This window comes from Urocitellus parryii, chromosome 1 (genome assembly GCF_045843805.1).
Source record: "Urocitellus parryii isolate mUroPar1 chromosome 1, mUroPar1.hap1, whole genome shotgun sequence".
Classification (NCBI taxonomy): domain Eukaryota; kingdom Metazoa; phylum Chordata; class Mammalia; order Rodentia; family Sciuridae; genus Urocitellus; species Urocitellus parryii.
In genome coordinates this window covers 218,151,984-218,273,879 of record NC_135531.1, presented here as the reverse complement: position 1 = coordinate 218,273,879, position 121,896 = coordinate 218,151,984, and the positions used below count along the sequence as shown (strand labels likewise).

Sequence of the window (121,896 nt, the reverse complement as noted above, 5' to 3'; positions counted from 1 at the left end):
AACTTGTGATGGGGAGGGAACAAACTCTGGCCATTGATTAACTGCTGTTACAATACTCAAAACCTATCATTCTTAGACGAAATGGCCAAACAAGACTTTAGGTTAAAAGCAAGATAATGATAATGAATAAAGTTGGTTGCTTTCTCTGTTTCTTTAGTTCAGATTATCTGCAAATACACACTTCATTTTGATTGTGCTGGAAGAACCTCAATATATCTGAAGGGTTTTACATAAACTCATTTAAAATCCATACATAAAATCCACACTACAATTCAGAGAATTGTATATGAGGAAGGGTTCTGCCTGACACACATCACCAATAAGTGTTAGCTATCACCATGATAAAGTATTCATTTGATCCTTCAGCAGAGTCACCACTTGGTCTTGTTGGCCTTTCCATAAAGCATCCCAGAGAACACAACCTCCATGGACCTAGGTACCTCCTGCCTTTTTGTAGGCCTTAATTTTGATATTAGGAAAATGAAGACCTTGGATTCTTTAAATTATTTGACTGGAAGGTTTTGTCTTCATGAAGTACCATAGGTTTCCTCCATGAAGTTCAGGCTCATTGAGTGTCACCAGTGGTTGGGTTGGTGCCATGGACAGGGAGCATGCATCAGGCTAGGGAAAGGGGCTCTGGCTTCTTCAGGAGACAGTGTTTACTTTTCTCTGGGCAGAGTTTGTGGAAGTTAAGAAAACCTGGTGAAACAGATGCCAGGGACAGATGTTACCTAATTTGGTCAAAGAACAAAGTATGTAAAACATTTGGAAATCCTCAAGAGTGCATGGGGATGGGGACACCTGCATGAAGGGCTCTGCATCTCACAGGGTGAGCACAATGTATTCACTATTTCAATCAGTTTGGGTTTTGGCGAAGCAAGTTTCTGGATTGGAATCTTGACTGCACCACTTATTAGGTACTCCCAGGACATGATATGCTTGCACAAGGTGTTTGAACCTCATATTGCTTATGTGTAAAATGAGGTAAACATCTACGTAATGAACAATAAATGTCCTGGGATGGAATAGGACAAGGCAGAATGAGTTTCATTAAATAAAAGCTGCTATCATTAAAAGAAAATTAAAGCCAGGCACAGTGACTTTGAATCGAAAGTTCCAGGCCAGCCTCAACACTTAGTGAGATCCTCAGCAACTTAGCCAACCCTGTCCCAAAATAAAATAAATACACAAAGAAATAAAAAGGACTGAGGATGTAGCTCTGTGGTAAAGCCCCCTTCCCCGCCGTTTGATTCTTAGTTCCCCAAAATAAAAATGAATAAATAAAAAGAAAATTAATAATGTCATTCCAGACATATTTACTCCTGCTTTGCTGAGAATTCTCAAACCTCAGTAGTTTCTTTTAATGATAGCACCCTTGATCCCTCACTGCCCCTCCCCACCCTGCCCCCACCCTGGGCGGTGAGGTGCTGGAAAGAAACGGTAGAGAACTGGGCAAACCAGGTCCATGCCCCCTCCTGGCATGGTGGGGCCTGTCATGGCGGCCCATCACCTAAGCTGAGCAAAAAGAATGGAAGGGTCGAAGGGTCAGCGCAGCCCAGATCTCTGCCCCGCCGGCGGTCGCCAGGTCTAGTTTAGTGCCAGCAACAGCTCAGCTCTGTCCAGGTCTCCCAGCGGCGCTGGGCCCACTCTGACCCCGGGCTCAGCCTTAGCTCAGGCGCCCACCTGGGGAGGCGGCGGTCAGGGCCTCGGGACTAGTAGCCAAGGCCCCGTAGCCGGCTGGGAGCGCCACCGAGCGCACCCGGCCAAGCTCCGGGCGATCCCGACACTCGCGTGCCCTCCCCGCCCCCTCCGCGCCTTGCTTCTCCTCGCTTCGCTCCGCCGCCCGCGGCCCCCACCCACCGGCCGCTCCTCCCCTCTCCCCACCCTCCTCCTCCGCCCCCTCCCCTCCCCCGCCGCCTCGCACACAGCTCGGCCGAGCGTCTCAACCTCTGGGGCCGCGAGCGCAGGCGGCGAGGCCACCGCACCTGCAGAACTCTCGAGCTGCGGAGCCGGCACCTCGCCTCTCACCGCCCGATCCCCTTTCCCCACTCGCTGGGTTGCCCATGACGCCCACGACTCCCTGTTGGCGACAATGACCACTTCCCTGCAAGATGGGCAGAACGCCGCGGGCAGGGCGGCTGCCCGGGACTCGCCGCTGGCCGCCCAGGTGTGTGGCGCTACCCAGGGGAAGGGCGACGCCCACGACCTGGCGCCAGCCCCCTGGCTCCACGCGCGAGCGCTCCTGCCCCCTCCGGACGCGACCCGCGGTTGTGTTGTGGACAGGTAGGCAGCCCTCCGAGGGCGCGGGGGAGTGTCCTGGGTTGGCAGCCGGCAAGGGGGTGAAGAGGCGGTTCTAGGGGTGAGCCATGTGCCCAGAGCTGGGCCAAGTTTGTGAAAGTCTCTGAAGACAATTCCCTTTGAGCTTGCTTCTACCGGATCAGCAGGACATTGCGATCTTGCAGCGCCTTATTATAAATAGCATCACCGTTTCATTGAGAGCTCTCCGTGTTTCTCGCCTCTGTCCATTGGTGTGAACTAGGAGGCCAAACTCCAGAATGTCCACCCTCTGCTGCTGCTTAGTGACCCAACATTGTCTTCAAAATATACAGTCCTTTTAATTTTATATATTTTTAAAAATCAAAGCATTAATGAGTTCACCTCCCACATAGAATCTTACAGCGACCCATGAGAGGCATAGCATGGATTAACATTTGAGCAGTCTTTACTGTTCAGCAGGAAAGAATAGAGGCTTTAAAAGGTTTCTCAATCTCCATTGCATCCAGCACAAAGTGCCTTTAGAGTTTGCACATACTTTTGGAAGGAAAAAAAAAAAGACTACAACGGCATGAAAATCTATGAATCTTTATTTTCATACATTTAAATGGTACTTTTTTCCCCCTTCAGGTTTTCAAAGTGCTCAGACTTCAGTGAAGTTAAAATTACTCTCCAATGGACTTGTTATACTAACAAGTTCTATTAACTTATCCCTTTAAAAGCACTGCCTTTCTGTTTAGTATCTATAAGCATTTGAAAAATCAACAGACTGTGTGTGGGCAACATTGTGAATGAAATTTTGAAGAGACATGAACTGCAGCTATAATTAATAAATCATAACTTCCAAAAGTGACTGGTAAAATATCAAAGAGATGAATTCACTAAATGTATTTTATATGCGTTGTCAATTTTATGTATGCTTAACAATGTCTAACTCCTTATGATAATTTTGCACTAATATTTATATAGTTCATAATGTTGCTTCAGGAAGATTATTAAAGTGCAGGAAATGGAGTTTCCATGTCTTGTGATTTTTTTAAAGGCAAAAAAAAGTAGGACTATTGTAGATTTATTTGTATCAATTAACACTTTATTTTGATATCCAGAAAATATGTCACAGACCTTCCCATTACACTTGATATATTATTAGCATTGTCATAGAGTGGTACATGTTGGCCTTAACAACACTTTTTAATCCTGACAGCAATTATATTTTACATTCTGCTTTATGTAAATTACATCCTATGTTCTCTCGGTGTAGGAGAAAAAAGAAAGATCTTGATGTTCTGGAAATGCCATCTATTCCAAACCCTTTTCCTGAGCTGTGCTGTTCTCCATTTACATCTGTGTTGTCATCAGGCCTGTTATCCAAAGCGAATTCAAGGAAAAAACAGGTATGCATTTCTAAATTATCAAATTCAAGTATTTTAGGAGTTCTGAATCAATACAGTTTTAAGATTTTCAGTATTATACAATATTAAAGAATTAGTGTGGCCTAAGCTAAATAACTCTATTGACTGACATAGTCCTTTGGGCTTGCTTTCCTCTTAGGGCCTTAGTTTTCTCAGCTGTATAATGGGAGTGTTAAAAGGTTCCTTCACAGAGTGTTGAGATAGGTTAAAAGAGATAATATATATGAAGTGCAGTGTCTAAAAGCTGATTTCATTCACTGGAAATGAAGGAGAGTTACGAGTGATAATAGATCATTGATTTTAAGTCAGGAATTGGAAGGGGGTGGGAAACTATAGTGAAAAGGGGATTGGCTGATCTCTTATAATGCTTTCTTTCATCTTCATTTTAAACCCCCACCTTGACAACCTTATTATTTACTAAAGGAAAGTGATGTAATGAATCTGGCAAAAGGTAATTTGAATTTAGGATTCAGTGTGTCCTCTTTCTTTCAGTGAATTCCAGAGTTTGAAGGCTCTGGCTGCAGAGTGCATATGACTTGTAAGTGATGATTAGAAGATAGAATCTATTTTTATGATTTTCTTTCTTTTCAAATTTCTCATGAGACAGACTCATGCAAATTAGATAATAATGACCAAGCAACAAGAGATGTTAATCATGATTATATATTTTGAGAGAAAAAAAAATCAGTGCCTTTGTAATAATTCATCTCTTGTCAAATACTGCCTCCAAGTTTTGAACCAGCAAAACAAAGAGGATGTACCCTGAGTGTGGATAGTCACGACTAGAGGGGGATTTAGGGAACAGTGTTTTTGTAGGTCAGGTTTACCAAAGTGGAAAATGAGAAAAAGATGCTATGCTGTTGTTTACTCCAGTAGGTTTCTTCTGTCCTGTTGGAGAAAGATCGCTGCATGTGCACGTACGAGCACAGGGTCCTGGCTTGACTTCTAGTGACTGATCCTAGAAGGGTATTCCACCTTACAGGATCCCTTCTTGCCAGTCTCTCCCTAGGCTCAAAGGCTGGGTTTCTGTGAAGAGTGTTCCCAGGTTGCAGAAAAGAAAGGTTCCTTTTCTTTCTTTGATATTTCCTTTTGCCCCCACCTAGACTTTGCATTTAGAACTTGTCCCTTTTGTTTTTATTCTTTTGTACATGCTCAGTTCTTTGGAATGAGGGAGGTTTTGAGAACACATGAGTCTATCAGTAATTTCCCAAGCTCAGTATTGTTGTGACACACATATCTTTTTTACAAGATGGTGTTCCTGGTCCAGTTATCTCTAGCTTTTAGTTGGGATGATGTAAGGGATTGTATGTAATTGTATTATTCTATCAAATATCACTTATGATGGAAATCATTTAGGAGAAGATGACTTTTCTTTATATTGTTTTTGATTTTTTTAACCATCCCAGTCATTTTAAAAATTCTTTTCTCCTAATAGGGAAAGTGGAGGATTGTTACTTGCTATTTACAAATAAGTGACCAGAAAGTGTAAGAGAACCCAGACTAGAAATATTAAATTTAATTTCGTCTTTCAAAACCAAAGTCAAAAAATCATTTTACAGAACAGACTGACTTTTTTTTCTTCATTAAAAAAAAAACAATATGACTATAAGTGGTAAAGTACATTGAAGCTACAAATAGGATATGCTTTATCTCTTTTTGCAAATAAAATGCCCCAAGGAATACAATATTGTAGACTTTCAGTATTATTATTTTAAAATGAGAGCTAGAATGACAGAATCTATATTCTTTATTCTTTCTCCCTCTTTTTATAGTGCTGGTCACATATAATCCTCAACCTATATCTTTATGTTTACCAATAATGCAGATTTAGAGTGTACCTTCCTTTATATACATGCATGAGAAAAGTTATTTTTAAACTCTATTTTTTTTTCTAATTTCTGATTGAAATTTGCTAGGAAATCATCCTTTAGTAATGAACTCTAAACACCTATTACTTGAAGAAAAGTAAGGAGTAAGAGATCTTTAGCCCTCTTGTCTCAAGCTTTTCAGTCCCTGGGTCATTTTAATGCTCGGACACAGTTTGTGCAGTAAGTTTAGTTAATTACTTTCTGGGACTATATAGTATAACTGATTCAGAATAAAGTCTCTGAACATGTGAAAGATTAAGCTTTGTGAAACAGGGTATTCTGGAATATTTGAGTTGGGAGGGAGTTTCAAGCTCATTTAGCCTAATGCTCTTCTTTTACAGATGTGTAAATTGAGTCTAAGAAGTGCTAGGTACCTAATAGTGGCATAATTTCAACCTGAAATCTGCATTTCTTGAGGATTTTACTGAAATATTTTAAGAGAACAAAATTTGGGCCATAAGAGTTTTATAAGCAATAAACATACATCAGCATTATTAGCTACAACTCTACTTATAATACAAGAATACGAGGAATAACACATGCTATTTGTTAATATTTGTCTAAGGACCTGGAATTTCTCTATCCCCCCCCCCACTTCTTGAAATGCAACTATCTCTTTGTGTTTTTTTTTCTTTAGCTTTCCCATCCCTAAGATTGATGTGAAAAATCTATCAAGTTCTTGAACATATCAAGAAATACTTATGAGTGTCATTAATAACTGGCTTTTATGTATAGTTTATGATCCACTGGATATTATATTTTGAGAACAGTAGGAAGTGCCACCTACCTTTTAAGATTGAAAAATGAACATGCAAAACTGGAATTGGTTTGCCCATCCTTCTGCAGTTGAAATGAGGGAGATCAAAAAGAGTATCATGTCTCTGTGTGCTCTGCTTCTCACACACTATTTCTGGACTACTTTGTAGTAAGTTAAGACTTTTTTGTATATTCTGGAAAAATAATGTCTTCCAAATAATTAAGGAATTAGTTTTCCATGTGCTCTGACTTTAATTTATTTCCTTTTGTCTGTCAGGGACTTTCAAAAGATAAATGAATCTCTGTCCCCAATTTAAAAGGCCTGTTATGTCATTTCTTTGTGATGTCAGTAATTATTCTGGTTTGTCTGTGCTGAGCCTGTATGTGTGCTCTAAAAGGAATCTTGGGTGACTGCTACATTAATTGAGTTTTCATATACTCCTTTTTTTCTAATATGCACAGAAATAGAAACAAAATCTGCCACATTCTCAGTTTTGCAGACTCAGCGATTATCAAGATTTTGCACCATTTATTTTATATATTCCTTTTGTAAGTTTTCATTGTCTTTGTTGAAATGTTTTAGAGGAAATCATGGATATCTTGTCATTGGAACTCTACCTAGTTTTATAAGCATCTTTGAAAAAAATGAATTAAAAAAAATAAGACCCAAATGCCATTATTCCCTAACAAAAATAACAACAATGCCGTGGTACCATCTAAAACCATCCATAATCAAATTTTCTCAGTTGGAATGGCACATGAAATCCTCAAATTATAAACTGGCTATGTTTCAAAAGTCTGCAAATTAGTTCTTTGGGAGTTTAAATTCATTTTCAGATGGAAACAACAACATAAATTGTATTTTGGCCCTCCAAGCTGTTTTACAAAATCCCATTTAATGTGAAATGAAACACAAATATATATGCAGAGAGAATAACAAAAACAATACTTGTTCTTAATAGGGTTTCAAACAAATCTATCTTTCTAAGAGCAATTTGCTACTTTTGAATACAGATGTTTGGTGAATATAATTATTTTGTTGAAGTTATAAGTGTACATATCTTTGTAGTAATGTTAAAGTAGGCTTTACAGCAATGCTTCTCAAAGTGGGGTTACTAAACCATGATCTTTGTTTTCAGAATACTTGAATCTCTTGCAGAACTCACTGAGTAGTAATGTCCTGGGAAAGGACAGAAGGTTTTGTCTTATGTTTTTCTTTTTGACATATGTACAGAATCAATTAGTGCTGCTCTTAATCTCTACCACTTTTAGACTCTGACCTTTCAAAACTGTGGACAAATCTATTTAGATGAGAAAAACTGGGAATATTGCAAATGGACTTTTGTAGCTATTCTAGCCATGTATTGATTGATTGGAGGAAACAGAGCCTTAAATGAACTAGCCTGAGAGGTTATATTTTAGTACCTAAAGGTCAATAGTTCAATGGTCTCATAAGAGATTAGAACTGAGAATTAGAAAGTCAGCAATCATGAAAACCACTTTCTCTGTTCTCTTTTATTCTCCAACAGGCATACCTCGTAGTCTTTGCTTCTTGCAGATCCGTTTCTGATATTTCTATGTAGTTTTGCTTGCCAGTGGACACCCCTAAGTTGTAACATTAGTGGATCAGTACTTCATTACTGACTGGAGTCTGTATCTGGAGAGAGTTATTAGCTCAGTGTGTCCCACTCTTACCAGTTGTGGCCAAGGGGACAGCAGGGATGTGGACCAGTGCTTGCTCAGCAAGGGTGTGGGAGGTTCCATGAGGAGGTATAGGTTCAGTAGGCATGGTATTTGGAGGCAGGGAAGAGACAGTGGACAGCTAGTGTCCTGGGAGAAAAAAATCTCAAACAAAAATAAGAGGGCACACAAACTAATTCTTTTCATACATGTGTGATATAGGATGACACATGAATTTGTCTGTCTGACTTAGCCCATCAGTTTCATGGTATCCAGTTTATTTGCCTCAATTTATTTAATATATGACACATATTTACTAGACAATGTTTTTAGTTGATGTCACTCTTCAAGGATGTCCTGAATGTACATCTTAGTGAGGTCCCTTAGCCATTGATGACAGAAGGTACCCACTCAGTATCCTCTCAACCTCTTGCTAGTTGTCTTCATTTGTAGTAGAAGACAGCTGCCTCTTCCTATTTCAAAACTTAAATCCTCTAGCAGAGCTTCCATTTTTCAAGCTTTTACTTTTGATTCTCAGGGTACATTTGCAGTCCAACCTTTATCTTCAATATGGGCTTATTTTTTCACTTTTTGAAAACCTAGTTTCTGCTTTGTTTTTCCCTGGGGACATATATAATGTTCTATCAAGAAGGGGAAAATGGAGTCATCCATGGATTAATAATATAAATGTGAATCAATTAATATAAAAAAGATTTCTGCAATCTTACGGATATTACTTTAGAAAATGTCTGCTCATATGGAAGAGTAATATGTTCTATTGTGTAAGTATACATTTACATGTGTTAGCAGGATTACATGTATAAGTGGGACTGGGAATTGTCTCTTCAGCATTTTTGATGAAGTGTAGCTCCAGGGAGACCCTAGGAAGGGCCACAAGGAGAGAGGGAAGTATCCAGAGTTAATTTAGTAGAGAAACAAATGAACTGATATAGGAAGGGAATCCTTGTCCTTTCTTTTGGCCAAAACATTTAATATTTTTCAAAGCTGGAGAGAAAATAAACACATATAGGAGTTTTAATTTCTTAATGAGTTTATAAATGCTTTTGTTTCAAAATATCATTAATAATTTTGTGGTTTATTCACACATATAGATGTAATGCTATATGTTCTGGTTGGGTTGACAGGTCACTCTCAAGGTTTTAAAACCCTTAATAGCTCCAAAGAATATTACACTTATAAAACATCCTATGTACCACTTTTAATATTGTATCTGGAAAGAGGTGAGTCATTATGATGTGATTGAAAGATAGTGATCTGGGAGTCAGTCAGCACTGTTTTACGACTGCTAGGTGATGTGATAATAGACCATTGCCCACACTTTCTGGGTCCTAAAGCTGTATAATTTTATTCTATTCCCAGAGCAAGTGATTTGGATGGCTCTTGAAGCACTAATGACTCATGTGCTGTTAGATACAGGAGTTGTGGAAGGTTTCTTTGGTCTCACTGGTAGAATCTCCCTCTCAGTCTCCATGCACATCTTCCCATATGGTCACCACACCTCTTTTGATAAAGAGCACATTTGGAGTGCCTTTGGAGAAGGAGCACCAAGGCTACCTTCATGGAAATGATGGGAACAGGAGGGTTTGGATAAATTAAATATTGTGCATCAGAGTCAAGGTTTATATATTAAAAAGTGAATCAGGAAGTGTCTCACATCTAAGAGGGACCAGGTTGAGGTGTGAAGATGAAGTACAGAACCAAGTATTTAAACTTAGAAATAAGAATATGAGATTAGATGTGAGCATTTGAACTGGGGTTGTGGCTCAGTGGTAAAGTGCTTGCCTGGCAAGCATGAGGGCCTGTGTTCAAATCCTCAAGCACCAAAAAAAAAAAAAAAAAAAAAAAAAAAAAGATGTGAGCATTTGAGGCTGGTGGAGGTCCAATTGCATTTGGCTCTACTTGGCTAAAGTGTGTAGAATGAGTACATCCTCAGTCCTTCTCTGAATTCCTCTTGCCAAAAACCAAAGAGGAATACTTTGTGGTCTTCTTATTTACTGTTACATCTTTCCACAAAGCCAACTTGGATCTATATATTTTTCATCTCTGCTGCTTCAATCCTAATTTAAGCTACTGCCTTTCTCCTTGCAGGAGCCATATCTGGAAGCCATACATGGCTTTGCTTCTACATTAGCCTGTCTTGGTCCATTCTCCATACAGTTGTTACAGGGAATTTTTAGAAATGTAGATCATGTCATGTCACTCCCCTGTAGAAAAGTTTTGATAACTTACATTAAGTCTCTGTTTCTAACTTTGGCTTATAGGACTCTAGATGGTTTGATCCCTGTCTACTTTATAAACCTCCTGTGCATTTTACCCTCTGTTTATCATACTGAAGTTTCATCCTGTCTGTTGTGAACTTGAAATAAGCTCCCCCCCCCCCCCCCATATCAGATCTTTGGCTTGACTGTTTTCTGGGCCTGGAAACTCTTCCTGGCTCTTTACATAGTTGACTCCTCCTTATTCTTTAGGTGTTAGCATAAGAACATCTGAGCAAGGTACACTTTTTTGACCAGACTTTCCGAAGTAGCCTGCTTTTTTATTTTTATTTTTTTAAACCCTATTACATTTCTCAGTTTATTTCCTTTGCTGTTTTTACCATAATCTGACTTGCCTTACTTATCCATTTGGTCTAATTATGTATTGCTTTCCATAATCTGAATTGTTTTCTTTCTTTATCTGTTTGTTCTAATTATATATTGTTTTCCCTTCCAAATGGTTCATTGATTTAGGTTCTTATGTTCAAAGAATGATTGAGTGTATGGATTATTGAAAATAAGTACATAATTAAAACGAATTTTATCAAATTGTAACATATTTTTTCTAATCATGATAAATTATCTTCCTGGTCTTCATTAAATTAAAAATATTTATAATTCTATTAAAACATTCCATTTACAAAAGTAAAATTGTAGGTGAGAATCATGGACTAATTGGATTTTAGCAATCTATATTTTTTGCTTTAATTTTGCACATAGGAATTTTTAATCAAGTGTAATGAAACTAATAGAGACATTTCTGACTTTATACAGTATTTTTCTTTAGTGCAATTGTAACTGAAGTGTGCATTTGGCTCTACTTGGCTAAAGTGTGTATAATGAGTACACACTTTTCAGCTTTCTGTATATTTATAAAATCTGTACAGAAAATCTTGAATGGAAGTATCAGATGGGTTTGAGTCTCTCAGACCAATGTAAATGTTAGCAAGTTTTAATTATTCAGTATTCATTTCACTGATGAAATATTTAGGTGAGTGGTCATTATATGGAAATGGAGAGACATATACCTATTAATATATGCCAACACTCCCAAAGGGGTACACAAACTCATAGATTTAAGAAAACCAGTTTCCAGATCTTCATCTTCTATATGTACTTTTCCTTGAAATGTGTCTTCAAGAGAACCCATTTGTGTTCACATTCACATGATTTTTCCTGATACCTTGGGGCATGTCACCTTCTAGTGCATCACACTCAGGGAAAGTTCCTTTAATGATTAATTAAAGCATCATGAATCAGAAGGGATTCCTATCTTTTAATGCCTCAAACCTGGGTTTTTTGTTTTGTTTTGTTTTTTTTTTTTTTTTTTTTTTTTTTTTTTTTGGTACCTGGGATTGAACTCAGGGGCATTCAACTACTGAGCCACATCCCCAGCCCTATTTTGTAGTTTATTTAGAAACAGGGTCTCACTATATGCACAACCTCCAGTAGTGCAAGAAAAATTTATATGTATATTTAGAGACAGAGCTCATTACCTCATCATTGCTGAGGCTGGCTTTGAACTCTTCAATTTTCTATTTTTGACTTGAGTTTTTCCAGGTCCAGGCTGTTGTCAGAGAAGATATAACACACAAGGAAGAGTTTCCTAAGAACAAAGTAAAAACTGCATCAGTGAGAAACTTTGACTCCTGAAAATGGCTTTTTGTCATGTATTTCAAAATATTTTCTGCTATTCTTAATAAGTATTTAGTTGGGTGTGGTGGTGTACACCTGTAATCCCAGCTACTGGGAAGACTGAGGCAGGAGGGTCAGAAGTTTGAGACCTGCTGAGGTTATTTAGTGAGACACTATCTTAAAATTAAATGGAAAAAAATTTAAATGGGATGGGGATGTAGCTCAGTGGTAGAACACTTGCTTGGCATGTGCCGGGCCCTAGTTTCAATCTCCAGTAGTACAAGAAAAAATTATATATAGATGAATTTATAGACTAATATATAGATAGGGTGGATCAGTAGCTTAAAGAAAATGTGCTTACAAACACCGATATGATATAGATTAGCACATCAGATAAGGTTCCCAGGGAAGCTGACTTAAAACATAAGTTTGCATAGGAAGTTTCCTGGGGAGAGCTCTTGGAAGCAACAACTTCAAGAATGGACACAAGAAGTCAGTCTGCACTGCAGCTGTAGCAAAAGCCCCAACCCATCCCAGGAACTCTGGGTCTTGGATAGCCCTGCAGAATTGTTCAGAATTAGGGTACGGAGACTGGACTGCCTAGGAAATGCCTGACCTTAGACGTGGTAGCTCTCTTTAGCAGAGTGCAGTGGCAAGCAGGGAGGTCTTAGTTACAATTTCTTTCTTCTAGTCAGTTTTGCGTCTTTGTGAACAGAAGACCTGATAGGAGCAATTAGAGGAAGAAAAGTTAATTTTGGCTCACAGATTCAAAGGTCTCAGTCCATAGCTGACTTCATAGGTGTAGGCTCAATGTGAATCAGATATCATGGCAGAAGAACATGGCAAAGGAAAGCAGCTCAGGACATGGTAACCTGGAGGCAGAGAGTTCTGCTTACTGGGGACAAAACATATACTCGAAAGACACAACCCTAGTGAGTTACTTCTTCCAGGTGCTACTGCCTTTCTACAGTTACCTCCTCATTAGTCATATCAACAGATTAATGTACTTACTAGGTTAAGGCTCCCACACCCAAACATTTCCCTTCTGAAAATGCTTGCATTGTCTCACACATGAGCTTGTGGGGGGACACTTCTATCTAAACCATAACAGTTATCCTAGCTAATACTCTTAATAGCTGGGACTACCAACAATTTCAGGTTATTAAGTAAAACTCAGTGATAAAACTCATACATGATTTCTTTCAGTTTTTTAGTGCTAATTCAGTATTGTGGTAAATTTGTTTTAGCAAATCATGTTATGAACTATTCATTTCCATTCCAGTTAGTTCTCATCATAATCCATAATATAGTATTTTAATATTTTCTACGTCTTAAAAAATTATATGCTAAAGACTGGACTGAATTTGTTTTTATTAAAAATATAAGAAATTTTTATCATCATCAGTACTTTATTTAATGGAGCTATTTCTAGTTCCATACTTGGTTTTTATTTAATTAGGTCTAAAGCTGAAACTCAGACATATAAATGTACATTCATACAATTACCAAAGGAATTCTATGTACTTTTTAGCACTTCATCTCCTTAGAACGCTTGGTTCTGTATTATTTTAAATTTTGACTGCAATCAGCTATTTCTCTTATAAAATATAACCCATGATTTATTTTTTCAATGATTTATAGTAATTTTTCTCTTGGAAGGATATTGATATCTCTATTTAATTGAAAATTAAAGTTAAATTTTACCTGATAGAATGTGTGTCTGATTTGGCTGATTGATATGTTAAGACTAACTTTAATTATGTGGTTGACATTTTTATTAAACTGAATATGCTAAATCTGAAATCATAAACTTTTGATGAAAATTCATTTCAAAGCTAAGACAAAAGCCACTTTTGAAAAAAAGTTGCAAAAGCCTTAGAGTATGTTGGTTTGTTCAAGGTATGATAAAATTAACACATTTTGTCCAGATATTCCTAAGAGTATTAGTTTAAACAAAGTGCATTTAAGTGAAAGAGTTCTAAATCATTAATGGTAAAGCTTTGCTAATAAAATTGAGAAAATGAATGAATCTGACTGGGTAGCAAACCTTTCTTGAGTTATGTGTTTTCAATTTATTGTTTTCAGATGTATTATAGGAGGCCCTAAGTGATTCACCAGATGACAATTAAAGATGATTTTAGCTCAGATGAAATTCAAAGATTAACATTATCTTTCATCACCTCTGTACTCCCTCTCTCCTTTACTGTTAGCTTTTTATTACAGTAACAAAATATCTGGGATAACCAATGTAAAAGAGGAACGGTTTATTATGGCTCACAGATTTGAAGGTTTCAGCTTATGATTAGTTGACCCCATGATTTTTGAATGTGTGGCAAGGCAGCCGATTGTTCTGAGGAGCTCTCATGGAGCAAAACTACAACCTTATGGTGACTGGGAAGTAATTAAGAGAGAGAGGGAGGAAAGGGCTGGAGTTGCAATCTCCCCTTCAAGGACATGACTCCAGTGGTCTAATTTCCTCCCACTAGGCTGCATCTCTCAAACGTTCCACCACCTCCTAATAGCACATGGACTTCGGACCAAACTTTTAATACATATGAAGGACATGAGAAACCCAAACAATAGCATTTATGCAGCCTAATTTTCTTAGTACTTATTGTCATCTGACATATCACATGTTAATACATATATATGTTTACTCTTAGCCTTTTCCCCGTGGAACATAAGCTCTGCAAAGATAGGAACTTTGCTTTATCAAGTTTTATTTATTCAGTCTCCATCAGGCAAACAATACATGTTACTTAACAGGCACTTGGTAAAGTTTTGCTGAATGAATGGATAAGTGTTTGGGGAAGGAGCAGAAAAATGATTGTTAAATGAGAGAATATTTGGGAATATACTGATAATTTAATATAAATGATATTGAATTTGTAAAGAAACTTAGAAACGTGAAATTTAGTTTATTTTCTGGGAGGGGTCTGATATTGTTAGATGGTACCGAGATCCTTGTCAGGATAAACGTTTGAGTTTTGTTTTACCATTATAAGCACATTCTAAATTTGGATTATGCTTGCTCAGAATAAGTTCTGTTCTTTGTCTCTTTGTCCTCCTTGTAAGTATTTTCAGTCTACTAGCACATGTATGCCAGTTAAAAAGCAAGGATACTTTATGGGGCTGAGTCCAGGAAAGTTTTTCAATCAATTCACATTCACAGTGGAAGATTGCTTTCATTCTTGGGAAGGGTGACATATGCGTGTGAAGCACAGTATTCAGATGAAAGGGCTACTTTGGTATTATTTAATTGTGTATTGGCAAGACTCTGGCCAGTATCTGGTTTCTTTTTAGAGCCATTTTGCATTATATTACAGTACTCTGACCATGCTGTGCCAAGGAAATTAAGATCAGCTGGAACACTCTGTAGGTCATTGGCTTGGAATCTTAGGGCACTGGGAACTTGATGTTTTGTTTTAATGACCTCATTTAGGCTGAACCTGCCTTTGTCCCCAAAGCATAAGGGTCCCTTTACAAACCATGCCTGCACCTTGGGAAAGATATGGGAGGGGTTCAGAGAAAAATGACTAAATATTTGAAGGTTTTTGGTCAACCTCCATGTATAACATACTTAATAAATAATGATTCTTTAGTTGAGAAAGATGAAGAGGAAGCATAAAGTCTCTCAACACTGATTTACCCACCAAAGTCCATGATATTGGAGTATAATTTGAAGGTTGAGGATAGTTTTAAGAATAGTAAAGGGAAGAATGTTTACTGTTCATGTAGAGTTGATGAGTCTTGTACTTTGTCAGGTGCTTTTCAAAGAGATTTCCAGGGGATTTCCCTCTTGTGAAATGAAAAACCTCCTCCATATTTCTCATAATGGGAATATATGACGAGTGCATACATGTGGCTCATGTGGGGACTGTGGGAGGGTCATGGAGGAGTTGAAGTTGTTTGGTAAACACCTTTTGGAACAAAAGTTTTAATTGAAAATGAGAGGAAACATTTTTACATGAAGATAAACATTCCTGTAGTTGAATAGAATCACAGTTTACATGATTTTTTAAGAACAAATTAAATATCTTTGCATTATTGTATACCCTGAGATGGGAAGGGCTGTGCAATTACTTTAGTACGTTTTTAAGGGTACATTGTAATCATACATTATAGTGTCATTCGTTGTGATTTATTTGTATGTGCACATAACATAATTAGGTCAACTTCATTGTCCAGGACCTCTCCTTTCCCTCCACTTCTCTCTTTTTCTGATTCCTGTCCTCTATTGGTTTTTCTGCTGTTTTCATGAGATCCCTTCCCTCTGTTTTTTTGTTTTTTGTTTTTTTTTTCTATAGCTTCCACATATGAGAGAAAACATATGATCCTTGACTTTCTGAGTCTGGCTTATTCCTCTTAACATGATTTAACATGATGTGCAATGGTGCCCCCACTCCCCTCACCTCCCCAATCCCCGCTGCCCATTTTGGGTAGTTCTGGTGAAAACATTTGAGAAGCAATAGTGTAGTTTTCGGTTCTGTGAGAAGTGAGTCTTTGTAACCCTCTAGAGAGGTTTTTGTTTTGTTTTTTTAAAATCATCTCTCCTTTCTTCTCTAGCCAAAGTTCTTTTTTTTCAAGAGAGTCTCCGATTTTACTGGTACCTGCATCTGTATTGAGGCCTTTGGGTTTTTAAGCATTTGAATAGTGTTTTCTATTCAACTTTTCTGCATCTTGGCAGGAAATTGGTGTCACCAGAGTCTCTGAGGACCACCTTACTCCTGAAGATCTATTTCTCAGTTCTTATTTCAATGTCTCAGGAGTTTGGAACATTTTTGACTGTTCTTTCCATCCTGAAACACTTTGCTGACCTCTCCCTCTTGCAGATTTCTGCTGTAGGATTTTAGTACTGGTGTCCTTAAGAGCTTTGTCTTAAAACTTATTTTCATTTTATTGCCTGGGTGAACTCATCTACTTCCATGGCCTCAATCGTGGTATTATAAATCTAGACTAGAATTTTATCCTGGGCTGCCTGCTGGATTCCTTCACTTATAAAGCCCATGTGCATCTCAACCCAGCATATTCCAAACAAATCGAATACTTTTCCTCTTAAACTTGCTCTTTACCCTCTGTTTCCATTCATTGGGAATGGAATGCTCTCTCCCCACATTAGAAAATCAGAAACTTTAACTCACCTTCAGCATCTTTCATTCTTGTCTCTCCTTATCCAATTGGTTATCAAGTCCTTTTTTTTTAAAAGAGAGAGAGAGAGAGAGAGAGAGAGAGAGAGAGAGAGAGAGAGAGAAATTTTTTAATATTTATTTTTTAGTTTTCGGCGGACACAACATCTTTTTATGTGGTGCTGAGGATTGAACCCGGGCCGCACGCGTGCCAGGTGAGCACGCTACCGCTTGAGCCACATCCCCAGCCCTTATCAAGTCCTTTTGAAAAGACAGTTCTGAGATTTATCCACCTTACATGACCTGTGTGGCATTGTAGTAGTTCAGGCCATATCATCTCTTTTATGACCACTTTGAGATTCTCCTCCTTGGTTACTCTAATTTTTTTTGTATGTTCTTCTATTCCTAGGAATATTATGTTTTGACTTTTTTTAATTAAGGAGGCAAAATTCATAAAACATAAAACTAATCTCTAAAAATATTCTTAAGCTTTTAACCATGTTTATAGTGTATCTAGTATATTCATTCATATTATCATGCCAACATTGTGTTTGTCTAGTTTCAAAACATTTATATACCCTAACAGCATCACTGTTTCCATTAAACAGTCACTTCCCATATTCCCCTCCATGTCCCTATAGCCACCAGTCTACATTTTGTCTCTATGGATTTACCAATTCTAGACGTTTCATAAAAGTAGATTCATATGATATATAACCTATAAACTTTTGTCTGGTTTCTTTAACTTGTACTGTTTTTGAAGTTTATCATTTTGTAGTGTGTAAGGTGCATTTTTCCCATGAAACAATTCCCAGCATGTAGAGATATAACTTTTTTTTTTTTTTTAGAAATAAGATGTTGTTCATATAGTATGTGGTTGCTCTCTCTTTGTGCCTTTGTTCCCAATTCTATTTTGTTTCTCCTTTCTTTCTTCTCTACGGGAACTGATGTTCTGAGGTTGATGAGTATCCTTTACTTCTGCATTTTTATACCTTTACAAAAACATAGAGCACTGTAACATTTTAATCATGTATTCAAAATATTTTGCTCTGCAACTTACTGTTTTCAGTTGACATTTTTGATTAATCCATATTAATGAATGTAGATCCAACTTTAATTGCATTTAATTGTACATAGTTATCATAACTTATTGTTTCTCCATCATAATAACTTAGCTTGTGTGTATATTCTTGTCCTTTGTGCAAGGTGTCCCTACAGTATGTGTATAGGAGGGAATTGCTCAGCTGTTGAGCAGATGCCTGTTCAGTTTTACTAGATATTGTGGCTTATTTTCCAAAGTGGTTGCACACACCAGCACTATTGCCTCTGTGTTTTCAGAATTTTTAGTTTTTCCCAATGTTTAACAAAATTTAGTTGCTGTGCTAATTTGTATCACCTTGACTTTTTGTAAGGTTGAACATCTTTTCATTTACTTCTGGCTATTTTCCCCTCTTGTTTGTGAATTATCTGTATTTTTCTACTGTGTCATTTGTCTTTTTTTTTAATGATCAGTGAGAGTCCTTTCTGTGGTATAGATACTAGTCTTTGGCAACTATAAATGTTGCAATTCTGTTTTCTCACTAATTGTGATTTGCCTTAACTTTGTTTACAGGGTCTCTTAGGATACAGAACACTTTTATTTTAGTTTAGTTAATTCTACTTTTGTGCGTCTTATTTATTTAAGAAATTCTTTTCCTCTGTCTTGTGAATGTATTCTCATCTAGTCATTTTAACATTTTCCTTCTTGCTTTGGTCTTTAATGCTGCATGATATGTTTTTATATATATCATAGGAATCTAGGTTTTTTCCAAATGAATATACACTCATACACATACCGTTTATTAAACTAATCATCTATTCTTTTGCCAAAGCTTTTAAAAACTTTCTTTAAACTGAGTGTTGAGGCACATGCTTGTAGTCTCAGCTACTTGGGAAACTAAGGCAGGAGGATGACTTAAGCTCATGAGTTCAAGAACAGGGAGAAAGGATGGTGGTGGAAGAAAGCAGCTCGGAGTTGGCACCAGGAAGCAGAGAGAGAGAGAGAGAGAGAGAGAGAGAGAGAGAGAGAGAGAGAGAGAGAGAGAGACTGACTGTTCTCCTTACCACAGACAAAATAAACCCCAAGGACATTCCCCCTTCAACGTACCTCCTCTGGCCACACTCTACCTGCCCACAGTTATCACCCAGTTACTCCCTATCAGGGGATTAATGCTTTGCCTAGGTTAGGACTCTCATAACCCAATCATCTCACTAAACTTTCTTGCATTTTGTCTCACACATGAGCTTTTGGGGGACACTTCTTATCTCAACCATTACATGGGTAGTATTGCAGAATTCTAGAGGTATGCTTCGCTGAGACATCCCTCTTACTTGGTGTAACCAATGTATATACCTGATGGAGAAGAATGAATTTTATATTTATTCACACATTCCTTTAATCAATATTAGCCTGGCCTTGACTAGTGTCTATATAATATTTAAACTTATAATTATACAAAATTTGGATTTAAAATGCAAATGCTTTTGATTTCTTTGAACAAATTAATGTATACTCTGTGGGAGGCAGTCTGAGTAGTTTAAAACAGTGCAACATCTTTTCTCTCACACTGGTTAATGAGGAACATATATCATGCTTTTATATTAGTAGTGACACAGTTTTTAATGTACTTTCAAATATGTTGTCATTTTTATTCTTTTAACATATGGGCATAGTCAGAAGAATACTTAGCTTTTTCCCAATTTAGTAGATAGAAAAAAAAAATTGGATCCAAGATCATGGGCTAAATCATATAGATAATGCTTAACAGAGCCAGGACTTGACCCCAGATTTTCAGATTTCAATGACAGTTCTCACTTGACATGAAATTGATAGTTAGAATTCTACTTGAAAATAAAATTATATTAAAAAATTTACTTCTTTTTTTTAACATTGCAAATATTTAAATAGTGACAAAAAGAGACATCCTTTAAACCACACATCAAACCCAACCTTAATATATTCTGATTTCCTTTTACCTCCAGGGTATTTTTTCCTATGGTATTGTTATACTGACTTAAAGAAACATGAAAAAAATAATTATTGTTTTAAGAAATGTCAGAAATTTGTATTATTATTATTATTTTTAATTTGTAGAGTTTTGAATGATTTTTAAAATTACCAGGGAATTTGGATTATTCTAAGATCAGGATATAGTCTAACTAAAAGGGCTTAGCTGTACTCTGGGGTGTTTAATTAATTTTTATTGACATATTCTTGTCTGGGATTTAAATGAGATTTAAGTCAGTAAAATTCCTGCCTAGTGATCTAGAGAACACTTCAACACAGTGAATGAAGTGAAGAGAAAAAATGTATTTTCTTAACCCTTTTCTCGATTTGGACAGAGCCCATGTCATCTACAGAAACAGTAAGGATTTGGGAGTGGATTTGTCTTGCAAGTTAGATACTTATCATTAGAATAAATGATGGTCTATAAATATGAGTACAGAGAATATTGTTTTTTAAAGCATGGAATCAAAAAATGATTCAAATAATTAGATAAAAGTCCATTTTAAAAGCAAAATTTGACCATTGTTATCAATATGATCATTGTTCTTAGAAAAGTTATCTTACATCTTATACTTCAGGGCGGTGATTCTCTAGCCTCAGTAGGCATGTCACAGTGAGTTTTTATATAAGTAAAGATTCCTGGGTTTATCCCTGAAGCATTTGTTTGTTTATTTGTTTTTTACTGCCTTTTTTTGTTTCTGTGCTGGAAATTGAACCAAGGGGGCCTCATGTATGCTCCTGCTCTAACACTGGGCTATCTCCCCAGCCCTGAGAATCTATTTCTTTATGCTGAGGTATTAGAAATTTTAACTAGCACCTGCTGGGAGATTCTTATAACTCTAATGCAGTTTAACTCAAGGCGACTTTTGAAGAAATCCTGAAATAATAGGATTGAATCAGGGTTTTGACCCACGACATATCTCCTTCAGAGAAAAGACTGGAAATCTGTCACCCTTATAGGAGCAGAATTTACTCATACATGCGCGTACTATATATATTTGTGGTTCTATAACATTTTTCTAAAGGATAGCACATGTCTAAATCTGTTTGCTTATCTAAAAGCCAAGTGGGTTTTGCTTGAATTTTAAATTGTTTGCATTTAAAATCAAAGCGTACTTATTGTTTAATAAAGAAATTCCTTGGCACTGTGAATTGTCCTTGCTTTAAGACTGTTGAAGTGGTTGTGAAGTATCTCACATAGGGGGCGCTGTTTAAATATATTTTTTGTCTTGAGTAGTTCCAAAATCATACAGCAGAGGGGGCATATTTTAAATGACACCAGGAAACTGTGACCTGATTGTTTTAGCACGAATTATTCCAGATCACACTGTTAATTTATTTCATTTATATTACTAGAGAAGTATTCTTTGAAATTAATGATATATTGGAGAAAGTACTGCAAAGTTCTCCTAAGGATATTATTTGAAGATAAATGTTTTAAACATGTATTTAATTATGATTTCTTTTCTCATTTGAATCTAAATTAGATTCATGTTCTAGATGATGAACAGTGGCTCCAACTAGCATGTCTTCTATGTTAGGGTTTCTAAGAACTAAGAATTAGGATTCTGATATGCTAATGGGCTAGTTGATTATGAAACTAGAATTGATGAGTTATTTCCTACAGCATATTTGTTGAATAAAATTTTATAGTATTTTGCCTAAAAATTGAATGTATATATACAGACATGTATATAAAATGCAAACAATATTATATCATTTTTCCTCATTTCTTCCAGATTTAGTGCATATATAAACATTTTGTTTATGATTTAATGTTCTTTTTATGTAGCATCTTTCCAAAGGAAATGGCTCATTTATCATTCTTTTTGTTAAACTGTGAACTTTTTTGTTGAAGTTAGTGACTGTTCCTTCTTATTCTTTTTATCTCTTTACTGTCTACTATGAAACACTGGACAAGTAATGAGTATCACTGTTTGTGTCAATCCCTAGATGCAGTCTAGGATTAAACATGGCTGGGAATTCTTTGCTGCACTCCCATTGAGACATAGAATGTTTGTTTCCTCTGAAATCTTGGAGGGCTCTGATTATTTGACCAATATACTTCATTGGAAATGACAGTGTGACAGTTTCTGGTCCAAGACTTTGAAAAACTGGCAGCTTCCATTTCCTGCTTTTTGGTAATGTAATATATATATATATATATATATATATATATATATATATATATATATATTTTGGAAACCTGAGCTGCCTTATTTGAGCTATGTCTAGCTATATTGGGAACCTCCATTCTTGATAAGTCATGTAGGTTTTCTGATTGATAACCTCAGCTGAGTCCAGTTTTGCAGGCAAAGACCTGCCAAGATGTTAGACATGAATGAAGCAGTTAGGGATGCTACAGACCAGCCTATTCTCCTACTGGATGCCTTGTGACACTTCATTGATACCATACAGAGCAGAAAAATGGCCCAGATAAGCCCCTCCCTATTTCACAAAATCATGAGATATAATCAAAAGGTTGTTGTTTTAAGGCACTGTGTTTTAGGACACTTTATTATGTATTAATAAGAGGATCATAACACAGACTCAATTCTTGAGTGTAAAGTAGATGATTGCAACTGAAAATAATCTTAGAAAACAATTTAACTCCCCTCTTTTGCAGGGAAAAACTATATTCCAGAGAAATGAAGTGACATGTTTAAGGTCATCTAAACAGTCACAATCTCCACTCTTTCTCCTTTTCTGTTCATTCTTCTCCTCCTGTCTTTTACTCTTGCCCTCTTTCTATCCTCTACCTTCTCTTCTCTTCCATTTCTCCCTTCCTGTCTTTCTTCTTCTTTCTCTCTCACCCTCTCTTCTCTTTACCCATCGTCTTATTTCTCTTAAAATTAACATAGTTTCTTTCATGCCTTGGGGAATTATTAACTGGTATAAAGTTCTCAGTTTGTTTTTAGATTTAGGGAAGGTGGGTGGCATTGCTCCGTATCTTACTGCTTATATAAGTTTAAAACAAAGTATTTCTACTAGATTGCAAATTTTTGAAAGGTGGGACTGTGTTTAGTTTTTATTTATCATCCCTAATGCTTAACCCTATTTCTTGTGTAAATGAAAAAAAGATTAAACTCTCAGCTGGGACCTTTCTTGTGAGTATGTCTGTGCTGTGAGAGGGTGAAATGCACTGCCCACTTGAGCATCCCGTGAATGCCTGCATGCTGCTGTTTCTAGCCTGCGTGTTGTAAGTTTTGAACTTTGCCTTTGGTTTTCTCTTTCACTTTCACTGCTGTTCTGGTGGTGCTGCTGGATGTTTTGTTAGGAGACCATCAGTGGAGCTGAAATGCTTCCATTTCTTAGATGCAATAGATGTAGGTCTATAGGTTATTTCAAGAATTAAGGAGTAGACTTAGGAATCTTTCTTTTCAGTTGTTTTTTTGGGTGACAAATGAACCATAGTTATTTACTCGAGCAGAATAATTTGCATTGTGACATTCCAACTTTCACCAGATAAGACAAAGCTTGTGCTGAAAAAGTTCAAGGTAATTTTTGAATTTTTGTTTCTTTGAGTCTGATTTGCAGTGTAAAAATAAGATGCCAAGAAGTTCCAAGTCAAAGAACAAATTATTCCACAGCACATTATCTTTGTGCATTTCAGCTTTTTTTTTTCCTCTCTAGCCATTCTAAACTATTCGCTATTTTTGTCTTCTTAGACCAAATATACTTTGGATATATTTTTCAAGTCATCAAGAAGGAAAACATAGCTCTGTGAGAATCCTAGATAGTAATTTTAGGAGGAATTTAGAATAATATTTAAGGAAACTTTTTGTTAAAGATTTTGGTTCTTAATTCCCCCCTTTTAAGAAAACTGACATTTTAATATCTTGAAGAGTATTAATTACTTTCTTCTTATTTTAGGGTTCAGGATCACTTAGATTTCACTGGAACAAACTTTTTAGGAAGTTAGTGTTTAAAATGATCTGAAGACTTTTCACTTTACTAAAATTTGACTTATTCCTATTACATATTTGATAAAAAAGAAAATTTTGCTATGTGATTTTTAACTGTTTTATCCCTTAGGTTTGAAAATAACTAATTTGTAGTTGTGCTAATGTGGAACACCTATGTGTACTCTAAGTTGGAAGTCCATATTTATGTACCAATATCAAATGCAGTCTTTATGTTTTCATTGAGAATGTTTCTGTTAGACTTGTGATCATATTTCTGCACCATTGCAGTAGGCTCTAGGTGTCATCAACTGGTCTCCCAGAGAGAGAACCTTTCTCTTTTTTTCTAAGTCATAGCTGGAGTACTTAGTACTTGGTACTTTTTTCAAAAACCCAAATCCTAACGTGGCATTCCTTCATGTTCATTCTGAGTCGCTCCTTCCTGCCTGTTGAGAGGCACCTGAGCTCGAGCTTGCTTACAGCTTCCTCTGATTTGACTCCTGACTCTCTTCCCTTCCTCTGATTTGACTCCTGACTCTCTCCCCTTCGCCTGCTGTCTCACTGCACATCTTTCTTTCCCTTTCAGACAGAGTTTGTCATCCCAGAGTGAACTGTCACCTTTCCCAAAGAGCATGTCCCAATCTCCTTAAGGAGAATAGATCACGTGCTCCTTGCACTCCGCTATATCCATTGCATTTGTTTTCACGGTGTCCATAAGGTCTGTGCCCTCAGGCTTCTTTCTACTCTTTTAAGCCACTGGGTCATCAGACTGCTAAGAATAAGGGTGACATCTCACTCATCCTTGGCACAGAGCCCAGGGTATGCTAGGATTTTAATATGTTTATTGAATGAATGAATGAGTAGGTTTTCCAAACTAAAAATTCTTCATGTCCCTTTGGCTACATAAACATTGATTTATTGCAAAATCCTTTGCATGCTCTCAAGTTATTTGGTCATCTGGGCTTGTTCTATTGTTTCATTGATTTATCTAACACATGCCTTGTTTCTTCCATGTATAGATACTGAGCTGGGCTCTGGTGAATGAAACAGACAAGAACTGATTAATGGGTCTGATATTATTTTCTGACATTTAAGGAGTAAAATTATTTTTATGAAGATCTCTTAAGTGAGGGCTGGAAGAAACTAATTTTAATATTTAATGTGAAGTCTGACCTCGAAGAACAGTAGAACTCCACTCTTCTTTCTTCTCTATATGCTGTTTTTCCTTTATAAATTGGCTTTTGTTTCAAAAGTTTAAAGGAGAACATCCTGTGGGTAAGTTAAAATGTGTAGAAAATATTTATTCTAAAGAATATAGGCTTATGGTTGCTTATAAAAAAAATTTAAAAATAAATTGATTGCTTCTTCCTGATCTTCATTATGGCTACTTCAAGAAACATCTTGGAGATTGTCAAATTATGGATGAGTCCAGAGATTTCTTATTATTATCTAATAAGCATTATTTAAAAGTCCTTGAGTAAATAATTACAAGTCCTATACTTAACATGAAAATATACAGAGGAAAGCACACATCCTGGAGGAACCTTAGACAGTTAGCTGTCCATATGGCTCTGACACTCATTAGCTGGTTAGTTATCAAGAAAGTCAGTGGACACTTCACATGTTTCTTCATTGCAAAATATACATGATTCCCACTTCCCTCATGTGGTATCCTGAAGATTAAATGTAACAGTGGACACGTGGATGCATGAAATTTGTGATTACACAGTCCAGACTTAAAATGAAGTCATTTGTCTTCCAGATAGAATTATTGCCAGAAAATAATTCTATCAGTTCAGATAGTACAGATGACTTACTCTTTTTTTTCCTTTTAAGAGTGCTTTGATCAATATACATTTGCTGTGTTGTGTGTCAGCATAAGTTAGAAACTTTTTATTAGACTGTAAACACAAGATATTTTAGGTATTATCTAATGACTTCCTATTACTGTAACTGAAAAGTTCTTTTGACAGCCTATTCCCCTACTGACAGCAAGTCACATCACAATATTTTGTAATTCCATTAATACGACTATGCAAATATCATTCACCGCTACATAATATATTATGATTATATTTCCTTTATTCTGAAACCTGTTTTTCCTGAGGTTAATAATTGCCCTGTTTTATTTGCTGCATTTTCTTCCATTCTTTGATCAAATCTTTATACCCCTCCCAAGAAACTGGCTGAACATTCTTAATATAGCTTTCCAGGTGGCAGCTGTGCGGGGAGTCTGTGGGTGCCTCTCCTCTCCTGGCATTGCTCTTGAAATTGTCTGGAGGGGTCTCTCTTCAGGACTGCCACCATGCTGTTCTTACCTTGGAATTGTTTGCTTTTTTCTGGGAATTCTTTTTTGCCTCTCAGTGTATTGAATACCCTGCTCCCTGGGTGTTATGCTTTCTTTCTCTTTTGAGGTGTACCTTGCTAGGGAATCATGAGTAATGTTTTTGAGTCTTTACCAGCCTGAAAATGCCTTGATATAAAGCTAACAGTTCAGTAGTAGTCTTGCTAAATATAGTTTTAGTCATTTTCACTCTTTTGAAGGCATTTCTTTATTGTTATTTATTTCCATACAGTTGTTTTTAAGGAGTTCCCTTTTTGAGATCTATTTTTGTTTTTTTGTTTTCTCTCTGAAAGTTTCTAGGGTCATCTCTTTATCACTGATGTTCTGGAGTTTCATTTGTCTTGGGTGGAACTTGAAAAAATTCATTTTGCAGGGCACTGTGTAAACCCTTTAATCTGGAGACTAATCCTGATTTTTCTTTTTCTTATATTATTTCTGTGGTATGTTCCTACTTTCAATTTTTTCTTCTCTAATTTGAAATCGTATGAATCAGATGTTGGGCTTCTTGAATTAATCTAACTTTTTAAAAATAATTTATTCGCTTTCAACTTTTTTTGTCTTTTTCTTCTACTTTCTGGATAATATCCTTAATTTATGTTTGCATTTTGAAGTAACATTTTTGTTTCAGTAATTATATCTTTAAAAGTTAAGGAAAATACTTTTTTCATACTTTCTTATTTCTAAATGTTACATTTTATTTTTATAATATTTTGATGTTGTCCCTGCCAACTCTTTCAGGAGATTATTTATGGTTTTTTGAAGTTATCTTTTTTCCCATTCATTGTGTCTTTTTTTTTTTCTGTTGATTTGCTGTGCTCCCTTACTTCTCTGATAGAGATTCTCATCAGATATGTTGACTTTTGGCTACAGATTCATATTTTAAAATGAGTTCATGAAATAGTGACTGAAAGCTCTGTTTGTTGGCTAGTAACTTTCATGGTAGAGCAGTATAAAACAAACTTCCAACATGACTATATCCCTAATGCTTTTCTCTGAGCTGTTTAGTTCTTCCATACATAGATCCACTGATCCTTTGTTTGGGAGTGTACTCCTAGGAACTGGAGTGTGGGAGCTAGTTGAAGACAGAGTGCATGGAGGGTGGATTTCTTGTAATTTGGGATACAGATTTCACCCCCAGCCTTTCCCGAACCCTTTTCAGCTATACTTTTCTTACAATTCTCTCTCTCTCTCCATTGGGTGGTGGTAGAGATGGTGGCCTAACTCTGTAAGATGTGACAGGGACATGGGAGTATGAAGACCCAATTAGACAGATTCTCAGGCTCACACCTTGCCTGCTTTATAATTCAACTTTTTGAAAGTTTCAGTCGAATGGTGAATTGCTTCTCTTGCTTTTGTTCTCAGTCTTGACCTCTTCCATTTCCCTAAGAATTTACCATTGTTCCCGGTAAAATTTCACATATTAAAGATCATGGTTACATTAGCTTACTGGTCTCTTTGTAGATGGAATTAGTGTCTTGTTTTTTGTTCTTGTTTTAGGTGACTTTGAAAAGAGGAAGAGAAATGGCATTGTTCTGCTATTTTGAAAATTTAAGTCCAGTGGAAACAGATGTATTTGTTTATTTTGCCATTAATAAGAAATTTCCTTGTTTAAAAATATCCAAATGCTGGCATTGTACAGAAAATTTTAACAGTTTTATTTATAATTATTATAAAGTTGAAATGGTGAAACTTGTTTGCTAAAAACATTTTGACTTGCATTTTACTTCTTTATATTCCCATATTTATATTAAAAATTTATACACAAATCAAAATGGAAAAATAGCTAATACTTGATTTCTTTTCATTATTTTTCCACTCACAGTCATATACCTAGGTACCTTTTGACGCCATGGGGGGAAAACTATCTTAACATTCAAAACCATCAATAACAAAAAGAAGAGAAAATAATTTTTTTTTGAGAATGAAATGTTTACCATCATAGTGGATTCTTAAGCAAGTTCTCCACATATGCAGTGTGCTAGTTGGATGTCTTTTGACATAATTGTCACACATTTGGTATGGATAACACACAGGTTAGTGTCTTCAAAAAGGTCAACCATGTCATTGGCAAATAGGAACAGTTTGTGCTCTACTTTTCCTGTTTGTATCCCTTAAATTTCTTTCTTTTGCCTAATTGCTCTCACTAGAGTTTCAAGGGCTGTGTTAAATAGAAGTGGTAAAAGAAGGCATCTGTGTCTGCTTCCAGTTTTTAGAGGGAATGCTTTCAGGTTTTCTCTATTCAGAATGATATTGGTCTTGGGTTTAACATATATAGCTTTTAAAATGTTGAGGTATGTTTCTACTATCCATAGTTTTTCTAGTGTTATGAATGAGTATGGATGCTATATTTTATCAAATGATTTTTCTGCAAAATCTCTACCAGAAAACTTCTAGAACTCATAAATGTACTCAGCAAAATAAGAATATAAAATTAACATCCATAAGTCAATTGCATTTCTATTCACCAATGATGAATCAGCTGAAAGAGAAATTAGGAAAACAATCCCATTCATTCACAATAGCCTAAAAAAGAAAACAAAAATAAAAAACAATAAAGAAAGAAGGAAACCTGGGAATCAATCTAAGAGGTGAAAGACCTCTACAAGAAAACTACAAAATACTAAAGAAAGAAATTGAAGCAGACCTTAGAAGATAGAAAGATGTCCCATGTCTGTGGAAAAGCAGAATTAATATTGTCAAAATGACCATACTACCAAAAGCACTGTATAGATTTAATGCAATTCTTGTTAAAATTCCAATGACATTCTTCATAGAAATAGAAAAGGCAAACATGAAATTCATCTGGAAAAATAAGAGGCCCAGAATAGCCAAAGCAATCCTTAGTGAGAAAAGTGAAGCAGGAAGCATCACAATACCAAACCTTAAATTATACTACAGAACTATAGTAACAAAAATGGCATGATATTGGCACAAAACCAGACATGAAGCCCAATGGAACAGACAAGAAGACACAGAGGAAATCCACATAAATACAGTTATTTCATAAGAAGCAAAGGCACCATAAACATACATAGGAGAAAAGATAGCCTATTTAACAAATGGTGCTGGGAAAACTGGAAATCCATATGTAGCAGAATGAAAGTTAACTTCTTTCTCTCACCTGCACAAAACTCAACTCAAAGGGGATTAAGGACTTAGGCATTATACCAGAGACTCTGTGCCTACTTAAAAAAAAAAAAAAAAAACCAAACAAACAAAAAAAAAAACAAGGCCCAACTCTTCAACATATCAGCTTAGGAACTGTCCTCAACAAAGGGCAAGAAGTAAAATCAAGAATCCATAAATGGGATGCTATCAAACTAAAAAGCAAAGGAAACAATCAAGAGCCAGAAGAGAAAGCCTACAGAATGGGAGAATATCTTTGGAATCAACATCTCAGATAGAGCATTAATCTCCCAAATATATAACAATCTCAAAAAACTTAACAAAAAATCCAAACAACCTAGTCAGTAAATGGGCAAAGGAACTGAACAGACACTTCACAGAAGAAGAAATATGAATGGTCAACAAATATATGAAAAAATGTTCAATATCTCTAACAATTAGAGAAATGCAAATTAAAACTACACTGAGATTTCATCTCACTCCAGTCAGAATGGCAATTATCAAGAATACAAGCAACAGTAAATGTTGGTGAGGATGTTGGGGAAAAAGGTACACTCATACACTGCTGGAGGCACTGCAAATTGGTGCAACCACTGTGGAAAGCAGTATGAAGATTCCTCAGAATACTTGAAATGGAACCAACATTTGACCCAACTCAATTTATATCCAAAGGTCTTAAAATCAGCATACTACAGTGACACAGCCACATCAATGTTTATAGCAGCTCAACTCAGAATAGCTAAGCTATGGAACTAATAATGTAAGTGCTCTTCAACAGATGAATGGATAAGGAAAATGTGGTATATATACACAGTGAAATTTTACTCAGCTGTAAAAAAGAGTGACTTTATAACATTTTCTGGTAAATGGATGCAACTGGAGGGAGACTCTCAGGCTGAGTGAAATAAGCTACTCCCAAAAAACTAGAGGTCTAAAGTTTGTTCTGATATGTGGATGCTAACACACATCAGGGGTAGGAGGGCAAGAATAGATGTTCATTGGATTAAACGAAGAGGAATTAAAGGAAGGGAGGAGCGATAGAAAAGACAAGACAGTGGATTGAATCTAACATAACTTTCCTATTTATGTGTATGAATGCACCAAAGTGAATCTCCACATCATGTACAGCCACAAGACTGGGATCCTACTCAGAATAAGATATACTCTATGTTTGTATAAATATGTCAAAATAGACTTTACTGTTATGTATAACTAAAAAGAACAAATCAAAAAATAAAGTTTCATTTTCCCTCCACCAAAAATAAATAAAGGCCAACCAGAAAAGCCTCAGTTGCTGCCTGTGAAGCACCAACAGCTGAGCTCTGGAAGCACAGATCTGTTCTGAAGTCTTGAGCAGTTTCGCATCAGACGTTGGAAGGGGAGTTTGTGAATCACAAATTCAGTGGATTTCTGGTAACATCTGATTTCACCAAATGCTAATACTAGGCCTGTAATAATGAGCTTTCTTTACCCCTCCAGTAGAGGGCGCTCCTTGAAAGAAGCTTTTGTAGCCAGTTGTTTCCTAGGTGCTTTGCTCCATTGGATTTGCCAGCATTCTGCTTTTTAGGAGCCATGATAGGAAGACCTCCTTAATTACTCCAGTCTCCTCCTGCACAGGGGCTAGTGGCAGTGCTGGCATTGGAGAGTGACTATAAGCAGTGTCTGTGAACACTTATTTTAGTTTTAAATTTACTTTTTTAATAGGTAAAAAAATAAAGTTTGTAGAATCAAAAACATAAAAATTACTCTTTGAAAGGCTTCACTCTCATTCTTATGCATCTTCCCATGATACCTCCCTCGGTCTATGTAGGGACTCACTAATGACCTTTTATTCATCCCCATGTATTACATAAATATGAATAGCTATAAGCATATATCTCTTTGTCTCTTAACAATTTCTCAATATCCTTATATAATAGCACTTTAAAAAATACAGTAATCCTCCCTTACCTGAGGTTTTGCTTTCTGTAGTTTCAGTTCCTTGAGTCAGTTTTGACCTAAAATATTAAATAAAAATTCCAGAAATAGACAGTTCATTAGTTTTAAAGTGCATACTGTGCTAAGCGGCATGATGAAAATCTCACTTTCTAGCTTGGGATGAGAATCATCCCTTTGACCAGTGTATCCACACTGTATATATTCCCTGCCCCATTAGCCATTTAACAACCTTTCAATTATCATGTTGACTGTCTAGGTAACAATTCAAGTAACCTTTATGCAGTAGCCTAATTCAACCTAGCAGTGCCTATGTCATGCACTTTATCTCATCACACAGGTTATATCAATTCTTATCACTGCAAGAAAAAGAAAACTACAGCACAATAAAACATTTGCTTGAGATACCATATTTATGTAGCTTTTATTGTAGTGTGTTATTACTGTTCTGTTTTATTATTAGTTATTGTTAATTTCTTACTCATCCCATTTATAAATTAAACTTTATCATATATTTACATGTGTAGAAAAAATAGGATATATAGAGTTCAGTACTACACGCAGTTACAGGCATACACTGGGAGTTTGATAAAGGGGGACTACTGTATAAATTAAAATTATTTGCATTAATTATAATTAGGATTTTTTTGCACTTGCAATCACATATTTATTAAACACAAGGCTTATCATGGGGGAATTAAAAAGATGGAGGAATAAAAGATCAAAGAGGTAAGGATATGGAGACATAGTAGAGATGCAGAGAGGGAAGCATAGCAACTCTGAAAAGAAAGAAACACTGAGGTAGATACTTACATCAGTGTTCATAAATTAAGGACTATTTCCGTATGTGGAAAAAATTGTCTATATAGCACCATGTTCTTCTATATTCAAAGCATATACAAAGTGAACAAAGAGAGCTGGTCTTTGTTCCCTGTTACTCTGGGAGTCTCAGCAGACACTTCTCAAATGGCCCAGAGACTACCTATAGTCTATTGATCTCAGTGAGACCTTTGGGACCCAATCCTGTACAAGCCGCCTCTGAGCTGAAGGCCCTATCTCCTGGGCATCACAGACTGAGTTGCCAGTCATATCTGGTATCAGCCAGTACTCATATTGTGTTCACGTAGCCTCTGTCCATGTGGTTTTCATTCATGTGCATAGCAGCCAGCTCACAATATGAAAAACTAAAAGAGGAATTGGACCATGACTCAGTGACAGTATATAAATGGGTGCGCATGCCCTCTCTCTCTCTCTCTCTCTCTCTCTCTCTCTCTCTCTCTCTCTCTCCTTTCTTACTGTTGTCTGAGAATTGCAAAATAACAGGACAATGATGTTAGTTGCTGTTGGACCTGAGTAGAATAGCCTTTTTCCTTGACCTTTTTTTATTCATTAATTATTTTATTTATTTATTTTTGGATATGGGAGGTCTCATCCTATTGCCCAGACTAGACTTGCACTTGTAGTCCTTAAGCCTCAGTCTCTCAAATAGCTGGGCACATGCCACCACTCCTGGCTGATCACTTTTATTCAAGATTATAAGGAACACTAAGGAACCTTAAGACTGAGCCTCAGAATGAGGTGTGATTAGTTAGGGGAATGTGAGGGCAATGGTGATTTTTCTTTTTTGGTTTTGAAGCTTTTAAAGACTTCTGTCACTGAGTGAGTAATTTCAGTGCAATGTTTCAGTCAAAATCCCTTACTGAACAGGCTGGGATGGAAGGTATCTTGATGATAAGATGACAATGGAAATAAATGCTATGTCATCTTTCCATGTGCTCTTTTCTCCATCCCTACTCTTACAAAGACTTTACATTCTACATAGAAGTTTGTGTGGGCTAAGCATTTTTAACTGCCAATTTATCTGTTTAGCTTCTGGGTTTGGGAAAAACTCTTAGGTAAATACACAGACAGAAATTTCTGTGCATTATTATCTCCAACAAGCTTAATATTAGAACTGAAAGCAGTTTCTTAAGGCTGATAGAAATTCATCAGATTGAATAATTTTGCTGTATTATAAACAACATAATTGATAATGGATTACAGCCAAATATTGGCATATTATATACACATGTGATTTAACTGTTTTCAAAATTAAGCAAGTCCTGCTTTGCAAATATGAGTTAGAATATTGGGACCAGTGCAGTTGTATGTGCAGACCACTTTGAATCAAAATAATGGAGTTGATATTTTCTGCTTATTCAATGAAGAACATGATTGAGTCTTGTTTGTGAAACTTTAAAAAATGTAAAATCACTTTTTTACAAAGCACTATTGAATTAGTTTCCGCCATAGGTAAGTGGAAATAATTCTGTAGAGGACACAGGTTTTGTGTTGTAGGATTCATTTGGTGTCAAGGCACTTGCTATGTGCTGTATATAGAGCATAATTGAATGTCAGTTTGTGCTAGTTTAAAATCTAAATAATGATTTTTATCTCCAAACTGTTGGGTTTTCTTTGTCTGAGTGAGGCTTAAGGTCATCTTATTAATTTACTTGTTTCATATCAGTATTGATAGATCCAAATAAACATGGTCTCATTCAAGGTAGTCACTAGGAAATGATTCTAATGATTATGTTACTACTCAGAGTTTTGGAATAACTATTTTTGTTTTTAGAGATTAATAATAATACTTAAAGCATTCCCATTGGTGACTGATCTTAATTCCTTGAGATTTTCTGCTTTTGAGAGAAAGTGAAAAACTGTTTAAAGCCAATTCTAGGGAATAAGCAGTTGACTGGGGAATATATGACAAAGATAATGAGACCTGAGTTTCTTGAATGACCTGTATACCTTGGTTTTCTCAAGTAAGAGTATAAAAATTGCTTGTGTGGGGGCAATATTATGGGCTTAATATTTGGTGCCTCCTAAATTCATGTTGAAATTCTATGTCCCAATGTGGTGGTATCAGGAGATGAAGCCTTTGGGAAGTAATGAGGTCATAAGCAAGGAACCCTCACGACTGATTTGTGCCCTCATAAAAGGGACTCAGAGAGCTAGTTAGCAAGCTTTCTGCCTCCTGAGGACACAGTGATTAGCTGTGTGGAAGCCATATTAGGCCCCTGTCAGAACCTGACCATGCTGTCCTCCTGAGTTTGGTCTCTCAGTCTACAGAACTATGAGAAATGACTTTTCATTGTTTCTAACTACCCAGCCTGTAGGTAATAGCAGTCCAAACTGATTAGGACAGGAACATTTGTAGAATAATGATTTAAGATGTCTAAAACTTTTTCTGTAGAACCACATGGATAGTATTTTTCCAAAGCATAAAGTATTATAGTTGTGATTTGAACTAAATACATCCTAGTAAAATGGTTTCCTATAAGCAAAAATATAATAACTAAAAATGTTTATAAATAGCAGTTGATTACTAATCTTATATTTTAACATTTATAAAATGTAGATGTACACATTGACCACAGGAGACTTCCATATACTGTGGTGTATACATTCAACATACAAAAACTATAATTCTATCTCATCAAATTTGACTTGCAACTAATATGCCAGATTTATAGTAACAACTACTACTGTAAATGAATGTTATCCAAAAGAAATTTCTGGAATGGTTTTTCTGAATTAGGAATTCTAATAAAGTTTTCTTGGAAGTTTAACCAGAAGCCTTCTTTTCTTAAAATAACCTTCCATGCAGCCAGCTGAGCAATCAAAATTTATTGCTTTGATTTTTAGAACCATTTAACTAAAAATAGCTTGCAGTTTCTCCCCACTTATGCCAGAAGGTAATGGTCTTCCCTTTGTTAATAAACTATCAAATGGATAAAGATGCCTGAAAATTTTTAAAAATATAGGTTTATTTTAAACAACTTGGAATGAAGCGGCACATGATGAAATCTACCCAAATAACTTCTGTGACAGTCACTTCTGAAGGATTTCACGCATCTGCTGCCCTCATATGTTCTAGTATATTTGTTAAATCACTATCATTATCACATAGTCACACCTCATCAATAGTTGAACTTGAGGTCAAAAAATACATAATCTCCCACAACTACAGTTAAGAATACTTTTTCTCTCCACCTACATACAACTCCATAATGATGTCCACATTTGCGTTTTCAAAGTTTCTGCTGTGACCACTGGCAGAAACAGCAGAGCAGACCAGATGGTCTGTTGATTTGAGTACAGAAATTCTTTGGCCCTTGTTTAATTCAGTAGTTCTAGTCAATCTGCTCAGGAGAGTCTAATGAGAGAACATAAGGATGCTGCTGTTAAGATGAGGTACATTGGCAACATTTATGCATTTCTTGTCCACCCTTGGCTGGGCATTGCTGTTAGTTTTCTTTTCTTTATGAAACCGTTAAATGAACCACTGAAGTAATCAGGTATTTTTCCATGTGGCATAATGTTTTAAAGAGGTGGCTACAGGTTTAAATCCTGTTACCTATAAAGAGTTTAACAAAAGTAGGAACACAGATTTACCTGTTAACAACAGATCAGAGGTTGACTTTCCCATTTGGCTTAAGTATTTTGATGATCATCATGGTTTTGATGTGGAAGGACAGGAATGAGTGGGTTGGAAGGCCTAAAGGAGTGCAGGGATTCTCTTCCGAATTGGAGTTTTACTTCAGAAGTTGCCATTACAAACACCACCTTTGGAAAGGTCCTTCTGTGCTCCACTAGTATGTGGACTGCAGGGGCTCCTCCTATCCCCCATGTAATATTTTTACTTCTGTAAGAGAAGTTGTATACCTAGGCAATTTTTCTTTCCCATTGGTCCCTATATCTAGATGAACATTGCTTAGGAAGGTCATCTTAAATGTCAGTTTCTAATTGGTAAGGTTAATAGACTCTGGGGAAAATAAAAATGAGTGAAGACCTTTGTCTTGAACTTCTTATTGGATTTAAACTAATTGATTAACTGAACCCCTCCTTCCCTCTTTTCCTTTATTGGCAATAATGTTGTTAGTCTTTGGTATGAGATTTGACAGATATAAGCAATATAACATTATGTCAATATCTATATTAAAGATAATTCCCTTTATTAAAGACAATTACTATAGAGACACTGCAGTTAAATATGTTTGGGGAATGCAGCTTTCCAATCAAGGGATTTTAAAAAATGTATATTAGCTCAAGGACACCTCTCTTATGCAGAGAAACTGTCTTGGACAGAGTAATCTACCCGAGATAGTGAATGCCTGGCACAGGATCTGAAGTAGGGTGTTCATTAATGATTGGGTCTTTTTTTTTCCCCCAAAGAATGTCACTTGCCCTTCACTTTTGTTTAATTATTTGGCTTGACATAGAATTCTAGGCTCAAAATAATTTTACTCATAGAACTTTGAAGATATGAGTTTATTGTCATCCAGTGTCCAGTTTTGCAGGCTAAAAGTTTGTAATCTTATTCCTGTTTGTTTTGTTTATTAGTTTTTAATATTCTCTTTGGAAGATCTGCAGTTTTTCTCTTGTTGGTATTATGGTAGTTTATTACAATATGTTAAAAATTGTCTTATAAAAACTATTCCTGCTTTGTACTTGGTAGGCTCATTTAATCTCAAACCTACATTATTTTTTATTCAGCTAAGAGAACATTATGTGTTTCATTATTTTCTCTCTTCTGTTTTCCCCTTCTGGGTTCAAATTTTGCCAAGCATTATGTCAGCCTTGTGGTTTTAAGCAAGTTAACCTCTAACATCTTTGATCATCAATTGCATTATTATAAAGTGGAAATTATAACCCCAGGGAGGCCAGTACCCAATATGGTAATTATTTTCTCTCCTTCAGAAGTCTTGCTTCTGTAAGCTTATCATTTTGATCAAAGCACTTGAATCTAAATATAGACTTCTGGCTCTTAAAGTGATGGCTAGGCTGTTTTTAGCATGAAGGTTATTGAACAAGACTCTGGTCTTCCCCAAGGTAGCACTGGCTCATTTTTGAAAGCTTCTTTGGATATTGTAGCCTGTGTGTTAAATGTCAAATACAGAGGTCAGCATCTAGAAATGGGTCAAACAAAGTATACATGGAAATGGAGGTAGAATATTACACAAAAGAGTGACTCTTAGAGTTTGCTTTAAGGTAGAGTCTATCAAAGAAAACAGTGGCATCTATAAGATTTCTATGTGGCTTCATCTGATGAATGGCTTCCAAGTTAATCGTTCCAGAAAAGATTCTGGTCAGGTCACACTGCTTTTAAAAATCTTAAGTGGCTCTCCATTGGTTACAAGGTTAATATCAGATTTCTCAGCTCACTTGTCAAGTTGTTCAAAAGATTAGCTCCAATTAAACTTTCCTACTTTGTATCCCCTTCTCTACATACTCCTTCAGTCTAATCCAAATATATTGTTCTATTTCTCAGATCTATCTTACACTGTTGCTTTAGATTGGAATTTTCCCCACATCCCATTTCTAACAGTAAAATTCTTCTAATTCTTCTAAAATTCTTCTAAAATTATGCTTGATCTTCTCTTACATATTAGAAGGCCCAACATTCTTCTAAGGCCCATCTCCATGGCCTCTTCTTTTACAAAGCCTTTGCCAATCTCTGTCACTCCATATTCTACTTCTCTTTATGCCCCAAAGTACATGATTTGTGCATTTCTTATAGTAACTAACCTAACCCATTTAAGTGACATTAGGCAGGACTGGTGTCACACTCCTCTGTGATCTCCAAGACCCAGTAGTACCTCTTGTGTAAGCTGTACTCAGTGAATGTGGTTGAATGAATGAAGAACAGGACACATTGCAGCCATTTTTTAATGAAGCTGACTGGTAATCAAATTTACTTTGTTGACCCTTGACTTTAAAGATTTTTTTTTATTATCTATATGGTCATTTCTTGATATTTCTTGTTTTCAGCTTTGATGGGGTATAATTAACAAAAATTGTGTACACTGAAGATGTACAACATGATGTTTTTGTAAGTATTTATTGTGACATATTTGTTAGAACATCATGTCACATAGTTATTATTTTTGTGTATGATAGGAACCCATAAAACCTCCTCTCAGCAGATTTTAAGTATTGATTTTTATGAATAGCTATGAGGGCTTGCTAATGATATAGGATTACTGCCAGATTTGGGGGAAATATTTGCTCAGCTTTCAGTCCTTTTCCTCTCAAGCATTTATATGAAAAGAAAAAAGACAATCAACTGTAATGCTGCCTGTGACTGAAAATATTGTGCATTTTAATGAAATTTCTTATACCATCAAACTTGTTATTCCTTTGGAAATAATTTGAAAATAAACTGACATCACTCAGAATCAGTGGTAATAAATCTGAGGGTCAAGATCTGTTTCACAGTGTGTTATCTATTCTACTTCTTTTCCACTGATGAAATGGAAGATATTGAAAGATCCAATACCTAAGTTGCAGAATTCCTGGTTAGGAAATGTGTAGCTTTTATAAAGGCACTGGAAGTTTATTGATAGGTATGAAGAAGACTAGGGCAAGACATTGCATGGAGGTTCATTATGTGTAAGAGAAGAGCCATCATAATTTTTTGTCTTCAGTCAGCAGGATGACATTGATTTGTAGCCAGTCAACATATTCCTTTTTATTTTTGCGATGATGATGACATTTAAGAGAGTGGTACTTAAGCCCTCCATCTGAAAAGAAGTTTTAAATTGTAGGGACTTGATGCCAGTCAGCTGTCTGTTAAATATACAAATATGTTCCTTTTTTTTTTTTTTTTTAGGAAATGAATGTCTTTTCAAGTTTAGATTAATTATTTTTCCCTTTGTAAATGGAAAAAAATTCTTAAAGATCATTTCATATAAAAACCTCATTTTGAGTATATAGGACCTGGGATCAAACTGAATCTTCCCAAGTTAATGCTAACAATAGTAACAACAACAATAATATGATACTAGCAGTTGGTTTAAAAAGAAAAAAAAAGGTGTTTTAGTTGAAGGGAAATTTTAGTGTTTTCTGTTTTATGCTTTGTTTTTAAATTGGGAAGCTTGCATATGTTTAAATGCCAGTGCAAGGAATCTTATTGAGAAAAGGTTAAATATCCAGTAGAGAGAAGACCTCCTAAAGTGAAGTTTCCAAGAAGCTGGGAAAGAAAAGGGGATGTATTGGTTTCTATTGCTGCTGTAACAAATTACAGTAAATTTAGTGGCTTACAACAACACATTTTTCTTTAATCATACAGTTTTGAAGGCCAGAAATGGATGTTTGTAATTACATTGAGCCTGCTTGAAAAATTTTGGATAATCTTCCCTTATCAAAATTCTTAACTTAATTATACCTGCAGAGATCCCAGGGAAGATAACATATTCACAGCTTCCAGGGCAAAGACAAAGGATGGGGGTGTTAGTCAGCCTGATACAAGGACCAAACACTAGTGTTTAACACCCCCCCCCCCCCCCCCGCTATTTTTGCTGTGACAAAAAGACCTGACAAGATCAGCTTAGAGGAGGAAAAGTTTATTTTGGCTTTAGGTTTCAGGGGTTTAGTCCATGGTGATCCAACTTCACTACTCTGGGTCCAAGGTGAGGCAGATCATCATGGCAGGAGGGCATGGTATAGGAAAGCAGCTCAAAATATGGCAACCAGAAAGCAGAGAAAGCTTTACTCACCAGGCAGAGGCACACCTCCATTGACCTACTTCCTCCAGCCACGCCCTGCCTGTAGGCAGTTACCACACAGTAATCCATTCAAATGATTAATCCAACAAGTGGATTAATTTGGTGATCATATTACAGCTCTCATATTCTAATCATTTCTCCTCAGAACATTCCTCCATCATCTCACACATCCAAATCCTAACAGTCCTAGAGGGAAGAAGGGAATTCTTTCCAATTTAACTGGTAAGAAGGAAGGTGGAAGACACACAAAATAGGATGGCAGTATGTCTGGTAGTGCAAACAAAATGTTTTTCCTATTTCCTCTTTATAAAATAGAGTTTGCTTCAGTTTCTTGAAGAATTAGGCACAGCTAGGGGATTCACAGGAGAAAAAGCACACCTTCATCTAGCCAATGGAAGAGCTGCCATGGGACAAGAATCCAGTGGTTGCAGGGTTCAAAGATACTCAACACAAGGCCATACTTAACCTTTCTGTTACTGGAAGTTTTCAAGGCATGTCAAATGACCACTTGACAGAGTTTACAAAGTACACAGTTTAGAAAGTAACTAGGTACACAGTTACATGAGAGGACCTTATAAACAATTCTCATATTTGTTGATTACATAAATGCTGCTTTCCTACATAAAAATATTTTTTTAAAAAAAATGAGTACTAGGGGCTGGGGATGTGGCTCAAGCGGTAGCGCGTTCGCCTAGCATGCGTGCGGCCCGGGTTTGATCCTCAGCAGCACCACATACCAACAAAGATGTTGTGTCCGCCAAGAACTAAGAAAAAAAAAAATAAATAAATGTTAAAATTCTCTCTCCCTCTCTCTCTCTGTCCCCCTCTCTCTCTCACTCTCTCTTAAAAAAAAATGAGTACTATAGAACATATTAAATGCCAATACCGTAGGTAATTGTTCAGGAGCAAAGAGTACAGTGAGAATTCCTAAGAGGTCATTGTGGATCATTTAGCAGAATGAGATCATGGAACTCTGCTTTTTTTTTTTTTTTTTTTTTTTTTTAAGTATTCACCATTTAACTTGAGTGACCTTAAGACTTTTTAAAGTTTAGTTTTACCATGAATAATAAATGACATAAAAATGAAAATAGATACATTAAAATTAGCCACATCATAATCATATCTTTTTTCAATCTCATTTTTCCCCCTAGGGATCAAGATTGTTAAAAATTTGGTATGGATTCTACTGGCCCTTTTTCTATGGGCTTATCTATACTTTTGTGTATATGTAAAAATATACAGTGTTTTGTTTGATTTTACACAAATGATGTAATACTTAATAACTATTCAAAAAAATTTTATGTAATAATACATTTGGCACTCTTTTTTGTTAATTTATCCTTAGTTCTCTCAATTGTCACCTAATATCTCATAGTTGGAATGCTTACATTTTATTGACATGTGCCCATTTTAATATATTAGTTGTTGCTAATTTTTTTCTTGTAAGCAATGATATGGTGAACATTATTTATTCCAGATACCTTTCTAAATATGATCATTGGTGAGTCAAGAAGAAAATTAGAAAAGGAGTGAGAATATGAAAGGGCAGGGTCTCTCAAGATACACATAGTTGCTGCTAAATTTCCTTCCGTAATGTCTGTTATATCCTTTTTATCAGTTTTGAAGAACTCCATTGTCACTTGGCACTTGGACCAGCATTTAACATTATCATCATTTAACTTTTGTCCCAACTAGTAAAGATGCGGAATAATTAACATGCTTTTCTCTTGTTACTAGTGAGGTTATCTTTTCAAGAGAATGTGTTCAGTGGTATATTGTGTGTGTGTGTGTGTGTGTGTGTGTGTGTGTGAGAGAGAGAGAGAGAGAGAGAGAGAGAGAGAGAGAGAGAGAGACAGAGAGATTGATTGATTTGTTTATTGTCCATTCATTTTCCTTTTAGGTTAATTATTTTCTGCACATTTTTAAGAATGCTTGGATTTTCTGACTATTCTTTCTTTTCTCAATCTGCTTTGCATTTGAATTTTATGTTTGGGTTTTTAATGTTATATGCATTTAAATATTTATAAGTTAAGTTTTTGATTTTTAAAATACATTTTAGATCTTAGGTAAAGTGTGTAAGAATTTTTCCACTACAAAATTATCAAAGAATGTTTAATTATATCTTCTTACATGTTTATAAATTAATTTTTAGAAATTTCATTATAATTTTCAAATATTGGAGGCTATTTTTAGTGTATAGTGATAGGTGAAAAGTCTGCAGATTTAGCTTACTCAAATGGCTACAGTAAGACTTTTTGTAATGCTTTATCCTTTTTCCATTAATTTTCAGTACCAACTGTTGAGGTTTGTATGTACACACACACACACACACACACACACACACACACACACATACTTCCCTTTACAACCATCACATAGCCAAGTCTGTCAGAAACTTTATTTTATTTTTAAAAATATAAAAATATTTTTATTGATTGATTTTACAGACAGATTAAGTTGTATTTATCATGTGTAGGACAGTGTTTTAAAGTATATATACAAGATGTAATGACAAAATATAGCTAATTGACACATGTATTCTTTCATGTAACAATCATTTTGTACTTAGAATATGTTAGAACACTTTAAATCCATTCTATTAGCATTTGTCAAGAATACAATATACTAATTACTCTCACCATGTTGTAAGTAGAACTCTGACCTTTTATACCTATGAAATTACAATTTTTTTTGTCTTGGACCAGCGTTACACCTGCTCCCCAACCAGCACAGCCCTAGATCATTTTACTCTGTTCATCTGGAAGTTCACTTTTTTTAGATTCTTCATGTGAGTAAGATGTAGCAGTCAATGATTCATTGTGTGTGCCTTACAGAACTTAATGTAAACTCCTGCATGTTCATCCATGTTGGTTTAAAAGACAAGCTTTTCTATTTTCTTTAAATCAACAAGAATTCATTTGGAGAGGATGTGAGGTGAAGCAGAAGAGTGTGTATTCATTTCATGATTACATAAATGGGTACATTTTCATTAAACACAGAGAAAAGGCATATGCGAAAACAAGCCTTTCTGGGTCACATTCTTTACTTTCTAAAGTTGGATTTTTTTTAAGAATTTTTTTTAGAGTTATAGATTAACACAGTACCTTCATTCCATTTATTTATTTATTTATCTGCATGGTGCTGAGGATCAAACCCAGTGCCTCATACATACTAGGTGAGTGCTCTACCACTGAGCTACAACCCCAGCCCCTGGATCTTAATGTACTAATTGCTGATTGCTTTTTTTTTTTTTTTTTTTTGGTGCATATTGATTGTACACAACAGATGGTTTCACTCTGGCATATTATACTTGAATACATCATAATTTGATCAGTTTCACTCCCCATTACCACCCTTTTCTTTCTCTACCCTGGTCCTCTTCCCCTTCCCTAATGATCTTACTTCTACATTCATTCTGTCCTTCTCACCACCCCCACAGCTACCACATATAAACAGAATACTTGTCTTTCTGAGTCTGGCTTATTTAACTTAATGTGATTATCTATGGTTCCATCCATTTTCCTGCAAATTACATAATTTTGTTTTTCTTCATGACTGAATATTGCTCCTTGTGCAAATATAGTACATTTTCTTTATTCATCTGTGACAACTAGGATGATTACATAACTTGGATATTGTGAATTGTGCCATGTTGTACATGGATATGCTAGTATCTTTATAGTATGCTAACTTTAATTCTTGCCGCTAAAATACTGACAAGTGATTTAGCAGGATCATATAGTAGTTTAATTTTTAGTTTTTTTAGGAACCTCTGTACTCATTTCCATAGTGACTGTACTAATATATATCCCCAGCAAAAGTGTGTAAGAGTTTCTTTTACCCTGCATCCTTTCCAGCAGTAATTCTTTGTTTTCTTGATGATTGCCATCCTGACTGGGATGAAATGGAAATTCAATGTAGTTTTGATTTGCATTTCCCTAATGATTAAAGATTATGAATACTTTTTCATATAATTGATGGACATTTGTACTTTTTATTTTTTTAAAATGGTTGTATTAGTGCATTATAGTTATACATGATATTGGGGTTCATTTTGACATATTATACATGTATGTATTATTTGCTCCATTTCAAGTTCCTAGTAATTCTCTTTCCTTCCTCCTCCCCCTGTTTTTCCTCCTCTACTCTGTTGGAATATTTATTGATTTTTAAAAATAGGTACATTATTGATATTCGACTTAATAAAGGTGAAATTCACTGTGGTATATTCATATATGTACATGACATGATTTGTTCAGTTTCATTCTGCAGTTCCTTCTTTTTCCTGTTCCTCCCCTCCCCCACTTAAAGCAATTAGTTGAATGACTACAGAGCCTGTATACTAAGCACATCTGGTAAGGAAATGCTTTTCTTATTGACATTGCTAATCTAACTTTCTTGGTGATAATTTGACATTTTCTTTGCTTTGAAACAATTTGGTATTGAAATTATCCGTTTCTTAAGGCTATGTGAAATTTCTTTGTAAATTAAACTGTTTGGACTGTGTCACTTTTGAGGAAGGTATCTCTTTGACAATTTTCTCTGTATTTCTTCTATGGTAATTGGTGTCTTTGAATTTTCTGCTTTCTGGAGTGGATGTGTATAAATTATATTGTCATGGAGATATCCATTTCATCAGGTTTTATTTGCATAAAGTTGGGGGTAGTAGTTTCTTATGATTCTTTTAGCATCTTTTTTCTGGTTATTTTTTGTTTTGCATATTGGCATTTTCTCCCTTTTTAGGCCTCATATTTGTTGCAGTATTTTCCTGTTTTATTCTTTTACCCAAAAAAGAAATCTGAGAGTTACTTATTAGTTTTATTATTTTTCTTTTTTTCCCCTAAGTCTTAATTTCCGTTTCTACCCACATCAATATTTTTTGTTTTCTTCAAGTTTAATTTAGAGAAATTCTCTTAATTTTGGATGTTAATGGATTTATTTTCCTTGTTGTTTAATAGGTATGTGTTTAAGGTTGTGAATTGTAGTCTTAGAACCTTTTTAGCCATATAAAATATGATACATAGTGTTTGCATTATACTTATTATTGTATAGATATTTTAGAATTTCTGTTTTCCTGACAGTTATTTGGGTCTTAAAATTTTCAGATGCTAGGAGCTTCTTAACTACAGATTTTCTTAGTGACTTTTCTTTAATTGCGTTGTGTTTAGAAACTGTAGTAGCCTATAATCCTTTCACTACTAGAATTTACTGGGATTTTATCTTTCACTTCAAATGAGACCACATTTTTTTCCCTTCCTTAAGGCCGATTTCTTAAAGAGAAGGTTTATTTTATGATTTTACCTTACAGTTAAATATATATCCATTAAATATATTTTATTATGTCAACCTACTTATGTTTTTAGTATTTTTTAATCTACTTTTTTAAATCCCTTTGTGATTCATGCTTTGAGAGGGTTGGATAATAATCTATGAATAACGTATTACCATTTGAAACTCTTTATACCTGCTATAGAGTTTGCGTTACAAATGTGTATCATATAATACCTAGATATTCATATCATTATTTGATATGAATATCTGATATGATATGAATATGAGTGAATCACACTCAGCATTGTAGTGTTTTCTTCTTTGCTTGTTTGGTTCTTTTTATCCCACGTTCAATATTGCCTGATGTAGGATCTGCCAGCCTCCCTCATTTCCTCCCTTCCTCTTTTCTTTCTTTCTTTTTTCCCTTCTTTCTTCTTCTCTTCTTTATCTCATGTCTTTCTTTGTCTATCCTTCTGTTCTCAAGATTCAACAGTCAGGTGATTGTAGAATGGAGTGGAATCTGCCTGTGATGCAACTGAAAGCGTGTTTCCTTTCAGTGGGTGAGTCTGATTCTAACAGTCTGAACAACATAAATTTGGTGTTAGCACTTTATTTTATATCACGTTCTCCAATTTATAGATTTTTTTCAACAACATTTTACAAGGTGTTCTGCTTTCTTAGTTCTGTGTTTGCTTTCTTTTTATTAGAATAGTCTTTGTTTCCATTTTAAACGTAGTAATTGTTGTAAGTGTAACTGTAGAAAAATATTTAAGCTCCTATTGCTTTAAAGATCATGCAGTTTTCCTCACTGATGATCCATAATAAAACTAATATTTTTCTCTTCATTTATCCTTTTCTGCCAGCTGACTTTACCATTATAAGACAAATAATTTAAAATTCTTTTGTGATTTATCAGATTTAAATATCTTTGGTCTTAGTTACTAAGGGAGTCAGATTAATGCTATATATACTACAGACCATGTTCTTGCTTCTTTAGCTTTCCTATTTTTTTTAGTAAATTTTATCATTTCCATATTGTTATGGCTTAAATTACCTACATTTTAAAATAGCAACATAATTACACACTTGATTGGAATTTAGTTCCATAAGTAGTTTCAGTGTTTATGCCAGTCTTTCCACTCTTTGCTAGTATTTATTCCAGCCATTTCTTGGATGACTATAGTTTATCTTTTAGTAAATTTCTCAAGAAGACACCATGAGAACAAGATTTTAATTGTTCATATATTTTTGAACATTGTCTGTTGCCTTTACAATTAGTGAGTTTGGTTGGGTTTAAAAATCTCATCTATATTTTCTTCTTCCACAATTTCATGAACATTCCTCCATTCAGAAGAATAACTAGAAGGCAGTGGTGTCCACTGAATCCTGTTTTTGAATGTTGCTTTAGACAAATGCAAAAGAGACTGATTTCTGTTCTGCCCTATAAGTTACTAGAACTTTTTTGCCTTGCTGTTCAAAGAGTTCTAGTAACTTTAATAGGACAGGTCCTACTCTTGACAGTTTATCTGGGGAACTGTGTGACCTTTCAGTTGGTCTTTTATTGCAAAAGTTTTCTTTTGTTTTATCCTATATATATATATTTTTTTTCTCCCAATGTTTTGTTTTTCTTTTGTGACTCCAGAGATGTGCACTTAGATCCTCTTTACTTGGTTTTAGATTTCTCAGTTTATGTCTAGAGGTTCTTAAATTTGAAACAGTTTTTCTTTTTGCTTCAGTTTCTTATTTCTTGCATCTATGCACCTCAGTTGGGATTTCTCTGTAGAATCCGGTGTATAGTGAATAATCTTTTGTGACTCTGCTTGCTGATGTTTTATTTTGTCTTTTGTCTTCTATTTTAGCCATGTGGAACTCCTATTTGAGCCTTTTGCATTATCTTTCTAGGACGTCCCGGGTTCCCTTGGCCTCTACATTCATATTATTGTCTTCCTATAAGGCACCCTATGATTTTTAGAGTGAGGTTTAAGGGGACAGGAGAGGGCTGGGGTCTTCCTGTCTTGACCTCTCTGCCCGCCTTCTCTCCTGCAGGTCTCTCTCACATCCTGCCTCTCATACAGGTTCTCTGGACCTGTCCTAGCCATCATGTCTCACATGTACAGCTTCTGGCTGATATTCACATATTTTTAAGCAATCTAATCCCAATAACTTTCTAGTTTCTAGAAGTTCTTTTAATTAATGGTCTAAACTCAGAGTATCTTTTTTATCCCAGCCCCCAAGGTCTTCTCTTTTAACAACAAAATTATTTCTTTTCCTCTTCCTCTTCCTTCCTTTTTTCTTCATGGTATTTTAAGTTTTGGGGGAGAACATGAGGAAAGACAGGCACTTTCTTTGCTTGTTCTTTTGATCTAATCTTTCTGAAATTTCTGATAACTTTTCTAAAGAATAGCCTTAAAATAAAGAAATTTTGAAGACTGAGTAGGCAAAATGTTTATATTTTTCTATCTTCTCTGTTTATTATTTGTATTTTTTTTTTGGAATCTCATACTATTCAGAAAACAAACTAATGACTTTTATACAAAAGTATATATTTGACCGCTTGATCCTGCTGCTTCCTCCTGCCTGACATTTCTGAAAGTTTGCCTTCCTGATCTGGTAATTTCTGTTTCTCGGACCCTTCTATGTGTTGCTAACCATTCTTGTTTCTAATCAGCATTCTAGAAAAATCATGAATATCTTCTGCACTGAAATAAAATTCATCCCTATTCAAGTATCTCTGCCCTCCAGGGTGAGGTCAAGATCTTCAGCATGAGAGAGAGTGACCCTGCACATCTTACCCTTTCCTCCATGTTTTCCCAGGTTCCTCTTTGTACATAGGTTTGCTTGTTTTCTTTGTTTCTAACCTGGAATCACTTTCAGTGCTGAATCCTTTGTCCATTTGGGACACTTGTCTGGTATCTCATGATAAAGTAAAGTTCTTTCCTTTTTAGGGTTCTAGCACTTTATTTATGGTCAGTTATAGAACTTAACACATTGTCATAATTATTTTTTAAGTATCCACCTGCCCTCTTTGTCTAGGCAGTATCTATCTTGCCTATTAGTTCCTTGAAAGGCAGGGGAACAACTTCCAGTATGGATCTGGTAGGCACATTTTAAAACACTTGAATGAACTGTAGGTTGGTGATATGTATCATTCCTGTGACTTAAATGTTATTCAGTAATTTCTCTGGAAGAAGAAATTTTCACTGTAAATTGTTTAAATGGTTGAGACATTCTAGACATTCCTGATCAAAGAGATACCATTAGGGGTGAAGGGGAGAATGGACTATCAATGGATGAGATAAAGCTCGTCAAGTACATGCCACATCCTTAGGGAAATAAAGTGTCTTAGTAGAGTGATAAGAGCTGATAGAACTAGGGATTCTGAGTTTATGTTTAATGATTTAGGCTATATGTTAATTGCCACCACAATCTATTTTAAGGCTTTCTCTGAAATTAGTGTTCTCAGGATAGTACTTGATTTAGCGTTCATTCTAGTGACCACTCAATGTACTATGTCAGGTAGCAAAAGAATATTCATTGTTCCTGGAAAGAAGACCATATGCTTTTGTTCAGAATAAATCATAAAAATAACAATTGTTAAGATGAGAAAGGAGACTTTTACACTGTGTAACTGGAGTGACTAGTTTCTTTCCACATTGATTGTACATGAGTATAATGCCTACTGTGTACAGAGGGCCCTCTGGTAGGTGTTCTGGGAGAGGCAAAGGAAACAAGACCCTGGGTTCCACCATGAAGGATTATGTTCTTCTAGGGCAAAAAAACAAGGGACTAAGAAGAGATTTATAAGTTATCAAAGCACAATGAATGAGTAAGTACAAGTCAAAACATGAGAAACAGAAAAGTTTAAGTCTGCAAAAGAGTACAAAAAAGTACAAAACAACGAATGATATAATTTAGATGGAAGACTGACTCTTGATGGCGTGAATTTTGATCTGGGTTTTGGAAGGAGAGGATGAATCTGATAGCTGCCTCAAATGGGTAATATAATAACACACTGCACAGGGATAGAAGAAAAGACAGAGAAAGTTGTGTTTTGTGTAAAGCAGAAGATTGGTCAGCTAAAAAAGTATCTATCTGTAAGACTTGGTAATCAAAAAAGCATTCTTTTGCCTTATATATATTTTTTTAATATAAAGCCACTAAATAGACCGTTTAATGGTTAGAGAAGTTAGACATACCACATTCAAAAGTTCAAATATGATGTATGATAATGAGTAAAACAATAACAGAAATAACCAGAGATGGTTTGAATATGTTACATGATACCTACTCTGCAGGCTTATTAAAATACTATAAAATAGCATATATGTAGCACCTAGCTCTTTGTGTTTAGAGGACCTGAGTTTGTTGTCTTTCCTTCCCTCTAGATACCTTTTAGTTCTCAGATTGCAATGGAAAGGAGAGACTCTTGAATGATGCATGAAAAATGAAACTGTCAAAAGAGGTGTGACTTGAGCCATGGAAGATTTGTGGGGGTTAGTGAAGTAATGGACATCATTACAAACAGATGGGATATAGGTGTGTTTGGAGGAACTTTAGTTCACTTTTGTTGAACTCAAGTGGATGAAGAGGCTTGAAAGATGGGCTTGGAACCAGAGATTGGCTGGCGGAATGTTCCTTTTCTGCTGAGATCCCTCCTGGAACCCTATTTTGGCTAGTCATTTACCTGTCACTGTGTGTCAGATCCTGTGGTAAATAGGAGTTAGAAGCTGAGTAACTTTGAATCTCTCATAGCAAATAGCAGAGTGCTTAATACAAAATAAGGCCCTCAATATATATTTGTTTATCACGTTCATGGAACAAATGCATAGGGCTGGATGAATATGGCCTTTCATGCCAGAGTTGTTTCTAAGTATGTGGACAATATGAGACTGAATATTGTGGAGGGGTAGATTGGAGTGTTTGGAGAGATGGGACTGTGATCCTGGCTTATTGGCTTATGGACTTCATGGATGTAGGCAACTTCTTTTGCAGTACATGCTGGGCTCTGACACCATTTCTTATCTGTCTGTTCTTTTGGTCTTAGTTTCATTATTTATTAAATAAATTGCCAGTGTCTTCCTCATAGCTGTGAGGGTAAAATGGAAAACAGCTCAGCACCTGGCACATCTTAGATACTCACATATATGTTAGTAATAATCACAATAATGGCAATTTTGTTTTTATTGATTAAAATATTGATATCCATTTGAGTGACAAAATGTATTCTCAGTCTACCCAAATATTGAGCAAAACTCAAAATAATGTATAGTGCTAGTATACAATACTTTGTAATTGACTCAGTTGTAGGAAAAAAACCCTCTTATTATGTCAAAATTTCATTTTTGGAGACAAAAGATCTATCTAAAAGACTCTTAATCTAACTCTGTACTAAGAGTTCAAGCATTTTTTTTCAGTACCTGCTTAGTCTATTATACTAACTTGATTTCCTTGCTCTTCATAGCAATTCTGAAAGTGTTGACCATAGTTTTTTATCCTAATTTTGGAGCTGAGGAAATTAAGGCTCAGGTGACAAGGCTAGTTTGTGACAAAGTTATTTATAATTAATAAATGCTAAAAAGGATAGGCTGAGGTTTAATTTTGAATTAGTGTCAAAAATAACTTGGAAGCAAGATAAAGAACAATCAGTCAGTATGAACACCTGAAAAGGATTACTGAAAAATGAGACTGCACCCGTTTTAACCCTGCTGCCATCCCCTTAGTCTTGCAGTGTGCACAAGCACAAATGTATGTGTCAATTTCATCTTTCAAAGAGTCGCCTTTTTGGTAACATAGTGTTATAAAATACCAAATGTTGTTCTTCAGGGTTTTCACCGAAAATTTAGAAACAGCAGTTTTCAGTTGCTGCAAAGAGAGGACCTCTCACTCTTCAGAATTTAGTTGTCTGTCAGATGTTTTTAAAGCCCTTAGAGAGCAGGTATATTGCACTGTAATGAAATGGGACCTGTGTGCTGTCTTGACATGAAGGATTCATTTTAGCATTTAGCAGGTCCTAAAGTATGGCATAAAACAGCATTTTTAACTTCTCAATCATCCAGACTTCAAACCTTGGAGTCAGCTTCAAGACCTTCACTCTGTATGCACATCAAGTTCTGCACATTCTTTCTCCCTAACCTATTTTTCAAAGAACATGTCATTTCTGTCTTGAAGACTGCCTGGATCTACCCTAATGTGTAGTTGTGTCTTCCTTGTGCACCTCTGGTGGTTGGCATTTGATTACTATCAATCTCAACCTGCAAGAGTGTGAATTTTTAATCTAAAAGTAATATTTCACCATGAAAAAACAGCCGTATCTCACTCAACAGTATGTTCTTACTATCTAACATAGTGTGGCATGGAGTGGGTTCATTGCTTGATGATTTAGAGAAATAAATGACTTTGATTATGGTGGAACCCAAATAAGATGTTTGAGACCAGAGAAACTTTTTGTAATATTCAGTCCTAAATTAAGAAATAAAAGAGAAAAAATCAAACATTATAATAAATATTCTGTTAATTATTATGTAATTACTGTGGGCTTCATTATTATTGGCTGACAGATTAATCTTTTACTTCCCAAGTGGTGATCTTCATCCTTGTATGAGTGGACTTTTATTTATTTTTTTATTTCTTGGGTAATTTTCCTTAAAAGGCCATGATAACCCTAATGGAATAAGGATTATATTAATATCCCCCAAAGAGACTTTATATGACTATTCATATTAACTGTACCCCACAGAACCACCATGCTGAGGAATAAACTGAAATGCTAAGTAGGGTACCAGGAGTTGTCCTCTCTTTCCTCTAAGAAATGTGAGCTCACTGTGCATATAAAACACACTGAAGCATAAAGCAGTAAAGTGAACCCTGCCTAGTGCAGTCTGGGTAATGAAATGGAAAGTTTGTGTCTGGGTTGCCCACAATCTTCCTTTTTCCCTTGTTACTACAACAATCACGCTATTCTCTAGAACTTGCAGGGAGTGCCTGTCCTGCTGAAGCCTGGGGCCCTTCATGGGGTCAGGCTTGAGAAGCACTGAGTAGGTTCAGTAAAGCTTGTCAAGGTGTCTGTCCAGAAGGAATGTTACAATAGTAAAAGATCAGCTTAATATTAACATGGCAATATTTTATTTAGACTTTATTGAAATTTTTCTTGTATTGATCAATATTTTTATTGTGAACTTCCTTTAACCCCCATACTAGGATAAAAATTTTAGTGTAAGAAGAAAAAAAATGGTTATTAAAGGTTTAAGATACCATTGAACAGTGGCTTTTTATTTTTTTTGATCACTGGCTATTTTTAAGTGCTTTTAATGGAATGAAACATGTTAAATTACACAGATGTGTGCGTTTTAAAAACACATACTTAAGATTTATTGTACTTTAATGATCCATTTAAATAAAATTATCAAATTAATAACTTTATTATTTAGTTTGTTACGATAATATTGAATTGATAATGTTTAATAGGTGTGACCTCTGGGATGCCATAATGTAAAAGTTTTAGCTACCCAAGACATGACATGTATCAATATATATTACAATTTTTCTATTATAACATCTAAATTAACACTTTGTACCAGTTCTAACTTCAGGATTATTTATTGTGCCTCATGTAATATGTTCCAGTTGATCCATTCATTAATTTTGTGAATAGCATAACTAAATTTATCTCATTTACATATTTATACACTTTAAAGAGACCAATGTAAACAATTTCTTATCTGCCATATGTTGAAATGCTTTAGTGAAAACATAACTGCCTAGTCAACAAAGATGGCATTGAATTGCACTGTTTTGGAAAAAAACGTTAAGTGAACTAGATGCCTGTTAATCTGGTTCTTTAAATATCATAAACAAAAGTATCAGAATGTGTTTCCAAGGACAAAGGCAGAGTTTTCCTGGCTTTGATTGGTTGCTGCCCTGCCCTGTCCCGCAGTCATCCTTAATTGGCTTTGGGTAGATTGGAATCACATAAGCAGGGTGACATTTATTACTTCCCTGGTTGTTTCTTTGCACTGAGCCTTGAGATTCTCAAGGATTAACCGTTAAAGATTTCTTTCATTTTGTCCATGATCTGTGAGAGGGGTTTGTTCTGGGAAGAGCAGGCATGAGTTTGAGTGCAAGAAGAGTCACTCTGCCTGCAATAACGCCAATTGTTCTGCAGAAAAGGGTACGTGACTTCTTCTCACTTTTTTTCTTTAAATTTTCCTGCTGTTTTTTTTTTTTTTCCTCTGTTACTGTGTGTTTATTAATATGTCAGACACTTAGGTATCCTTAAGACAGACTGTGATTCATTGGGGGTACTGGCATTTAAAGAACATACAATTGGAATTGAACTGGGCAAAAAAATGCTGTGACAAAGCATCGCTATTGTAAAAATACCTCTATATGAAAGCATAGGTCTCAATTTAAGGTCATTGTAACTTAGAGACTGTACTGAAGCTATTCTTTTCTCTGTCTTCTACTGTAACTTCAGGCCTTTTAATCTTTAATAGGAAATCTGCTGCTAACTATTATTTCTTATATTTGTTCACTAAGGAACAGTTTCTTTGTCACAGTATAATCCATAATGCATCCATCTTCATTGTTTAATGGATTATATACTTGTTTTCCTGTTTAAACATGTGGTACCAGTTTATTATCAAGTTTCTACCCATTTCTATTGAGTTTCTTTATGTTTGCTTAAGAAAAACTTTCCATTAAATTCGTTAATTATTAATGCAGTTGATTCCATCTATGAAAATATTTATTAGTTTTTGTAAAGATCACTGTCATGTATTACTTGCAGTATTACATTTTATAAGGCGAAATACGCACGGCGTAATGTAGCCACATTAAACTGCTCTTGTAAATACACCAAGCAAAATGGATTGCACTAAACTCTGGAAGAATTAAATCTGCTGCATTGAAAGAGAAAGCACTAGAAAGGGAAAGCACATTTTAGGCAATATGCTTTCTGAATGGTTTTGGTGACACTAGAAACTGTTATGTTTATTTCTGTACTTGACTTTCACCAGTTAACTGTTAACTATTAAGAGCATTCCATTAAGTCAAAGGTCATGTTTTAATTTATTTTGAGACACGAAGCGATCAAACATTTAGGTGCTTTGTTTTTCAAGTGTCTCTTTTTTATTGCTTTTAATTTTTAGGGTTTCAGTTTATTTTCTTATCAGTTGACTATTTACTTCCTAGGGATGTTTGACTTCACGTTGAAATAGCTATCTGGTAATTTTTCCAACATGTGTTCTCTGTCTTTCTTGATGTCTTTCTCTCATATTAAGTAAATTTAGTTGAAAATATTTTGCTTTGAGGTTGACTGGTTATGTTGAATTGGATTTAGCTGTGCATTAGTAATGACAATATAGGCCATCTGCCTGAGAATGTAAAAAGGTATGTTAGCATATATCAGATGTGTGTTTTTATGTCTGAGTTTTTTTTTAATCCAGTTTTGAAATTTAGATTAAGCAAGAAAGTGCTATCGTGTGGCTTGTTTTTGATGATATGTTGGTATGAGGGAAAGCATACCCTGTGAACTTGCTATTTACTAGCTGCGTGACCTTGGGCAAATCACTTAAACTCTGGGAGTCTTCACATTCTTACTTGTGCGAAAATCACTGAGGAGTTTTAGTAAAGGATCTTTTCTTTTTCAGTGATATTTGTGTCTATAATTCTATGAATCGGGTAATAATACATTTTGTATTTTCATGGTCATAGTCAATATTTAAATAATTTCTTGTGTGGGTTTTTTTTAATGCCATCATTTGGGGGGACTTTGAGCAATTAGTCTAGGAGAAATTGTTATGAGTAAACATTGGTTGAAAAAGAGCTTCTGGTCTTTTGTAAAGAGAAAAATGAGATTACTTTGGAAAGTTGTGATTATCATTGATGTTAGATCTGAGCTGTCAATGGACACATCATTATGATTTCTCTTTGTTTTCTTAATAATAAATTTCTTGTCAGGTTTCCATTAGAATAATTACATAAGTCAAAACTCCCTAGGCCCAACTCCAATTTGTTTCTCTTTGGTGAGTATACCATGAACCATTTATATAATTTAATGCATCTTTATTTGCTTAAAGTGCTTAGGCTGCTTCTTTCTCTTGACATTTTAACCCTCAAATGATCCATCTGACTATTCTTTTTTTTTCCCTGAATATCTTTATATCTTTTATTTTAGGAATTGTATATTTTTTCTGACTAAAACGCTGGTCCACAATGACTACAATTATTGTTTCTTTCATGATATGAAATTATTTCACAATTATAATTAACTTGTCATTTTCTGTATGTATGATTTAAAATGATCTCACAAATAAATGCAAGCATTCCTCAGAGTATTTGGGTGGCTATGTATTGTCTTCTGTGCTTTTCTCACAGATTTGGCAAAAAGATCGCTCATCCTGAATGAGTGGCTCTTGCAAGGTAATTTTCCAATCACAATCCTAATCATTTGAAAGGCCAAAAATATTTTTGAAAGTGCTCAAAAGCATTTGGGAGCAATTTTCTTATCAGCCCTTGTGTCTGATCAAAATGGCCATAAGATTCTCTTGGGAGTAGTGGGGAAGGTGAATTTTAAACATGGTACTTAACATGGTATGATTCTTCTTTGTGGCAGAGCAAGTTTGATCTTTAAGGAATAGAGTATTTTGGAAGACTCTGTCAAGTAAATTGGAAATGATTTTTTTACTTCATCCAATTCTGTTAGGATCTGATTTGTTGGATTCTAGTGAATGAAGAAGGTTTCATTATATCCCAGACCAAAACACTCTGAATGAATATTTTAATCCATAGCATTTTTCTGAGATGACTGCTAGGTTCTAGCTTTTTCTTTCTTCTTCTTCTTTTTTTTTTTTTTAATAGGAAGACTAAGTCTCTTGGGTGTTGAGTGACTTATGCAAGGTCACCAAGAAGGCCAATGACAAAGCTAGAAATAGAATCTGGGTCTTGTGACTTCCAATGTGTTTCTCTTAGATACATGTTACCTCCTGAAATTAATATGTTAATGAAATTGCCTTATAGGGTGTATAATTACCAACTTCAAGTCTGGAATTAGCTTAGGCAAATCCTTTCATCTTCCTCTGCACCTCCACCAACTCCCATATGTTCCAGAAAACATTTTATGTAGAAAGCTATTGTGTGCAAGTGTGTGTGTGTGTGTGTGTGTGTGTGTGTGTGTGTGTATGTGTGTTTGAGAGAAAAAGAGGGGTAGAGGAGCAAAATAGATCAGGAGAGACAATTTGTACCTGGAACTCCAGATTGGCAAATATCATCAAGAAAACATTTTAAGATCCTGAACTGTAAAGCTTAAATTAAACACATTATTACATTTATATTGTTTTGTAGAACAAAGGCCAGATGTCCATGTCTTGATTCCATGGATAGACATGTTCCATGCCTCTATTAGATTAGCATTATTTTGAACATTATTTGCAAGCATATTTGCATTCTTTATCCAAATTACATTTACACAAGATTGTCATAAGCACATAGAAATCTTCAGAAATCTAAGAGAAAAAAAGCCACATTTTTTATAATATATATTTTCTTAATATTTAAGTCCTTTTGAAAATCATATAGTATAATGCAGTGTCATTTATAAGATCTAATTCCCCATTCATAAAAGGATGATAGTTTAGAACTATCTTCTTCAAATGATCAGAGTCAATGCTATAATTTTCCAAAAATCATTTTGAAGAGGAAAGAATACAGATCATCGTGTCACTGTTTATCCCAGAAACTTTAAGTAGGAACAAAATCTGTGCAAATCCGCTTAGTGCATACTCTGGGAGCCTGGATGCCCCTCACGCTGCCCAGCTTTATGGGTTGCTTCCACTTCACCCAGTTTTCCACCTTGCATTTCAAGACACTTAGCATTTGTGTCTCTACTTCTACTCCCAGGGCTGTGCTCTGTGACTTACAACTACTCCAGGCTCCTGTTTGCTTTTCCTAATGCTGCTATTGAACTGCTATTATCTATGTCCCATCTCAGGCTCTCTCATCCTAAAGCTTTCTAAGACTCTTTTCATATTTGTCTTCCCAGTGTTTTAATTCAGAGTCAATGGACACGTCATTTGTCAATTTAGCAACTACCTCCCTGGGACACCAATTGTTAATATTACCTTTTATAATATTTGAATCGTATTTGCTGTCTCTGAGGTATATTTTATGTTTCTTGGCTGTTCACATTTGGCTTTTAGTCTTCCTGTATCTTGTTTAATTTTGTATTCCTTGCAATATTTTTGTTTTTCAAAACTTTTTTTTTAACAGTTAAATTTTGCTATTTTTATGGGAGCAGAGCTCTAAATAAAGTACTCTGTCAATTATAGGCAGAATTTAATTTCATTTAACCAGAAGAGTGAAAGGACAGTAGATTAAACAAGGAAGAGATTTATTTTTCTTTCACTTTATAAGAAGGATCAGGCCAAAGCTGATGTAGCACTTTTACAGTGTCCTTAGGCAACCAGGTTCCTCTTTGCTTTTATTGTTTCTTTCCTAGTCTGGGTCCTTTTACCTTTTATATATATAGAGAGATGCATATCTCCAGCCACCCTGTGCACAGTCTTTGCACAGACAGTGGGAAGGAACAAGGGGAGGCTGGCTAGTTTTATTCCATGTAAGTGATTCTCTGGAATAACCAGGAGCTTCTACTTACAGGTGGGATTGTGTCATCCAGGGAACTCTGACATGAAGGGAAGTTAGGAAATGCAGGTCTGAGTCCAGCAGATAGCTCTCTTCCGAAGAATCAAGATTTAATAGGATGGAAAAGGAAAGGGAGGCTGTTGTGGGCAACTAGCCATCTCTACTACAAGTGCCTTGGAAGTCTTGCTTCATTGATGTTAACATTATGATCCCAATATAGGATATGATTATGCTTTTGAACAAATGCACTCCATGACTTGTATGGGAACACTGGTGTGGTCAGGGGGAAAAGCAGATTTCCTGGGAGGAAGAGGTAATGGTAGTTCACTGGTTGAGTTTAGATGGTGTGCTTGCCTGGTAGATGGTGGTGAAAGGTAGTGAGTATCATTACTGCTGAGGAGGCACTAGAAGGTTAGCTTTTTGACAGTGGGGGCTGTATCACCTTTGATCATCACCAGACCCAAGTATCTAGCACTGAGAAGGAACAGAATTGGTATTTACTGGTTCATCATCCCTAATCGGAAAATCCCAAATCCAAATGCTCCAAAATTTGAAATGATTTGAGACACTGTGATACTGCAAGTGGAAAATTCCATTCCTGACTTTGTGTGATGGGTCATAGTCAAAACACAAGTGCATTAAAAATATTATAGAAAATCACCTTCAGACTATGTGGGCATGTGTGTGTGTGTGAATCACAAATGAATTTTGTGTTTAGACATGGGTCCCCTCCCCAAGATATTTCCTCATGTAAATACAGATACTCCAAAATAAAAAGAAATCCTAATTCTGAAACATTTCTGTACCTCAGATTTTGGATAAGGCATACTCAACTGGTTATAACCATTAGTTGAATAAAAACAGTTTCAGTAAAAATAAGTTTGGGCTTTTGTGATACTGACCTGCTGTTGGCATGTTCTTCTCGACATCTGTTTCCATGTTGCTTTTCCTTCATTTTTTCCCTGAATTTCATCCCTGAGATAAAAAGCCTCCCACTCTGGACTTTCCATCACCTTTATCCAGCTCTAGCTTGCTGCTGTGGGCAATTTGGTCCATTCACTGTGCTCCACACAGACCAATAAAAGTAACAACAGCTGCAGTCTGTTCAGGACTGATTGTACATTCTCTTTCATCCTCATAAGCACCATACAAGGTTCGTGGCCAAACCCGTTTTGGATGAGGAAAATTGGCTTGGAGAAGTTGAATGTCTTCCCTGAGCTCCCCTTAATAAGTGGCAGAGGCAGGACTGGGATCCAGGCCTCTGGCTCACCAGCACAGGAGGCACCTCTCAGAGGAGACACATATGCCCCCATTCCACAGCGTGCCTTTGATGCCTCTTCTTCTACCTGTGCCCTACTCATGGGGCACGCCTCACCTCTCCTGCAGTCTGCCTTTTCCTCTCCTATTTACTTTTCCTTACTGTGCCCTCAATCTTGCCTCAAAGACATCATGACTGAACGGACATATCAGTGTCTTAGAACAAAATGTGTCTCTAAGTGGTCTCTTGGAACTTATTCCTAACTGCCTTATTGTTTTCCAGAGTTTATCATGGTAATCCCTAACACTGGATGCTATCAGTTTGCCAGTGTTTTCCCCACTTTGCCCTATGAGGAATCTAAGACTCATAGCTGATAATAAACCTGTGGTCTAGAATCTGATCACAGAGTGGACTCCAGAGGCTCCCAGCCACTGTGGGCACCTGGACTGGACTCCATGAAAATAGGCACTGGGTCTCATATTATTTTGTAAACTATAATGCCCATGCTTGGCAGCCAAGGCAGATTAAAAATAGCTGGGCTGATGAACTGTCTCAGACTGTTGCTTGGGGCAGTCTGTGGGGCTGGCTGTCCTGGCCATGTCCCAGTACCCTAAGCCAAATCTTAAAAATAAGAATCTCTTTTTGGCAGAAGAAAGAAGCAAGAGTTTTGGTAATTTCAGAAACTAAACTCCCTGAAAGGATAAAGATTTCTGCCCCTGTACAGTAGTAAAAATGCTTACTCTTAACACAGTTCCAAAAGAGAATTAAAAAATTGTTTTGGCAAAAACTGCATTGTCAGAAAGTGATTATCACCTCCTCATTATTCATACGTGATATAGCCTCCTGCATATTTGCTCATACACATTCAAGTGTATTTGAGAAAATATTAGGACTATTATTTTGTATTTTCTAAAATAAAATCAGTTTATGTAGTTCTTTCATGATTTGAAGAAAAAGTTAGACATGACCACTCTAAATTCCAGGAGAACCTCAAGTTTGAGTCCTGGTAATGATTCCTGGTAAGGCCACACAAGCACAAATCACACGAACAGACATTAATGTGTGTGTATCTATAAACATAAACAACATTAATATGTGTGTATGTTACATATATCAAAATACATGGAAATCATTTATCTTAAAAAGCCAACTAGTTAAGAATTTAAAAAAATATATTTCAACTTTGTTATAAACTTGTAATTATATCAAACAGGAATTCCATAGCCTTAACAATTTTATGTTTAAAAATTTCAAAACAAGGTATGTTCATTCTTTATTTGCACCAACTGAGAATAAAATCTCCCTCTGCTGGTTGTTTCAGTATTTGCAATTTTTCTGGCAAGATGGTGAAAAAAAGTGAAAAAGAAAAGAAAAACAGCTTTTATTTTTAAACATTCCTAAAACTAAGTACTTAGGGACATATATGTATATTTAAATTCTAGTGCTTAGTTATCTAATACTTTTACCCAAGATGCTGTGTAGAAGCAGCAGCTTAAAGCAGTATAAAAATTGCTGAGCTGGGCTGGGGATATAGCTCAGTTGGTAGAGTGCTTGCCTCACATGCACAAGGCCCAGGGTTTGATCCTAAAGCCAGGTTCCGTGGCTGGCCTTGTAGGGGCTAGGCTAGCTGGAGGTTCCTGGACAAAGTGGACCCTCTCCAGCCTCAGCTTCTTTATATTATATAATGAGAGGATTTCAGTATATGTTCTACAAGAAGCTTTCTAACCCTTAAGGTTTTATGATTCTGAAAGTATTGAAACCCTTTCTTTTATAGGACTATATACATGTTTTTCAGTGATACAAAATAAATATTTAGAAAAAAATAAGATTAAAATGACAAAATGGGTATACTAGTGCTATCACAACGTGGTGGTGTTGCATACTATAATAAAATTTAGAAAGTAATACCCTCAAGTGTTCCAAACAGACTGAACTTAGCATGTTTGATTGATCGGATACCTTAAATTACAAAAACATCATTATTTTACAGTCTTCTGATTAAAGTATAACACACAGTTGATAGTGTGTTATATCCAAATTTCAGAGAGGTTAAATGTGAAAAAAATATGTTTTTAAAAAATCAATGAAAAAAAGATAGTTTCTGAAAGTGCTACCATTGATGCCAGACTGCTCAATAATTGCAATAGTCTGATGTGTCTTGAACGATTTTAAATAGTACTTTTCTCTCTTTATGTTTTCCTCTTCTCTGGTCTAAACACTTTTCCCTCCACCCCCCCAACTTGTTCTTCTTTCTCACTGTGTGAACCTGTTTTTAACTTTTTCCCTTAGACATATCTTATGGTTATTCTGGGCATAAACTATTGCTTAAAAGCTGAAATGAGATACTGTAATAACATTGCATCAAATATAAGCATGACCAGTGGTTTTCTGTTTTAAATATGAATAAGCATTAGCACTTGTGAGGTTTTTTTTTTTTTTTTTTGGTTTTTGGGGTTTTTTGATTTGTGATTTATTTCAAAGATGAATTAGTCAGTATTGGCCTCTCAGCAGGAATTGCCTAAGTTGTAAAAACACTGACAGTTCAGAGAACACTCGTTGATGAAGTCACTGGGAACATTAGTGCGAAATTTGTGATTTGACACCTTCTTTATTTCTCTATTATCCATATTGAATTTATATCCTTAAAAATAATATATGTGTGGGTTAGAACAGGATGATTTTTAACTTAGCTTTTAATATTTGCTTTTTTAATAATGAAATTGGATCACTATCTTTTGCCTTTAAAAATACTTTTAGTTGTAGATGGATACAATACCTTTATTTGATTTATTTATTCTTTATGTGGTACTGAGGATGGAACCCAGCACCTCACATTTGTTAGGCAAGTGCTCTACACTAAGCTACAGCCTAGGCTCCCCCACCCACTTTTTTGGGTGGTTATTGTTGCATAACAGAGCAAACTGAAAGGGCTTCCAGTTACTCTGTAAAATTGAACCCCCATTTGAGTTAGGGTTTCTCTATCCCTTGTAGGAGACAACCTTGAGGGAGGAGCCCTCAGCAGGGATCTGGCCTGAGATAAGGAGATCAGAAAAGGTAGACCAGGAAGAAGAAGCTGAGTGGCATGGCGGGGCTTTAAGGAACTATTCTGAGCCTCTCCTTGCTTGAAGGCTGTTTTTCTTCTCTTGGTTGGATGCCTAGATATGTCATGATTCTGCAGTGTCACTGACCCAAGCTGTCAGGTGTGGCAATACTAATCCCTTTGCTTGCCAAGTTTAGGGGATTTCCAGTAGTGAAGCTGCGCTGGATTCTTCAGCCTGATGGCTGGATGGGAAACTTAGAGTACACCATAAAACTCCGTCATTGCATTTGGAATTCATATCCAGAACTCTTAGACACTCTCCTTGGATCCCCAGTAATATGGGCTTCTAGTTCTGAATCAGTTCATCTCTTTATTGAGGCATGCCTTTTATTTTTCCTATTGAAACGTAGTAACATGCAAATAAATACGAGGCCAGTGTTTTTACCGAGGTGCTGTGAGAATTATCCATCTGGTGACTTTAATAACAGATTCAGGGAAAAGCAGAATGAGCTCCAGTTATTGGGAGCTAGATGGACCTGCTTAACTAAACCCTGAGCTGCTTGCCTCTGCTTTCAGTTGTGAGGAGAGAAGGAAGCAGTTCAATCTGGTTAACCCACTGTAGTGTAGACTTTCTATTGCTTGTAGCTGAGCCCTTTCCTAAATGATTAAGTCAACATAAGGTTGTTTATCCTTATTCTCTTTACACTTTGTAATCATATTCATGTAAAACTGTTATTTTAAAACTTAATTCTCCATTGCCAACTGTTTTTAAAATGTACCCTGTAGTTTGCTGGTCTTAAAATGATCCCTTTCTGTGGCGGCCCCTTCACCAGTTTGTGCTGATGGAAGCCAGTGTGCCCAGCCCTGGGTGAAGGCCCTTTCCATGGGGCTGCTGGCCCTGTGCCTCACCTCCTTACCTGTTCTTGGTAACACAAACCTTCCCCTGTCTGCAAGGTAGGCTGTTAACTCTTCTTGTCAAAATTGGTTTTCCTTCTTCCTTGATATTTTTGCTCATGATATTTGTCACCCTCAGATGTTTTCCTACCTTCTTCTCTAATTATCACAGGATCCAAGTCTTAAAAGGGGACATAAGTCACCTAATTCAGCTTTATTCACAAATTTTATGAACATGCCTTTGTTTTCTTGTTGGTCAACATGTATCTTTTCTTCCCTAACAGTTTCCAAATTTCTTGAGGTTTCAAAGCTGCTATTTTAGGAACGTTAGTATTGTCTCACCCAGGGTTATACATGATGATTTCATTCCACACTGGAGCAATATTTTGATTTCCAGTGTGTGTTCCATGTTGTGCTAACCGCTGGGGATATCATAGGAAGCAACATTACCAGAGCCCTGGTGTATTGCAGCAGTCTGAAGAGCAAGGGTTATGGATGGTGATTACATAGTTGTACATGTGTGGACATGGAGGGGCCTAGATCCACTCTTGGAGGGTCATTAAAAGCTCTCCCACAGATACAATGGTTTGTTTGAGATCTCAGGGAGGAGAATAAATAGAAGGCAAGGACACAGTGTTTTAGGCAGAAGTAGTTGCATGCTAAAGGGCCCTATGTTGGAAAGGAGCATAGGTCTTTCAGGAAACAGAAAAAAAAAAAGTGTGGTTGGAGTGAGAGAATAAGGAAGAGATTGTAGGGAATAAAGTTGAAGGGTAGGTTAAGGCTATGGACCTGCTGTGTCAATCAATTCCTATAATCATGATACTGGTCACAGTATTTATTTTGAATCAGCTACTTACACAGGTATTGTTAATGCTCATGTAAAATATGTTGCTGAATATCTTCCTTGAAAGGGAGAATTTAAGACTTTTATTGCTACCTGATTTCTCTAAACTATGTACTATTTTGCTCTTAGTAAATATTTGACAGCTTGAAAAATAATACAGAATGGCAATAAGAAAGCAACAGCTTTTCTTGAGCTATTAGGGTCTTTTGGAACAGTCTTTGTTTCTAAAATATAACATTTAAAAAACACTCTTAGAGATTTGGAATAAGTAATAATGAATATGTTACTTCCCATTCCCTTCTAGGGAACACACTGAATTGCTTAATTCAAAATATCTAAGAATGTCTCCTCTTATCTTACAACACTGCATTCCTTATTTAGAAAAATATAAAAACCCAGGGCTACTCTGACCTCGTTATAAAAATATTGCACATGCTTTAGGTACATTGCCTATCTATTAAAAACAATAACAAAACAATCTTAAAACATTAGAATCCTACTTTAGTTGGATGATAAACTTTTAAAGAATAATAGAAATAAGCTGCGCTTTGGACCCTTGTGCATGGAAAGTTTCTTTGGGACTTGTTTTTTATTTTAAAATTCCTATTACTTATTTGTTAATAGTACATATCATTAATAGATATAAGAAATAATTAACAAAATTATGTTTTTGCATAACAATATATACTTTTCAATATGATACCATCATATTTAATTGGTTTAAATTTTTTAAAACTAAATATTAATTAGTTATATTAAGTTAACTTAAAATTAAATTTTAATTTTCCTAAAATGGAAACTTTGATACAGAAGATAACCAGTGCTAATTATGACCCAAATATCTTTTTTCTTCACTTTGCTCTTTTTTTCTTTTCCTTCATTTCATCATATGGATTCTTGCTCATTTTTTTTTCATGATTACTCTGTGCCTGTTTATTTATTTTTTCTTTCTTTCCTGCTGAACAACAATGGGTCCCTCTTCTCTGTACTATCCTCTGAAGAAACAAGGATAAGTGGGGCAAACCTATGGAGTATTAATTACTTTCCAGTCCTGGCAGGTCTGAAGCCCCCTTGCTGCTCTGTGGAGCTGTTGAATGACCAGCTGAGAACTCTGAGTTCACTGCAAATATTCCAGAATGGACCCAGATTGACAGGAGCTGCCTATCCCATTTCATCGCATTCCTTGGGGTCATCAGGGAGGAGAAGAAAGGCTGATTGCTTAGTCTTTAATCAGCTTTTCCTTACAGCTTTTCAAACAATTTGTTCTTGGAGTCAAAATTTCAGAAGATTGTTACCGAGAGATACTGAGAATGCTCTGGGAACACGTCTATGCTTATTGAATTGACTTTCAATCTCTCTATCTTTTGCTTATTTTTAAATATTTTTTTAAAGAAATGGCCTATGGCTTACACTGTAAATGTTTTATCTTTTTAACCTAGAGACTTTAGGGACTTCAAACTTTTCCCTGAACATTATATTTTTTTTGTTTTCTCACTGTATAGTAATATTGTTGTCTTCTACTTTAAAAATAGGTTCATTTTTGATTCTTTTCCTCCACTTACTTTTTATGGAGGGCAGTCCAGTGGAGGAGTTGGTATGTAAAGTGCATAAAGACACCTCGATAGGACATGTGCCCAAACACAGGTGGGCTTCACCCACATTCCAGCACATCCCTTCAAGGGTTCCTGTGGCTATTGAATTTTCACTGCTACCTGCCACATGCTCCTAGAGCAAGATTTTTTTTTTAATATTTATTTTTAAGTTTTAGGTGGACAAAATATTTTTATTTTACATTTATGTGGTGCTGAGGATCGAACCCAGTGCCTCATGCATGCATGCTAGGTGAGCACTCTACCAGTGAACCACAACTCCAGCCCCTAGAGCAAGTTTTGAAGTTGTAAACTACTCTGCAGGTCAAGATTGTCATGATTGCCAGCAAAACAGTGGCACCGAAGAGTTCCCAACTTAGGTGGTGTGTACACCCCTGGCTTCCTTGGGAGCCCTGTCTACATGCTGGTGGGATGTAATAAACAGATGTTATCTGAGCTGTACTTCCCTTATTAGTCACTCTTCTCCATCGATGAAACAAGGTTCATTCTAGTTATTTTGGGCCCGGGAAAATTTTCTTCCTGTTGGCATGCAATTTCAAACAATCTTATAAAGTGTTATGAGTAATACTCTTATACTTTTTATTTTTTTCCCCATTTTATAAAGCAAACTGGAATTTTGGACCACTGAACTGGAAATATATAATATCCCTTTATTAAATAGCATGATTATATAAACTTAAAATCTTTTTCTCTGTCAGTATGTGGAGGAAACAGTATACTGATATTTCGTTCTAAGGATTCTTAAGAAAAGGTCTTTGGTTTTTACAGAATCATGAAAGTTAGCATTAATACATATTAGTCAGAGAGCGTTTCTGATGAGTTGACTTTTTTCCTGAAACAGGAAGACTGAGCATACTTTCTGCAATAGGAACACTCAACTCGAGACATAAGGCTTAGATTGATATTTCCTTTTTAACATATTTAAGGGAGAAATGGATATAAATAAAACAGTTTTTAACAGTGGTATTCCACTGGTAGTGAAAAAAGTCTTCATAATGAGATCCACTGAATGAATCTCAGAGATGACAGGATTTATTCCTGTGCAATATTAACCTAGGTATAATTACACCATTCATAGACAAATGTGTATTTTGGATAAATATCAGCATTAAATAGGATTTTTAAAAATAAGGGTTTGAAATGGAGTTCAAACAAAAGTCTTTAAGTTTTTCTCTCAGTAGATTTTATTTATTTTAGAAATGAATATGTGTGCTTATGCCAGAAGTTTAAGTTGGCCTACATCCTCTAAATTTGTGTCTTTCAATTCTCAGCAATTTATTTATTTTTTCACATTTGCAGTAACATAGTCTGAACAAAACAATGGCATTTCCCAATTGGTTAGTTAAATTTCTCACTTTCCCCAATTTTACCTCCTGCTCTGTTCTTACCCTCTTTTCTATTCTGGCTGAGGCTTCAGAATGCCCTAGTTTTACATGTTCTTAGCCTCTCTAAAGTAGAAGACAGAGCATGTAAAATAAGAGGCATGCTTCTGTGATCACAGGTGATGAGCTTTTCCTGCAAGAAAATACATGGGAATAGTGAGGAGGTGAAGGGAACCTTTGCAGTAGCCACTGGTCATTCTCTCCATTCCTGGCCTGGTATGTGCAGCAAGGAGCTGCAGCAGTGACTTACCATTGCTCCACCTGAAGGAGCAGTCCAGAGTGGCAGCCTGTTGTCCTCTTGGAAGTGGGCAATTTTACATTGCTTTTGCCAGAAGCACCCACCATGCTTGGTCCAGTCAGTTTGACTACAACAGCGTGAATGTATAGTGGGAGCATCCTTTAGAATGCCACCAGTTTTCTAGCACAGATGTAATATTTGCAAACATAGTCTACCCAGGTGCAAAATTGGCCATGCTGAGACTACAGAAAGATCCCGGCATCTTAGTGACCTGCATGTGTTAGGTAAAAAGCTAAATGCATATTCGGAGACAATCATGACTGGCTTCAAAAACATATTTTCATGATCTTGTTCATATGACTTTATAGCCATCTCAAAGATTAAAACCCAGATTTGCAACCTGGAGTCAATTCTTACCTAAAATTTTTTTATGATGAAAAATTGCCTGTCTGTTCCTACTGAACAGAAGTTTAATTTTCTAAGCATAGAAATTTCAAGTAAAAATCACATACTTCATGACAGAAAATATTTCTAAGGTAAATGTTATAAATAGGTTTTGAGTACTTGTTATGGGCAAAATGCTGACAGGTTTGCAGTGAGTCCAAAGTTCACTCACTCTGAAGACTTTTATTAGGCCAGCATTGCCCAGGCTAGTTCCCCATGATACAGTCATACATGGTGAATAAATGGAGATTTTTCCTTAAAGGAGCTTGTTAGCGTGGCTGAGGAGAAAGACATGCAGACAGATAATTACAAAACAAAATCACATGAAAGGGCATATTACAAAGCCTTGGGTAGTTAGGGTAGACTTTCTGGAGACAGTTCTATTGGAACTGTGGTCAAATTTATGTAGGAATTGGCCAAAGGAAACATGTTATTGGTGATGGGAGCATTGAAATATATTCCGGGTGGAGGATATCACATGTGCAATCAAGAAAGAATGAGTTGCAAGTGTTTATCACAGAGTGACCTATTCCATAAGACACTAATCCCATAGAGGAGGGCTCCACCCTCATGACCTCATCACTCCCAAAGGTCCCATCTGCAAACACTTTCTCTTTGGGATTAGAGTTTCAACATAAGAATTTGGGGTGAAACAAGCATTTAAGTTTTTGCAGTATGGTTTATATACCAAGAATGACTAACAGTCACAGCTTTGGACTACTATTTTCCCAGGTTTAAGCCCAGTAGAAAAGAGGGTCCCTTCTATGGTTATGGAACAGCAATTTGCATTGGCTCTGGCTCTGAGTAGGTCATTTGCCTCTGTTAAATAATAACTGCTGTCAGGGGCATCTGGATACTGAATGGTCAAACTAGGAAATACCTTCCACCTTGGAGCAGAGGTTGGACTGGAGGCAGTTATGCACTTATAAATTGGCTTTAAAGATTAGAAAGAAAAAAAAAGGCTTTTTAAAAGCCTTAGTGTTTGTGGCATTTATTAGTTTCTTTAGTATAAATACTTCCATCGTGGCTAATTTGAAGATGCCTGACTTGCATGATTCCTGAATGTTTAACAGTCAGCTCCAGCATACCATCTCTGGGCTGAAGGAAGAGCTGCCAGAATCACAAGGACTGCAGGTGAGGGAGGGCATGGTACTTTAAAAGGAAATCAAAATGGTACCATAAAGAGAAGTGGTGCCAGGTACCCAAAGCCAACAAGTAAGTTTGTACTATTCCATTGTAGAATTTGTACATATTCTTATGTAGTTTCTTTGGATAACAGTTTTAAGGACCATATAATATTCCATTCTGTGAAAGTTTACCTTTCTTTTACTGTTGAATGTTTAAATTGGTAGAATTCTAAATAAAACTTCATTGGACATGTCAATGCCCAAAGCCATTTTGTACACTTAGCGCAGGTTTGTTGAGATAGTTTGCTTATGTGCAATTACTGTGTTCAAGGAATGGACCTTTTAATGCTTTTAATATATATTCTCTCATAGATGTACAAAATAGTTTTACCACTTTATATCACTCCCATCATTGTAGGAAAGTAATTATTTCATTATATTGTCATTAAGTATAATTAAAAATAATTTATAGGAAAAAATTGAATATCATTTTGTTTAGCATTTGTTCAAATTTCTAAAAATGCAGACATTTCAATGTTCTTACAATAGACATTCTTCTTATATTGAATTTTCCTCTCATTTCCCAGTTGTGTGTTTATATGTATCTTACCATACTATTGTCATAGGAATTTATCTTCTTTTACTTAATTAACACATAGAATAGTTAATATTGGAAATTCTAGTCCAGAGTACAGCTTGATAAATGTTGATGGGGTATTTTATATAAAACTCTGATTCTGTATAATTGAGGGTAACACTGGCTGATCTAGTAGATAAATCCTAATATACAGTGAGTCAGCACAATAGAAATTTATCTCTTGCTCATGTTAGTGTTTCATAATGACTTTTCCCAGTTAAACATCTTCCTCAAAGTCATTTAAGGACAAAACCTCATTCTCTCCCATGATTTTCCTTTTCTCTTGGGCTCTCCACACAGCTGTTTCCATTCAGTGGTGGAGGGGTGAAAGGGAATAGGGATGAAATTTGGGAGAATTTTATGGCATCCTGGAAGTGCAGCAGTCCTTATGCACACATTCCATTGACTCAAACTCAATCCCCTGGCAACATTAATTGCAAGGAAGTAAAGAAAAAGGATGTGGTGAGCATCTATCCAGTATTTGCCCAAACTTTTATATCTGTAATGGAAAAATGTTTTCAAACAGTCTGATTTTGTTCCATACTACATAAGTGTACCTGGGAATAAATCACTATCATTACTGGGATTGTGTATAAGATTTAAATATGGAATGGGAAACTTAGAAGTATTGATAAGAGATATATAGATTTTTAAATAGAGCAAAGTGGTGGGGAAAATTTTTTGAATAATCATTGAATGGCTTTTAGTTTAGACAATGCAAAAAAAGTGGAGTTTGTTGGACAAAGTGACCTTGACAAATAACTTTTGATTAGGTAGCATTCAGTGTATAAGAAAATTAGTATAATCAGCTCAACTAGTAAACTGGCTTATTATAATGTTATTTTAATTAAATATTTTAGTGAAAAAACTGTTTATGGATTGGGGAAAATCTTTGCAAATCACATATATGATGAAGGTTAGTATATAAAAGAACAATCCTTACAACCTGATAGCAGAAAAACAATGGGCAAAGGTCCTGAATATACATTTTCCCAAAGGAAACAGAAAAATGTCCAACAAGTATATGGAAAGGTGCAGATTATCACTAACCATCAGGGAATGCAGACCCACTATGAAATATCACCAAAAAGCCCTTAGGATGGCTGTTCTGAAGATAAGGGAAGTATTGGTGAGGATATAAAGAAAGGGAAATGCTTATACTGTTGGTAGGAATTTAGATCAGTTCAGGCATTTTGGAAAATGGTTTGGAAGTTTCTAGAGAAATTAAATACAGGATGACCATATGACCCAGATATCCCTCTTCTGGGTACACCCAAAGGAAATAAAATCACTACCTCTTGAAGACATTTGCACTGCCACATTTATTGCAATGTTATCAATAATAATAGCCAAGATATGGAAACAATCTAAATGTTCCATCAAAGGATGAATAGATTTAAAAATAACTGTGGATGTATGTATATACTCAGTTGTATATGCACATAAAAATACAAAATGGAATATTTATTAAGCTTTAAAAAGGGAAATCCTGTCATTCATTACAACATGTCTGAACCTGGTGGAAATTATGCTAAGTGAAATAGCCGGACATAGAAAGAAAAATATTGCATGATTTCAGTTGTACATGGTATCTTCTTTTATTAAGAAATCAAAATACAGAAACAGGGACAGAGTGAGGAGAAGGGGAATGGGAGACATAGATCAAAGATACAAACTAACAGATATATAGGACAGACATTTCCAAAGATCTAATGTATATCACGAGGACTAAGTTTGTCATTGTATTTGGAATTTTTACCAGATGAGTAGATTTAAATTGTTCTTGCCATACACAAGAAATGGGTAACCATGTGAGAGGATGGATATGTTAATTCACGTCACTATAATAAGTATTTAATTAGCTTTATTTATCTTAAAACATCATGTTGTATACCTTTAACGTATGCAGTAAAATTTATTTTAAAAAATCAAACAAGAATTCTCATTTTTCCATGTGTACAGGTTGCAGGATCACATTGGTTATATGGCCACGCCCATTTGAATCAAATGTATGATATGTCAAGATCATTGTAATTGTCATGGGCAACTAATAAAAAAAAATCAAACAAGAATATTTTAGCTCTCTTTTTTTCTCCTTACACAGGTGATTAAAGTGTACAGTGAAGATGAAACCAGCAGGGCTTTAGAGGTACCCAGTGACATAACTGCCCGAGATGTTTGCCAGCTGTTGATCCTGAAGAATCATTACATCGATGACCACAGTTGGACCCTTTTTGAACACCTGCCTCATATAGGTCTAGGTAAGTTTACAGAATCATAATCTTGCATCATTTTTTGTGCCCTGTAGGTCATAGGGCAAAAATTTTCTTCAGATATATAAAAGTAAACAAAAGGGAATATGATCAGATCTTTTCTTTACTTTTTATTTTTCATTGTTGGTGATTGGTCATGAAAGTATCACCAAATGGAAACAAGAATAGAAATATTATAAATTTAGCTTTGTTTCTTGTTTAAATAATGATATACCAGAATTTTAGAACTAAACCATAGAGTTTAAATCTTCTTCTTCTTCTCCTTCTCCTTCTCCTCCTCCTCCTCCTCCTCCTCCTCCTCCTCCTCCTTCTCCTCCTTCTCCTCCTCCCCCTCCTCCCCCTCCTCCCCCTCCTCCTCCCTCTCCTCCCCCTCCTCCTCCCCCTCCCCCTCCTCCTCTCCCCTCCTCCCCCTCCCCCTCCTCCTCCCCCCTCCTCCCCCTCCTCCTTCTTCTTCTTCCTTGCACTATGTTGCCCAGGCTGATCTTGATCTCCTGAGCTCAAGGGATTCTCCTACCTCAATTTCAAGAGTATGGATGGTACAGACGGCTATGCTCAGCTCTGAGTTCAAATTGAAGGAAAGATAAATTTCATAATGATCTTTGGAAACACAATGAAACTTTTTTTTTTTTGAGAAGTTGACAAAACAGAATGTTATTTGGACTATTTTTATGTTGATGGCTGTATGGGCAATTATAAGTATCCATAGTGGTTATCTCCCCCAGCCCTATCATCCCTCCTTTCTTGTTTGTTTTACTCTTTTTGTGGTGCTGGGGATCAAACCCAGGGCCTTGCATGCTGTCTACCAATGAGCGATACCCTCAGTTCCCAATGGTCATTCTCTCAAGAGTACTGGGGATTGAACTCAGGTGCACTTAACCACATACCCCAGTCCTATTTTGTATTTTATTTAGAGACAACATCTCAATGAGTCACTTAGTGCCTTGCTTTTGATGAGGCTGACTTTGAACTCACGATCCTCCTCCCTCAGCCTCCCCAGCCAGTTGGATTTTAGGCGTGTGCCACCGTGCCCAGCTTGTCATTCTCTTAATAGTGATGTGCACCATAGATTTTACTTGAAAATTATAAAGAACTCCTTTACATTTTGAGGATATAAAGATTAACCTTTTCAATTTTTAAAAAAAAATTATTTGTTCTTTTAAATTGTATATGACAGTAGAGTATTTTGTCCTATTTATACAAACATGGAGTATGTCTTATTCTGCTTCAGATGCTAGTCTTGTGGATGTACACATTGTTGAGTTTCACTGTGTTCTATTCATATATGTACATAGGAAAGATGCGTCAGATTTAAACCACTTGTCTTTCCTATTCCTATCCTCTCTCCCTTTCCTTCATTCCCCTTTGTCTAATCCACTGAACTTCTGTTTTTTAATTGGAAATGAGGTTTTGTATTATGGACCATGGTGATTTTTTAAAGCTTCTTTTAATAAGTTATAAAGAATTCATTACTAAAGGGAGACAGGGTTTGACAATAGTTTTTTTAATAGATATTGATTTTAAAAAACATGTTTATAGATAAGTAGATAAGAACGGAAGGAGTTTGTTATGACAATACTATTCAACTCTTTGAACTCTGTATTAGTTTCCTGTGGTTGCTATAACAAATTATCATAAACTTTGTTGCTTAAAATAACAGAAAATTTTCTTTTACACCACTAGAGAAATCAGTAACAGTGGGTTGAAATCAAGGTGTCAGCAGGCATGTACTTCTGGGGAAGAGTATATTCTTTGCCTCTTGCAGATTCTGGAGGCTGTAAGCATTCCTTGGCTCATGGCTGCCTTACACTAATCTCTGTCTGCGTGCCTTCTCCTCTTCTGTCTGCACCAAATATAATCCCTCTTTCTTATAAGGACCCTCCTAGATAGTCCAGGAAAATCTCATTTTGAAGATCCTTAATTTGATCACATCTGCAGTCTTTTTTTTTTTCTTTTTCATAGAAGGTGACATTCACAGGAATTCAGATGGAGTTATTTTGGGGGGCTATTATTCATCCTATTGCAAATTCCTTCTCATTATACATTAAAAACTTTAGTAATAAGTCATCAAAATCATTTTAAATAACTTATCATTGACAGCTCAATTACTTCCTTCAATTTGTTTGAAGAATTGTGAAAGAATTTTATAACTAGTCATTAGAGTCATTCACTTTCTCATCTGACTGCCAGTATACAAAATTGTCCCTTTGTTTGATAGGTTCCAGGGTTTACACCCCAGAGAAGTGTTTCCAAAGTAAGGTTCTAGTCAGATGAGAGATTTGCCATTCTCTGATGAAACAGAATTTTAAAAAATGATATTGGCAGAAGTGTGTTCTTAGGAGGATTCATATTGAAGAGACCCTTGTGAAGTGGATGTACCTCACGCTGCCTGCATTCCCTGAACCCTTAAAAAGTGTTGGTAGACTTCGGGTTTGATGACGGCTGTCCTGGGACATGTCAGAAATCTGAGGAGAGGACAGAGTGAAACCTGTGGAAAAGAAGCTAAAATAGTTCCACAGTCTCCATGGGGATTTGGAACCTGAGCACCTCTGCAGTTGACAGCTGATGAGTTGCAGCAGTGCCAGCTGATCGTGACAGCTGAGTGAGGATGGTTACATACCTGCCAGAGAGCCTGCGTTCTGAAGCAGTCTAGTCTGCAGTGGCCAGCTTGGCTCCCTGTCTCCTAGGACAGAGAAAGCTCACTGTGTATTTTCCTCATTGTCCTTTCTGACTAATTTAACTTCTCTTTGTGATAATCAATCTCACAAACTATGATGCTCTCAAAAGATATCTGCCATATCCCAAATTATTTAATTTACTTATACTGACAAGAATACAGCTTTTATTTAGCATCAAATATAGCCATAGTATCTCATCCTCTTTTCTTTGGAGGGGAACTTTACAATTATTCTTTTGGTTATAATCACTACAATTTATCCCTAGCAAATAGCTTTGAAGTTCAGTAACATAGATCTGCTCTGCAAATCGAGTAGCAGTTTTCACTGAGAACACTGAAAATTATTTATACTAAAGAATGAAATGTACAAGTCTTTTATTGGAAAAGTTTAAAATGGAACATTGCAAAATTAATTTGAGCTACATACTAAATTTAAACATATAACAATATCAGTGTATTTTTACATTACTATGTTTTCTAGAAGTTGCTGAAATAAAATCAAATATTTGAGCATAGTATCTCCTGGTGTCATCAACAATGCTTTAGACCAAACAATGAGAAGGAATTTTAGTTTTGACATTTTCTTTTTTTTGCATTCATATTATATATTTAAGCAAAACAGTTGCAAACATAAATTCTACCCAAATGCTAACATGTATGATATTACACAGCCTCCAGTTCTTTGTCTAACAGTGTATTAGGAAAATAACCGTTATGGAGTTGCTGTGGTTTCCTGAACACCAAATATAAACAAATATGTCTTTGAAATGTTTTTGTTGTTGTTATTGTTTGTGCTTTTGACAAACCTATAAATACTCCTGCAATATATTTAATCAAGTAATGGAATTAAGAAACTTTTTTTGCATTTGCATATTAAAATGAATAAAAAGAAGTAGAATGAGGTTATTTTTTCTTCTTTAAATATGATATGCAGTGACAGATATCCTTTGTCAATAGAATGACTCCTGACACCTCCCTATAAGTCTTCAATGAGTGCCATTGATGTAAAGAACCAAAGGACAAACTCTTTGGCAAAAGTTTGGTGACCAGCTAGTTAGCTCTGCATGTTGTTCAGGAGACATCCTTGACCTTTTTTGGACTAGAGTGATACGTTTTCCATTGATAAAATTTATGATGCTGGAGACCAAACCCAAGGCCTTGTGCAAAACAGAGAAGTACTCTACCTCTGGCTACACCCTCAACCCTAAAAAAAATATTTTCAAATACAAAAATAAATCAGTTCACTGTAAATAACTGAGAAATAAACAATAATCTTAAGAATTAAACATAATTATTCATAATTTCACAACACTGAAATAACTTCTGTTAGCATTAAAAATGTCTGTAAATAGTTTTCCTATTTTAACAAACTCTCCTTTTGTTCTCACTTTTGTAGACTGCTTTCTTTTTTATTTTTTTTTTGTGCATAAAAAAAACCCTTGAGTGTTCTTTTTCTCCCCCCCCCCCATTTCACTTTATAGATTCCACATAATGTAGGAACATAGGAACTTCCCCAGCTTCCCTTGGCTGTCTTCCCTAAACAGTTTAGCAAATATTTACATACAGGTTTATACTGACTTTTGTATAGTTTTGTAGATCCTGGAGACACAGTATGTAGTAGGGAAAGAAGGATAAGAACGTTAATATTTGTTATCTCTTAGGTGTCCATAAACTCCAGGGAAGGAAGATTGGGTGAAGGACAGCAAGTAGAGGTGGGTGGGAGAGATGTGCTTTAAATAGAGGCACGGGAAGACCTCCCTGAGAAGGTGGTGCTTGAGTGCAGACCTGAAGCACACAGCAAGCAGGCCAGAGGGAGATTATTGTGGATCCAGGAGATGGGAAATGGAAAGGGCCCAAAGTGGCAATGTGCTTGTATGCAGGAAGCAGCCCAGAGGCTAGTGTGCCTTGAATAATGTCACTAAAGTGGAATGTAATGGCAGAACACAGCACAGAACCACCAGAGGACCAGATCCTATAGGGCCTCATAGGCATGGAGTAGTCCTGGATTTTATCCTGAGAAAGAGAGAGAGAAAGCAATTAGGGGTGTCTAAGCCCAGAGAGCAATATGATCTGATTTAATTTAAATATATACTTCTGGGCTGGAAATGTAGCTTAGTGACAGAACACTTGCCTAGCATGTGTGAGACTCTGGGCTGGATCCACAAAAGAGGCCAGAATTAAAGTTTTGACCCTTGGAGGATAAGCAACTTTGCTTTGCTTTTACAAGCAAACTGCCTGTGGCTTATGGAAATTATCCCTGCCTCTCTTTCTCATTTGTGCTAGTTGTGCATGACCCATGGTGCCCCATTTACATGTATTCTGCATATTTATGAAATTTAGTGGTTTTGAGAGATCTTGAGACCTTATAGGGAAGAACATTTAGATTTTCAGAATAGAAGAGAGTTGAGGGTTTTTCTTTCTCTCCAGTTGGTCAAAGCTCATGTTCCTAGGATTATGTGGTGGGTTTGTTTCTGTCTCATTCTACATCTCTGTCACTCATGCATACTGTAATCTAAATCTTGAATTCCAAGAACATTTTCACATAGCCTTTCTTTCCAAGGTGGTACTGAAGTTACTAAGATCAAACTGAGCCAATCTGGTTCACTTTATAAAAAGGCTGATAACTTATTTTATCTGAACAACACAAGAAATCATGTTGGAAATAGCTTGCTCTTGAATTTGTATAATTTAGTAGTAATATTATGTTTGGAACTTTGAATTTAATAGCGACATGTCATATCTTCTGATCATAATTATTAATATATGCTGCTGAGAATTTTTTTTGAGCTAGTGCTCAGAACCCAGAGCCTCATGTATGCTAAACTCACACTGTGCCATTGAGTATCCACTCAGCCTGATTTTGAGAATTTTAATAGGCAGAATAAATCATTGAAAGCAACTAAATACCCCAATTTTGTTCTCTGAATTGCCTAATTTGAGTGCATATTATACTGTGACTCTAGATGTACACACTATTTTATAGACATTGAATTTTTTGGCTTCTCATTATTTGTTTATGACAAACATTCCACATCTACAGTTCTCTCCAGTCAAAAATAGCCATCGAATTTTAAATGTCACTGTATCAGCAAGTATTTTCCCTTCTTTTATGTTGTAATATACCAGATTTTGTAACTGGTGTGCTTTGCTCTATAACCACTGGATGTCACTATAGCTCCTCCGATGGAGTACTCTTTTTGTATAATCACTGTAAGAGGAACTTGGTGGGGGAGTGGACTTCAGCTTCAAGTCCTCTGGAACTTAATGGGATCCATGTTTGTCTTGCTCCCATTTTGATTCCTAATTGAAGCCATGGTACGAAGCAGTGGCAATTAGCACATACCTCCAGCACATACCTATAGATTCCTTGGGAAAAGGAATTAATTGTATTTTAGTATTATTACTAGGAACAGCTGAGATTTCCATTGTGGATATCATTGTAGAGTGGCTTTAATAAGCAAAATGAATGACTGGAGGCTTTTAATGAAACCGTTTTTAATGTGTGCAGCCACGTCCACGTGATCTCTTTAAGACAAAAGCAATGTACAGTGCAGGGAGGGGACAGTTCACTGCTGCCTGCTTTCAAGTTGCTCCTTCACATTTTTTTTTTCCTTCTTAACTAAACAGGCAAGGTTTTCTTGTTTTCTGGGGCTGATAGGTTGCTGTGCTTTCTGTGCTGTGTATAACTTACCGACTCTCAGATTTGTGGTCACCTTTATCACCAGCAAAAAAAAAGTCCTGAAGCCTTTGGAACATGTGATGTATGGCTCCTGTATAGTGAACCATGTGCCCGGATCTTGCAGCTTTTAAAAGACCATAGTGTCCTGATAGCACACGTAAGGCTGGAAATGAAAAAATACTTAAGCAACAAGAATACGAATTGCTCTGCCTTCATGCACCTCCTGATTCAGCCAATTTTCCTTCCATGTGTTCTCATAGCTTCGGCTGCTTGAGTTCAGATCCCACCAGTTCTCTCCTTAGGATTCTGTTCCTGGTTCTCTTGCTTCTAGTTGTACCAAGGTTATCTCTCTGAATGTAGACCTGATTCTTATGCCATATGGGGCCAAGTTCCTCTGTGGGCCTTATAGTACCTTGTGACCTGCCTGCCCCTTGTATCTGCAGCCCATGTCACATCTAGCCTCACCGTTTGCAGTTCAAGAACTGCCTACAAATTTCTGATGCACTGCAGTTTCTTCTCAGTGTCCTTGCTCCTGCTGTTGTGATTCCCAGGAATCCCTTTTCTGCCCATGTTTATCTGACTTACTACTATGCATTTTCCAAGGCTTAGTTATTTCAGCTAGCCCTTTCTTTAAGATACCTATGAAAACAAAGTAAAAATGAAACCTTCAGCTGTTCAGGGTGAGTGACAGCTAACATAGTACCACAGTCTGAGGAGGTTCAAAAGAAAAAAGCAGTTGGGAGCCTCTTGCACTCAACCTATCATAGTCACCTTTTCCATCTGAGAGCAAGTAGGGAGACACATCTACCTCTTTCACAGAAGTGTCTCCCCCTAGATGCACACTACTGGTGCTCTGAAGCTATTTCTTGAGATGATCAGCACATTTGCTGAAACCACTTGTTCTCATACATCCCTTGGGAAATTGCAAATCCCGAAAAGCAGAGAGAAGTATAGGAGGCCTTAGGAGTGTTGGCAATATTTTGTGTCCTGGGAGGTGCTGCTCCCACAAGTACATGCTATCTTCAGGAGTGGGAAACAAGCACTTTGGATAGGAATTAGATATTAGGCTATTCAAAGCAAGTTATTTACACTATCAATTAACCAGGAAAGTGAAGCTTAATGGTATAATAGAAGAATGTTATAAATTATTGTATATTCATGAGCTACAACATTTTTGATCATATAGCTTTTGGTTATGTTTTTGAAGTTCTTCTTTAAACACTGATGTGGGAAAATATACAATTTGTAATGATGATTAAATAAAAATAGCATATAAAATATATAATGTTTCCTAAATTTTATGAAAAATGCACACACATATCCTCTTGTAGAACCAGAGAAAAAGACAAGAGGTGGTTATTCCAGATTGATATATTTAAACATGAATTGTGACTACCACTTTTCTTTTCTCTAATAAAAATGTATCCTTTTAGTAATAAGAAAATAAGAAAAATAAGAAACAGAGACAATTTTAAAATAAAGAAATTTAAAAAGACTTAGCTAAGTTATCTTCCTGAAGCCGCAAAGTGGGCCAAATTCTATACCATTTCCTACAACTATCTTAATAATAATCATATTATTAAAATTAGACAGTAATTCCATGGGTACAAGGACTCTGCACTTACATACATCTTTGAAATTCATGGTCAAAGAGAAATAAGTGTGTTTTGAACTAAGTTGTACTAAACTGTAAAATATTTATATCAAATAATTTAAAGGGTCAGGCGCAGTGGCACACACCTGTAATCCCAGAGGCTCAGGAGACTAGGAAAGAGAATCGCAAATTCAAAGCCAGTCTCAGTAAAGCAACTCAGTGAGACCATGTCTCTAAATAAAATACAAAATAGGGCTGGGATGTGACTCTGTGGATGAGTGCCCCTGAGTTCAATCCCTGGTACCAATAATAATAATAATAATAATAATTATTATTATTATTATTGTTATTATTTAAAGAATGGATTGCAAAAATACAGAAATGGAAGAGGCTTAGAAAGGAGGCCAAAGAAACCACATGGCATGCTCAGCTGGAAATTTACTTGGAATCCTTTAAGGATGCACTGGATAGCTTGGAATATATGGAAGCTGTTTATAGAGCTTCTGATATTTACCCAGTCATCTTCAGATAACATATATGCAAACATTTTGTGGAGAATAAGGCTTTCTATGAATGTAAGTGGTGATTTTGGGGTCTGAGTTAATACAAAGTGTATTTCAATTCACTGGAGAACCAACTACAGGGCTTTTATAGTCATCAAGCCAAAGTGTCACAATTTTCCTATTATCACACTCGGGGAGATGAATCTGGCAGTGGCAATTTTCTGGGAGATCCTGGCGGTATTAAGTAGTATTCTTAGGTTAAGGAACCTTTTAGAAATTGAGCCCTGTTTTATTCTTTGCTTCTTCAGTTTTTGTTTTGCTTGGTCAGAGGCTGTTCATTTTTATCTGAAAATAAGATTGACAAAAACGTATGTAGTTTCTACCCAGTGCAGAGAAGTACAAGGACCATTTGTCTCCTGGAGTTTCCTGTAACAAAGGTATACAAAGAATTGTTTTCTGGGCGAATTAGAGGTAAAAGCCACTTTTGTTTCTTCTCTTATCAAGTGATGAGAAGAGTAGGGACTCAGGTTTCTATTTGAGCCCCACGCTGTACTTTCAGTAGATTCAGCGAAGAAATCCAGGCAGAAGGTCACAGGTGAGCACTTTCCATTCTTGGAGGATTGAGGTTTTTTAAAAGACTTTGAAGTTAAATCAACAGTTTCAGAAGAAACTTTTCTTTCTTCTTCTTCTTTTCTTTTTTAGAAGTAAAGTTCCTGAAAATTAAACAGAATTACACATAGGTATCATTATTTGGTACAGTTTTTTTTTTCTATTGCCATTAGACCTCACTGATATATTTGAAACAAAACTAAAACTTAAAAGCAGTATGAAACTTTTGTTTTTGCTTTAAAGAAGCTGTTTAAACTCTGAATCTTTTCTTTCCTTTTCTGCCTTCATAGTTGCTATTTTCAAGTAATTTAAGAAGACTTTCTTCCTATTTTTCTGCCTAAATATATGTAATATTTGATAATTATAATTCACTTTACAATGTCTGGAAAATAATTCCAGAAAAATGTTTAAAAATAGAATTAATCAATTATTGATCAGGTAGTTGGGGTAGGAAATATGAGGTTAAGATTTAAATGATTAAAAATGTGTCTTTAAAGTTTTAATAATGTTTTAATATGATATTTTAAATGAAATTCATGAAGTTTTCAAAAAATAAAGTATTTAAAACAATTATGTTGAATTTGTGTGAAGCTTACCTGGGGTCTTTTCTCAAATATTAATAACTTCATGTTTGAGTTCATCTTGGTTTTGAACTTTGCAGCAAAGAGCCTCTGGGTTGTAGGATTAATTTGTTTCTTTTTGGTATTTAGAAAAACACATTGTAAGTTTCTTAGTAGGATTACTTGATAGGTTAAAATTTGTTTGCATTTAGAATGATGCTAAAGGATGGTCAAGAGAAAGCTTACTGATAAGAAGCTGGCTGGTCCAGCACTTTCCTTAAGTTCTTGGTAATGATATTTTATATCCAGGGCTGGGCAAGATAAAGCTGGTGACCAGCAACTTTTCACTTTCCCTTTAAATATTTTTCTTTTCTGGTAAAGTAATCCACTTCATCATCTTGTATGTTCCTATTGAACTTTCTGCCTATAAATGCCTTTATTTAGATAGCTGTCTTTGTTAAATAACAGATACTATTTTTAATGTAAAATGTGATTTACTGATAATCAGTTATGCCACCTGGGTTTATTGGGTTATTATAGCCTTAATACTTAATGTCATGAGATTGCTTTGGGGACAGTATGTGACAATGCATCCAAATTGAGATAATAATGTATACATTAAAAAGAATATTTAATGTAATGTGACTTTAAAAGCCAGATTCTGTATCAGGAAAATTTTATTTTCAATACCAGGCTGATGTATGAGGCAAAAATCCCAATTGCATTCAACCTCTGGATTTTAATTTGCTTCCTCTATCTGTTGTCTGAATTTTCAGTAGGATGGTACCAGAAATTTTCTTTGAAGGAATGGAAAGTACATCTATTATTTTCTTACATGTATTCTAGTTTATGACATTTTTGAAGATACTTTTTTCTTCTTAATATTGAGAATATTTTCCTGATGCCAGTAATGGCATTATTTAAACATTCAGTGAAGTTTTCTGAAAGATTTTATTCCTTATTTTTCCTTTCTAGACTGGAATTCTGACCTTTATTTCCATGTGGTCAACAACAACAACAATAGCAACAACAACAACAAAAAAACCTGGTTATCAGATTACACTTTTTGGTGTCCATGGGCATTACATCATCATCATTATTATTATTTTAGTTACACATCTGTTATAGCTGTTCACACATCTGTTATAGCTTGATTTTGAATCTTTTTGTATTTACTTTTTAATCTTTTTTTTTAACTAGAGGATTATGGTTCTACATGGTAGTTGGAGACATTTTGAAAAGTTGCATGGTGCATGAAATTTGATTTCAATCCCTGTTCCCTTTCTTACACTCCCCTCTTCACTCCCCTTTTGCTCTTTCCTCTATTACACTGATCTTCATTTTGCTCATTTATTTATTTATTTTTGATTGGTGTTTTCATAAAGGTGAAATTCCCTGCGGTATAGTCATATGTGGATATAATCTGATTTTATTAAATTCATTCCATCCTTCTCCCTTTTCCCATCCTTCCTCCCTCCCTCTCAATGTCTTTCTTGTACTCCTATTCTTGTACTGCTGATCTTCCCTATGCATTTATGACATTCAGTCTCCCCCCCTTCTTTCCCTTATTTTGCTACAGCTTCCACATATGAGAGAAAACATTTAACACTGACTTTCTGAGTTTGGCATTTTTCACTTAGCATGATGTTTTTCATTTCTGTCCATTTACTGGGAAACCCCATGATTTTATTTTTCTTCATAACTGAATAAAACCCCATTGTGTATATTTACCACATTTTCTTGATCCATTTGTCTATCAATAGACATCTGGGTGAATCCAGAATTTGGCTATTGTGGATAAACATTGATGTATGCTGCTTTTAGTTTTTTGTTTTTTTTTTTTTGATAATTCCCAACGAGGGGAATATTTGGGTCATGTAGCGGTTCCACTCCTAGTCTTTTGAGGTTACTGTATACTGCTTTCCAGAGTGATTATACTAATATGCATCACCACTTACAGTGTATGAGTGTACCTTCCCCACATCCTTGCCAGCATTTATTATTGTTTCTGTTCTTGAAAATTGTCATTCTGACTGGAGGGAGATGAAAGTGTAGTTGTATTTACCTTTTAATGTAGTCCAAATTGAAAAGATTTATAATTACTTTCATGGAAGATGAAGATTGATATAATTTGAAATGTTGCCCATTACTTTTACCTTACATTTAAAATGTGGTTGTTTATTTTCAATTAATTAGCAAATATTTTGAATTTGTTTCAAAATAAAATAAATTGAGGCAATTAAAACTGCAAGAAAACAAGAAACTGATTTTAGCTGATACAGAAAGAATGCCTGTGATATAAATAGACACAGTGGAGGTGGCAGAGAATGTCTCTTGGTTGGGAAGCTCCAGGCAGGTAGCAGTAACGCTGTGCAGGGGAGAGAGCATCAGGTGGGGTCAGACATGTTGCTACTATTCAACCCGGGGAAGTTTGGCTATTCTGAACCTCAGTTATTATCAGTAAATGGAAATACAGCTTGCTCATTAGATTATTGTATTAATTTCCTAAGAGTGCTATAACTAATTACCACAAACTTGGTGACATAAACAATAGGGATGTTTAGTTTCACAAATCTGGAGGGTTATTTTCCTGCTGGGAGTTCTAAGGGGAATCTGTTCCTTGCTCCATCCAGACTCAGGTGGCTGTTTGCATTCTTTGGCTTGTGGTCACACTTCTTGAATGTCTGCTTTTGTGATTCCATTGCATTTTCTTTTTCTGTCTGTATTTATTCTCCTCTGCTTGTACCTTAAAAGGATGCTTCTGGTTCGGTTTAGGGCCCACCTAATTGATCCAGAATATTCTCCGCAACTCAAAGCCCTGAATAACATCTGCAAAAGCTTTGCCATGTAAGGTAACAATTACAGGTTCCATGAATTAGGATGTGATATCTTTAGGGCCACTATTCATCTACTTAAAAGTATTATAAGAATCAAATATAGCAGTGAAACAGCTCTCAGACTGAGACGTGCCAAAATGCAACTTTTATTTCACAAAGTGGAACTAATTTTGCACTCTGATTCTCCTGCCCTTGCAGACAATTTAGTTTTTCTGTTGTTTGCTCACTCTCTAGACTTGTTGGGGTAAATAATTTAGATTCTATCAGTGAGTTGCATACAGGTCTAAAATGTTCTGAGTTGAACATTGAGACCCACCTTCACATTTCTGACATTGTGGTAGGGCAAGTAAGTCCCAAACGAGGTACTTGTCTGATTGTTATCCAATTCTTTTTTGTTCTGGCAACTCTTGCTCCTTCCAAGGTTACTGCCTGAAGCATAAAGACCCTTATATTCATGACCTTTTCTTAGCTCTCTGTGTTCCCTCCCCTCTGGGGCACTTGAGATGACCATGCTTTTTGATTAGACCTAACATTGACTCAGCAGTTGCTTCTCGCTGTGCTAGATGCAGGGCTTCTTGAGGAGAGTTGTTTTGTTTTGTTCTGTGCTGGTGTACATTGAACCTACCAGGTGTCACATGTGCTAGGTAAACCTTCTACCACTGAGCTACATCCCCCAGCCCTTTGAGAATATATTCTTTAGACTATGGTTTGAGCCACACCACATGTTTAAATCTATTGGCCTTTTAACAATCAAAAATTGTTCTAGTGCTGGAAAGGGGCAAGATATAGAGTCACTTGGGACTAGCACCATACAGGTACTGTCTATCTCTATTTTTTTCTTTCACCCCATCTCCTGTCAATTCCTTTGTCCTAGTTTCTTTCCCAGGAAGCAGAGGGTGCATCCCTGTAAGAGAAAACAGAGAATTGGCCTTGCTCTTATTCTCTCTAAGCAGTTATATTTGCCAAATATCAATAAAGTCTACTTTGAAGCTCAAAAACCAAGAAAAAATGCCTCTTTGTCATTTTTTCCTTTCTTTAAAGTGTATGTTGAAGACATAACATAGATATTTCCTTGGTGGGATAGAAATGGATGCAAAGAAACAGGTCTGCAAAGCAAACAAGCCAGCATCTTGACTCCTTCCTGGACATTCTCTCAGTGTAGTTGCAAGGATCATAGATACAGTTTCTAGCACTTACATTACTTACTAGTGCATACCTGTGTTTCATAAACTTTAAAATCCCAGCAGGGTTTGTGTGAGAAATAGAGTCAAGTGGGGATTGGAAGACTGTTAAGGATGCAACTTCCCGTCTGATGTCTTGATAATACAGCTCTTCAGAGTGCTTATACCCAGAACCTGGTGTCTTCCTTAGGTACACTTTTTTTCCTCCTATTTTATTTTCCAGCAAATTCTGTTGGCTCCATCTTCAAAATAGATCCAGAGTCTGCCTATTTTTTTTTGTTGTTGTTGTTATTTGTTTGTTTTTTACAAAATTGACTGTTGTTATGTTCATCTAAGCCACACCCTCACTCTGGGTTCATTGAAGTAGCCTATGAAATAGACTTTGTGTTTTCAACCTTACAACTTTTAAAGTCACTTCTTCACTCAGTAGCGAGTATGATCCAGTTAAAACATGTTAGCTCAGGTTTTCCCTGTGTTCAGCATGATTTCTCATGTAATTCAGAGGAAAAGCTGAGTCCTTACTAAGGTCTGCAGGGCCCGATACAGCCTCCCATCTCATCTCCATTATTTCTCTGGCCTCTCCTCCTGGTACTATCCCCTGTGCTTACTCAGCATTAACCTCCTTGACAAGTTCCAGAAATACCAGCCTTGGTCTCATCTCAGTGGCTTTGTTCTTCTTCCTCTAAGTATCCCCTGGGCTCATGCTCTCTTCTCCTTGGGTCTTGTTTAAGGACTCCCTTCTCAATAAGCCCTTCTGTGGCAAGCTATTGGGAATGGATTCCTTTCATCCTTTTCTAGTTAGCACTAGCACTTTCTTTCTTCCATGCTCCATTTTTTCTCTGTAGAGTTTATTGCCACCTTTTTAAGATTTACCTTTTATTTATCATCTGTTTCTTCCCCAAAGCCTCATGAAGGCAATTATTTCTTACTGACTTATCCACTATAAAAATCTCAGCTCTAAGAGGAGTTCCTGATAAATTGCAGGCCTTTAGTAAATCTTTGTTCATTGAATGGATGAATAACTTACAGCTACCAAACTATGTTGGTTTATCTTGTAACAAGTAGAAGCAGACAAATTTTTTAATCAGGATTCACATTCACACAACTATCTTGGGAGGCAAGAAGTTGCTGTGATAACAGTGTTCAGGTTGGACTGGAAGAAATTTGGAGATAAGAGGCTTTACAAGAAAAAAATGAAGGTCCACACAATAGCAGTCATGGTGGAAAAGCTTGTGTGTGTGGTGTGTGTGTGTGTGTGTAGGTGTGTAGGAGTTGTTGGTTACGAGTGACGCTTGGAGTAAGAACACCTGGTAGCTGGCGATATCAGGAGTAAAGGATATTTGAGAAAAATGCAAGTGTGACTTAATTCTACATTTCTTTGAGAGAATGTGGCAAAAATAACACTTACCATAGTGGAGAAAAATCTAAGATATAAAAAGAAAGATGAATTTATTTTGTTTTAAGATGTTTTAAAAAATTATGGAATGTGTATAACATAAAATTTACCATTTTAACTATTTTTAAATGTGCAGTTCAGCAGCATTAAATTCATTTATGTTGTCATGCAATGATCACCACTATTTATCTTTAGAACATTTTATCTTCCCATAATGAAACTCTATACCAAGTCAACAATAACTCCTTGTCCCCCTCACCCCCAGTTCCTGGCAACCTCCATTCTACTTTCTGTCTTTATGACTTTGGCTATTCTAGGTGTCTTGTGTAAATGGTATCATTACAGTATTTGACCTTTTCTGATTGTAGCATTTCACTTATCATAGTAACTTTGAGGTTTTCCATGATGTAGCATATGTCAGAACTTCACTCCCTTTTCTAAAGTGACTATTCCATTGTGTTTATGTATTCATCTCTTGATGAACATTGGGTTGCTTTAGCCTTTGGGCTCTTATGGATTGTGCTTCTGTGAACATTGTTGTACGAATATCTTTAAATCTCTGCGTTGACTTTTTTGAGGTACTCACCCAGAACTGGAATTGCTGTATCATATGGCAATTCCATGTTTACTATTTTGAAGAACTACCATACTGACTTTCATTTCAGGTGAACTGTGCTTGAGTTGGTGGAGAGTGTCAGTAGGTAGGACTGGACCTTTGCTGAAGGTACTTCTGGGCAGAGATTCCAGTTCAAGGAACCTCCCAGATGTGATGAAAAAGGGGAGGGAGTGAATTAGTTTGAGGAAGGACAAAGGAAGGTATTGAGTGAAGGACTAAGTCAAGTCGTAGGAAAGAGAAGCAGTGAAGGGAGCCTGTCAATGAGACAGAAAAGGAGCAATCAGAGTTAAGAACAGAACCAAGAGTGTTGATATACACTTAACTCAAACTCATCCATATTCATTGAGTACTCTGTCAAGAACTTCTTTTCAGATGAATAAGCTTCTATTTAAGGATGACATTACTTTCAAGGGTTCAGGTGCAGTAGGTCACAGATCACTACTGAGCGTTGAATTTCTGAGGCATAGATACTTTTCAAAAAGGTCCTAGAAATACTAAAAAAGCAGAGAATCTCTTATTCTTTTGTTGGCTGTTCTCCGTTTCCTCTTTTGCATTAATAATTTTACAGTTACTTTTTCCCCCAATGTTTTATGGAATTATGACACACATCAAGAAAAGTGAGCAAAGCTAATGTGGATAACTCTGTGACTTCTCAGAGAGTGCCATGTGGCTTGGTAATCAACACCCAGATCAAGAAACACAGCACTGACCTTACTCCAGTGGTTCCCTGCATGCCTCATTTATCCTGTATCAGCATTGTTCGCATTTCTGGAACCATAGCATAATTTTTCCTGTTTTGAATCTATATAAGTGGAATGATGCAGCATGTACTATTTGTGCCTGACTTCTTTCACTTAATGTTTCTGAAATTAATCCACGTTTCTGGGAATGCTTTTATACAACTTATTTATTTTCACATCATATTCATATGCAAGTTACTAGACTTTCCGGTAACTTCCAATTTGAGGCTATTTTAAATAATACTATTATGAACATCATTACAGTTTCTTATTGAAATAGGAATTTGATATTATGTCTTACCTATTTAAGTTGCCATTGCTTTAATCATTCAAGTGTCTTTTCCACGCAGTGCTTTCCCCCCTTACCTAATTATCTTTATTGTTAATACAATATATATTTTCCTTAATATTAGTTTTGAAAGTACAAAGTACCATAAGGAATTGAGGTTCTTAAAAAAATCTATATTTACTTTCATTAACATTTTCTTTTTAAGGCATCTATTTTAATTTTTGTCTCATCTACCCAGATTATGCCTCTTAAATGTGTGTTGAATCTGTCAAAATTCTTCATCCCTTAATGAGGTGAATTGTTCAACCCTGAAACAAATATTTTAATTTTGGCACCATGATGAGTTGGAGGAAGAATAGCTCTTGTATCCTAATGCAGATTTGTTATTAAATTTATATCATAATTTGCATAGCAATAAAAGGAAATCGAGAATTAGCAAAATGTACATTGTGATATGTAATTTTTCTTTTCAGATGACTGCTTTGGTATAAAAATTGAATTACTAATTCAAAATTGATGAGAAATTTTTATCAATCTGGATAGTAAGGAATTGAGTTGAAATTTTCTATGCATATGAGACATGTATACAAAATCTATTCTAAACGTTTGTACAGTTATTTGTGTTTGTATCTGTTTATCTGTTAACATATTCACTGAAGCATTATTCACAGAAAGAACACTAGAAGACCATGAGCTGGTGATTGAAGTGCTGTCTAACTGGGGAATGGAAGAAGAAAATAAGCTGTACTTTAGAAAAAATTATGCCAAATATGAATTCTTTAAAAACCCAATGGTAAGTGAAATCTCCATTAACAGTCAATGAAATTTAAATGAATCAGTTAAATTTTACATGAAGAATATGGTCACTATCAATAAAATACAGTTCCATTTAGTGATTCTGGCCCTTTAAAATTCTACTGACATTTCTTATTCTAATAATGATTAGTCACCATGATACAAGAAGTTCAGACACATATAAAACATTTCTTTAGGCTTACTAGCAGAATCTCAATTGAGATGCATTTAGTCATTCAACTTAAAAAATATAGGTAAACCTACTTTGGAGGCATTATTGCTTTTTTTTTCTTGCCTTAGAGGAAAACTAGACAAAGCAACTGTACATTTGACTTTAAGATAAATTATTATAAGTCCTCAAATGTATTCCAAAATGTAGCTTAAGTTTTTTTTTCACACTATTTAGGAAACTTAAGTAAGAAACTTTCTAAAACAAAAATAGATTGGTAATCATTGGGAATGTGTAGCTTAGCCAGAAATTTAAGATTGACATGAATCTTGATGCTTCAAATTATTCTTTTTAGTGAAATAATTTTTGAGCTAAATAGAAATGAGATAAAGAGTAGCATATTATCTAGCAAATACTACTTTCATTATAATTCTCTTTAAAAGAAAATAAATGTATGTCACATTCTAATGAAGACTAGGGATCTAGAGAAGTCAGAATAGCCTCTGGGCTCATTATTTTAAATTGTTTTTGTCTCTGCAGCAGTAGCATATTTTTACACTAAGTTTTGGATAATTGGATTGAAATGATCCTTTATGAAAAATATATGATACACACCATAATAGAATATTTTCAAACCCTGAAAGACCTCTTACATTCTCTTTTATTTTAACCTATTAATAGAAACATAATGGGATGATCTTTGACAAAGAAAATAAGAGTTCTAATAAAAATTAAATAGATTTGAAGGGAAAGTGTTTTCTTGTTGCAAGTCTTTATTAAAAGCTAAAATTTAAGAGTTGTATTTAAAGAAATATGGCTTAGTGCTCATTTCTGTATTATTATTATTATTATTATTATTTGTAATTTAAATAAGACAAGACATTCACTTTGTATAGTTGGAGCCAATGGTTCAACTGGGTGATCTGACAATATCTGGATACAGTTTTGGTTGTAGGACTGGGGGTGGGGTGGGGGTCAGCAGGAGCAGTGCCAAAGTGGGCAAAGTTAGAATTCTGCTGAACATCCTCTAAGGCTCAGGACAGCCCCACAACACAGGATTATTAGACAAAATGTTAGTAGAACTGCTGTTGAAAAACCCTGTCCTAGAGGAAATATAGTAGAATATATTTTTCCAAACTTGTCTGATCATAAAATTTACCTAAGGGAGTCCCAGTACTTATTAAAAACACAGACTCCAAGACCTGGCCAGACCTACTGAATCAGAAACTCCAGGAATGAGGTCTGGGAATTCCTATTTTAAACAACTGCCGTGGGTGAATTTTATGATTAAACAAGTTTGGGAAAACAGTAGGTGGAAAGAATTGGACTTTTACTTCCCACACTGAGTCCTGGTTTCTCTATGTTCTTGACTGTGAACCTGGGTACAGTCTTTGCCCTTGACTTCTGTGAGCCTTGATTTTGTAAAATGGGTCAGTAGTCTTTTGGTACCTGGTAGAGTAGTTGGAGGACTTGAGGAAGAGATGTGGGGACAAGCTCATTGTCAACCTGAGGGCAGTGTCCTATGACTCCAGGTCGGAGCATCTCTCTGCATCATTGTCATCTGGGCCCAGCTCTACCTGGGAAGATGCCTGAGGGTCCAGTCCAAGGACCAGCATTTTCAGAAGCACTTAATGTGGATTTTAGATACATTGGCTTAGGGATCTTCTGCTTTAGATTTCTATACTGGTCATAATTGAAACTTTTCTAGCATGGGTTTAGCTATAATTTAACCTTTATTTTTTGTCAGTATTTTTTTCCAGAGCATATGGTATCTTTTGCAACTGAAACCAACGGTGAAATATCCCCAACACAAATTTTACAGGTAAATATATATTTCCATTAAAATACGTAAAAAATCGCATAATAATGGGAAACTTTTAGGTCCTTATAAAGCATGCTCACATTTTGACATGTTGATTGAATGTTTAATTTTTTTGGGGGGGGGGCAAAAAGCTAACCAACCAACCAAACAAACAAAGAACAAACCAAACAAAAAGCTGGGTAAAGAATACCCTAAATCAATAGATCCCCCTAAAAATATTTTTCTTCCCAGTTCTGGCCAGTTGCAAAGGATTTTAAACATTTAAAAGTGTACGCTATGAAAGGAAACTTTAGAGTTTTGCTTTGTGATGTGCGTTATGGGTTATGTTATTCTTTTGAAAAATCAAAATTTTCAGTAAATTGAAGACATTTTATCAATAGATACATAGTATTAGCATTCATAATAAACACCTTCAATTCTATTTGTGATAAAATACTTAGCAATTAAATGAATGGAGGGATATACAGATATATCTGTTTCATATACCAACATCTGTAATAGCTGTGACAGAAATACTGGCATAGAATTGTAAGATATTCTTAGCTGAATCATGAATGCTGGTTATCTAATTAAAAATCTCCTTACTTTTGTGTCTGTTAGATTCATTTCTTCCAAACTAGCAATTATTTGAGGGGGCATTTTCCTAAGATATTGTCATTACAATAAATGAACAGTTTATTTTAATTTTGATAGATTGGTAGATTTGGTATCAGAAGCTCTGCAGTTGTTTTTCACAGGTTAATATTGAGCTGTGTCTTCATAAGGATTGAAGCTAAGCTCTAGGCATTCCTGATCTCACTCAGTATTCTCTGGTATTTCATAAATATAACTTTTAATATTTCCAATACAATATGATTTTAATATATTAGTCAGGTATATCTACCATAGACTTGTTTCCTGTGGGCTTTTCAATATGGCATTCTTTATTTTCATGCTTCAGAATATTTTAGAAATATGATTAATCCCCAGATGCTTTTCTGAAGGCGGCTTCTATGCCGCTGGGTTTCACAGAGCGCCCCCCCCCCATCTGAATATTAGGGTAAATGACAACCTCAGGACTCCCAACTCTCAGCTCCCTGCAGGCTTCATCATTGTATTGTGACTCGGTGGTGGGGTAGAGGTTTTCTTCTATCTCCTTTCCCAAATCCTCCTCTAACATAGTTATATTGCTTTAATGCTAAATTATAAAAACAAGAAAAATTGTGGGCTTTGGAATTAGATAGTCCTGCATGTGCCCCTGACCTCTTCTCTCCACTGAGGCAATGTTTCCACTTTTTAAAAGGTTTCTTCTTTTTCTAGTGTGACCTCCATGACTCTCTTTTTAAAATTTAATTGGTTTGGTTTAATAACTTGGAAAGCACTCAAACTAAAAAACCTACTTGCCTGTTTTGCATGTCAATTAATTAATATCTGTGGCTCATTAAATTAAAAAATTTTTTAGTAAACTACTTTAAAAAATGTAAATATGTACTATTGGCATTTCCCTGAATAGCCTTTAAAAATAAAGTACATTGTTTTAGTTAATAATTTCTCTTACTTTCAGTTCTTCCATTTGTTTATTCATAGGGATTTCTATTTTCTTCTTTTAATGAGACACTAATGCACTTCCAGTGTCTTATTAAGGACACTGAGCATGGCCACGCACACAGAGTGACTCCCTTCCATTCTCCTTTCCCTGACCAATGTGTGCCCCCATCTCAGTTAATTACTACTGTATAACACAGTCTTCCAAACCTTAATGGTTTAAAGGACCCACCTGCATTTTGCCAACCATTTTGAGGGGCAGGAATTTAAGAAGAGTTTGCTTCGTCTCTGAAGTACTTTGACTCAGTGGTTAGAGAAGATTCAAGGTCCCCTTCTAAGCTGTCCCTTTTACTACACATGCTGTGACACTCAACTCCTGTCCTCTCTTTCTCCTTCTGTGTGGTGTTTCGTCCTCCAAAGCTTCTCCAGTTTCACTGGGCTTCTCACCCATGGGGTTTCCGGATAATCATATTTCCTGTGTGGCATCTGACTTGCAGAAGTCAAGTTGATTTGAAAGCCATCAGGCTAGGACATATCTAGAACTGGCAAAGGGTTACTTCTACAATTTTATTTTGGTCCAAGCAGTGACAGGCTTACACTGATTCAGGGTGGACAGAGAAACAAACTCTGCCTTTTCATGGTTTAAAGCCAAGATGCCATTGCAGAAGGACACGTGGGATGGGAAGTACGGTTGCAGTCCTCTTTGGAAAAAACCCAGCCTGCCATACTGTCCCATGACAAACTATGGAAGATAAGAGATTGTATACTCTCATCAGCAAAGTGAACTTGGCTCAACTTCTTGTCTTTAATAATTGAAGTCAGGATTGTGGTCTTCTATGGTATAACACAAGGAAATCGATAGGTGAACCTGTCAACTTTCTCACACACACACACACACACACACACACGCACACACACACGCACACACACAAAAAAAAACATGGGAAAGGATGAGAAGTATAGGACTTCACCCTATAGATGATATCCAGCTTTACAAATAGACAATCAAATAGTTTATAATTTTGATGTTTGATATTGATATTGTTTAGTTTTTCATTCTTACATTTGATTGGTGAAAGGCTACAAAATCATTGTTTCCATAATATTAGGAGAGAGTCTAATTTTTCTTCCAGATGTTTCTAAGTTCAAGCACATATCCTGAAATCCATGGCTTCTTACATGCGAAAGAACAGGGAAAGAAGTCCTGGAAAAAAATTTACTTCCTTCTAAGAAGATCTGGTTTATATTTTTCTACTAAAGGAACATCAAAGGTAAATTAAGTATCTGTGATATGTTATGTAAGATTATTAGCTATAAATTAAAACAGACTTTTTACTTTGTTATATTTATGACTTTATGACCTGATATCAGGAGGTGGTGACTTTTTTTGTATTCTAAAGATTTATCATGATCTGTTTAAAAATTGTTCAGTTTTATTTCACACTAGTTTCTGTATATCTTTGAGGATATCTGTTTGCTCTTATTACTGTACTACATATGTTGTTCATTTTTCCCCACCCGAGTTTACTCCTTTCTCTTTATCTAAGGCTGAAGGCTTTGAGGTCCAACATAGATTATACCTTTAATTTTCTCCCTGCACCTCCACCCTTTTTTCTTTCTTTTTGGTACTAAAGATTGAGTGTTCAATCTTCAGTACCACTGAGCTACATCCACAGTCAGTTTCATATTTTTTTGGGGGGATAGGGTCTTGCTAAGTTCTTAGGGTCTTGCTAAGTTGTTGAAGGTGGTCTTGAATTTGAAATTTTCCTGCCTCAGCCTCCCAAATTGCTGGGATTCCAGGAGTGTGCCACTGTGCCCAGCTACAATTTTCCATATATCCCAGTCATAAGACTGGTCTTGCTCACTTCTGACCTTCTCTTCATCAACATCAACAGAACAGTTAGTAACACCCAACTGAGTCCTTTATTACTATTTAGTTATTTTGTGTGTGCTGTTGTCTTTCCTTACCTAGATGATAAATTCCTACAGGAATTTATGATATTATGATCAGGGAAGAATAGATGTGTTTGTTTGTTGGTATGTTTGGACCTACACACACCATTACATAGATATCATGTAGAGATATTCACACCCACACATATGGTCTCTTCGACATGTGTATATTCCATAGCTTTTAGCACTATCTATTTTATGTTTCTGTGTATAGTCTATGACCCCTAATAATCTGTGGTTTATAAGTGTTGATATTTTGTGCAATGCGTTGATATTTTTCAAGTAATATTCCTTTGAAGATTTTCATAAGAGGGTATTTTAATTTTGTATTCATGAATTTGTTATTGTCAGTGACAACACTGTTCCTTCTTTATGGATGAACTGTCATTTCTCTGAAATGATTATTCTTATAATTATTTGTGTTCGGCGATTTCCCCTGTTGTATTTTTAGGTCTGTTGAAATAAGTCTGTTAAGTCTTGCCTAATTGTCTGCATACCCATGCAATCTGCAAACTCATATTCTTCTTTTGTGCTGGTGATGTTCATTTATTGTTTATTTGACAATTTTTCCCCATTCTCATCATTTGACCTTTTAAATTCTTAGTCTTGTCCAGTTGTAACTCCAGTTATACCTTGGCTTGTGGCTAACTCTAATCTCTGCCTTTGTCTTTACTAGGCCTTCTCTTTAATTTTTTGTATCTCTTATAAGGATACTAGTTATGTTTAAAGCCCACCTGAATCATCTAGAATGATCTTATCTCGAGATCATTATCTTAACCACATCTCCAAAGACTATTTATTTTTTTATTTTTTCCCCAAATAAGGTCCCATTCAAAGTTTCCAGGGTTAGGATATGAACATTTCTTTTGGGGCAGGAGGGCCACCATTCAACCCACCACCGAAAGCCATTGAAATAGCATTAACAAGGGAGAGAAATGATCAAATGAGTATCTTAAGAAAATTAAGATAGGCACAGAGAGGAGTTTAAGATATCAAGAAGAGAAAGTGATAGAGGGAGAGAGAAAAACAGGGATCAAAAACAGGGGAGGCAATGAGGAAGTATTGGAGAAAAGAGGGAGAGAGAAATTGACCAGAGGTGTGGATACTAATTAGAAGATCATTTCAGTAATCCAGGGTGGAGGTGGTGGAATCTGACCTGGGATAGACTTCACTGGGGAGAAGAGAGGAATGGCTGCCAGATTAAATGGCACATGGCCAGGCTGATATAAAAGAAGAGGAAGCAGTTAATAATGTTCCTAGAGAAGTGTTCCTGGAGAAAGAGATAAAGAAAGGAATAAAATCAATAAAAAACAAATCATTAGAACTCACTCTCTAAGAAACAGTAATCTTAGTTCTAGAAGGATGAAGCCATTATTCTGTGATTATCTTTTCTTGGGCATTTTAAAACTAGTTTACAAATTTTTCCATTATAATGTTAGGATGAATAACTGTCTACTTTTATTATTAAGGTTTTAAGCTCCGTCTTACCATTTCAATGAGGTTGCTCTTTTCATAAATGTTCCTAATATATACAGTAACATAACAGGTATATTTTAAACAAATGTGTGCTGGGATTAACGTTTTACTTTTAACTTATGAGAACAATGGCTTCTAGAGCTGGACCTGTAGCTCAGGGGAAGAGCACTTGCTCAACATGCATGAGGCCCTGGATTCAATCCTTAGTTTTGCAAAAGAGGAAGAAGGAGAGACTGAGAGAAATGGCTTCTCAATCCAGTCAATCATGTTTATCTCATTCTTACCCTAGTGATCTTTGACTGGAAGATGTGATAATGTCTCCTTAACTCCTATATTCTTACTTCTTCAACAGGTTTCTCATTAAAACCCACAGCCCATTTTATTTTCACTTTACTCTTCATTTCCTTTCCCTCCCACTCATTAATTATATAACAGAACAGGCTGTATTCCTTCTACCAGATTCAGGGTCTGACTTTGCTATCCATCAGTACATAATATTCTTTTAATTAGCTCATGTTTCAGTCGATATATGGAAATGACTTTATGTTCCCTGCCAAAGGAAAAATGTGAGGATGTTAGATCTCTTCAGTGATTGTGATACAAAATGTGCAGATTATCTAAAGTCAAATATAACATTTTTACCTGGTATGGAGGCTGTGTCCTGTCCTTCTGGAGGAGGAGGTTTGATTGAATTTCACTTTGTAAAGATGTAACAGCTGTTTGGGAGTTAATAACCTCTACTGTAAGTGTTGGAGATGTGTCTGTAACTTAGATTTGCAGAGAAATCTCTACCTATCTTTCCATCTCTTCCCTTATACCCTCACATACATGTTTAGGTACTGCTAACCATGCCAACCCAGGCTTGTAGTGTTATGCCTTACATAAAAGAACAAAAATTGGTCTAGACAAAAGACTAAACATGCTTCTTCCTGCCTTCCAGTGTTTCTCAAGCTTTGTTTTCCTTTCATTTGAATGATTGAGTTATATTGACTTCTACAGCATTACTGGACAGGGATGGTTTTATCCCATGTTCATATAAATCAGACATTTTATTATCAAATCAGTGTCTATCAAGGAATATATTTTTTTAAAAACATAACAGTAAGAGTACATTTTTCCTTCCTTCCCCATTTTTCCATTGGCCCTATGCTAGATCTTTGTTATTTTCTTTTCTGCCTTATTCATCAATGGTCTTAAGAACTATGGTCATTCATTAGATTAAAATGCTTAAGAACAGAGACATACAGATAAATTCTTGCTCTAATAGTTATCATAGTTGGGAAAGCCTATTTATAAATGACAATGAAATTTCTTTGTCTTTGGATAAGGTTGCTAATATTGCAGAATATTTTCTCTCTCATTCTGTGTGTGTGTGTGTGTGTGTGTGTGCGCGCGCGTGCGCGCACGCACTCGCGCGCACACGTCCCCCAACACCCTGCTACTAAAATTTAGTGCATATGGGATCAGTGGGATCTTGTTAAAATGCAGATATTGATTCACTAGGTCTGGGGTGGGGCCTGATAATTTGCATTTTCAAGAAGATCCTAGAGGATAAAGATTTTCCTGGTCTGAGACCATACTGCTAATGGCAAAGTTTTAGAGAACAGATGCATTTTGTCCAATTTTGATTATACATTGAACCTCAGAATTAAGTACTTCTCCAAGTTATTAACCTATCACAGAATAATATGACCCAGTGATTTCCCATGACCAGCTCTAAATCTCATAGATTTCCCAGAGAAGAAATAGCTGTTCATGTTTCCACTTTGCCTTGAAAATCAGACACAGTCCACTGCCAGATAATTTCCCTGAGCTCAGCCATACGAGCTTCCTTCTTGTAAAGCAAGATAGTCACACAACCCTTCTGGTTGTTTCCTGCGGTGTATTAACGCAGTACACAACTATGAGGCGTGGTTGCAGCCTAATGAAGCAGGAAGCATGGTCTCCTTCACCTTTTTCCTAACTGCTACAGAAGCTCAAACCAACCTTCTTCTCTTTATGGAGATACCATAATTTGAAACTTGGATTAGGAAAACATGTTCAAAAGTCATTGTTTCCTATCTTCTCTCTCTGAATCCTGGAAATGATGAATAAAGAGAATAGAGAGTTTAAAATAGAATGTGTGTGTGTATGCCCGCACATATGCGTGTGTTACATTATAAAGAAATTGTCACTTGTCAATTTTAATAAAACTGTATCAAGTTCCTGATTATCTAAGGGTGTAGTGACATAGGTTTTTTTTTTTAATTTCTTTTCTTTTTGTCATATTATATTGAAATTGTATTTAGGTAATGCTTGCCCAAGGAATACACTATGTAACATTATAAACATACAAAAAGAAATATTGCAAAACATGTATCCATTTCAACACTCCTATGTATTTTTTAAGGAACCACGGCATTTGCAGTTTTTCAGCGAATTCGGCACTAGTGATATTTATGTGTCACTGGCGGGCAAAAAAAAACACGGAGCACCGACTAACTATGGATTCTGCTTTAAGGTACAGGCTTAATATTTTGATAGATCAATAAAGCAAGCCTCAGCCTTTTAGGTAAGCTTGAGTTTCTTTTAATTTCTTTAAAAAAAGAGACAGCTTTCTCTTATATATAGGAGAATTTTAGTGGCTTTTATTTCAACAGGTGTTACCTTCAAGATATGCATTAACGATAAACAATGTGCTGTGGCCTTCTAGCCTAACAAAGCAGGAGGGCCCCGAGACCTGAAAATGCTCTGTGCAGAAGAAGAGCAGAGTAGGACGTGCTGGGTGACCGCGATTAGATTGCTTAAGGTAATCTCACTGAAGGCATGAATTTCTATTAAATGCTGTGAGTACCATAAAAGTTTGAAAATATCTGTAGTTGAAAATGCAAAGAAGAGTGAATCCTAATATGAATCTTTGTGGCTACATGAGAAAGAAGAAAAATAGCCACCACCAAATGCATGTATTTTTTAATCTAAAAGATAAACATTTGCAGAGTAAAGTGGAATGGGCTAATACTTTATCTTTTGTTTATGAAGTAATATTCTGTTCCTAGAAATTCTCTGATTTTTATTTTTTATTTTTGCAAGAGTATTATATCCATAGCCAGTATAACTGAATGGATGTCTCTCATATACAATTTAGTCTGCGTTTATACAACATTGCTTACAATTCAGTGTGAAGTGTGTTTAAAATGTGTCTGCCTAGATATGTTTCATGCAGTTGTTTTATGTTCCATTTAAGTGTTTTATAAATTACATTCTAGCTTAAGAATTACAATTTACTTCTAGTAGAACATCAAAAAAATTGTACAATTTTCCTATGAGCATATTTTTAAATCATCCACTTGGGTGTTAAATGGAAATTACAACTTCCATAAGCATAATTTGTTGATGAGCATTTGGAAATGAGTAAGAAGCTTCTAAAGGTAGATACATGTAGAAAAGAGATATAGAACTGATTTCTTTTATAATGTATTGAAAGCACATGTTTATTCAATTTATTTTGAAACTTACATGCCAGTAAATTTACACAACTTTACAGTTATCAAATTAATCACCCATTTCCTTATAAAGACACTACTTTGATAATCACAATTGGGGTAAAAATCATGAATTTTTTTTTGTTTTTGAAAAAATAAAATACAAAGAGTATGTCTGTGCACTTTATTTATATAATTTACTGCCAAAGTTGACAAAGTATACAAATTACTATTTTTCTTAATCCTTTGTTTAAAATAGAAGCTTCAGCATTTACCCAAATATTCTTTATAATTCATGCCTGAACACTAATATAATTTATTAACTTATAGATTTCACATTCTATGCATAGCATATATATATGATTCACTTATTACCACATAAAGATTTAGATTATTAACAGTGTGTGTACTAAAACTAGCTTTTTGATATATTTAGAAGTTTACATCAGAGAAATGGAGTCTTGTAGAATCCCTGGGTTCTGTCCTTTCGTTAGGCTGAAGAGTGTACACTTCACTTCATAATCGAGTTCTCAGCTTATGTATTTCTAGGTCCACTTTGGAACTAGAAGTTTTTCTGCTGCCATTTCCATATTTGCCACTTGGTAGCTCTTCAAATCATTACTAGCATCCTGGGTAAGAGAGAGATCAGGGTAAAGAAGGATGGAACAATCATAATCAGATTAGTGATCAGACTAGCTTTGGAGGAAATTTTTATTTTTTATTTTGAAAAAAATTTTTAAGTTGAGGTAAAATTCTGATATTAAAAATTAATCAAACTATTTTTAATGTGAACAATTCATTGACATTGAGTGCATTCAAAGTGTGCAACCATCACTTCCATATAATTCAAAAACATTTTCATCATCACAAAATGTACCCATTAAGCAGTATCTCAGAGAATCTCAGGTGCCATTGATTTTACAAGGATACACTTTGTGATATTACAAAAAATAAAAAAATGATGCCAATATAATTATGACAGGTGACTTTCACATCACTTTTGCCATTTGTTTTACTTTTATTTAAATAGTTATTATAGACTTATTTAGACTTAAATAGAAATTTGCCATATTTCACTTTTGCATGCACAGACTTACTTATATATATATGTACATATGTCTATATATGTAGACATTGATATATGTATATGTGTATATGTATATATGAAATGATAAATGAAATAAATTAGTCAAGATCTCTGTAAAACTTCTTCCTGTTCCAAGTCTGGCTTTCCTGAATCATTTTCATCTCAGAGTCATGGATACCTGTTACTTTCCATACAATGTCTGGCTCTGTGCCATTTTGAAGAGACAAATGTTGTATTTTGAAATGCACGTGCAAGAATTAATGAAATATGCCAAAAATTTCCTTTAATTCTTCCATCTTGGCGATGCTTAGTTTCTGGAAAATTGTTCCCTTCTTGCTTTTTCCCCTCATCTGATTATTCTCAAAGACCCTTTCAAGTCAGATTTCCAGTTCAAAGATGCTTCATTGTGTTAGATTTCTATAGCTGGTATAGTAAATTACCTCCAATTTAGAGACTTAAAATAACACAAACTTATTATCCTATATTCTTTTTTTCTTTTTCTTTTTTTCTTTTTGACAGTACTGGGGAATTAACTCGGCAATCTACCACTAAGCTATACCCCTGTTGCTCAGGCTGGCCTCAAACTTGTGATCCTCTTGTCTCAGCCTCCGGAGTTACTGGGATTGTAGGCATGTGACACTCCTCCCAGCTATACTGTACTCTTTTAGTTCAAGTCCAGAATGAGTCTTACTAGGTCACAGTCAAGGTTTGGCAAGGCTGCCTGCCCTCTGGAGTCTTCAGGGGAGAAACCACTTCCCTTGTCCTTTCCAGCCTTGTGAGGCCACACATACACCTTGGCTGGTGGCTATTCCTCCACTTTCAAAGACAGTAGTATCACACCAAGTCCTTCTCATGCTACCAACTCCCTAGCTCTGTCCCTTCTGCCTTTCCCTTCCACTTTTAAGCTCCAGGTGATTGTATTGGGTGCACGTGGAGAAGCCAGGATCATCCTCATCCCACAGTCAGCTGGCTAGCAACCTCAGTTTCCTTTTAGCATGTAGCCTAACATATTCACAGGTTCCAGGGTTATGATGTGGACATATTTCTGGGATGGTTATTCTATGTATCATATCAGTGTTCCCTGTTTATTTCAATGACAAAACTTTTCCAGATGATGCCAGAAAAGGAGGCGAACAATCCAGGAGTACCTTTAACCTGTAGCCAATGAGAAACCAGACATGAAAGTGACATAGTCTGTCATACATTTGAATATTAACAGATCAGGCCCTCTCTTTGGAGAAATTCTAGTTACATATAGAATTGTAGAACATCAAAGACTTAGAAAAGTGGATTGCTCACACAGAGTATCCCAGTTACATATTCTCTCTTTCTCTTTCTTCAGTTAGAACTCTGACAGCTTCTCTGTTGTGGTATTTCATTCTTTTATCTGTCCCTCCATAGGACAGAGAAATGTTAAAGTTGGCCCATGACTACCCTTGACAAGAGTTAAATGCCTACTAAAGGTCTTCAATGGCACCTAGGTACCTACCTAACCCTGCAGGTGTCAGGAACAATACATCTAGGAAGATAACCATCTTATTAGTAGGTAGCAGGTTTTTCAATGAAGAAGGTGGCCAATCATCATGTTCCTTGTGAAAGTGCTGGTTTGAGGTGATTATCTATACTTCATAATGAACTTGACTAGGAATTAAGCTCTTCTGTCTTCTTCTTAAAGTTATTGTAGGCTTAGAGTTGATTTAAAGTGAATTTCATTAGGTCCCATTAATGTCATTCAAACCTTGAATTAAAAAATAATTTTTAGAAGTTGGGAAGTAATTGGATAAAGAAGTAAGCACAGGGAATTTTAAATGAATGTGGGTTTGTATTCATGTTAGAAGCAAAATCTTGAAATAATGATTCTCTTAATCCCCTCCTCCCAATTTTTGTTTGTTTGTTTGTTTTCCTAATTACCAAATAAATCCACTTTGCTAGAATTGGTATCAAGGAACTAGTAGAGAAATAGCACTGTTGAACTGTTTCTATGGAATTTATCCTGTGGGTAAGATTTGATTTCATGGTATCGTTCAATATTTTCTATATAGTACTCTTTGTGTGTGTGTGTGTGTGTGTGTGCACTCATGCATGTCTGTGAGTGTGTGTGTCTGTGCACGTGTGTGGGTGCATGAAGGAAGCCCATTTAAGGTAGACACTCAAGTACTGGGCAGAGTAAGTGTTGCTCATAAGTTGTGTAGACAGATATGTGGGTCACAGACGCATAACTGGTGCCAGAGGGGATGCAGGTCAGTAGGGGCTGGCCCAGGTGGACCAAAGGGAGGTGCCAGAAGGGTGGCACAGGCAGGCAAACCCACCGGGAAACCTTGAGCTAGGTGGTGGTGCCTAGGCTAGAGCCTGACCCCGGGAAGCAGTGTTGTGGCTGGTTGGGGTTTTGAAGAACCTAAGGGCTGGCACCTTTAGGGGCCTTTTAGACCTGCCACTGAATTGTAGTCTTACTTATCAGCTGGATTCTGGCAGCCCTGGAGGCAGGCATGAAGATGGTCATTGTCCTCCAGGTGGTAAAGATAGTTCATCAGGGCCAACATGGAATCAGTGGCAGCACATTCTTCATCAAAGTCATCCTCCTAACCTTCCAAATCTGCTTCCACTCTCAGGCCCATTTAAGACCCAGCACCTGCTGGCTCAGGTGCTGCTGGGGCCTTGAGGTGACAGAACACAGTGACCACCCTGCCAAATGCCAGTACCACGAAGGTGGAGGCAGTAGATGGAACAGGGCCACTGAGACCTAACATGAAGTTCATTATGTCTTCATGAAATGGAAAGAATTGTGGAGTGTAGCCAAATGTAAATATATAAATATAAATAATTTAAAAGCTGCCAATATAATTGCTCCCCCGCCTCAACAAAAGAGCTTAAATCTAAAGGAGTAATTTCCAGATTCAGATGAGGATTCCTCAGGACAAGTTTGATCATGGCAGTTAGCAGTCTTAATTTGTCTCAAACTAATAATCCCATTAGAATTCAGACCTACTTTCCCATTATGGCCAGCTGGCTCAGTCTGTAAGATGCTGCCTCCTAAAAGTGAAGACCCCACATTTCTAATCTGCTACATTGTATTTTGAAACTCTGAAATCAGCTGGACTCCTCACTGTTTTGGTTTTCTGAACGTGAAACCCAAAATTATTATGAGAATAATTATTCTTGGTTATAAGAATATTTAACCAAGAATGATATAGTGACAAGAATTTTCCAGATAGGGCCCAATTTATAGTTTTACCAAAGGGACAAATTAATTCATCAGTCATCAGAACGACAGTGAATTTTACAGTGTTGCTTAGGACATTTGTGAGGTTTGTTAAATCTTTGGAATGTACAGCATGACGCCTTTCCCAAGTGAGCTTTCTTTTCATGAGACAAGGTACCAGTCCAAATGATTTTGCTGCAAAGTATGTAAGTATGTAAGTAGAAATGTAAGTCTCAGTATAAAGTAATACCAGTATAAAGTAATACTGGTGAGCAAGACCTTAATTTGGGAGCCTCAGTAAAACAAACAAATTAAAAAACATATCTTTTTAAATGCATCGTTGAAGGGCATTAAAAGATTTTCTGTCAAAATTTTGGTTGCTTTACTTATCTGTTTGAAGGAAAATCAAAAAATTATTTTTTATACTGATAACATATGATTAATGAAAGAATATTTTAATTGAATTACCAGTGTAGTAAAGTAAAAGTTGTAGCATTATGTTTTTGTTTATTTATTTTGCAGTATGGCATGCAGCTGTACCAGAATTATATGCATCCGTATCAAGGCAGAAGTGGCTGCAGTTCTCAGAGTATATCACCCATGGTAAGGATCGATTTTTTTGAAACTATATTTTATTTTATATTTATATTATGTTAACTTGCTATTACATTACAAATATATACTACAATACATTTACCATTTCCTTTTGGTCAAGTAAAGTTATACTTGTATATATGATGTTATATTGATTTTTTTATACTTGGATAGCATATGTGTAAGGTCTGTGATAAAAATCATAGGACATATATGAAGTATTCAATTATAATACATAATGTTATATGTTAGTAAAACATTTTAAATATTTGAAGGAATTACATGAATACATTCTATGTCATTACATCATTTGAGGATTAGATTCTGAATAAGATAATTTGTAGAATATTTTCCTTGGCATTGTGTGTTTTTTTAATTAATTTTCTTTGATTGTGGGTTTGCTTATTTATTTTAATACTGATTCTGGGATTGTTGTAGCCTATTATAGAGATGCCAATAATTTCAAATTTTAAAAACTGTAATATACGCATGTGCATGCTTTTAATTTCTGGCTTTCTAACAGTAATTCTTTTTTTAAGTTCCAGGTCCTTAAAAAGCAGACTGCTTTCCAGGAAATGCAAAAACTACAAGTCAAAATATAGGTCATGCATTACATTAACTATGCAGTGCTTCTCAGAGTTTTACCAAATATAACTTGGATATTTATTTGCAGACACACACAGGCACATCTTTTACCTTCTTTAGCACTTAATTTTAATTTCCTGTTCATTAACACAGAAATTTATTTCTGAACTTAAAGTTTATGTTCTGCAATTCTTGCTGCACTTCTTAATATTGAGTATATTAGAAATTCAGATGTATGTGCCTGTGTTACAAATCAGTTAATGCACATTTCTGAAAACTGTGTTTCCACTTAGGTTAAAAATGTGTTCTTCCTGACTATGACCAAGGAAGGTACATTTACCCACATGTAATGTGCCAGATGAAATGCTTAGTTCCAGGAATGTGGCATGAAATAATGGTGATTATGAAGCCCAATAGACGATATAGAAAAAGAGCCCCTATTTTGTAGTTATGTTGCTTTAAATTACGGAAGAATAACTTTTCATTTTTGTATCATATTACTTTTAAGCCCTAAAATAAGAAACTAAGGAATGTAATGAATTTTTATAATAGAAATCACTTTAAGGTGAATATTTTTTACAGTTTGTCAGCTTACTCTTATCTTTCAATCCATCTGTATATAAAAAGAATAATGAATTTTATTATCTTAATCCTTTCCTAAATCCCTCCAAATTTTCTTTTAGAATCTAGAGTTATTAGCATGGATGTGTTAATAGCAGCCAAACGTTTGGAAGCAATTATTATTTAGTGTCCTTTTAATCATAGGAAAAAAATTGTTATAAATGAAGTCCTTTCCATTTTCATTACTTTTGTTAGCATACAAGTGTTATATTATTCTTACCGTTTTCCCATTGAAAGTCATTCTGCTGTTGATCACAGCAAATCTGAGTTTGGTTAGCCGGTCTTTGCTTATTCAACCCCATCTGTAAAAAGAACTGCTCCTTGAGTGAATCTGACCGGAATCAGGTGTGATAGGGGTGAGAGGTCCCAGTGCCTCGTGGTAAGGGCTTGTTCTAAACAGGAGTTGTGATCGTAGAAGGTAGCAATTGAGAACTGTATCTATGCTATTCTTAATGTCTGTGAAGGAGACCTATATGTTTGGGGAGGTATTTGTGTTTACTTTTCTGTCTATGGAGAGTCCCGCTTTTCTAGATGATTACAGAGGAATCAGTGACCTGAATGGTGCTGGTGCCTCTCACCTGTCTCTACTGCTCTCAGGAACTGTTTTCAGTGAGTTACATAGAAAAGTTAGAATAATTTAGTTACCTTTCTCAAGTAACAGTATTCTCTTTTAAACTTGTCCATGTTTTGAGAAGAGAAACAACAGTTCTATTATTCTAGCCATAATACCATGTGACAGCCACTCATATCAACTTTTGAAATGAGAATTGTCAGCAGATATTTTAGGAAGCCAGGTAGATTTGGTTTGTTTTAGGGTAAAGAAGGAATTTATTTAATGGAGTGTCTGTTAATGTGTTCCTGGCTGGAGTGAGGAGATCGGGAGAAAATGTCTGCTCAGTTCTTTTTAGTCTTTACTTTTGACCCTGGGCTAGACATGCTAAGCTGGAGTTTCTTTCCTTTACTTCCCACTATGTGGCACTTGAAAGAACCCTAGATGGGACATATTGGTTGCTATTTTTACCATAAGCTGTGTGATCTTGGTTGGATCTCTGGTGTCCTGCAGTGTAAAAGAAGGGGGTAGTTGCATAATCTCCTGACTCTTACATCTGGGGTGTCCTTTGGCTCTGTATGAAACAGATGAGAGAACGATATCTGGAGGAATTCTTTGCCCTCTTGTTCAGTCATTCTGAGCTGCAGGTTTATCAAGATCCTTCAAATAGAGTGACAGAGAAAGCATGGCTAGTTGCCATGTAGTTATATTGCCTAAAAACCATTTTACATGTAAACCTCACTAAAAGTGGATACAAGCAGTCTCAGAGTGTGGCCTGGGTAATCCAGGGTACACCCAGGCTTCCCTTCTTAGAGAGAAAGGCTATGCAATTAAAATCATGGATCGTTTTGCTAGGGCCTACCCTGTTCATCCCCTAAGAAGAGCTAGAAAAAGGAACAAATATTTGAGAAATACAGCCAGTTCTGAATGTTACCACCATTGCTTTCCTATGTGAAAGAAATTGAGCTGAAAATGACCTTTTGGGTTTGTCAGACTCTGCTTTACTTCCATTTCTTTGTCCACCAAAGGTAAACTATTAATTTTTCATCCACCACCTGCCATTCAGTAGACAACATTTACTACATTCCTCTTTCCTCTTAGTATAGTTATTGTAGCAAATGGAAAATTTCTTTAATTGTCTTGTATTCTCTGTTTGTCAAATAATTATGGAACATGGGATCTTATTGTACATCTGGTCCCCTGTATTGGGTAGGGAGAGAACAACAGCTTGTTTATTTTTTTTTTTCCTCACAGTATTTTTATGTTATCAGAAACTTCTCATTATAGAACCCATCTTGGCATGTGAAGTTAAAGATGTTATAAGGATAAATCTATCATTAGGATCCAGGTTAGTTACTCTGATTTGGGCAGGTGGACACTTTCCATTAATGTTGGGAAAGCAAAAGTATATCCAACTGGTCCACAGCCCAGCACGGAAGATCATGGGGTGAGAAGGGCAAACTAAGGTGTGACAGCAAATAGAGATTACTGAGACAGCATCTGTCTGGAAAGAGCAGCTGTCAGTTATAAAGGCTCCTGTAACAAATGGAAGATTGCATGCCAGATCTCTAGAAATATAGATGGACCATAATAAGATTGTCGGCCACTATCACATGGTTTGAAGAGAAAATAAGATGCTAATAAAATGGGATGTGTGAGGCAGTGATAAAGAAACCTAAATTTTTTTTCTTGAGGATAATGTTTTGTTTGAAGCCCACTATAGTATCTTTTCCAAAGGTAAAGAGAGAGAGAGAGTGTGTGTGTGTGAAAGCCACAAGTCTCCAGATGCAGGTTGGCTCATAATTTACCAGTGTAATTTCACTTTGGGTTTTGTTCTTTTATTAATTATTGAAGAATAAGTGATACACATCTCCATTTAGTTTTTTTTTTAAATTTTGCTTAGTTTTAAGTTATCTTCCTAGTGTATAAGACATGTGAGACTCTTGACTAGAGCGTTTGGCAATTTTCCCTTTTTTTAGTACTCACAACTCATTGTGGGATAGCATGTAGTAAATGTTGTCTACTGAATGGCAGGTGGTGGATGAAAAATTAATAGTTTACCTGTTTCTTGAAAGATGATTGCAAAATAGGACGTCAGAAAAAAGAAAATAAAAATAAGATTTAGGATTTATATGTTTTACTTTCCCATTAGAGACTATGAATATAAGAAGTAATAAGCAAAAACATTGACTTTATCATTGTTTTGATTACATTTGTTTAAATATGTCTTTTCATGTCTGTGCTTCTGTCATTCAGAGTTGTTTTTGCAGCACTAACTTGGCCACCCATCTCTTCAAAAAGGGAAAAGTGTTTATATAGTACATCATAAATTTAAAAAAAATTTTTTTTAGTTGTTGATAGACCTTTATTTATTTGTATGCTGTGCCGAGAATCAAACCCAGTGCCTCACACAAGCCAGGCAAGTGCGCTACTGCTGAGCCACAGCCCCAACCCCATCATAAAAATTTTAATATGAAATCTAATATTATGTATTATTATTCTGCTAAATTTCATTTTCCAAATAAAATGAAACTTGACATGATAAGCTTTCAAAACACATATTCCAATTTGCTCCTTTATAAAACATGAGTACTATTTCTAAGAAGATATGTATCAATCTAAGTTATAGCTTTTACATATTTTGAATCATAAAATCGTGGCTTCAAAGTTGGTGGATTTGACATAAAAGTTTAATACAGAGATGAGTTCAGAAGTGGTAGTTCTTTATAGCCAGTGGGAAGGGTTATTTCTTCCTCAATTGGAGTTTTGCCATATTAGGAAATAATGTGAAAAAGAGGTTTGTTTTAGGGGAAAGACATGCTTTCTTTCAAAGATTTTCATCACATTACATAGCACTTAATTCAGTTATCCTAGCAAATAGCCATGGAACTTATTTAGCAATGTTCTCCATAGCATCACTTTATATTGAATATGTACTTTTAACTTTTTAATTTCCTGATAGCCACTTTGGGAATCCCAGTCTCAAATTGAAGCATATTGCCAGCAAAGCAGTGAACGATTACTTTTGAAGATTTTCATGACTTGCAAGTGTTTTCTGGTTTTGTTTTGTTTTTCAAAAAAAAATTTTTTCCAGAGAAGTATATCAGAGAACTCCCTGGTAGCAATGGACTTCTCAGGTCAGAAAAGCAGAGTTATAGAAAATCCCACGGAAGCTCTTTCAGTTGCAGTTGAAGAAGGACTTGCTTGGAGGGTACTCATAATTTCACTTTCTTGAAAGAATTTTTAATTTGAGTTTGTTTCACCCCCAAAACTGAGATTTGTTTTCCCCTTCCTTGCTCAGAAAAAAGGATGTTTGCGCCTGGGCAGTCACGGTAGCCCCACTGCCTCCTCACAGACCTCTGCCACAAACATGGGTATGTCTGCTCCTAGCCATGGTCACTGAGCTGATGGGCAGCTTGACATGACTTTAGTGACATGTGGTCACTAAGTGATGGGGGGCATATATGTAGTGAAATCGCAGTCACTGCAAGCAAACCTTTGTATTCATTCGTTTTATTTCTTTAGCCATCCATCGGTCCCAGCCATGGTTTCACCACAAGATTTCCAGAGATGAAGCTCAGCGATTGATTATTCAGCAAGGACTTGTGGATGGGTAAGTTTGAAACTTTTAGTGTTGAGTAGAATTTGGGTTTGAATTTTGGATTTGGTTTGGATTTTGCCAGTAAATAATAATCATTTATTCAGTACACACCAAGTGTTTTTAATTTTGGCTAGTCATAACACGAAATGACTTTGTTCTGTAAGAGTGGCTGTCGCTGAATTCTAGCAATATCTGTATAATACCTAGTACACAGAGTGTGCTTAGTATTTGTGTATAAATTAACAGAGAATAGGATTCTTTGTTCTTGACTACGAGCACTAATGTTATCCATTCTGTGCCAATTCTAGCATTTTAAATATTAATTCATGAGAGAAAAAAAAAACTAACCTTGTTTTTGGGTAATCAATGTTTTAATTTGAACAAGTAATTAATATGATTCTAAAATATGATTTACATTATGACATTATCCTTATACATTGTAAATTTTTTTAGGTATAATGCAGGGTGTATTAAGTAGAAAGCTTTTTTTCTTGTATATTTTGAATGTTTGCTTTTATTTCTGTTTACATCCCTATTGCTTTTCTCTAAATATTAACAGCTTAAAATATGAATATATTAAGATATTACATTTTGATGATTTTTTTGTGTTATCTTTTAATGGGATACCATGGAGTACACAAGAGAAGCATAAAATATTTTATAAGAGATTTATAATCTGAAGGATTTTATTCTCACATTACTCAGTTTCAGGTACTTTAATACTGCTAAGTTCCTTCCCAAATGCACTACAATGAGGACATTTTATTGAGGATTGGATGAAAAATGAAACCGTTGTCAGTTTAAACAAGTGGAGAAGGAATCTTTTATCTTCAAAGGTTGACTTAAGATGATGACAAGGGTTTGAGGAGATTTAATATTGACATTTGGGTAAAAATGCATCTTCACATGGAAGATTATTAATAACAAGTCAGCATTTCACCAGACTCTAAATAAGAAAGGATTTTAATATGCTTCTCTGCTTGGAGCATAGTCTTTTTTTTTTTTTTTTTTTGGATATAAATTTGAACAGTGATCAGAGTTACAATCCAATGAGGTCAGGAAAAGAAAAAAAAAAGAATGATTTAAATGTTTTAGAAGATTATAATTCCCTTTATTTATGAATTTTGTAACCTGGAGAAAATAATTAATTGTACAGAGTAATCATGCCTGTTTCTATTATTTTGGTATTCCTTTGGAAAGTTGTGAAGGTGTCAGGCGATCCACCAGGTGGTAGTGGTGATCTGCTTGGGAGGGGGAAGAATTACTGCTTAATTTTCCCGTGAAATGCCCTTTGTCCTGTCTCTCAATGATGTAATGTCAGAGTCTCACAAATAAAATGGATAATTTCATCAGACATCTGTGATGCCTCAGATTTGGCTGCCTCTTTGCCCAGGCACAGTGAGATTAGTATTGGAGTCACCAGTGGGGACCACTTACACAGTGTGTTTGCCAGTAATTAATACAAAACTGGCTTTTCACTGCATTGCCAGTAAATAAGAATCCATGCCCGGCAGCCTTTTTCTCTGAGACCATTAGGCCACGTCTTCTTTTTGTAACCTGACATTAATAGAGGCTTTCCCACTGCATTCTTGAAGGATAAAGTGCACGTTGGGTATATTTTTTTTAACTTGAACATTTTTACTTAAACATTTAATAAACAATCTAAAGATGGATTTTAAGGATATAATCATTTCTTATTTTCTGTCGTGTAACAGTAGAAGCCAGAATCAAAAGAAGAAAGCAGACCAAGTGTAGAAAAGGGGGTAAAAAATGATTTTACTCTAAATCATTGTGTCCTTTCAGGGAACTATCATGACCCATAAACTAACTAACTACCTAACTAACCACACACACACACACACACACACACACACACACACACACTCATACTCATCCCTTATTCTTTCTCATCCCTTATTCTTCCTGGTAGTTACATGTGAATACCCAATTTCCCAGTGGAAAAAGGACAACATGAACTGTTGATGCCAACAGAATGTTATGCTGGGTATTGTAAGCAAACAATGTCACAAATAGACTGTGCATTTATCCTATTAAAATTACATTAGCACTGATGACAGTTTTGTAGTATGAGATTATGTTGTAACATATCATTCACCAAGTTGAATAATCATACCCACTGAATACACAGTTAAGGAGATCCCAGCTACAGCTTTTATGAGTACACGTCCTGGGTTTGTTACATGCTATGTTTCTATGAGCTCTGTGAGTAAATGTAGAAACAGATTGAAATTCTTCCTCTCTCTCTTTAGAGTTTTCTTGGTGCGGGATAGTCAGAGTAACCCCAAAACTTTCGTCCTGTCAATGAGTCATGGACAAAAAATAAAGCACTTTCAAATTATACCAGTAAGTAATTTGTGATTTCACATTCGTATATTAGATATGATCTTAATGCATAAGCTTTTGGAAACTTTGTTTTTCTGTTGTTCCTTTTATTAAATATAATGTGGGAGCTTGTGCTTTGACCAGAGTTAAGTTTGGCAGAAATGGTTTTATGAGCCTGAATTAATATAAGAAATACAGGAATTGTAAAAATTAAATTTATCTTTTTTCCACGAAATATGATTTAGCAATATTGTATAGACCCCATGCCACCTATTGTTAAAAGGCCACTAAAGATTCTTTTTTTCTGAGTTCTAACCATGCCTTAAAAAAACATTATTTTAAAACCCTTTCTCTTCTCTTTTCTCAAAGACATTCTTTGCTATTATTGTTGCTAGTTTTTGTTCATTTGTTTTAAATTATTTGTATAGAAACACAGGAACTGTGAAATTGGTGGACATTTAAATAATCCTGGGAACATTTTTAAAATATCTGTGACTCTGTTTTTGGCTGGCTCAACTTGCTTTGGGATTTTTTTTTTTTTTTTTGCTTCTGCTGTTGTGTGTCAACATGTGCACATATGTACATATGTGAGTGCATATTGGAATCAGGCAGAGTAAAATAGATTCAGTCTACTTTCAGGAAGGTCTTATTTAAATTACTGGTGCTTTCCTTTGAATTGCCTCTTTTTGAAATCATCCAAAGGCCATATAGAGTACCAACTCTGCTTCTTTGATTATTTGGTCAGTGTCCCCAGCAAGTATGAGCGTTTAATGCTAGAAGACTTCATCACCAAACAAAAAAAGTCAACTGACATTCCATTAGCATAATATTTTATTGCTTCAGAATGAATTTACTGATAAAAATTATATGAATAGTCATTTTTTAGTATACTGAGGCATTAAGTAGACAATGTTTAGAAATAGAAATTAATTTCTATAGACGGAAGCATTAAAATCTCCTGTCTACTTTTACACTGAATAGTACAGATTGCTCTCTGTTCATTGACTCAAAATAGTTAAACTATCCTAACTAAACAGAACTCTGGGAGAATTAGATGTAGAGAAAGTGGAGGCATGTCTCTTACCCAAGGATCAGATGACACTTCTTTTAAATATAAGTGAAGTTAAAAAAAAGAAGTGGACATGCCATGCTGTTCTCTGCACAGTCCTTAGTTTTATAAACTTGTCAATTTTGGCATGAAGACATAGCTTGCAGTGGAGCAACCATCATTCTTCTGGATTCTTTACTCTCTTTACCAGCTTGTTGCTTTTCCTCTTGCAGGTAGAAGATGATGGTGAAATGTTCCACACCCTAGATGATGGCCATACTAGATTTACGGATCTAATCCAGCTGGTGGAGTTCTATCAACTCAACAAGGGTGTTCTTCCTTGCAAGTTGAAACATTATTGTTCTAGGATTGCTCTATAGCTGAACCAGAAGTGATGTGTTAAACTGTTGAATAAAAAAGACTCAAGGGGGAAAAAATTAAAAAGAGAGCATAAATAAGGGTAAAAGCATACTGTGGTGAAAGGAATATTTCACCTGCAAGTTATAAAAAATAGTTCGTGCATTGCAAATAAGCAAAAACTTGGATTGGCATTACAATCATCATTTAAAATTTGTAAGTTGAAATTAAACCTTAGGAAACAATGACTTGGAGTGTTCTTGTGTGGTTTCATATTACTGTATTTTCTTCAAATATGCATATTTCAAACATTTATCTGCTCCTTTTTAAAATATGACAGCCCTAGAATTCTCAAACACCAAATATGAAGAAGAAATCAGGTTTCAGAATGATTTTTTGCAAACTGAATTCCAGTTATACTACTTTTTCAATATTAAGAAGCATGACAAAATCTTTAGTTATTAATTAAAAGAAACTATACATGACTTGTTAATAAAACTAAAAACAATTTGAATTGTATGTTCTCTGGTTTTATTATAGTCAAAAGATCAAATCATACTTTGTGGTAGCAGCTTAAAATTATTTTGAAGTAAATTGGTTTTTTGTCTAGAAAACTTTCATTAAAGTAATTGAATTACTAACTGTACCATAAAAATCTATACTAGTATTGTACATATTGGTGGCACATTGTTAATTGCACTTTTTTCATTTCTTAATAATTGGCTGAGATTATCTATTTTTAAGAAAATTATCAAAATATTGAAAAAATTTTGACAATTTGCACACACTTTATGATATATAAACTATGATAACATAACATTGTCACCTTAATATTTCATGTTTAACTCATTCTCTTTCAGAACATTCATTAGATCCTTTCATTAGTAATTCAGTAAACCAATCAAAATAGGTAGAAAGAAAGATTCAAGATCTATGAGGATCCTAATAGGTAAATCTTTTTTCTTCTCTTTGTACCCCTTTTAGTTTTTTAGCATGGCAACATCAATATGGAAGCCAAAGATTTTGAAAACTTGAGACAGTAACCTCCCTGTTACCACTCCAAGACAATCTGGGATGTTTTCACTTTTTAGTTTTGTTTGTTTGGTTGGGTTTTGACATTGTTGTTTTTGTTCTTGTTCTGTGATTCTTGTTCCCAGTTTGGAGGGGAGAATAATCATTGTTCTTTAAAAAAAGAGGAGAAACAAAACATCAAGTAAACCTCATTGTTATACAAAATATTGCCCATCCCCTCTGAGCCTTGTAACAATCTTGTGGGAAAGATAGGGTTTTTTTAATCAATATTTCAAAACTGCATAATTCACTTTTAGATTACAAACTATACATTTTTGTTAACAAAGAATAGAACACGTTCATGAAATGTGAATAAAATCAATCATCACTAAAAAAGAATTATTTATTGGATTTTTAATATTCACTTCACTTCTCTGTGCAAATCTAACTCCTAAAACAATGAAACTTAGAACATTAATCTACTGTTATAAAATACAGGTCAGGGGGCTGGGGTTGTGGCTCAGTGGAATATCGCTTGCCTAGCATGTGTGAGGTACTGGATTCGATTCTCAGCACCACATATAAACAAATAAATGAAAAAAGGTCCACCAACAACTAGTAAAAAAATTTTAAAAAATAAATAAATTATTGGTGGTCAGGTGTCCACAAACCCTGAAAAACACAGGACTTGCTGGTGGAATAGTGGGACGTAATCACACCTGCCCCTTTTAAACTTTCATCATGGGCCTGGGAATTTCTGATTTATTTCCAATTTACAGAAACATTCTGTGTTATGAATTATATATTTCTCATGATATCTCCATTTCAAACAAATATCATAAAATGTAATATTTAAAATACTAAATTCTTATTATTTGATCAATTTGTGCTTGTATTTGTTATTTGTGTTTCTAACCTCGTTGCTAATCTAAAGTTACTATTGGGGAGCTCAGATTTTATATGAAATTGCTTACTTTAATTTTAAATCAAAAGTCAAAATTACTGAGGAAAGGGTCATGGAGTGTTTTAGTCAGCTTTTTTACTGCTGCAACTGAAAGACTTGACAAGAGCAATTAGAGGAGGAAAAGTTTATTTGGGGGCTCACAGTTTCAGAGGTCTCAGTCCATAGACAGCTGACTCCATTCTTTGGTATCTGAGATGAGGCACAACACCATGGCAGAAGTGTGTGGTGGAGGAAAGCCATGGCCACCAGGAAGGGAGAGAGAGCAAGCTCTCCTCACCAGGGATAAAATATCAACCCTAAAGGCACATCCCCAGGTACCCACCTCCTCCAACCACACCTTACCTGACTATGGTTAATCCCTGTCAGTGGATTGATACAGTAGATTAGTTGAAGACTCTCATAACCCAATCATTTCACTCTAAATTTCTTGCATTGTTTCACACATGAGCCTTTGGGAGACACCTAATATCTAAACCACAACACGGAGGGAAATTATTGTTTTCTTAATTTCTTTTAAAAAGGGGTACTTACCTCTGTGTGGCTGTGTGTGTGTATGTGTGTGTGTGTGTGTGTGTGTGTGTGTGTGTGTAAATTTACTATGATGTTGAATCTTAGAATATCAGACACATTCACAGGCACTCCAGTGTTGAAATGCATTCCCCAGAACATGTAAATTACCTTTGGAATCCTTTCCATTGTGATTTAGCCATGTTATATTATTTTGCCCTAGTCTGGATGGGAATGATGACAGATTAGCTCTTGTTTTCTTCTACTTACGTTCATATGTGGGAGTTGGCATGCCTCACTCAGAAAGAAGGGAGTGCCGCGGCTATCCAATCCTTGATGTTCTTTTTCATTTCCATATATTGAAGGAATAAGTAATTATTTTGAAACATTTGGAAGAACTAATCAAGCAAGATTAAAATTATTAGGAGTGTTGTAATTTGAAATAATTATTTGTTTCATCACCTGTATTAGAAAGTTCCGATTTATATGAGTAGACTTTTATTTTACTCTGTTTCAGGGTGCTCAGCATCAGTTAATCCATGTGGTCTCTGTCTTTTGAACACCAACAAGGACATCTCTACTCGTGGTAGTTGTATTCTGGTCGGCAGATCAGACTGTTCCCTGGATCCTAATTACCCTGAGGGGGAATGATTGTCATTGGCAAAGGTTACAGCGTGGCATTCCAAGCTGGCTTTACTGATTTAAAGCTCTTCCATGGGGCTGGGGATGTGGCTCAGCGGTAGCGCGCTCGCCTGGCATGCGTGCGGCCCGGGTTCGATCCTCAGCACCACATACCAACGAAGATGTTGTGTCCGCCGAGAACTAAAAAATAAATATTAAAAATTCTCTCTCTCTCTCTGTCTCTCTCCCCTCTCTCACTCTCTCTTTAAAAAAAAAAATAAAAAATAAAGCTCTTCCATTACCAGGAGTTATGCTTTGTGGTGCCTTGGTTCCATTTGGCGGTCTAGTAAAGCCTATGGACCCCCTTGATAGTATGTTTTTAAACATGTAAATAGAATTTCAAAGCACATGAACTATATAGAGACATAACTATCAATGTGGTGGAAACCCTGTTGTGCTGTGCCTTGCTGTGTCTACTTCTGGCTGTACTGACTCTTGTCCATATAAGTCTTACAGTTTTCTGTCCTGTGTTCACTTGGGAATAGGTGGGTGATTCACAGTGTTACTCATACTACTAGTGGGGCACAGAGTAGTTTTTTTTTTTTTTTTGAAATGTAGGGTTATTGTAACATTCACTGAACATTCCCTCAGCCAAACCTCCATGTTTACCTCTTGTAGAGTGTGTCACCTTGTGCCAGTCTTGGATCTCACACTTAGACCTTTTGGGATATTTAGGAACACTCATAACTGGGGTACTGCTTAGAATGTCTCTAACTGCATATTCCTCAGGTCACAAATTAGAGGGTTTTTTTAATACATTACTAAAAGGATTTTAGTGATGGCCTAAAGAACGGCCAACCTTTTGGTGGAGCACATCACAATAATGACCTAAAAGCTCATAGCAGAAATCCCTCAAATGAATTTCTCATTGTCATAAATACTTGTTTCTCAGTTGGAGTATCAAGTGTTTAGTTTTTTGCCATGCCAATATCCTTTGTAAGTATAAATAATTCACCACCTTCTAATTCAGAGCCACACAATACACAAGGCCCCAGGAACCAGAGTTGAGATGATAGCTCTGCCGTCATCCTTTGTGGATTTGAATTCTAACCCATTCTGAGTAGCTTTGTCGTTTAATCAAGAAGTGTTTTGATTTTTTTTTTCCCCCTAGAGGGGACTTCCCCCACCACTACGCACTACTATTTCCATTACCACTACCACTTTTGAAGTTGTCTTAGCAATTAAATGAAATCATTCAAATAAAACATTCAACACATTGTCTAGAATCCTAATGTATACTATTATTGCATTAGTCATTGTATGTTTAGGTCCTCCACCTTGCAACATTCTTCTTTCCATGTGGTGCAGTTTTGTGCCACCTCTTGTCTACCCTTCCTGCAGGAGAAATACACTGTATTTTCCATGTTGTTCCTCTGCCCCTGTTTCAGTCATTGTGATGAGTCTGCTTTGAACAAAGTACCCATGAGCACTGCAGCAGTGTCTTGCCATCCATTTGTGGGACTGAGTAGACAAACAAAGTGTGCCTACCTATACTAGATCCCACAGATGGCCATGGTTTCTTTTACCTGTGGTTAAAAGGATAAATGTATGATTCAGGATTCTTATATATTGTCTTACTTCCTCTCTCTAAATGTAGTGGTTGATATGATGGGAAGTAGAGAAAGTTGAAGACTTTCTTTAGAGTAACTGCCTGGACAGTGTAGGGAAGCTGAAAGAACACTTTCTAGGTGATTGATTCATCTTGAAGGAATTAGCAAACTTTTATGTGAATGTGCCCTCCTCTGATTTTTTTTAACTCTTAATTTTTTATTTGTTCTTATTAGTTATAAATGGCAGTAGAATGCATTTTGACACATCATACATAAATGTATAACTTCTGATTCTTCTGGTTGTACATGATTACACTGGTTGTGTAGCCATATATGCATATAGGTTAATAATGTCTGATTTATTCTACTATCCTTCCAACCCTCATACCCACTCCCGTCCCTTCACATCCCTCTGCCTAGTCCAAAGTACCTTTAGTCTCCCTGCCCTCATTGTGAATTAGCATCCTCATATCAGAAAAAAATAGTCAACCTTTGTTTTTTGGGGATTGACTTATTTCACTTAGCATGATATTCTCTAGCTCCATCCATTTACCTGCAAATGCTATAATTCCATTCTTCTTTAAGGCTGAGTAATACTCCATTGCATATATATGCCATCTTTCTTTATCCATTCATCTGTTGGAGGGTACCTAGGTTTTTTTTTTTTATAGCTTAGCTAATGTGAGCTACTAAAAGCATTGATGTGGCAGCATCACTGTAGTATGCTGATTTTAAGTCCTTTGGGTATAAACCAAAGAATGGGATAGCTGGGTAAAATGGTGGTTCCATTTCAAGTTTTCTGAGGAATCTCCGTACTGATTTCAATACTGGCTGCACCAATTTGCAGTCCCAACAGCAGTGTATGAGTGTATTTTTCCCCACATCCTCGCCAACATTTATTGTTGCTTGTATTCTTGATGATTGCCATTCTGACTGGAGTGAGATGAAATCTCAGTGTAGTTTTGATCTGTATTTCTCTAATTGCTAGAGATGTTGAACATTTTTTCATATATTTGTTGATCAGCTGTATTTTTTCTTCTATGAAGTGTCTATTCAATTCCTTAGCCCATTTATTGATTGGGTTATATTTATTTATTTATTTATTTATTTGATGTTAAAGACTTTTTTCCCTAGAGATTAATGCTCTATATGAGGTTCCTTGGTAAAGATTTTTTCCCAGTCTGTAGGCTCTATTCATGTTGATTGTTTCCTTTGCTGTGAAGAAGTTTTTAGTTTGAACCCATCCTGAATTCTTGATTTTACTTCTTGTGCTTTAGGAGTCTTGTTAAGGAAGTCAGTTCTTAAGAAGATATGGTGAAGATATGGGCCTATTTTTTCTTCTGTTAGGCAGAGGTCTCTGTACAAGTGCCTAAGTCTTTGATCCACTTTGGATTAAGTTTTGTACAGGGTGAGAGATAGGGGTTGTATTTCATTTTGTTACATGTGGATTTCCAGTTTTCCCAGCACCATTTGTTGAAGAGACTGTCTTTTCTCCAATAAATGTTTTTGATATCTTTGTCTAGTATGAAATAACTGTATTTATGTGGGTTTGTCTCTGTGTCTTCTATTCTGTATGATTGGTCTACACATCTGTTTTGGTGCCAACACCATGCTGTTCTTGTTACTATTGCTCTGTAGTATAGTTTAAGGTCTGGTATTGTGACGCCTCTTGCTTCACTCTTCTTGGCAAGGATTGCTTTGGCAATTTGGATCTATTTTTTTCCAAATGAATTTCATGATTGTTTTTTATATTACTATGAAGAACATCATTGGTATTTTAATAGAAATTACATGAAATTTGTATAGTGCTTTTTGTAGTATGGCCATTTTGAAGATACTAATTCTCCTTTTCCAGGAGCATGGGAGATCCTCCCATCTTCTAGGGTCTTTAATTTCTTTCTTTAGTGTTCTGTAGTTTTCATTGTAGAGGTCTTTCACCACTTTTGTTAGATTGATTCCCAATTATTTTATTTTTTTTTTGAGGCTACTGTGTATGGGGTAGTAATTTCTAATTTCATAATTTCTCTTTCAGTAGATTCATCACTTATGTATAGGAATGCATTTGATTTGTGGGTATTGATTTTATATTCTGCTACTTTGCTGAAATCATTTTACTAGTTCTAGAATGTTGTGCTGTATTTTGTCAAATGATTTTTCTGCATTTATTGACATGATCATATGATTCTTATCTTTAAGTCTGTTGATGTGATGAATTATATTTATTGATTCCAAATGTTGAACCAACATTGCATCCCTGGGATGAACTCCACTTGATTGTGGGGCACTGTCTTTTAAATATGTTTTTGTATGCAATTAGTCAGAATTTTATTGAAAGATTTGGCATCTATGTTCATCAGAGATATTGGTCTGAAATTTTCTTTCCTTGATGTGTCTTTGTCTGGTTTTGGTATATCAGGATGATACTAACATCAAAGAATGAGTTTGGAAGAGTTCCCTCCTTTTCTACTTCTTGGAATAATTTGAGAAGTATTGGTGTTAATTCTTCATTGAAGGTCTTGTAGAACTCAGCCGAGAATCCATCTAGTCCTGGGCTTTTCTTTATTGGTAGACTTTTGATGGTGTCTTCTATTTCATTACTTGAAATTGACCTGTTTAAATTGTGTATGTCCTCCTGATTCAGTTTGGGTAGGTCATATGTCTCTAGAAATGTGTCAAATCTTCAAGACTTTCTATTTTATTGGAGTATAAGTTTTCAAAATAGTTCCCAATTATCTTCTATATTTCAGTAATATCTGTCATGATATTTCTTCTTTCATCACAAATTTTAGTATTTTGAGTTTTCTTCTCTTTCTCTTTGTTAGCATTGCTAGGGGTTTATCAGTTTTATTTATTTTTTTCAAAACAACAACTTTCTCTTTTGTCAGTTTTTTGAATTGTTTCTTTTGTTTCAATTTCTTTGATTTCAGTTCAGATTTTAATTACTTCCTGTCTTCTACTGCTTTCAGTATTGGTTGATTCCTCTTTTTCTAGGGCTTTGAAATGTAATGTTAGGTCATTTATTCATTGACTTTCTATTCTTTTAATGAATGAGCTCAATGCAATGAACTTTCCTCTTAGTACTGCCTTCATAGTGTCCCAAAGATTTTGATATGTTGTATCAGTGTTCTCATTTACCTCTAAGTATTTTATTTCATCCCTGATTTCTTCTACTATCCATTCATCATTCAACAGTGTATTATTTAGTCTCTCCAGCTGATTTTATACTCACAGTGGATCCAGATCCCTTTGCAGGCTCCTTTAATGTTAGCAATCTGATTATGAGCTGAAAATGATGTTCTTGCCTTGTGTGCTTGTTATGTTCACTCCAGCATGTATTGAGTGCCTGTTATGTGAAAGACACTTTTAGAGATGCAAAATTCAATAACAGTACAGATGTACAAGTGCCTATCCTAGAAGGCAGGCTGGGTAAGTGTTCTACTATAAACACAAAGTGAGAGGGACATTGGTTACACTTGCTGAAAGATGGGAGGAGGGAAGTGGCTTTCTGGAAGGCTGCAGGAGTTAGATTTACAAAGCACTGGAGAAAGGACTGTGCAGTGTCATCAAAAGGAGGGGGCAGTGCCAGCCAGCATGGAAAGGACAGAGATTGAATTTAAGAGTTTTTCAGCAAATGATAACTTCATTGTAACTGAAGTGTGTGGAACAGTATAACAGAAAGGAAAGTCATGGCAAATAGAACACAGGCAAGCTCCTGCTGCATTAGGGGGAGTTCCAAA

The 121,896-nt window shown here is 35.7% G+C and overlaps 1 protein-coding gene across 2 annotated transcripts; it reads left to right on the top strand.

Moving 5' to 3' along the window:
* The first annotated feature begins 1,919 nt into the window (after positions 1-1,919).
* On the top strand, positions 1,920-113,955 carry Grb14 (growth factor receptor bound protein 14). 2 transcript variants are annotated; one of them, XM_077802687.1, is made up of 14 exons: positions 1,920-2,283; positions 3,536-3,668; positions 71,415-71,571; positions 88,933-89,054; positions 90,973-91,047; positions 93,705-93,842; positions 98,390-98,500; positions 98,693-98,788; positions 104,270-104,350; positions 109,192-109,308; positions 109,399-109,471; positions 109,623-109,710; positions 111,969-112,062; positions 113,323-113,955. In XM_077802687.1, exons 1-14 carry the CDS (start codon positions 2,093-2,095, stop codon positions 113,467-113,469), a joined length of 1,623 nt encoding a protein of 540 aa, XP_077658813.1. In that variant the 5' UTR covers positions 1,920-2,092; the 3' UTR covers positions 113,470-113,955. The 2 variants fall into 2 exon arrangements, with proteins under 2 accessions (XP_077658813.1, XP_077658815.1); XM_077802689.1 differs by lacking the exons at positions 1,920-2,283; positions 3,536-3,668 and adding an exon at positions 53,176-53,367.
* Positions 113,956-121,896: the final 7,941 nt, after the last annotated feature.

Excerpts from the sequence above, each read along its gene's own strand:
- Grb14 (XM_077802687.1), top strand. The coding sequence starts at position 2,093 with ATGACCACTTCCCTGCAAGATGGGCAGAACGCCGCGGGCAGGGCGGCT. Across the intron at positions 93,843-98,389 it reads CTACTAAAGGAACATCAAAG|GAACCACGGCATTTGCAGTT; the intron begins GTAAATTAAGTA and ends GTATTTTTTAAG. Across the intron at positions 104,351-109,191 it reads CTCAGAGTATATCACCCATG|AGAAGTATATCAGAGAACTC; the intron begins GTAAGGATCGAT and ends AATTTTTTCCAG.